This window comes from Liolophura sinensis, chromosome 12 (assembly GCF_032854445.1).
Source record: "Liolophura sinensis isolate JHLJ2023 chromosome 12, CUHK_Ljap_v2, whole genome shotgun sequence".
NCBI classification, from domain to species: Eukaryota; Metazoa; Mollusca; class Polyplacophora; order Chitonida; family Chitonidae; genus Liolophura; species Liolophura sinensis.
In genome coordinates, this window is record NC_088306.1 from 24435032 (window position 1) to 24556066 (window position 121035).

General features: G+C 40.5%; 1 protein-coding gene and 28 non-coding genes across 30 annotated transcripts; 13 read left to right on the forward strand and 16 right to left on the reverse strand.

Annotated features, from left to right (window-relative positions):
• The first annotated feature begins 13776 nt into the window (after positions 1–13776).
• Positions 13777–13848, forward strand: Trnat-cgu (transfer RNA threonine (anticodon CGU)). Its single transcript has one exon. It is a non-coding gene; the product is annotated as a tRNA-Thr (tRNA).
• Positions 13849–13940: 92 nt separating this feature from the next.
• Trnar-ucu (transfer RNA arginine (anticodon UCU)) lies at positions 13941–14013 on the reverse strand. Its single transcript has one exon. It is a non-coding gene; the product is annotated as a tRNA-Arg (tRNA).
• A 1274-nt stretch (positions 14014–15287) lies between these two features.
• Positions 15288–15359, forward strand: Trnat-cgu (transfer RNA threonine (anticodon CGU)). The gene has a single exon. It is a non-coding gene; the product is annotated as a tRNA-Thr (tRNA).
• A 94-nt stretch (positions 15360–15453) lies between these two features.
• Trnar-ucu (transfer RNA arginine (anticodon UCU)) lies at positions 15454–15526 on the reverse strand. Its single transcript has one exon. It is a non-coding gene; the product is annotated as a tRNA-Arg (tRNA).
• Positions 15527–16594: 1068 nt separating this feature from the next.
• Trnat-cgu (transfer RNA threonine (anticodon CGU)) lies at positions 16595–16666 on the forward strand. Its single transcript has one exon. It is a non-coding gene; the product is annotated as a tRNA-Thr (tRNA).
• Positions 16667–16758: 92 nt separating this feature from the next.
• Trnar-ucu (transfer RNA arginine (anticodon UCU)) lies at positions 16759–16831 on the reverse strand. Its single transcript has one exon. It is a non-coding gene; the product is annotated as a tRNA-Arg (tRNA).
• Positions 16832–18105: 1274 nt separating this feature from the next.
• On the forward strand, positions 18106–18177 carry Trnat-cgu (transfer RNA threonine (anticodon CGU)). Its single transcript has one exon. It is a non-coding gene; the product is annotated as a tRNA-Thr (tRNA).
• A 94-nt stretch (positions 18178–18271) lies between these two features.
• Positions 18272–18344, reverse strand: Trnar-ucu (transfer RNA arginine (anticodon UCU)). The gene has a single exon. It is a non-coding gene; the product is annotated as a tRNA-Arg (tRNA).
• Positions 18345–19412: 1068 nt separating this feature from the next.
• Trnat-cgu (transfer RNA threonine (anticodon CGU)) lies at positions 19413–19484 on the forward strand. The gene has a single exon. It is a non-coding gene; the product is annotated as a tRNA-Thr (tRNA).
• A 92-nt stretch (positions 19485–19576) lies between these two features.
• On the reverse strand, positions 19577–19649 carry Trnar-ucu (transfer RNA arginine (anticodon UCU)). The gene has a single exon. It is a non-coding gene; the product is annotated as a tRNA-Arg (tRNA).
• A 1274-nt stretch (positions 19650–20923) lies between these two features.
• Positions 20924–20995, forward strand: Trnat-cgu (transfer RNA threonine (anticodon CGU)). Its single transcript has one exon. It is a non-coding gene; the product is annotated as a tRNA-Thr (tRNA).
• A 94-nt stretch (positions 20996–21089) lies between these two features.
• On the reverse strand, positions 21090–21162 carry Trnar-ucu (transfer RNA arginine (anticodon UCU)). Its single transcript has one exon. It is a non-coding gene; the product is annotated as a tRNA-Arg (tRNA).
• Positions 21163–22332: 1170 nt separating this feature from the next.
• On the reverse strand, positions 22333–22405 carry Trnar-ucu (transfer RNA arginine (anticodon UCU)). Its single transcript has one exon. It is a non-coding gene; the product is annotated as a tRNA-Arg (tRNA).
• A 6227-nt stretch (positions 22406–28632) lies between these two features.
• On the forward strand, positions 28633–28704 carry Trnat-cgu (transfer RNA threonine (anticodon CGU)). Its single transcript has one exon. It is a non-coding gene; the product is annotated as a tRNA-Thr (tRNA).
• Positions 28705–28796: 92 nt separating this feature from the next.
• Positions 28797–28869, reverse strand: Trnar-ucu (transfer RNA arginine (anticodon UCU)). The gene has a single exon. It is a non-coding gene; the product is annotated as a tRNA-Arg (tRNA).
• Positions 28870–29637: 768 nt separating this feature from the next.
• On the forward strand, positions 29638–29709 carry Trnat-cgu (transfer RNA threonine (anticodon CGU)). The gene has a single exon. It is a non-coding gene; the product is annotated as a tRNA-Thr (tRNA).
• Positions 29710–29801: 92 nt separating this feature from the next.
• Positions 29802–29874, reverse strand: Trnar-ucu (transfer RNA arginine (anticodon UCU)). The gene has a single exon. It is a non-coding gene; the product is annotated as a tRNA-Arg (tRNA).
• Positions 29875–32784: 2910 nt separating this feature from the next.
• On the reverse strand, positions 32785–32857 carry Trnar-ucu (transfer RNA arginine (anticodon UCU)). The gene has a single exon. It is a non-coding gene; the product is annotated as a tRNA-Arg (tRNA).
• A 999-nt stretch (positions 32858–33856) lies between these two features.
• Positions 33857–33928, forward strand: Trnat-cgu (transfer RNA threonine (anticodon CGU)). The gene has a single exon. It is a non-coding gene; the product is annotated as a tRNA-Thr (tRNA).
• Positions 33929–34020: 92 nt separating this feature from the next.
• Trnar-ucu (transfer RNA arginine (anticodon UCU)) lies at positions 34021–34093 on the reverse strand. Its single transcript has one exon. It is a non-coding gene; the product is annotated as a tRNA-Arg (tRNA).
• A 1283-nt stretch (positions 34094–35376) lies between these two features.
• Trnat-cgu (transfer RNA threonine (anticodon CGU)) lies at positions 35377–35448 on the forward strand. Its single transcript has one exon. It is a non-coding gene; the product is annotated as a tRNA-Thr (tRNA).
• Positions 35449–37106: 1658 nt separating this feature from the next.
• On the reverse strand, positions 37107–37180 carry Trnar-ucu (transfer RNA arginine (anticodon UCU)). Its single transcript has one exon. It is a non-coding gene; the product is annotated as a tRNA-Arg (tRNA).
• A 999-nt stretch (positions 37181–38179) lies between these two features.
• Trnat-cgu (transfer RNA threonine (anticodon CGU)) lies at positions 38180–38251 on the forward strand. The gene has a single exon. It is a non-coding gene; the product is annotated as a tRNA-Thr (tRNA).
• A 6387-nt stretch (positions 38252–44638) lies between these two features.
• On the reverse strand, positions 44639–44711 carry Trnar-ucu (transfer RNA arginine (anticodon UCU)). The gene has a single exon. It is a non-coding gene; the product is annotated as a tRNA-Arg (tRNA).
• Positions 44712–45711: 1000 nt separating this feature from the next.
• On the forward strand, positions 45712–45783 carry Trnat-cgu (transfer RNA threonine (anticodon CGU)). Its single transcript has one exon. It is a non-coding gene; the product is annotated as a tRNA-Thr (tRNA).
• Positions 45784–45875: 92 nt separating this feature from the next.
• Positions 45876–45948, reverse strand: Trnar-ucu (transfer RNA arginine (anticodon UCU)). Its single transcript has one exon. It is a non-coding gene; the product is annotated as a tRNA-Arg (tRNA).
• A 1161-nt stretch (positions 45949–47109) lies between these two features.
• On the reverse strand, positions 47110–47182 carry Trnar-ucu (transfer RNA arginine (anticodon UCU)). Its single transcript has one exon. It is a non-coding gene; the product is annotated as a tRNA-Arg (tRNA).
• Positions 47183–48969: 1787 nt separating this feature from the next.
• Positions 48970–49041, forward strand: Trnat-cgu (transfer RNA threonine (anticodon CGU)). The gene has a single exon. It is a non-coding gene; the product is annotated as a tRNA-Thr (tRNA).
• A 30304-nt stretch (positions 49042–79345) lies between these two features.
• Positions 79346–101646, reverse strand: LOC135479060 (monocarboxylate transporter 12-like). Of its 2 annotated transcripts, none has more exons than XM_064758777.1 (7): positions 101311–101646; positions 96031–96258; positions 95486–95629; positions 92903–93637; positions 87783–87833; positions 86162–86354; positions 79346–85572 (listed from the first exon to the last, which is right to left on the reverse strand). In XM_064758777.1, exons 2-7 carry the CDS (start codon positions 96248–96250, stop codon positions 85548–85550), a joined length of 1368 nt encoding a protein of 455 aa, XP_064614847.1. In that variant the 5' UTR covers positions 96251–96258; positions 101311–101646; the 3' UTR covers positions 79346–85547. The 2 variants fall into 2 exon arrangements, with proteins under 2 accessions (XP_064614847.1, XP_064614848.1); XM_064758778.1 differs by lacking the exon at positions 101311–101646 and adding an exon at positions 98529–98640.
• Positions 101647–121035: the final 19389 nt, after the last annotated feature.

Here is a 121035-nt window from a genome sequence, read left to right on the forward strand (position 1 = left end):
GTAATCAAACAAAGATTCACATAACACGGTGGATTATATGAAGAACACTCATTTCTGTAACATCTGACCAAGTCACCAGCAGTCTGTTTACCTGTTTGGTTATGCAAGACGTCAACCGCAGATGAGACCAGCGGCCTCCACAACAGTCAACATCCCAAGTGGACTAATTGTTATCATGTGACATTTTCTGTTGGAATTTTCTGTTCAAAAGTTTACACTAAAATAAATGATATTTACCTATTTAGGTTGCTGGACTTCAGGCTGTTGATATGACTGTTAAATATTTTTCCATACGAGTGAGTGCTTGGGCTTTAACGTCGTACTTAACAATTCTTCAGGCATATGACGACAAAGGAATCATTAGGGTGCATGTACGCGTAATGTGCCTCCTTGTTACAGGATGGATTTCCACCGCTCTTTTATTTAGTGTTGCTTCACTGAGACCGAAGACAAGTAAGCCGTCCCGCCCGAGCCATTATACTGATACGGTTCAACCAGTCGTTGCACTATCCCCTTCATGCTGAACGCCAAGTGAAGAAGTTACAACTTTCTCTTTTATAGTCTTAGGTGTGACTCGATCAAGGATTGAGTCCTGGATCTACCGGTCCCCGGACGCTCTACCAACTGTGCTATCAACTGTGCTCTACCAACTGTGCTATCCGGGCCATACGAAATACCATGCCAAGGCTACACCATATAGTCTTCAATTTGTCTATTAGGGATGGTTAAATATTCTCTGTTACTGTCTTAATCTAAAAAAATGGTAAATAATCTAGGGTAATAATTCATGCTATGATGATTAAGTACTTTATTATGTGTAATGACTAGCTCTTGATGATGACAAATTTGTGTTGACTTGCTTGCTCAATAATCGAGAAATACAGCTGATTTTTTAAAATATCTTTTTACTTCATAAACAATCTAATCTTGAATTCTTGAATCTTCTACAACCCAGGCCGGCCCCGACAGCACAGATGGTAGAGCGTCATCTTCGGGAGCGGTAGATCCAGGGTCAACCCTTGGTCGAGTCACACCTTGGAATTTAAAAGAGTAAGTTGCAACTTCCTAGCTTGGCGTTCAGCATGAGGGAGATAGTGCAGCGACTGGTTGACCCGTATCAGTATAATGACTTGGGCGGGGCGGTTTATTTGCCTTTGGTAAGGCGCCTCAGTAAAGCAGCACTAGATAAAAGAGAGCTGGAAATCCGTCCTGCAACAAGGAGGCACATTACATGCATCTTAAGGATTCCTTCTTCGTCGTATGACTGAAAAATTGTTAAGTACGACGTTAAACCCCAAGCACTCACTCATTCACTCACTCTACGACTCAGATCATTGTTGGACGCCTGATTCTGTTGGCACTAATTATTAGAAGTATCCACCAATGCACTGATTCATCTCTAGGCTCTTTTCTAAGTAAAAAATAAATAGGAGATTCACTTTTATTTTGATGGTAATGAATGTGTTTAAGTTTACTGTATATATTTTGTATTTACATCTCGACCTACCACAGAGCAATAACGATGTCAGTGCAGTACACATGTGTTCAGATATTACTCAGACTACAATTAAATATAATGTAATCACAATAATAATCAGTAGCTATGGCTGATCCCACATCCTAAACGGGCAATCCACCCCATCGTGATCACAGAATGCTTTCTACTGACATGCTACATACTTCTGGTCATTCAGCTATATCTAACGATATCTCTTCTGTACTCTATGATTTGAAGAACGAAAAGTAATTAACGAGTCTTAAATTTAAATTTAAATTTTCAGCCATAGGCGTCTCGGAAAGTTGGCTAAATCCATGGCGAGAAATAAGCGAAAAGGTGGAGGCCTCGTTCTGTCTATAAGCTATGAATACAATGATACTGTTCTGAGGGAAGAAATTTCTTTTGTTGATGATAATGGTGATTATGAGTCGTTATTTGTTGGACCAAAAAATTATCTATCGCCCCCCAGATAAAAATATTAACAATTCAATCAAAATTTAGGTATTGTATTTGATAATATAATAGCAGGGAACAAAAGATGTCTTCTGATGAAAGATTTTAATCTGCATCTTTTCAAAACCAATCGTCATTCACCAACTAAACAGTTTCTGGAATTAATGCAGTCATATTACTTTTTCCCGAAAATTACCAAACCAGCTAGAATGAAGTCTGCAACGGCTACCTTAATAGATAATATATTCGTAAACTATCATGATTCCTAGGCTTTCTCTGGTGTTTTCCTGTATGACGTCACTGATCATTTCCCTGTTTTTCATATCGACAGACAAATATTCTCAGTACTATCAAGTCAATCCACATTAACGTACAGACTGTGGAGCAAAAGGAACAATTCCTCACAAAAACACAGCACAAAAATTGGGACAAGATCTATAACGTCAACCACGTAAACTTAGCATTAGAAATTTTTCTGAACGATTTCAGTAACATCAACGATGAGTGTGTCCAGCTCATCGAAACAATTATTTCCAAATCCAAAATAAAAAGGCCATGGTTAGAATACGCTATTTTAAAATTTATTAGAGAAAAAACCGTCTGTATGGACTTTATTTATCACAGAAAGAAGAGGAAACGCTACAGAAATAAAGTAAACCACACTCTCAGTCTTACTAAGAAAAGATTTTACGAAGAAAAGTTCACAATAGCACATGACACTACCAAAGACACGAGGAAAGTATTAATGGACTTGTTAAATAAATCCAGGTCCAAAAAGCTGCCAGACTCGATTGTCATCAGTGGTAAAGTAACATCCTGTACCAAAACTATCGCGGAGGGTTTTAATAAATACTTCTTTATATTGCAACTAAATTAGACGATACGTTACCTAGATCAAAAATAGCTTCAAAGATTATCTGCCTTTACCAACTGCTGCATATTTCAATTTACAGCCTTGTTCAGTGTTAGAAATTGAAAATCGTATTGCTGGTGTAAAAAAATAGTAGCCCGGGATATGATGGAATTGGAGCTTCTTGACTTAAATGTGTCATGTCCGAATGTCACCGTTACATTAACATCAGAAGCAATAAGGCTTTCTTTAGTTCCACTATTTACAAAGTTTACCACTCATGGGATGTTACATTGTTTATTGAATTAGTTGAATTTCTCATTAATAACATCTACTTGAAATTCGGGGATACCATTTACCAACAGTGCATAGGTATTCCAATTGGTACCAATTGTGCGCCTCTTTTGGCAGATCTACACATGTTTTCATATGAATACAACTATATGCAGAAATTACTTAAAAGTAATATCTTTAAAGCTCTATCCTTTTCATTTACCAGGCGGTGTATCAATGATCTACTTCGCGTTAAATAACCCCAATATTGTTGAAGCGGTGAAGGAAATATATCCGCCTTCATTGGATTTAAAGGAAACAACAGATAGTCCTAATGGTACATCTTATTTGAATCTATGTCTGTACAAAGACGAACAAGGTCTCCTTTTCACATATCTCGCCTTGTAGCATTTGTCAGATCTTGCGTAAATTGTGATGACTTTTGTCTGCCTCACAGGTTATTATTTCAAAAACTAGTTTGTCAAAGATACTCCATCAAATGCCTTCATTCCAAGTTTCTCAAATTTTACAGTGAATATACCACTCTCATTGGCAGGTATGGAAAGAGCGTTCGGAATCTCTGGCGATCTGCATTGTGATTAACCACATAGACGGCGCTGTTATCCTTATGTACATATCTATCACGTACATGGTATTTAACAACATAGATGGCGCTGGTTGCCCAGTGTAACCGTCTATCTTGTATACAGCTTTTATACAGACCAGCATGTCATATGTAACATCATAGTTGGCGCCTCTTGTAGTCCGAGATCCCTACATATTAACGGGAATGACGTAATCGTCCGTTACGTTTGAATCATAGTCTGTTCGGTTAGTGTCTGTAACGCTCGTCATTTTCAAACTGTATCTAATACCGCTTAACACGGGGCTAGGGGCCGTAAAGGCAGCCATGCTCATTACATCTGCATGATGCCTTTATAAACAGTTGCAATCAAAGCGCGACTGAGATACCTGGTGTAATTGTTTAATTGTTATTTGACCTGGAACTCATTCATGGACTACGAATTTGAACATTGATATGGAATTCATGCCTAGAACATCCACTGTCTGCCCGGCATGACCGCTTCTCTCTTGCATACCTTTGTCTTTGGGATCTTGTGTTGAACGTTGTTTTGGAAATGGATCTTTCGATTATCGACTTAAAACGATCTTTACGGACTACGAATGGTATACGAAGTCGGACTTGACGATTATATTTAGACATATTTCTTACTGCAAGAAACAACCCCTGTTCAATCAAAAGGCCTGGGCAGGCACTTTTGCAATTTTCATATAACATCGGAAGCGATGACAAGAAGTCATCTTGAATGGAGGAGTCAGTATCTTGTTCAGTATACAATTTCATGTAATATGACCTTAACACTCAGCAATACCCTCTTGACATTCATGGGATATTGAAGAATCCTTATGATAAAAAATACTTTTGATCACCTTCTCCCTGTCTCTACCAACTTCTCGTCTAATGAAATATTTCGTTGGTTTTTCTCCCTGATCAAAATGAACAGCTTTAGCACGGATAACAGCCCCCGAATGATTCGACTTATAAAGGGCATTTAGAGTCTTTTTCACATTGTCAATACGCCCACAGTTAATGACTGGACTGGATTATAACATATTAAATTCTTGTTCAAGTACCAACAAATCACGTTTTTGTTCGTAGATTTGTTCTTACAGTAATTTCGAATTCTGTCTTTACATTCCCTTTTAAATGTCTCCCATCTGTCTATTAAATCTGCATGATCAGTTGTACAGACAGAGAAAATATCATGGAAGACGGATTTAATATTATCAACAAGCTCCGTGTCATTTAACACAGAAGTATTACACTTCCAGTAGAACGGCCCCCACGAAATGACATCTTCAAACGAAATATTTAGAAACAAACTCGAATGATCAGAAAAGGACACATGTACAGCATCACACTGGGTTACATACTTAAACACAGCGTTACGGATATAAAATCTATCCAATCTACTGGCACAATGGCGCCTAGACCACGTGTAGCAATTCTTATTCGGATGCAGTTTCCTAAAAATATCACAAATACCAAAATCTCCTTTCAAATTATTAATTTCGTCCACGCCATCATTCCTTCCATTAGTGGCACAACCAACTTTATCTAATTCAATGCTCTCCACACAATTAAAATTCCCACCCATAATAACCAGCTCACTGCCCTGCATCACATTATCTAAATTAGAAATAAACTCTTTTCTTTCCTTCGGATTATTAGGGGCATATGCACAAACAAGGTTTAAAGTAGTGTTGTTGAGCTCAACTCTAAGGCTTATGTACCGACCGTTAGGGCACCTCTGTACTTTCCGTATAATGCAATCGACCGTATACCTAATAATCATTCCAACCACACTACTTCGATTTGACCCATACGCCCACCTTGCATCGCCCGGGATTTGCAAATATTTAGTGTCATTATAGTTTTGCAAGTGTGTTTCCTGTAAGAATAGTGCATCAATTCCTTAATCAAAAACAAATTGCTTGACATGTTCTTGTTTCAACGGATCCCGTAAACCATTAACGTCGAAAGTCGTGAAACGAATTTTATTTACGCTTATTATACAAATAAGTAAAGGTAGAACGTACATACCAATTGTGGAATAATAAGTCCTGATTATGCTACAATTCATTTGTCTCTTTTCATTTGCTGACTCACACGAGAAGCAAGCGATTTTATTTTCCTGTATTCCAGAAGCATGATGTTCCGCTCTTGGGATGGAGTCGGCGTCATACAGTTTGAAGACTGGTCGGTGCTAACACTATCAGGATCAGTAGGAAGGACACTTGACTCGACAGGTGACACCGCAACATTGTCCAAATTAGCTCGCTTTTCCTTGACTAGTGAACGCACGTCGGGAGCGTGCACGGCAGCCAGTACCACACTCTTCACACACGAGACAGCTGATGACGTTTCATTATCACCAACATCCACTTCTTCGGTATTCTTCCGGTCATCCATCTCCTTGCCAGACTCGTTGTCATCGCCGGCGTCATCATCGCCGCTGTCGTCAGCATTTCCATCGATTTCGTCTTTGTTTTCGTCTTTTGGATCCTGTTCCATGAATCATCATCGTCGCTGACGTCAACATCAACGTCAATCTCAATGTCATCCTGTTTTACAGCGTCTTCCTTATTATACTGGCGCATAGTCGGTAGGTTCCCCGTAACCTGTGCCACGTACGACATTGCTCTCGCACAACAATCACTGATCGTGTGAAACCCTGAATTACACATTCTGCATGGAGCTGTACAGTCCTTCCCGATATGGGGATTCTCATGGGGGGAGAATCCCTCGCAATTAGACCAACACAACGCTCTACACTCTGCCGCCTTGTGTGATTTTTGGCCGCACTTCCGACATTCATAGGTCTGCCCGGGGTAAGTAAACATCACAATGTCAACACCAAAATTATTAAAATTAGGCACATAACGAACTTTGTGACACCTAAATCTGTAAATCCTAATACCTATTCGAAGATATGAGAGCTCCGGGTCTAAAACTCTAGGTTTCATCACACCCAGGCATTCACCATAGAGTTTCAAAGCTGCCTCGACAGTGTTGAACATTTCCTACAGTGCCCACTGGGCCCTGATATTCAGATAGGTAGACGACGCTGGCATAATAGACCACGTAGTCACATTTATAACAACATTGGATTTACTCACTAGGGCGTTATGCCCAGCCACAGTAGACAGGCTTAAATAAAAAAGTTTCTTTAAATAATTCTTCTGAAAACTTATTAGCTCTGTCTTGATATTTAACACACTTGACAGAAAAGGAATAATGTCCTCCTGGACGCCCTAGAAAATACCGGGATGCTTCGTATAGAAATTGACAAGACAAAGTTCTGCTTGGCCTGTTCACAGGCAAAAAAGACACGGGCTTGGACATACCTTATCAAATGGAGCACACTCCCTTCACCAAACAGTAACCACTGGCCAAACTCAAGCTCTGTGGGCTCCCAGTTCACCAAAAAAATCAGTCTCAAAAACAAGCGTTGTTGTTGCACAAATGTGTAAACAGCAAAGAATCACCGACACGTCCGTTTACTTCAGCGTCCATCACTCTCCCTACTTTATTTTTGCACAAAACTTCCATTTTCTGCTTGATTTAAAATTATGCTTTTATTTATCTCAGCCTCCAGTGAGGTATGAACTTGCGACCCCTGGTTTACGTGACTAGTGCTGTACAACTGAGCGATAGAAGCAATTTTTGGAAAACTGTTTACACATCAGATGATTCCACAGCCATTGTAGCCGATTCTGCTTCAGTTCGAGAAGTGCTCCGTGTAGCTGAAAATTATGGAAGTGTATCAGATGTTAAACTAAATGTAGCAAAAAACACTGTTCTCCCAATTGGTAAATGGAAAGAGGGAGATGTTCCTGATGTGGGGTTTAAAGTTTGTGAAAACACTAAAATATGTGGCATCCATTTCGGCAAGGATCACTCCGAACTGAACGGTAATCGGATTTTAAATAAAATGAAGAAAAATGTAACTTCTTGGGACGGCAGATACTTAACTTTAAGGGGGAAACCTGTACTTATAAATACGGTTGCTATGTCTGTGTTATGGTTTGCTGCCGAGTGTACCCTATTACCAACAAAATGTTTTACGCAAGGCACCCGACTGTTCCTTTGGGACAATAAGCCTGAAAGTATAAAAAGATCGGTGTTGTATAACTTGTATGAAAACGGCGGGTTAAAGATTCAAAATATTGAGTGCAAAGCTAAGTTCTTACTTATCTCCCACGTTTTAAGACTTATAAACTACCGGGCAAAAGAAACGTGTAACTTTTAAATGCAGTTTTTTCTACGGAAAAATAACTTGAATAAGTTTTAACGTTTTTGTGCGAATACGTTTGCACATAAGTACCCTGTGTACACGTCACTTTTTAACGAGATTCATTGAAACTGGTGTAAGACATCATGAAAAATCGGAAAAACAGAGTTTCGGGCCATGTTGAAAATTCTCGGGTGCTTGTATGGGGCGGAATTTGTGGACAGGTGAGAACGAGATTGGTCATCATCCAGTTAAACCTGACTGGCCAAAGATACCGAGATAAAATATTGGAACCTGTTGTGGTGCCATTCGTGCATTAACAGCAAAGGGGTATCCTTTTGCAGCAGGACAATGCACGACCTCATACCGCCAGAGTTGTACTAAATTATCTGGACACCACTGATGTCAACGTACTGCCTTGGCCAGCACGATCTCCAGACATGAATCCCTTAGAGCATCTGTGGGATCATCTTGATCGACGTCTGAGACAACGCGTCCCTCCCCCACAAAACAGGCAACAGCTCGAACAGGCTTTATTTGAGGAGTGGGACAGAATTCCTGATGACGTCATCCGGCGGCTGACGACTTCCATGAGGAGACGTATTTTGGCTTTAATTGATGCAATGGGTGCTCACACACGCTACCAACGATCTGTCTTATGACATGATAGGACATTAGGTACACCTTTTTAAGGGAGTTCCTTTACTTGCATTTGTGTAATTTTTCAGATTTACCCCTTGCCTTCTTTACTCGGCCTGACAGCAAGTGTAATATCCATATGGCTTTGAATTTTTGGACAGAACTTGGAAAATGGTTTATTGCAATATAATGCTTATCATGTTGATACTGTCTGTCTTTCTTTCTCTTTCTTGTGGTGCTGAACAAGGTTATACGTTTCTTTTGCCCGGTAGTTTATATGTAACGGAGGCCGAGATATTTTGCTATCTACTGCCTTGGAATATCTTTAAGACAATTGTGTCCCCAATTTTGTACGCCGAACATTCCTCGCACTGAAACTATTCCCCCGTTCTATCAGCTTGCTTTAAGGGCGTGGAAAGAATTTATAAGGGACAATCTTTACCGGTGCTTTGTTTTTTGACAAAGTTTATTTATGCGCAGTTAGTGAACCCCATCTGTGAGTTACCAAATATTATGATAAAGTTCCCAGCATTCTTATCAAAGGCTGTTATACAAGCCTTAGATAAGCTTGTATATTTGTTAAAATAGCATCCTTCACCTTCATAACGATATCACTGTACAGTTGCAAGTGTGATTGAAATGAAACTAACTAATGAAACTTTTCTATATGTTCCACAGCAGTCTTAACAAGTCTGCGATAAATGATTTTAACATAGACAGCTGTGGAAAGAAAAAATGAAAGTAGGATTCGAACCCGCAAACTCTGCTTTAGAAGTCCAGCGGTCTAACCACTGCGCTACGGCCACAGGGCTACATGAAAAACACTGAAGGCTGCAGAAGTACTACCATGGATTGTGCAAAATTTTGATAGTGTTTCAACTTCCACACCTTTTCCCATCGTTTTAACTGAAAACGTTTTAATCGTTTTAATTAAAAGCATGGAAAGCGTCATGACCCTCATGCAAGCGAAGGAGAAGATGGTGAAGATGTTGACGTAGATAGTGATGATGATGGTGATAGTGGTGATGGTGTTGATGATGATAACGAAGAAATGGGCGCAGATGACAAAACTGAGATTGACGCTAAGAGAGCCGAGGATGATCTAGTGGGTGACATGGAGTGTGACTGAGGTACGCCCGTTGTACCTAATGTGACCAAAGAGATGGTGTGAGTAGAGACTTCTCTGGTGCGATAGAAGTCGAGGCGGAAGTCCACTGCGTGCGATCTCCAGAGCCCGTTTGACAAAAGACAGCAAAACTGGACAATGAAGCGGAGGGGACGTCATTGGCATTATGGAGCACTCTACCGTCGGATTGCGTAATGCAGGGGGACTCGGATGACATATCTGAGATGATGACACCCACCCCCTCCCAAGGTACTGATAAAATGTTATGAGAGTATCGGCGCAGGAAATCTTTCGCCTCTCGTTCGAGAGCGCGTAAAGACAATGAATATATTTTATTAGAATATGGACATGGATATGCTCCCAGATGAACAATGAGTGCATACCTTCATATTTTCTTTATCGGTTTCATGTCTCTCGTATATAACATACGTTTTGACACTTTAAATGTTAATGGCCTGCGTGCTGTTACAAAGCAGGAGCAGGTACAACGATTGGCAATGTCGTTAGATGTCCTAACGGGCGTTACATAAGTGTTAAAGTGACAATTAATGACACGGCTCTTAATCTGATATGTATATATGCTCCTAATAATCCACAGGATAGGAAAGAATTTATATCTAACTTAGTGTAATGCGTGGGAGTGAATTAGTCATTTTTGGTGGGGATTTTAACTGCGTTGAAAACATTATATTGGATAGAATTGGGCTTGTAAATAATGTGAGAAATGTTGGTATTAAGGAGAGTAATAGTATTAAATATGATTTTGAGGTGTGTGATATTTTTAGGAAGTTTCATCCGGACAAACGGTGCTACAAGAGGCCAGTGCGTTAGTCGGCTTGATAGGTTCTACCTTCCTAATGCTGTTCAGATTTACATGTATGTAACCTTTTGTGACGTTAAACATGTCTCCATTTCTGATCATTCTTTGTCCTATTGTTGATGTAAATTTTACGGATGTAATTACTTGGGGTCCGTTTTATTGAAATGTAACATTTCTGTTTTCAATGACGATAAACTTGCTGTACAAATAAATGATGTCTCTGTAAGTATTTTTCTGATGGTGACAATTGTAATGCTACCTTAGTGGACGGGTGGGAGGCTTTCAAAAAGGATTGTAAAGATGTAATACGTAATTATTGTTCACAAGTTTCATTAAGGAAAAAGAGCCAGTTGTTGGATCTACAAGATGAATTGAATGTATTCAAGCCAAACCCTGTTGTAAATAGTGATAAGATTGATAATGTAAAGAAGACTATTAATTGTTTAAATAGAGACAGACATCCGGGATCGGTTATTAGGGCTAAGGCTGTTTACTTTGATAAGGGGGAAAAGCCTACGAAGTATTTTATTAGCAGGGAAGTGGGGAGGGGGGGGGGGAAGAAAATGATAAAGGAAATTATTTGTCATGAGAATGAGTCTCAGTCCCATAAATCCCAGCATGAAATTGCTAAATGTATCAGGTTATATTACAAACAATTGTACAGTAAGCAGGATACTGATTTTGTGTGTCAAGACGCGTTTCTATTAGAATTACCGAAGTTAAATTATAATTGTGAAGCTCTTTGTGAATGCGCATTGACGAAACAAGGGCTCTTGTTTGCTGTAAATAATATGTGTAAATACCGTTCGTCTGGTTGTGATGGCTTACCGGCCGAGTTTTATGTAACGTTCTGGCCTCTGATTGGCAATGTATTAACTGAAGTTGTCAATTGTTGTTTTCGCTCCGGCAGTTTCAGTCCGTCTCAGCGGAGTGATATTATCACCTTGCTATGTAAGAACCCCCAATATTGTAGAATACCAGGTGGTAGTGTATTCAACAATTTACATCTTTTACGTAATGTCTATAATTACGTGGAACAGAAAGATTTGAAGGCCTGCTTTTTAAACTTCGATCAAGAGAAGGCTTTTGGCAGGATTCATTGGCCCTTTTTGTTCAAATGTTTAGAGATGTTTAATTTTAGGCCCGAATTTTGTGCATGGGTTAAATTACTGTACACAAATATCTCCAGCAGTGTGATTGTAAATGGACACATAAGTGAACAATTTAGTTTAAATAGAGGAGTCCGCCAGGGGTGTTCACTATCTCTGCTGTTGTACGTTTTATCGTTAGAGACGTTTGTAATCGGCCCTTAGGAAGTCCAGTGTGATTAATCGTGTTGCGGTGCCGGGAACAACTAAGCAGGCTAAGGTTTCTGCCTTTGCGGATGACACTACGGCAATTCTCTCAGAGGAAAGTTCCGTGCAAGAAGTGGTTACTTTGACAGAAAATTACGGCAGGGCATCTGGGGCAAAACTGAATCTGTCCAAGACCACTGTCCTACCTATTGGAAATTGGGATAGTTCGTTAGTACCTGATTTAGGGTTGAATACTGTTCAGAATTCCAAAATTTATGGAATATTTTTTTTTTGGAAAAGACCAGGCGGAACTCAACTGTACTCGTGTCTTAAATAAAGTTAAGAAGAATGTAACTTCTTGGTGTGGAAGATATTTAACTCTTAGGGGGAGGGCTGTACTAATTAGCACTGTCGCACTAGCGGTTATATGGTTCACAGCACAATGTACTTTGTTACCTGCTAAATGTGTCACTCAATGTACGCAGATAGTATTTAAATTTTTGTGGAATAATAAGCCTGAGAGTTTAAAGGGGGTTGTTGTACATAATAAATTTAAGAGCGGAGGTTTAAATGTTCATAATGTTGAGTGCAAAACGAAAGCTTTAGCCGTACGGAACAAATTAAAATTAGTTCATGGTACTGAGGCTGATTGGAAATATTTTGCGATTTAGTGGTTAGGTTTATTTTTAAGGAGTGTTTGTCCTAAAATTGGCCAGAAACAGTGTCCCACACTAAGAACGTAACACACCCTTCTACCAGTTTGCGATAAATGCTTTTAAGGAATTCTATAGTGGTCAAACGTTACCTTCGGTGATGTACCCTAGTAAAGTTATTTATGATCAGCTTGTCACAAAAGCCTTACAGGCGCCATGAGTGATGCTAACATCTCCGCAGTTGAGATGGGGTGTTATTTGGAAAACGGTGTTTCACAAGTTTTTAGATCATAACTTAGTCAATTTCTGTTTTATTTATATTTTTTTTCGATTGGTGTTTTACGCCGTACTCAAGAATATTTCACCTACGACGGCGACCGCCATTATGGTGGGTGGAAACCGGGCACAGCCCGGGGAAAACCCACGACCATCCGCAGGTTGCTGGCAGGCCTTCCCACTTACGCCCGGAGAGAAAGCCAGCATGAGCTGGACTTGAACTCACAGCAACCGCATTGGTGAGAGGCTCCTGGGTCATTACGCTGCGCTAGCGCGCTAACCGACTGAGCCACTGAGGCCCCAATTCTGTTTTAAACTTGTTCATGATATTTTGTCCGTCAAAGAAAGACTAGTGAGGCGTAATAGCGCCATACCCCTCGTGCAAGTAGGTGGGAAATTTACAACACCAATCAGAGACAAAAAATAAAGCCTCGGTGGTTTGGTCCTTTCTCGTATTGAGAATAACGTAAATACCCTCTTGCTATAAAGAATTAAATAAAATTTCTACACTTCCCCGCTTCTACACTTTTTAGTTTATTAAATTCATTAACTTTTTAGTTAGCGCGTTATCCACTGCGTTACGGGGACCACTGTGCTTTATGAACAACACTGAAGGCTGCAGAAGTTCTGCGATTGATTCTGACAAATTTTAATTGTGTTTTATATTGCCTGCATTTTCCCATCGTTTTAAGTGAAAACGTTTGAATCGTTTAAATTAGAGACATGGAAAGCGTCATGACCCTCGTGCAAGTGGGTGGAGAATTTACAATACCCATTAGAGAAAAAAAATACAGCATGAAATCATGCGTCTTTGACTGATAATTTTTGGCAAAGTTGTCACAGTGGGTTGTGTGTATCGATTTTGTATGGAAATAACTGTAGTGTGCAATGTTATATCTTTGTGTTGGGATAAAATGGACCTTGCTGAGATATAAATAAACTGGAGGAAAAGATCGTAGGCTTGGTCCTTTGTTGTTTTCAGAATGCCGTCAATATCCTTTTCCTATGGAAACTTGAAGAAAATTTTCTAAACTTCCCTGCTCACCTTTATTAAGATTATTAATTTTCAAGTCACTGCCTCTATAACTCAGTGGTAGAGCACTGGTCTCGTAAACCAGGGGTCGCGAGTTCGAACTTCGCTGGAGGCTGAAATTAAACAAAAACACAATTTTTAAATCAAGCACAAATATGAAGTTTTTGTGTAAAATTGAAATCTATGTGGAAAGTAAACATTAAGCACCATCCCCGGCGGGATTCGAACCCGCGGCCTCTGGATTAGAAGTCCAGCGCGCTATCCACTGCGCTACGGGGACACCTGTGCTTTATCACCAACAATGAAGGCTGCACAAGTGCTGCGATGGATTATGTGAAATTTTTATTGTGTTTGAAATTCCCCGCTTTTTTCAAGGTTTTAACTGAAAACGTTTTAATCGACCTATCTTAGGGCATAGAAAGCGTCATGACCATCGTGCAAGTAAGTGGGGAATTTACAACACCCATCATAGAAAATCATAGAAAGCGCCATGACCCTCGTGCAAGTAAGTGGGGAATTTACAACACCCATCAGAGAAAATCTATGAAGCATGATCCCATGTGTCTTTGACTGATCATTTTTGGCAAAATAGTCAGACTGGGTTGTGTGTATCGATTTTCTATGGAAATACCTGTAGTGTGCAATTTTATTTCTTTGTGTTACGGTAAAACTGGACCTTGCTGAAAAATAAATACATTGTAGGCAGCACATCGCTGGTTTGGTCCTTTTTCGTATTGAGAATGACGTCAATATCCTCTTGCTATGGAACTTGAGTAAAAGTTTCTACGCTTCCCCGCCTACTTTCATTAAATTCATTAACTTTTTAGGTAGCGCGTTATCCACTGCGTTACGGGGACCACTGTGCCTTATGAACAACACTGAAGGCTGCAGAAGTTCTGCGATGAATTCTGACAAATTTTAATTGTGTTTTAGATTGCCTGCATTTTCCCATCCTTTGAAGTGAAAACGTTTGAATCGTTTAAATTAGAGACATGGAAAGCCTCATGACTCTCGTGCAAGTGGGTGGAGAATTTACAATACCCATTAGAGAAAATAAATACAGCATAAAATCATGCGTCTTTGACTGATAATTTTTGGCAAAGTTGTCAGAGTGGGTTGTGTGTATCGATTTTGTATGGAAATAACTGTAGTGTGCAATCTTATATCTTTGTGTTGGGATAAAATGGACCTTGCTGAGAAATAAATAAACTGGAGGAAAAGATCGTAGGCTTGGTCCTTTGTTGCTTTCAGAATGCCGTCAATATCCTTTTACTATGGAAACTTGAAGAAAATTTTCTACACTTCCCTGCTCACCTTTATTAAGATTGTGTGTATCGATTTTGTATGGAAATAACTGTAGTGTGCAATGTTATATCTTTGTGTTGGGATAAAATGGACCTTGCTGAGAAATAAATGAACTGGAGGCAAAGATCGTAGGCTTGGTCCTTTGTCGTATTCAGAATGCCGTCAATATCCTTTTACTATGGAAACTTGAAGAAAATTTTCTACATTTCCCTGCTCACCTTTATTAAGATTTTTAATTTTCCAGTCACTGCCTCTATAGCTCAGTGGTAGAGCACTGGTCTCGTAAACCAGGGGTCGCGAGTTCGAACCTCGCTGGAGGCTGAAATAAAAGAAAAACAATATTTTTTTAAATCAAGCACAACTATGAAGTTTTTGTGTAAAAAGGAAACCTGTGTGGAGAGCAAACCTAAGGCACCATCCCCGGCGGGATTCGAACCCGCGGCCTCTGGATTAGAAGTCCAGCGCGCTATCCACTGCGCTACGGGGACCACTGTGTTTTGATCAACAACAATGAAGGCTGCACAAGTGCTGCGATGGATTATGTGAAATTTTTATTGTGTTTGAAATTCCCCGCTTTTTTGAAAAGGTTTTAACTTAACACGTTTTAATCGACCTATCTTAGGGCATAGAAAGTGTCATGACCCTCGTGCAAGTAAGTGGGGAATTTACAACACCCATCATAGAAAATCATAGAAAGCTCCATGACCCTCGTGGAAGTAAGTGGGGAATTTACAACACCCATCAGAGTAAATCTATGAAGCATGATCCCATGTGTCTTTGACTGATCATTTTTGGCAAAATTGTCAGACTGGGTTGTGTGTATCGATTTTCTATGGAAATACCTGTAGTGTGCAATTTTATCTCTTTGTGTTGGGGTAAAACTGGACCTTGCTGAAAAATAAATACATTGTAGGCAGCACATCGCTGGTTTGGTCCTTTTTCGTATTGAGAATGACGTCAATATCCTCTTGCTATGGAACTTGAGTAAAAGTTTCTACACTTCCCCGCCTACTTTCATTAAATTCATTAACTTTTTAGGTAGCGCGTTATCCACTGCATTACGGGGACCACTGTGCTTTATGAACAACAGTGAAGGCTGCAGAAGTTCTGCGATTGATTCTGACAAATTTTAATTGTGTTTTATATTGCCTACATTTTCCCATCGTTTTAAGTGAAAACGTTTGAATCGTTTAAATTAGAGACATGGAAAGCGTCATGACCCTCGTGCAAGTGGGTGGAGAATTTACAATACCCATTAGAGAAAATAAACACAGCATAAAATCATGCGTCTTTGACTGATAATTTTTGGCAAAATTGTCAGAGTGGATTGTGTGTATCGATTTTGTATGGAAATAACTGTAGTGTGCAATGTTATATCTTTGTGTTGGGATAAAATGGACCTTGCTGAGAAATAAATGAACTGGAGGCAAAGATCGTAGGCTTGGTCCTTTGTCGTATTCAGAATGCCGTCAATATCCTTTTACTATGGAAACTTGAAGAAAATTTTCTACATTTCCCTGCTCACCTTTATTAAGATTTTTAATTTTCCAGTCACTGCCTCTATAGCTCAGTGGTAGAGCACTGGTCTCGTAAACCAGGGGTCGCGAGTTCGAACCTCGCTGGAGGCTGAAATTAAACAAAAACACAATTTTTAAATCAAGCACAAATATGAAGTTTTTGTGTAAAAGTGAAATCTATGTGGAAAGTAAACATTAAGCACCATCCCCGGTGGGATTCGAACCCGCGGCCTCTGGATTAGAAGTCCAGCGCGCTATCCACTGCGCTACGGGGACCCCTGTGCTTTATCACCAACAATGAAGGCTGCACAAGTGCTGCGATGGATTATGTGAAATTTTTATTGTGTTTGAAATTCCCCGCTTTTTTCAAGGTTTTAACTGAAAACGTTTTAATCGACCTATCTTAGGGCATAGAAAGCGTCATGACCCTCGTGCAAGTAAGTGGGGAATTTACAACACCCATCATAGAAAATCATAGAAAGCGCCATGACTCTCGTGCAAATAAGTGGGGAATTTACAACACCCATCAGAGAAAATCTATGAAGCATGATCCCATGTGTCTTTGACTGATCATTTCTGGCAAAATTGTCAGACTGGGTTGTGTGTATCGATTTTCTATGGAAATACCTGTAGTGTGCAATTTTATCTCTTTGTGTTGGGGTAAAACTGGACCTTGCTGAAAAATAAATACATTGTAGGCAGCACATCGCTGGTTTAGTCCTTTTTCGTATTGAGAATGACGTCAATATCCTCTTGCTATGGAACTTGAGTGAAAGTTTCTACACTTCCCCGCCTACTTTCATTAAATTCATTAACTTTTTAGGTAGCGCGTTATCCACTGCATTACGGGGACCACTGTACCTTATGAACAACACTAAAGGCTGCAGAAGTTCTGCGATGGATTCTGACAAATTTTAATTGTGTTTTATATTGCCTGCATTTTCCCATCCTTTGAAGTGAAAACGTTTGAATCGTTTAAATTAGAGACATGGAAAGCCTCATGACTCTCGTGCAAGTGGGTGGAGAATTTACAATACCCATTAGAGAAAATAAATACAGCATAAAATCATGCGTTTTTGACTGATAATTTTTGGTAAAGTTGTCAGAGTGGGTTGTGTGTATCGATTTTGCATGGAAATAACTGTAGTGTGCAATCTGATATCTTTGTGTTGGGATAAAATGGACGTTGCTGAGAAATAAATAAACTGGAGGAAAAGATCGTAGGCTTGGTCCTTTGTTGTTTTCAGAATGCCGTCAATATCCTTTTACGATGGAAACTTGTAGAAAATTTTCTACACTTCCCTGCTCACCTTTATTAAGATTGTGTGTATCGATTTTGTATGGAAATAACTGTAGTGTGCAATGTTATATCTTTGTGTTGGGATAAAATGGACCTTGCTGAGAAATAAATGAACTGGAGGCAAAGATCGTAGGCTTGGTCCTTTGTCGTATTCAGAATGCCGTCAATATCCTTTTACTATGGAAACTTGAAGAAAATTTTCTACATTTCCCTACTCACCTTTATTAAGATTTTTAATTTTCTAGTCACTGCCTCTATAGCTCAGTGGTAGAGCACTGGTCTCGTAAACCAGGGGTCGCAAGTTCGAACTTCGCTGGAGGCTGAAATAAAAGAAAAACAATATTTTTTTAAATCAAGCACAAATATGAAGTTTTTGTGTAAAAAGGAAACCTGTGTGGAGAGCAAACCTAAGGCACCATCCCCGGCGGGATTCGAACCCGCGGCCTCTGGATTAGAAGTCCAGCGCGCTATCCACTGCGCTACGGGGACCACTGTGTTTTGATCAACAACAATGAAGGCTGCACAAGTGCTGCGATGGATTATGTGAAATTTTTATTGTGTTTGAAATTCCCCGCTTTTTTGAAAAGGTTTTAACTTAACACGTTTTAATCGACCTATCTTAGGGCATAGAAAGTGTCATGACCCTCGTGCAAGTAAGTGGGGAATTTACAACACCCATCATAGAAAATCATAGAAAGCTCCATGACCCTCGTGGAAGTAAGTGGGGAATTTACAACACCCATCAGAGTAAATCTATGAAGCATGATCCCATGTGTCTTTGACTGATCATTTTTGGCAAAATTGTCAGACTGGGTTGTGTGTATCGATTTTCTATGGAAATACCTGTAGTGTGCAATTTTATCTCTTTGTGTTGGGGTAAAACTGGACCTTGCTAAAAAATAAATACATTGTAGGCAGCACATCGCTGGTTTGGTCCTTTTTCGTATTGAGAATGACGTCAATATCCTCTTGCTATGGAACTTGAGTAAAAGTTTCTACACTTCCCCGCCTACTTTCATTAAATTCATTAACTTTTTAGGTAGCGCGTTATCCACTGCATTACGGGGACCACTGTGCTTTATGAACAACAGTGAAGGCTGCAGAAGTTCTGCGATTGATTCTGACAAATTTTAATTGTGTTTTATATTGCCTACATTTTCCCATCGTTTTAAGTGAAAACGTTTGAATCGTTTAAATTAGAGACATGGAAAGCGTCATGACCCTCGTGCAAGTGGGTGGAGAATTTACAATACCCATTAGAGAAAATAAACACAGCATAAAATCATGCGTCTTTGACTGATAATTTTTGGCAAAATTGTCAGAGTGGATTGTGTGTATCGATTTTGTATGGAAATAACTGTAGTGTGCAATGTTATATCTTTGTGTTGGGATAAAATGGACCTTGCTGAGAAATAAATGAACTGGAGGCAAAGATCGTAGGCTTGGTCCTTTGTCGTATTCAGAATGCCGTCAATATCCTTTTACTATGGAAACTTGAAGAAAATTTTCTACATTTCCCTGCTCACCTTTATTAAGATTTTTAATTTTCCAGTCACTGCCTCTATAGCTCAGTGGTAGAGCACTGGTCTCGTAAACCAGGGGTCGCGAGTTCGAACCTCGCTGGAGGCTGAAATTAAACAAAAACACAATTTTTAAATCAAGCACAAATATGAAGTTTTTGTGTAAAAGTGAAATCTATGTGGAAAGTAAACATTAAGCACCATCCCCGGTGGGATTCGAACCAGCGGCCTCTGGATTAGAAGTCCAGCGCGCTATCCACTGCGCTACGGGAACCCCTGTGCTTTATCACCAACAATGAAGGCTGCACAAGTGCTGCGATGGATTATGTGAAATTTTTATTGTGTTTGAAATTCCCCGCATTTTTCAAGGTTTTAACTGAAAACGTTTTAATCGACCTATCTTAGGGCATAGAAAGCGTCATGACCCTCGTGCAAGTAAGTGGGGAATTTACAACACCCATCATAGAAAATCATAGAAAGCGCCATGACTCTCGTGCAAGTAAGTGGGGAATTTACAACACCCATCAGAGAAAATCTATGAAGCATGATCCCATGTGTCTTTGACTGATCATTTCTGGCAAAATTGTCAGACTGGGTTGTGTGTATCGATTTTCTATGGAAATACCTGTAGTGTGCAATTTTATCTCTTTGTGTTGGGGTAAAACTGGACCTTGCTGAAAAATAAATACATTGTAGGCAGCACATCGCTGGTTTGGTCCTTTTTCGTATTGAGAATGACGTCAATATCCTCTTGCTATGGAACTTGAGTGAAAGTTTCTACACTTCCCCGCCTACTTTCATTAAATTCATTAACTTTTTAGGTAGCGCGTTATCCACTGCGTTACGGGGACCACTGTACCTTATGAACAACACTGAAGGCTGCAGAAGTTCTGCGATGGATTCTGACAAATTTTAATTGTGTTTTATATTGCCTGCATTTTCCCATCCTTTGAAGTGAAAACGTTTGAATCGTTTAAATTAGAGACATGGAAAGCCTCATGACTCTCGTGCAAGTGGGTGGAGAATTTACAATACCCATTAGAGAAAATAAATACAGCATAAAATCTTGCGTTTTTGACTGATAATTTTTGGCAAAGTTGTCAGAGTGGGTTGTGTGTATCGATTTTGCATGGAAATAACTGTAGTGTGCAATCTGATATCTTTGTGTTGGGATAAAATGGACCTTGCTGAGAAATAAATAAACTGGAGGAAAAGATCGTAGGCTTGGTCCTTTGTTGTTTTCAGAATGCCGTCAATATCCTTTTACGATGGAAACTTGTAGAAAATTTTCTACACTTCCCTGCTCACCTTTATTAAGATTGTGTGTATCGATTTTGTATGGAAATAACTGTAGTGTGCAATGTTATATCTTTGTGTTGGGATAAAATGGACCTTGCTGAGAAATAAATGAACTGGAGGCAAAGATCGTAGGCTTGGTCCTTTGTCGTATTCAGAATGCCGTCAATATCCTTTTACTATGGAAACTTGAAGAAAATTTTCTACATTTCCCTACTCACCTTTATTAAGATTTTTAATTTTCTAGTCACTGCCTCTATAGCTCAGTGGTAGAGCACTGGTCTCGTAAACCAGGGGTCGCGAGTTCGAACTTCGCTGGAGGCTGAAATAAAAGAAAAACAATATTTTTTTAAATCAAGCACAACTATGAAGTTTTTGTGTAAAAAGGAAACCTGTGTGGAGAGCAAACCTAAGGCACCATCCCCGGCGGGATTCGAACCCGCGGCCTCTGGATTAGAAGTCCAGCGCGCTATCCACTGCGCTACGGGGACCACTGTGTTTTGATCAACAACAATGAAGGCTGCACAAGTGCTGCGATGGATTATGTGAAATTTTTATTGTGTTTGAAATTCCCTGCTTTTTTGAAAAGGTTTTAACTTAACACGTTTTAATCGACCTATCTTAGGGCATAGAAAGTGTCATGACCCTCGTGCAAGTAAGTGGGGAATTTACAACACCCATCATAGAAAATCATAGAAAGCTCCATGACCCTCGTGGAAGTAAGTGGGGAATTTACAACACCCATCAGAGTAAATCTATGAAGCATGATCCCATGTGTCTTTGACTGATCATTTTTGGCAAAATTGTCAGACTGGGTTGTGTGTATCGATTTTCTATGGAAATACCTGTAGTGTGCAATTTTATCTCTTTGTGTTGGGGTAAAACTGGACCTTGCTGAAAAATAAATACATTGTAGGCAGCACATCGCTGGTTTGGTCCTTTTTCGTATTGAGAATGACGTCAATACCCTCTTGCTATGGAACTTGAGTAAAAGTTTCTACGCTTCCCCGCCTACTTTCATTAAATTCATTAACTTTTTAGGTAGCGCGTTATCCACTGCATTACGGGGACCACTGTGCTTTATGAACAACAGTGAAGGCTGCAGAAGTTCTGCGATTGATTCTGACAAATTTTAATTGTGTTTTATATTGCCTGCATTTTCCCATCGTTTTAAGTGAAAACGTTTGAATCGTTTAAATTAGAGACATGGAAAGCGTCATGACCCTCGTGCAAGTGGGTGGAGAATTTACAATACCCATTAGAGAAAATAAACACAGCATAAAATCATGCGTCTTTGACTGATAATTTTTGGCAAAATTGTCAGAGTGGATTGTGTGTATCTATTTTGTATTGAAATAACTGTAGTGTGCAATGTTATATCTTTGTGTTGGGATAAAATGGACCTTGCTGAGAAATAAATGAACTGGAGGCAAAGATCGTAGGCTTGGTCCTTTGTCGTATTCAGAATGCCGTCAATATCCTTTTACTATGGAAACTTGAAGAAAATTTTCTACATTTCCCTGCTCACCTTTATTAAGATTTTTAATTTTCCAGTCACTGCCTCTATAGCTCAGTGGTAGAGCACTGGTCTCGTAAATCAACCACAAATATGAAGTTTTTGTGTAAAAAGGAAACCTGTGTGGAGGGCAAACCTAAGGCACCATCCCCGGCGGGATTCGAACCCGCGGCCTCTGGATTAGAAGTCCAGCGCGCTATCCACTGCGCTACGGGGACCACTGTGTTTAATCAACAACAATGAAGGCTGCACAAGTGCTGCGATGGATTATGTGAAATTTTTATTGTGTTTGAAATTCCTCGCTTTTTTGAAAAGGTTTTACCTTAACACGTTTTAATCGACCTATCTTAAGGCATAGAAAGTGTCATGACCCTCGTGCAAGTAAGTGGGGAATTTACAACACCCATCATAGAAAATCAATAAAGCATAAATTCATGCGTCTTTGACTGATAATTTTTGGCAAAATTGTCAGAGTGGGTTGTGTGTATCGATTTTGTATGGAAATAACTGTAGTGTGCAATCATATATCTTTGTGTTGGGATAAAATGGACCTTGCTGAGAAATAAATGAACTGGAGGCAAAGATGGTAGGCTTGGTCCTTTGTTGTTTTCAGAATGCCGTCAATATCCTTTTCCTATGGAAACTTGAAGGAAATTTTCTACACTTCCCTGCTCACCTTTATTAAGATTATTAATTTTCCAGTCACTTTCTCTATAGCTCAGTGGTAGAGAACTGGTCTCGTAAACCAGGGGTCGTAAGTTCGAATCCTCGCTGGAGGCTGAAATAAAAAACAAAAAAAAAACATAGTTTTTATATCAAGCAGAAATATGAAGTTTTTGTGAAAAAGTGAAATTTATGTGGAGATTAAACAAAAAGCACCATAGGGGAGAGTGTGCTAGACGCCGAAGTGAACGGACGTGTCGGTTATTCTCTGCTGTTTACACATTTGTGCAACAACAACGCTTGTTTTTGAGACTGATTTTTTGGTGATCTGGGAGCCCACAGAGCTTGAGTTTGGCCAGTGGTTACTGTTTGGTGAAGGGCGTGTGCCCCGTTGGATCAGGTATGTCCAAGCCCGTGTCGTTTTCGCCTGTAAACAGGCCAAGCAGAACTTTGTCTGTGTCAATCGCTACACGAAGCAGCCCGGCATTTTCTACGGCTGTCCAGAGGGACTTTATTCCTATTCTGTCAAGTGTGTTAAATATCAAGACAGAGCTAATAAGTTTTCAGAAGAATTATTTAAAGAAACACTTCTATCTCCGCGTGTCTACAGTGGCTGGGCATAATGCCCTAGTGAGTAAATCCAATGTTGTTATAAATGGAACGGCGTGGTCCATTATGCCCGCGTCGTCAGTTTACCTGAATCTGACGGCCCACTGGGCACCGGATGAAATGTCAGATGACACTATCGAGGCAGCTTTGCAACCCTATGGTGAATGCCTGGGTGTGACGAAACCCAGATTTTCAGACCCGGAGCTCTCACATGTTCGGACAGGTATTCGGATTTACAGATTTAGGTGTCACAAAGTTCGTTATGTACCAAATTTTATTAATTTCGGTGGTGACATTGTTATGTTTACCTACCCCGGGCAAACCTATGAATGTCGGAAGTGTGGCCAAAAATCACACAAGGCGGCAGAGTGTAGAGCACTGTGGTGTTCTAACTGCGACGGTTTCTCCCCCCATGAGAATCCTCATACAGAGAAGGACTGTACAAATCCATGCCGAATGTGTGACTCAGGGCTTCATACGGTCAGTGACTGTTGTGCGAGAGCAATGTCGTACGCGGCGCGAGTTAAGGGAAACCTACCGACTATGCGCCAGTATAATAAGGAAGACGCCGTAAAACAAGATGACATTGATGTTGACGTCAGCGACGATGAAGACCCATTCAACGCACCTGCTATGGAACTGGTTCAAGACAGCGAGGAGAACGAAGACGAAATCGACGGGAATGGTGACGACAGCGCCGATGAAGACGTCAGCGACGACAGCGAGTCTGATAAGGAGATGGACGTCCGGAAGAATACTAAGAACACCGAAGAAGTGGATGTTGGTGATAATGAAACGTCATCAGCTGTCCCAAGGGTGAAGAATGTGCTCGTGGCTGACGTGCACGCTCCCGACGTGCGTTCACCAGTCCCAGTCGAGGAAAAGCGAGCTAAGTTGGACAATGGCAGTACAACCGAAGAGGCAGCGTCATCTATCCCGCCCAGTTCCCATCCTACTGATTATGATGGTGTTGATGCCGATCAGTCGTCAGACTGTATGACGCCGACCCCATCTCAGGAGGGGGACACCATGCTTCTGGAATACAGGAAAAGAAAATCGCTTGCTTCTCGTGCGAGGCAGCGAATGAAAAGAGACAAATGAGTTGTAGCGTAATTAGGACTCTCTTATTTGACCACAATGGGTATGTACGCTCTACCTTTACTTACTTGTATAATGAGCTTAAATAATATTCGTTTTGGGACTTTAAACATTAATGGTTTACGGGATCCGTCTAAACAACAACATGTCAAGCAATTTGTTTTCGATAAAGGAATTGATGTATTATTCTTACAGGAAACACACTTCGAAAACTATAATGACACTAAATATTTGCAAATCCCGGGCGCTGCAAGGTGGGCGTATGGGTCAAATCGAAGTTGTGGGGTGGGAATAATTATTAGGTATACGGTAGACTGCTTTATACGGAAAATACAGAGGTGCCCTAACGGTCGCTACATAAGCCTTAGGATTGAGCTCAACAACACTGCTTTAAACCTTGTTTGTGTATATGCCCCTAATAATCCAAAGGAAAGAAAAGAGTTTATTTCTAATCTAGATAATGTGATGCAGGGCAGTGAGTTGGTTATTATGGGTGGGGATTTTAATTGTGTTGAGAGCATTGAATTAGATAGAGCTGGCTGTGCCAGTAATGTAAGAAATGATGGAGTGGACGAAATTAATAATTTGAAAAGAGATTTTGGTATTTGTGATATTTTTAGGAAACTGCATCCGGATAAGAATTGTTACACGTGGTCTAGGCGCCAGTGTGCCAGTAGATTGGATAGATTTTATATCCCTAACGCTGTGTTTAAGTATGTAACCCAGTGTGATGCTGTACATGTGTCTTTTTCTGATCATTCGTGTTTGTTTTTTGATATCTCTTTTGAAGATATCATTTCATGGGGGCCGTTCTACTGGAAGTGTAATACTTCTGTGTTAAATGACACGGAGCTTGTTGATGATATTAAATCCGTTTATCCATGATATTTTCTCTGTCTGTACAACTGGTCATGCAGATCTAATAGACAGATGGGAGACATTTAAAGGGGAATGTAAAGATAGGATTCGGAGTTACTGTAAGGAAAAATCTATGAACAAAAAACGTGATTTGTTGGTACTTGAACAAGAATTAAATGCGTTGAAATCTAGTCCAATCATTAACTGTGAGCGTATTGACAATGTGAAAAAGACTCTAAATGCCCTTTATAAGTCGAATCATGCGGGAGCGGTTATCCGTGCTAAAGCTGTTCATTTTGATCCGGGAGAAAATCCAACCAAATATTTTATTAGACGAGAAGTTGGTAGGGGCAGAAAGAAGATGATCAAAAGTATTACTTGTCATAGTGATTCTTCAATATCCCATGAATCTCAGGAAGGCATTGCTAAGTGCAATGCTAAGTGTATAAGGTCGTATTATATGAAATTGTATACTGAACAAGATACTGACTCCTCCATTCAAGATGAGTTCTTGTCATCGCTTCCAATGTTAAATGACGATTGTAAAACTGCCTGCGAAGGCCTTTTGATTGAATAGGAGTTGTTTTTTGCAGTAAAAAATATGTCTAAAAACCGTTCGCCGGGATGCGACGGTTTGCCAGCAGAGTTTTATGTACAATTTTGGCCACTGTTTTCGGGTGTGTTTACGGATGTAGTTAATCACTGTTTTAACTTGGGTAGATTAAGTAATTCACAGCGTTCTGGGTTAATCACACTATTATGTAAGGTCCCCGACAATGCCGAAAGCATAAAAAACTGGAGGCCAATTAGCTTACTAAATGTAGATTATAAGATTGTTTCTAAAGCTTTGTGCAATCGGTTAAAAAATGTGATCGATACAATTGTACTTCAGAATCAGACATGTGGAATACCAGGCCGAAGTATTTTTGACAACCTTCACTTATTACGAAATACATATGATTATGTTGAACAAAAAGATTTAAAAGGATGCTTTCTTAACTTAGACCAGGAGAAAGCCTTTGACAGAGTAGACTGGTCATTTTGGTTCAAATGTTTAGAGAAATTTAACTTCGGACCCGACTTTTGTAAGTGGGTGCAATTATTATATACTGACATTACAAGTAGTGTTATTGTGAACGGGCACATAACAGAAGAATTTAAACTGAGTCGAGGTGTCCGACAGGGTTGTTCTTTGTCACCATTATTGTATGTTTTGTCCTTAGAGCCCTTTATAGCCGCCATTAGAAACAATGACGAAATTAACGGTGTACGGTTACCCGGCACAAATGAGGAAACGAGAGTGTCGGCATTTGCAGATGATACGACTGCAATTTTATCTGAAGAGAGTTCTGTTCCGCATGTAATTAAACTAGCAGAAAGTTATGGAAAAGCCTCAGGAGCAAAACTCAACTTGTTGAAAAGCACGGTTCTTCCCATTGGTAACTGGGACGAAACTAACGTACACAGTGGTGGGCTTAACACCACTACAAATTCAAAGATTTGTGGGGTATTTTTTGGACCAGATCAAACAGAACTCAGTTCTGAGCGTGTTTTAAGTAAGGTAAAGAAACATATATCAGCATGGAATGGAAGATATTTGACCCTACGGGGGAGGTCTGTCTTAATTAATACAGTTGCTTTAGCTGTCTTATGGTTTTCTGCACAGTGTACTCTGTTGCCACCTAAATGTGTCAATCAATGTTCCCAAACTGTGTTCAGATTTTTGTGGGATAACAAGCCCGAAAGTTTGAAGAGAGTTGTCGTACATAATAAAATAGGGAATGGAGGTCTAAACGTACATAATATAGATTGTAAAATAAAAGCACTTGTTACTCGGCATGTTTTAAAATTAATTCATGGAACAACAGCGGAATGGAAATACTTTGCCATCTATTGGTTGGGTTTACCCCTAAGACATGTTTGTCGTGAATTCTGTCGTTCCAATGTCCCACATTCTGAAAACATTCCAGTCTTTTTATAGACTGGCCTTGATCGCCTGGAGAGAATTTACCACAAGTGTACAGCAACCTGTAACATTGTGTTCAAGCAGGTATATTTATGAATATTTTGTAACAAAAATAGTACATTGTCCAAGAGCAATGGTGTGTCTATGCCGCATTTGGACTGGGTTAGAATATGGAAAACTGTTTTTCATCAATTCTTAGATCACAATTTGGTCAACTTCAGTTACAAGTTGGTTCATGACATTTTGCCCGTTAAGGAAAAACTTCTTAGGAGAAATGTAGCCACCGATGACTTGTGTGTTTTTTGCTCCCTGTCTGAAACTCGGCAACATCTGTTTGTACAATGTAAAATCGTTCAGGACGTGTTTAATGACTTTAACCGGATATTTATTTTGTTTGCGAACTACCTACCAAATATGGACTCGAAAACATTAATTTACAAGGTATTCAATTCCACCTTTAACCAGGAAGTTAGAGCGGTGATGGTGTATGTCATATGTGTTCTTCAGTTTAGTATTTGGCGTGCACGCAACGACATAATATTTCAGAAAAAAACAGGGATTCTGTTGCTATTGTTAAGGCCGCCAAAGGAATAATTAAAACCCGTATTCATGTTGACTTTTTTCGACTAGACAGGCCATCTTTCGAGAAAATCTGGTGTATAAACAAAGTCTTCTGTACATTACGGAATGATAAATTAGTGTATTTATTGAAATGAGCAGCTAATGTGCAATTGTTCTATTCACAAAGCAGTCATCTTTTCTGTGATATTTTATTTTAATTAAGACTGCCTTGTGATTTCCAAAGTGTGTGATAGCCGGGTAATGGGAAATCTTGTGTATTTGATGACAATCTGGGAATAAATTCAACAATTTTCAAAAAAAAAAATAAATTGGAGACATGGAAAGCGTCATGACCCTCGTGCAAGTGGGTGGAGAATTTACAATACCCATTAGAGAAAATAAATACAGCATGAAATCATGCGTCTTTGACTGATAATTTTTGGCAAAGTTGTCAGAGTGGGTTGTGTGTATCGATTTTGTATGGAAATAACTGTAGTGTGCAATCTTATATCTTTGTGTTGGGATAAAATGGACCTTGCTGAGATATAAATAAAGTGGAGGAAAAGATCGTAGGCTTGGTCCTTTGTTGTTTTCAGAATGACGTCAATATCCTTTTCCTATGGAAACTTGAAGAAAATTTTCTACACTTCCCTGCTCACTTTTATTAAGATTGTTAATATTCCAGTCACTGCCTCCATAGCTCAGTGGAAGAGCACTGGTCTCGTAAACCAGGGGTCGCGAGTTCGAACCTCGCTGGAGGCTGAAATTAAACAAAAACACAATTTTTAAATCAAGCACAAATATCAAGTTTTTGTGTAAAATTGAAACGTGTGTGGAGAGTAAACATAAAGCACCATCCCCGGCGGGATTCGAACCCGCGACCTCTGGATTAGAAGTCCAGCGCGCTATCCACTGCGCTACGGGAACCAATGCGTTTTATCAACAACAATGAAGGCTGCACAAGTACTGCGATGGATTATGTGAAATTTTTATTGTGTTTAAAATTCCCCGCTTTTTTTCAAGCTTTTAACTGAACACGTTTTAATCGACCTATGTTAGGGCATAGAAAGCGTCTTGACCCTCGTGCAAGTAAGTGGGGAATTTACAACACCCATCAGAGAAAATCAATATAGCATAAATTCATGCGTCTTTGACTGATAATTTTTGGCAAAATTGTCAGATTGGGTTGTGTGTATCGATTTTCTATGGAGATACCTGTAGTGTGCAATTTTATCTCTTAGTGTTAGGGTAAAAATGGACCTTGCTGAGAAATAAATAAATTGTAGGCAGGACATCGCTGGTTTGGTCCTTTCTCGTATTGAGAATGACGTCAATATCCTCTTGCTATGGAACTTGAATAAAACTTTCTACACTTCCCTGCCTACCTTCATTAAATTCATTAACTTTTTAGTTAGCGCGCTATTCACTGCGCTACGGGAACCACTGTGCCTTATGAACAACACTGAAGGCTACAGAAATTCTGCGATTGATTCTGACAAATTTTAATTGTGTTTTAGATTCCCTGCATTTTCCCATCGTTTTAACTGAAAACGTTTGAATCGTTTAAATTAGATACATGGAAAGCGTCATGACCCTCGTGCAAGTGGGTGGAGAATTTACAATACCCATTAGAGAAAATAAATTAGAGCAGATTCCCTGCTCACCTTTATTAAGATTATTAATTGACCAGCCACTGCCTCTATAGCTCATTGGTAGAGCACTGGTTTCGTAAACCAGGGGTCGCGAGTTCGAACCTCGCTGGAGGCTGAAATAAAAGAAAAACATAATTTTTAAATCAAGCACAAATATGAAGTTTTTGTGTAAAATTTAAATCTGTGTGGAGAATAAACATAAAGCACCATCCCCGGCGGGACTCGAACCCGCGACCTCTGGATTAGAAGTCCAGCGCGCTATCCACTGCGCTACGGGGACCACTGTGCTTTATCCACAACAATAAAGGCTGCACAAGTGCTGCGATGGATTATGTGAAATTTTTATTGTGTTTAAAAATTCCATGCTTTTTTTCAAGGTTTTAACTTTACACGTTTTAATCGACCTATTTTAGGGCATAGAAAGCGTCATGACCCTCGTGCAAGTAAGTGGGGAATTTACAACACTCATTAGAGAAAATCAATATAACATAAATTCATGCGCCTTTGACTGATAATTTTTGGCAAAATTGTCAGAGTGGGTTGTGTGTATCGATTTTCTATGGAAATACCTGTAGTGTGCAATTTTATTTTATTGTGTTGGGGTAAAAATGGACCTTGCTGAGAAATAAATAAATTGTAGGCAGGACATCGCCGGTTTGGTCCTTTCTCGTATTGAGAATGACGTCAATATCCTCTTCCTATGGAACTTGAATAAAATATTCTACACTTCCCCGCCTACCTTCATTAAATTCATTAACTTTTTAGTTAGCGCGTTATCCACTGCGTTATGAGGACCACTGTGCCTTATAAACAACACTGAAGGCTGCAGAAGTTCTTCGATGGATTCTAGCGGGGCCTCCGTGGCTCAGTCTGTTAGCGCGCTAGCACAGCGTAATGACCTAGAAACCTCTCACCAATGTGGTTGCTATGATTTCAAGTACAGCTCATGCTGTCTTCCCCTCCGGCCGTAAGTGGAAAGGACTGCCAGCAACCTCTGGATGGCCGTTGGTTTCCACCGGGCTGTGCCCGGTTTCTGACTAATTTTAACTGTGTTTTAAATTCCATGCATTTTCCAATCGTTTTAACTGAAAACGTTTTAATTGTTTTAATTAAAAGCACGGAAAGCGTCATGACCCTCGTGCAAGTGAGTGGAGAATTTACAAAGCCCATTAGAGAAAATAAATACACCATGAATTCATGCGTCTTTGACTAATAATTTTTTGTAAAGTTGTCAGAGTAGGTTGTCTGTATTGATTTTGTATGGAAATAACTGTAGTGTGCAATTTTATCTCTTTGTGTTGGGATACAATGGACCTTGCTGAAAAATAAATGAACTGGAGGCAAAGATCGTAGGCTTGGTCCTTTGTCGTATTCAGAATGACGTCAATATCCTTTTCCTATAGAAACTTGAAGAAAATTTTCTACACTTCCCTGCTCACCTTCATTAAGATTATTAATTTTTCAGTCACAGCCTCTATAACTCAGTGGTAAAGTACTGGTCTCGTGAAGAAGGGGTGGCAAGTTCGAACCTCGCTGGAGGCTGAAATTAAAAAAATAATATAAAACATAACTTTTTTGGTGAACATAAAGTAATTTATTTCCAATAAACAAATAAAGAGTTGACATTATAATGCATCAGCCCAATTAAAACAATATCTTTATCACAGTAGATGTGGGCTGTCGTCTTTTTACATTTATGCACGGTATATGTATTTATAACAGATCAAGTATTCCATTACAGAAAGAACTTAAGCTTTGAGCTGTCAATAGCACATATAACCTTTCCTCTGGCCCATGCTTTGTGAAAGTTGACTTTACTGAGACGGCAGAAGTCTGTACAAACTCGTGATTTCAAACATGACTTAATAGAAATAACTATTCTTGCAACAACTTTCCTTTTACCTTGAAAACAGCCTCATTTCTAGCGCACCATACACAAAACAAACAAACTGTTATAAGATATGTGTACATTGAATTCTCGTCCTTTGATAACGGAACAAGAAACAATTTGTGTCTTAGATCCTTCTCAGGCAGGGAAAAAGCTTCCATACATCCAAAAAAGCCTTTGAAAATTCAACATTACCTGTTGTGTAACGTTGCATTCTACAAACAAATGATTCCTGGTTTCGGATTTACCACAAAAGTTACACAAATCATCTGTGCATATATTTCTTCTTAAGAGAATCTCCTTGACAGGCAGAATATTATAAACTAATTTAAATAAAAAATTTATAAGATTGTTATCCAGGAAGGCGTTGAACACTGTACGTCATATCCGAGGCCACCGTAACATTGGTTGAGAAGCTTCAACTCTCGGAGGTTCAGAAATCTTGGACAAAAAGGCACTATATATAAAGTTATTGTGAAACATTGCTAAAGATAACTGTTGACCATGATAAAATTCTTTCCAGGCAGACAACACAAACCTATAAAAGGCTGGGAGCATTAACGAGTGCGGTAAGCTTGGCCTCGCAAAATCTGGCTTAACCTGGTTTAGTGAAATTCCAAGCCAGTAAATAGCAAAATATCTCCAATCCGCTTCAGTGTCATTCAATAATTTTAAGACATGTTTGACTGCAAATACCTTTAGTTTGCAAAAATTATTGTGGATATTTAACCCACCGTTATCATATGCATTAAACAAAACAGATCTCTTAATAACTTCTGGTTTGCCATTCCAAAGAAACTTAAAGACATGCTGAGTACAGTGTAAAATACATTTTGGTGTTAAGACAAAACATTGGCCAATATACCACAGAACGGACAAGGCAACAGTGTTAATTATAACAGCCCTACTCCGCATTGTAAGGTACTGATCACCCCAACAGGACGCATTTTTTTACTTTCTTCAGTAAACGTTCAATGTTTACATCTTCCTGGCTTTCACCAAAATATACACCACATATTTTACTGTTTTCCACAGTCCTAAAGCCAGCCACAGTATCGTCACTGACCTTCCATGTACCAATAGGAAGTACCACACTTTTAGCCACATTATGTTTAGCCCGTTATGCTTTTCCAAATTCATGGACCAATTTAATAACATGATGAGCTAATTCTTCATCGGACATAATAATCGTAGCGTAGTCAGCATGTGGAGCAATCTTAGACTGTTTGCCTGTACCAGGCATAAGTAATATGAAGGTTTTTTGTAAAAACGAAATCTGTGTGGAGAGTAAAACTAAAGCACCATCCCCGGCGGGATTCGAACACGCGACCTCTGGATTAGAAGTCCAGCGCGCTATCCACTGCGCTACGGGGACCACTGTGCTTTATTAACAACAATGAAGGCTGCACAAGTGCTGCGATGGATTATGTGAAATTTTGATTGTCTTTCAAATTCCCCGCTTCTTTTCAAGGTTTTAACTGAAAACGTTTTAATCCACCTAGCTTCGGGCATAGAAAGCGTCATGACCCTCGTGCAAGTAAGTGGGGAAATTTACAACACCCATCAGAGAAAATGAAGCATGATCCCATGCATCTTTGGCTGATAATTTTTGGCAAAATTGTCAGAGTGGGTTGTGTGTATCGATTTTCTATGGAAATACCTGTAGTGTGCAATTTTATCTCTTTGTGTTAGGGTAAAAATGGACCTTGCTGAGAAATAAATAAATTGCAGGCAGGACATCGCTGGTTTGGTCCTTTCTCGTATTGAGAATGACGTCAATATCCTCTTTCTATTGAACTTGAATAAAATTTTCTACATTCCCCAGCCTACCTTCATTGCAGTCATTAACTTTTTAGTTAGCGCGTTATCCACTGCGTCACGGGGACCACTGTGCCTTATAAACAACACTGAAGGCTGCAGAAATTCTGCGGTGGTTTCTGACAAATTTTAATTGTGTTTTAGATTGCCTGCATTTTCCCATCGTTTTAACTGAAAACGTTTGAATCGTTTAAATTAGAGACATGGAAAGCGTCATGACCCTCGTGCAAGTGGGTGGAGAATTTACAATACCCATTAGAGAAAATAAATACATCATAAAATCATGCGTCTTTGACTGATAATTTTTGGCAAAGTTGTCAGAGTGGGTTGTGTGTATCGATTTTGTATGGAAATAACTGTAGTGTGCAATGTTATATCTTTGTGTTGGGATAAAATGGACCTTGATGAGAAATAAATGAACTGGAGGCAAAGATCGTAGGCTTGGTCCTTTGTTGTTTTCAGAATGCCGTCAATATCCTTTTCCTATGGAAACTTGTAGAAAATTTTCTACACTTCCCTGCTCACCTTTATTAAGATTATTAATTGTCCAGTCACTACCTCTATAGCTCAGTGGTACAGCACTGGTCTCGTAAACCAGGGGTCGCGAGTTCGAACCTCGCTGGAGGCTGAAATAAAAGAAAAACATAATTTTTAAATCAACCACAAATATCAAATTTTTGTGGAAAATTGAAATCTGTGTGGAGAGTAAACATAAAGCATCATCCCCGGCGGGATTCGAACCCGCGACCTCTGGATTAGAAGTCCAGCGCGCTATCCACTGCGCTACGGGGACCACTGTGCTTTATCAACAACAATGGAGGCTGCACAAGTGCTGCGATGGATTATGTGAAATTTTGATTGTGTTTCAAATTCCCCGCTTTTTGTCAAGGTTTTAACTGCAAACGTTTTAATCGACCTAGCTTCGGGCATAGAAAGCGCCATGACTCTAGTGCAAATAAGTGGAGAATTTACAACACCCATCAGAGAAAAGCAATGAATCATGCATGATCCTATGCGTCTTTGACTGGTAATTTTTGGCAAAATTGTCAGAGTGGGTTGTGTGTATCGATTTTCTTTGGAAATAAATGTAGTGTGCAATTTTATCTCTTTGTGTTGGGGTAAAAATGGACCTCCCTGAGAAATAAATAAATTGTAGGCAGGACATCGCTGGTTTGGTCCTTTCTCGTATTGAGAATGACGTCAATATCCTTTTGCTATGGAACTTGAATAAAATATTCTACACTTCCCCGCCTACCTTCATTAAATTCATTAACTTTTTAGTCAGCGCGTTATCCACTGCGTTATGAGGACCACTGTGCCTTATGAACAACACTGAAGGCTGCAGAAGTTCTTCGATGGATTCTAGCGGGGCCTCCGTGGCTCAGTCCGTTAGCGCGCTAGCGCAGCGTAATCACCCAGAAACCTCTCACCAATGCGGTTGCTGTGATTTCAAGTACAGCTCATGCTGTCTTCCCCTCCGGCCGTAAGTGGAAAGGACTGCCAGCAACCTGCGGATGGTCGTGGGTTTCCACAGGGCTGTGCCCGGTTTCCTCCCACCATAATACTGGCCACCGTTGTATAAGTGAAATATTCTTGAGTACAGCGTAAAACATAAATTTAAAAATAACTGCAATGGATTCTGACAAATTTTAACTGTGTTTTAAATTCCTTGCATTTTCCAATCGTTTTAACTGAAAACGTTTTAATTTTTTTAATTAAAAGCACGGAAGGCGTCATGATTCTGGTGCAAGTGAGTGGAGAATTTACAATACCCATTAGAGAAAATAAATACACCATGAATTCATGCGTCTTGGACTAACAATTTTTTGCAAATTTGTCAGAGTAGGTTGTCTGTATTGATTTTGTATGGAAATAATTGTAGTGTCCAATTTTATCTCTTTGTGTTGGGATAAAATGGACCTTCCTGAGAAATAAACGAACTAGAGGCAAAGATTGTAGGCTTGGTCCTTTGTCGTATTCAGAATGACGTCAATATCCTTTTCCTATGGAAACTTGAAGAAAATTTTCTACACTTCCCTGCTCACCTTCATTAAGATTATTAATTTTTCAGTCACTGCCTCTATAACTCAGTGGTAAAGTACTGGTCTCGTAAACAAGGGATGGCGAGTTCGAACCTCGCTGGAGGCTGAAATTAAAAAAATAATAAAAAACATAACTTTTTTTGTGAACATAAAATAATTTATTCCCAATAAACAAATACAGAGTTGACATTATAATGCATCAGCCCAATTAAAACAATATCTTTATCACAGTAGATGTGGGCTGTCGTCTTTTTACATTTATGCAGGGTACATGTATTTATAACAGATCAAGTATTCCATTACAGAAAGAACTTAAGCTTTGAGTTGTCAATAGTACATATAACCTTTCCTCTGGACCATGCTTTGTGAAAGTTGACTTTACTGAGACGGCAGAAGTCTGTACAAACTCGTGATTTCAAACATGACTTAATAGAAATAACTATTCTTGCAACAAATTTCCTTTTACCTTGAAAAACAGCCTCATTTCTAGCGCACCATACACAAAACAAACAAACTGTTATAAGATATGTGTACATTGAATCCTCGTCCTTTGATAAGGGAACACCAAACAATTTGTGTCTTAGATCCTTCTCTGAAAAAGCAGGGAAAAAGCTTCCATACATCCAAAAAAGGATTGGAAAATTCAACATTACCTGTTGTGTAACGTTGCATTCTACAAACAAATGATTCCTGGTTTCGGATTTACCACAAAAGTTACACAAATCAATCTGTGCATATATTTCTTCTTAAGAGAATCTCCTTGACAGGCAGAATATTATAAACTAATTTAAATAAAAAATTTATAAGATTGTTATCCAGGAAGGCGTTGAACACCTGTACGTCATATCCGAGGCCACCGTAACATTGGTTGAGAAGCTACAACTCTCGGAGGTTCAGAAATCTTGGACAGAAAGGCACTATATATAAAGTTATTGTGAAACATTGCTAAAGATAACTGTTGACCATGATAAAACTCTTTTCCAGGCAGACAACACAAACCTATAAAAGGCTGGGAGCATTAACGAGTGCGGTAAGCTTGACCTCGCACACTCTGGCTTAAACCTGGTTTAGTGAAATTCCAAGCCAGTAAATAGCAAAATATCTCCAATCCGCTTCAGTGTCATTCAATAATTTTAAGACATGTTTGACTGCAAATACCTTAGTTTGCAAAAAATATTGTGGATATTTAACCCCACCGTTATCATATACATTAAACAAAAACAGATCTCTTAATAACTTCTGGTTTGCCATTCCAAAGAAACTTAAAGACATGCTGAGTACAGTGTAAAATACATTTTGGTGTTAAGACAAAACATTGGCCAATATACCACAGAACAGACAAGGCAACAGTGTTAATTATAACAGCCCTGCTCCGCATTGTAAGGTACTGATCACCCCAACAGGACGCATTTTTAACTTTCTTCAGTAAACGTTCAATGTTTACATCTTCCTGGCTTTCACCAAAATATACACCACATTATTTTACTGTTTTCCACAGTCCTAAAGCCAGCCACAGTATCGTCACTGACCTTCCATGTACAATAGGAAGTACCACACTTTTAGCCACATTATGTTTAGCCCCTTATGCTTTTCCAAATTCATGGACCAATTTAATAACATGATGAGCTAATTCTTCATCGGACATAATAATCGTAGCGTCGTCAGCATGTGGAGCAATCTTAGACTGTTTGCCTGTACCAGGCATAAGTAATATGAAGGTTTTTTGTAAAAGCGAAGTCTGTGTGGAGAGTGAAACTAAAGGACCATCCCCCGGCGAGATTCGAACCCGCGACCTCTGGATTAGAAGTCCAGCGCGCTATCCACTGCGCTACGGGGACCACTGTGCTTTATTAACAACAATGAAGGCTGCACAAGTGCTGCGATGGATTATGTGAAATTTTGATTGTCTTTCAAATTCCCCGCTTCTTTTCAAGGTTTTAACTGAAAACGTTTTAATCCACCTAGCTTCGGGCATAGAAAGCGTCATGACCCTCGTGCAAGTAAGTGGGGAATTTACAACACCCATCAGAGAAAATGAAGCATGATCCCATGCATCTTTGGCTGATAATTTTTGGCAAAATTGTCAGAGTGGGTTGTGTGTATCGATTTTCTATGGAAATACCTGTAGTGTGCAATTTTATCTCTTTGTGTTAGGGTAAAAATGGACCTTGCTGAGAAATAAATAAATTGCAGGCAGGACATCGCTGGTTTGGTCCTTTCTCGTATTGAGAATGACGTCAATATCCTCTTGCTATTGAACTTGAATAAAAATTTCCTACATTCCCCAGCCTACCTTCATTGCAGTCCATTAACTTTTTAGTTAGCGCGTTATCCACTGCGTCACGGGGACCACTGTGCCTTATAACAACACTGAAGGCTGCAGAATTTCTGCGATGGTTTCTGACAAATTTTAATTGTGTTTTAGATTGCCTGCATTTTCCCATCGTTTTAACTGAAAACGTTTGAATCGTTTAAATTAGAGACATGGAAGCGTCATGACCCTCGTGCAAGTGAGTGGAGAATTTACAATACAAATTAGAGAAAATAAATACATCATAAACTCATGCGTCTTTGACTGATAATTTTTGGCAAAGTTGTCAGAGTGGGTTGTGTGTATCGATATTGTATGGAAAATAACTGTAGTGTGCAATCTGATATCTTTGTGTTGGGATAAAATGGACCTTGCTGAGAAATAAATGAACTGGAGGCAAAGATCGTAGGCTTGGTCCTTTGTTGTTTTCAGAATGCCGTCAATATCCTTTTCCTATGGAAACTTAAAGAAAATTTTCTACACTTCCCTGCTCACCTTTATTAAGATTATTAATTGTCCAGTCACTGCCTCTATAGCTCAGTGGTAGAGCACTGGTCTCGTAAACCAGGGGTCGCGAGTTCGAACCTCGCTGGAGCTGAAATAAAAGAAAAAACATAATTTTTAAATGAAGCAGAAATAATCAAATTTTTTTTTTTTTTTTTTTTTGAATAGAAAATAATTTATTCCCAATAAACAAATACAGAGTTGACATTATAACACATCAGCCCAATTAAAACAATATCTTTATCACAGTAGATGTGGGCTGTCGTCTTTTTACATTTATGCACGGTATATGTATTTACAACAGATCAAGTATTCCATTACAGAAAGAACTTAAGCTTTGAGTTGTCAATAGCACATATAACGTTTCCTCTGGCCCATGTTTTCTGAAGTTGACTTACTGAGACGGCAGAAGTCTGAACAAACTCGTGATTTTACACATGACTTAACAGAAGTAACTATGCTTGCAACAGATTTCCTTTTACCTGAAAAACAGCCTCATTTCTAGCGCACCATACACAAAACAAACAAAACTGTTATAAGATATGTGTACATTGATTCTCGTCCTTTGATAAGGGTACACCAAACAATTTGTGTATTAGATCCTTCTCTGAAAAAGCAGGGAAAAAGCTTCCATACATCCAAAAAAGCCTTGAAAATTCAACAGTACCTGTTGTGTAACGTTGCATTCTACAAACAAATGATTCCTGGTTTCGGATTTACCACAAAAGCTACACAAATCATCTGTGCATATATTTCTTTTTAAGAGAATCTCCTTGACAGGCAGAATATTATGAACTAATTTAAACGAAAAATTTATAAGATTGTTATCCAGGAAGGCGTTGAACACTGTACGCCATATCCGAGGCCACGGTAACATTGGTTGAGAAGCTACAACTCTCGGAGGTTCAGAAATCTTGGACAGAAAGGCACTATATATAAATTTATTGTGAAACATTGCTGGAGATAACCTGTTGACCCCGATAAAATTCTTTCCAGGCAGACAACACAAACCTATAAAAGGCTGGGAGCATTAACGAGTGCGGTAAGCTTGACCTCGCAAACTCTGGCTTAACCTGGTTTAGTGGAAATCCAAGCCAGTAAATAGCAAAATATCTCCAATCCGCCTCAGTGTCATTCAATAATTTTAAGACATGTTTGACTGCAAATACCTTCAGTTTGCAAAAAATATTGTGGATATTTAACCCACCGTTATCATATGCATTAAACAAAACAGATCTCTTAATAGCTTCTGGTTTGCCATTCCAAAGAAACTTAAAGACATGCTGAGTACAGTGTAAAATACATTTTGGTGTTAAGATAAAACATTGGCCAATATACCACAGAACAGACAAGGCAACAGTGTTAATTATAACAGCCCGGCCCCGCATTGTAAGGTACCGGTCACCCCAACATGACACATTTTTTTTTACTTTCATGAGTACACGTTCAATGTTTAGATCTTCCTGGTTTTCACCAAAATATACACCACATATTTTAATGTTTTCCACAGTCCTAAAGCCGGCTACAGTATCGTCACTGACCTTCCATGTACCAATAGGAAGTACCACACTTTTAGCCACATTAAGTTTAGCCCCTGATGCTCTCCCAAATTCATGGACCAATTTAATAACATGATGAGCTGATTCTTCATCAGACACAATAATCGTAGCGTCGTCAGCATGTGCAGCAATCTTAGCCTGTCTGCTTGTACCAGGCATAGGTATACCTCTAATTCTTTCACACTGCCTGACAGCCTTTATAAAGGGTTCTAAAGTAAGTATGTACAGTAATGGTGACAATGCACATCCTTGTCTAACACCTCTTTCTAGAGCAAACTGTTCAGTAACATAACCATTAACTAATACAGAGCTATTTATATCAGTATATAATAACCTCACCCATCTGCAAAATGATGGGCCAAAATTATACTTTTCTAAACAATTAAATAAGAAAGACCATTCAACCCTATCAAATGCTTTTTCTTGGTCTAAGCTAATAAAGCAAGCATCCAATTCTTTTTGACCTACATAGTCATATGTACTTCTTAATAGATGCACATTATCCAAAATTGATCTGCCAGGAACACCAGATGTCTGGCATTTGTCTACAACACTAGCCACCACTACTTTGAGACGATTACATAAGGCTCTAGACAATATCTTGTAATCCACATTTAACAGAGAGATAGGACGCCAGTTCTTTATCATATTCGAATTTTCAGTATCTTTACACAGCAATGTTATCAAACCTGACTTCTGGCTTAAGCTCAAGCAGCCCTGGCTGAAGCATTGATTTATAACCTGGGTATATGTGTCTCCAATAATTGACCAATAGTGAAGATAAAATTCACATGGCAAACCATCACTGCCTGGTGACTTATATTTAGACATACCTTTAAGGGCAGCAAATAATTCATCATTTGACATAATTCCTTCACAGGCACCCCTGTCAGCACTGTTCAAACAAGGCAAGGAGGACAAAAACTTATTTTGGGCATCTGTGTCAACCCCTTGAGAAGAATACAAACTCTTATAATAACTGCACACACATTTAGAGATGTCTGCTTGTTTGTCATGTATACATGATTCGTCTCTATGACATTTCATAGATTTTATCATTTTCTTCTTAGAACGCCCAGACTCACGTTGTAGAAAGTACCTTGTTGGCTTTTCATTGTCTAGAAAATGGGAAGCCTTAGCTCGAATTATTGAGCCCCTTTTACCTTCTGCCTGAATGTCGTTTATAGTGGCTTTCAGTCTAGAAATTTCATTTTTGTTCCCTACTGGGTCAGATTTCAGACTATTCAGTTCTTGATTTAAATCCCTTAGCTTTTGCTTTGATACCTTATTTTTCTTTCCAGAGTATTCTTGAATTATCTGTTTGGCTTTGGCTTTGAAATAATCCCACTTTTCAATAATATCTACTATATACCCAGTCCCAAAAATGTCCTCATGCAATTTCTCAATACTATGTAACAATTCTGCTTCCCCCAGCACAGACACATTACACTTCCAATAGCTTGGACCCCACACAAAGGCATTTCTAAAACACAAATCAATAAAAATACATGAGTGGTCTGAAAAGGATAGGGGAACAAAATCAGCCAATGTAACACACTCCTGTACTGAGGTAGATACATAAAATCTATCGATTCTAGATGCTACCTGACCCCTACACCATGTATACACTTGACAATTTGGATACAGTTTTCTGTAAACATCACAAAGTGAAAAATCATGTTTTAAACAGTTCATTTCAATTTTACCAAAGTTACTTGCTAATGGATCACCTCCATACTTGTCCAGGTTATTGTTTTCAACAAAGTTAAAATCACCACCTAAAATTACAGGACTACTTCCAGCGATAAGTTTGTCCATATTCCGAATAAATTCTTTCCTATCAACAGGCTCATTAGGTGCATATATAGATATTAATTTAACCGGCGTATCATTTATGACTGCTGATATCGCCACATATCGACCCTGAGGACAGCATTGCACATGCTTAATTGTGCAATCCACAGAATATCTAACAATAATTCCGACACCACAACTCTGAGTCGAACCATAAGCCCACCTGCAATCACCAGGGATATTGAGTTTTTTAGTGTCACTATAACAGGCAAAATGCGTTTCTTGTAAGAAAAGTATGTCAATATTATTTTCGAATACAAAGTCTCTAACTTGGTGCTTTTTTACATCATTTCGGAGCCCATTCACATTCAGTGAAGCAACTCTTACACTGTCAAGGACAGACATGCAGATAACTAAAAGTAAGACCTTGAAAGTTGATCTGTAATTAAAGAGACGCACTATACCTTCTTCTTCCCCTTCCTCGTCTTCTTTCGAATGTCTACCACTGACATCTCGGTGATCTCCATGGGTCGCGGTGTCATTTGAGCCTGAGGAAAACCAGTCGGATCTGCACACAAGTCACCCACATTGACACCTGCGATATCCTCTTCTCGAGTGTTTACCGCACCGACACTGGCATCAGCCTGAGAACCAGCCACTGTATCATTCCTTGAATCCTGAGTTTCAATAACTCGTAAACAATCTGAAACTTCGTTCACCGCCCCAACAAGCTGTGAATCACTGACACTAGTAAGTGCCTCACGTTCCTCTAGTTTTCGCTTTTTCTGTTCCGGTCCTGACTGCCGAGAAGAAACTGCACTTACCCCAGCTTCGGTGAACGCCACGGTGCAGTCAGCCTGCACTACCTCCTGCTCTGCCTCAGTCTCTCCCCCTGCCGCTATCAGACAGCCTTCTCGCTCACCGTCCTCGTCGGATAAGCTTTCAGCAGAGTCAGTATCAACACTGTCCCCCTCCTCCTCTCCCCCCTCGGACTCACTAGTAACGGACTCCCCCTCCACATCTACCTCGCCCTCCTGATCGCCGTTATGTTCCATGCGAACAACAGTAGCCTGTGACACTGCTACGTTGTCACCCTTCACCCGTGCTGCATACGAGCACGCACGGGCACAACACTCACTGATGGTGTGGGCTGCAGAGCCGCACGAGCGGCACAAATCGTCACAGTCTTTTTCTCCGTGTGGATTTTCATGAGGAGAAAATCCATTGCAGTTCTCACACCACACCGATTTACACTGGGCAATCTTGTGATTCTTCTGCCCACATCTCCTACATTCATAAATCTGGCCAGGGTATGTAAACATCACCACATCACCAGCAAAACTTATAAAGTTCGGCACGTACCTGGTCTTATGGCACCGAAACCTGTACACTCGTATGCCAGTCCTTACATGAGCGATCTCAGCTTGGGAAAACTTAGGTTTGTTTACACTGAGGCATGTCCCGTAAGGCTGTAACGCCGCCGCTATTATGTCATCGGACATTTCGTCCGGGGCCCAGTGCACAGTTAAATTCATGTAGATCGAGCTCGCCGGCACAATGCTCCACATAGTATTCCCCATAACAAAATTCACTTTACTCAACAACCTGCTATGAGCTGCCTGGGTGGCCACACGAACGTAGAACATTTTTTTCAAATAATTCTTCTGGAAGCTGACTAATTCTGCCTTTATGTCAATCAAGTCAGACAACACACCAATAAAGTCTCTCTGAACAGCGCTAGAAAAACTGTCATTACTCTGCGTGGAAATCGCTACGGACAAGGTTCGATCAGGTTTGGCTGCAGGGTTGTACGACACAGGTTTCGACATCCTTACACAATTAGGGCTACGCCCAAAACAATCTTTACCTTTAACAAGCTCAGTACAATTCCGGCACACTACAGCTACTCCGAACGAAATTCCTCACGTTGTTGTTGTACTCAGTATTTGCCAGGAGCTCGTGAAACACGTCTGCACTCTCCGGACACCAAGTTACTCCCATCATCTTCCATACATCCCAAAAAGCCTTTAAAAATTATACATTACCTGTTGTGTAACGTTGCATTCTACAAACAAATGATTCCTGGTTTCGGATTAACCACAAAAGTTACACAAATCATCTGTGCACATATAGAATCTCCTTGACAGGCAGAATAGTATGAACTAATTTAAATGAAAAATTTATAAGATTGTTATCCAGGAAGGCGTTGAACACTGTACGCCATATCCGAGGCCACGGTAACATTGGTTGAGAAGCTACAACTCTCGGAGGTTCAGAAATCTTGGACAGAAAAGCACTATATATAAATTTATTGTGAAACATTGCTAAAGATAACTGTTGACCATGATAAAATTCTTTCCAGGCAGACAACACAAACCTATAAAAGGCTGGGAGCATTAACGAGTGCGGTAAGCTTGACCTCGCAAACTCTGGCTTAACCTGGTTTAGTGAAATTCCAAGCCAGTAAATAGCAAAATATCTCCAATCCGCTTCAGTGTCATTCAATAATTTTAAGACATGTTTGACTGCAAATACCTTTAGTTTTCAAAAAATATTGTGGATATTTAACCCACCGTTATCATATGCATTAAACAAAACAGATCTCTTAATAACTTCTGGTTTGCCATTCCAAAGAAACTTAAAGACATGCTGAGTACAGTGTAAAATACATTTTGGTGTTAAGACAAAACATTGGCCAATATACCACAGAACAGACAAGGCAACAGTGTTAATTATAACAGCCCTGCCCCGCATTGTAAGGTATTGATCACCCCAACATGACGCATTTTTTTACTTTCTTCAGTAAACGTTCAATGTTTACATCTTCCTGGCTTTCACCAAAATATACACCACATATTTTACTGTTTTCCACAGTCCTAAAGCAAGCCACAGTATCGTCACTGACCTTCCATGTACCACACTTTTAGCCACATTATGTTTAGCCCCTTATGCTTTTCCAAATTCATGGACCAATTTAATAACATGATGAGCTAATTCTTCATCGGACACAATAATCGCAGCGTCGTCAGCATGTGGAGCAATCTTAGACTGTTTGCCTGTACCAGGCATAAGTAATATGAAGGTTTTTTGTAAAAGCGAAATCTGTGTGGAGAGTAAACATAAAGCACCATCCCCGGCGGGATTCGAACCCGCGACCTCTGGATTAGAAGTCCAGCGCGCTATCCACTGCGCTACGGGGACCACTGTGCTTTATCAACAACAATGAAGGCTGCACAAGTGCTGCGATGGATTATGTGAAATTTTTATTGTCTTTCAAATTCCCCGCTTTTTTTCAAGGTTTTAACTGAAAACGTTTTAATCCACCTAGCTTCGGCCATAGAAAGCGTCATGACCCTCGTGCAAGTAAGTGGGGAATTTACAACACCCATCAGAGAAAATGAAGCATGATCCCATGCATCTTTGGCTGATAATTTTTGGCAAAATTGTCAGAGTGGGTTGTGTGTATCGATTTTCTATGGAAATACCTGTAGTGTGCAATTTTATCTCTTTGTGTTAGGGTAAAAATGGACCTTGCTGACAAATAAATAAATTGCAGGCAGGACATTCCTTGTTTTGTTTCTTTTCTCGTATTGAGAATGACGTCAATATCCTCTTGCTATGGAACTTGAATAAAATTTTCTAGATTCCCCAGCCTACCTTCATTGCAGTCATTAACTTTTTAGTTAGCGCGTTATCCACTGCGTCACGGGGACCACTGTGCCTTATAAACAACACTGAAGGCTGCAGAATTTCTGCGATGGTTTCTGACAAATTTTAATTGTGTTTTAGATTGCCTGCATTTTCCCATCGTTTTAACTGAAAACGTTTGAATCGTTTAAATTAGAGACATGGAAAGCGTCATGACCCTCGTGCAAGTGGGTGGAGAATTTACAATACCCATTAGAGAAAATAAATACAGCATAAAATCATGCGTCTTTGACTGATAATTTTTGGCAAAGTTGTCAGAGTGGGTTGTGTGTATCGATTTTGTATGGAAATAACTGTAGTGTGCAATCATATATCTTTGTGTTGGGATAAAATGGACCTTGTTGAGAAATAAATGAACTGGAGGCAAAGATCGTAGGCTTGGTCCTTTGTTGTTTTCAGAATGCCGTCAATATCCTTTTCCTATGGAAACTTGAAGACAATTTTCTACACTTCGCTGCTCACCTTTATTAAGATTATTAATTGTCCAATCACTGCCTCTATAGCTCAGTGGTAGAGCACTGGTCTCGTAAACCAGGGGTCGCGAGTTCAAACCTCGTTGGAGGCTGAAATAAAAGAAAAACATAATTTTTAAATCAAGCACAAATATCAAATTTTTGTGGAAAATTGAAATCTGTGTGGAGAGTAAACATAAAGCACCATCCCCGGCGGGATTCGAACCCGCGGCCTCTGGATTAGAAGTCCAGCAAGCTAACCAATGCGCTACGGGGACCAAAGTGCCTTATCAACAACAATGAAGGCTGCACAAGTGCTGCAATGGATTATGTGAGATTTTGATTGTGTTTCAAGTTACCCGCTTTTTTTTCAAGGTTTTAACTGAACACGTTTGAATCCACCTATCTTAGGGCATAGAAAGCTTCATGACCCTCGTGCAAGTAAGTGGGGAATTTACAACACCCATCAGAGAAAATCAATATAGCATAAATTCATGCGCCTTTGACTGATAATTTTTTTCAAAATTGTCACAGTGGGTTGTGTGTATCGATTTTCTATGGAAATACCTGTAGTGTGCAATTTTATCTCTTTGTGCTAGGGTAAAAATGGACCTTGCTGACAAATAAATAAATTGTAGGCAGGACATCGCTGGTTTGGTCCTTTCTCGTATTGAGAATGATGTCAATATCCTCTTGCTATGGAACTTGAATAAAATTTTCTACATTTCCCAGCCTACGTTCATTAAATTCGTTAACTTTTTAGTTAGCGCGTTATCCACTGCGTCACGGGGACCACTGTGCCTTGTGAACAACACTGAAGGCTGCAGAAGTTCTACGATGGATTCTGACAAATTTTAATTGTGTTTTAGATTGCCTGCATTTTCCCATCCTTTTAACTAAAAATGTTTGAATCGTTTAAATTAGATACATGGAAAGCGTCATGACCCTCGTGCAAGTGGGTGGAGAATTTACAATACCCATTAGAGAAAATAAATACAGCATAAAATCATGCGTTTTTGACTGATAATTTTTGGCAAATTTGTCAGAGTGGGTTGTGTGTATCGATTTTGTATGGAAATAACTGTTGTGTGCAATCTTATATCTTTGTGTTGGGATAAAATGGACCTTGTTGAGAAATAAATGAACTGGAGGCAAAGATCGTAGGCTTGGTCCTTTGTCGTAATCAGAATGAAGTCAATATCCTTTTCCTATGGAAACTTCAAGAAAATTTTCTACACTTCGCTGCTCACCTTCATTAAGATTATTAATTGTCCAGTCACTGCCTCTATAGCTCAGTGGTAGAGCACTGGTCTCGTAAACAAGGGGCAGCGAGTTCGAAGCTAGCTGGAAAAAAAAAGAAGATATAAACTTTAAATCAAGCAGAAGTATGAAGTTTTTGTGTAAAACTGAAATCTGTGTGGCGAGTAAACATAAAGCACCATCCCGGGCGGGATTCGAACCCGCGACCTCTGGATGAGAAGTCCAGCGCGCTATCCATTGCGCTACGGGGACCACTGTGCTTTATCAACAACAATGTAGGCTTCACAAGTGCTGCGATGGATTATGTGAAATTTTGATTGTCTTTCAAATTCCCCGCTTTTTTCAAGGTTTTAACTGAAAACGTTTTAATCCACCTAGCTTCGGGCATAGAAAGCGTCATGACCCTCGTGCAAGAAAGTGGGGAATTTACAACACCCATCAGAGAAAATGAAGCATGATCCCATGCATCTTTGGCTGATAATTTTTGGCAAAATTGTTAGAGTGGGTTGTATGTATCGATTTTGTATGGAAATACCTGTAGTGTGCAATTTTATCTCTTTGTGTTAGGATAAAAATGGACCTTGCTGAGAAATAAATAAATTGCAGGCAGGACATCGCTGGTTTGGTCCTTTCTAGTATTGAGAATGACGTCAATATCCTCTTGCTATGGAACTTGAATAAAATTTTCTACATTCCCCAGCCTACCTTAATTGCAGTCATTAACTTTTTAGTTAGCGCGTTATCCACTGCGTCACGGGGACCACTGTGCCTTATGAACAACACTGAAGGCTGCAGAAATTCTGCGATGGTTTCTGACAAATTTTAATTGTGTTTTAGATTGCCTGCATTTTCCCATCGTTTTAACTGAAAACGTTTGAATCGTTTAAATTAGAGACATGGAAAGCGTCATGACCCTCGTGCAAGTGGGTGGAGAATTTACAATACCCATTAGAGAATATAAATAAAGCATAAAATCATGCGTCTTTGACTGATAATTTTTGGCAAAATTGTCAGAGTGGGTTGTGTGTATCGATTTTCTATGGAAATACGTGTAGTGTGCAATTTTATCTCTTTGTGTTGGGGTAAAAATGGACCTTGCTGAGAAATAAATAAATTGTAGTCAGTACATCGCTGGTTTGGTCCTTTCTCGTATTGAGAATGACGTCAATATCCTTTTGCTATGGAACTTGAATAAAATATTCTACACTTCCCCGCCTACCTTCATTAAATTCATTAACTTTTTAGTTAGCGCGTTATCCACTGCGTTACGAGGACCACTGTGCCTTATGAACAACACTGAAGGCTGCAGAAGTTCTTCGATGGATTCTAGCGGGCCTCCGTGGCTCAGTCGGTTAGCGCGCTAACGCAGCGTAATGACCCAGAAACCTCTCACCAATGCGGTTGCTGTGATTTCAAGTACAGCTCATGCTGACTTCCCCTCCGGCCGTAAGTGGAAAGGAGTTCCAGCAACCTGCGGATGGTCGTGGGTTTCCACAGGGCTGTGCCCGGTTTCCTCCCACCATAATACTGGCCACCGTTGTATAAGTGAAATATTCTTGAGTACAGCGTAAAACATAAATTTAAAAATAACTGCAATGGATTCTGACAAATTTTAACTGTGTTTTAAATTCCTTGCATTTTCCAATCGTTTTAACTGAAAACGTTTTAATTGTTTTAATTAAAAGCACGGAAAGCGTCATGACCCTCGTGCAAGTGAGTGGAGAATTTACAATACCCATTAGAGAAAATAAATACACCATGAATTCATGCGTCTTGGACTAACAATTTTTTGCAAATTTGTCAGAGTAGGTTGTCTGTATTGATTTTGTATGGAAATAACTGTAGTGTCCAATTTTATCTCTTTGTGTTGGGATAAAATGGACCTTGCTGAGAAATAAACGAACTAGAGGCAAAGATTGTAGGCTTGGTCCTTTGTCGTATTCAGAATGACGTCAATATCCTTTTCCTATGGAAACTTGAAGAAAATTTTCTACACTTCCCTGCTCACCTTCATTAAGATTATTAATTTTTCAGTCACTGCCTCTATAACTCAGTGGTAAAGTACTGGTCTCGTAAACAAGGGGTGGCGAGTTCGAACCTCGCTGGAGGCTGAAATTAAAAAAAAAAATAAAAAACATAACTTTTTTTGTGAACATAAAATAATTTATTCCCAATAAACAAATACAGAGTTGACATTATAATGCATCAGCCCAATTAAAACAATAACTTTATCACAGTAGATGTGGGCTGTCGTCTTTTTACATTTATGCAGGGTACATGTATTTATAACAGATCAAGTATTCCATTACAGAAAGAACTTAAGCTTTGAGTTGTCAATAGTACATATAACCTTTCCTCTGGCCCATGCTTTGTGAAAGTTGACTTTACTGAGACGGCAGAAGTCTGTACAAACTCGTGATTTCAAACATGACTTAATAGAAATAACTATTCTTGCAACAAATTTCCTTTTACCTTGAAAAACAGCCTCATTTCTAGCGCACCATACACAAAACAAACAAACTGTTATAAGATATGTGTACATTGAATTCTCGTCCTTTGATAACGGAACACCAAACAATTTGTGTCTTAGATCCTTCTCTGAAAAAGCAGGGAAAAAGCTTCCATACATCCAAAAAAGCCTTTGAAAATTCAACAGTACCTGTTGTGTAACGTTGCATTCTACAAACAAATGATTCCTGGTTTCGGATTTACCACAAAAGTTACACAAATCATCTGTGCATATATTTCTTCTTAAGAGAATCTCCTTGACAGGCAGAATATTATGAACTAATTTAAATGAAAAATTTATAAGATTGTTATCAAGGAAGGCGTTGAACACTGTACGCCATATCCGAGGCCACGGTAACATTGGTTGAGAAGCCAGAACCCCCCCCCTTGGGGCCCTCCCCAGAACAAAATAGAGGCCCCACCCCCCATCTGGGGTTCTATTAGACATACCCATTGCTCAGATATGCTTCTACACCAATAGTGTATGCAACAACAACATGCCAAAGGGTTATAATAATTGCCGGTGGCTACCCATGGGCTCCACGAAGCTCTGTGGTAAGAGTTGTCTGGGGGAGTACTGTGGGGTTCACCTAAACCGTCTCCGCAAGGGTCTTGGTACCTTGCCATGTATTAGCTGTGGTCGGGGTGTTAAAAACCGATTTCAGCTTTGCATGGCCTGCGGATATAATAGGGTCCAGATGCGTGAAAGACAGCGGAGGCTCAAGACTTTTCAAACGGAGTTCAAACGCCTTCGGCTATGGAAATTTACAATTAGAGAGATGCTTTTATTAGTATAATGATGATATCGGCGCGTACAATGAGGCACCATCAAAAAGAGCGAGCACTACGGGGGGAGTTTGAGACGCTCCTAGGTGTGCGGCCTAAGTACCCACGGTCCCGCAATGCCTTGGAAGAATTGCAGAGGATCCTCGACAGGCATAAAACGGCTGTGGCTGACTTGAACTCCCGAAGTAACGAGGAGTTGAAGCAAGACGTCAAGAACCCGCTCAGTAATGAGGGGTTGAAGCAAGACGTCAAGAATCTCCTCAGTAACGAGGAGTTGGATGAATTGCTAGGCAGAATACTGGGCGAAAAGAAACTAGAATTCACTAACACCTGCCGGGCTATAAGGAATCTCCTCCGGGCCTGGGAGATGGGCGTACCCGAAGGCGTTTGGACGGACCCAATAGCCTTCTTAGAAGAAATTCGAGCCATTATTCGCCAGAAGCTAGAAGAAGAGATCCTGGCACTCAACGGGGTTAAGTTCCAATTAGGCCTCAGGGTTCAGCTGCGAAAGGGCAACGCCGATGGCAGTGAAGAGTATACCAGCCCAGTACCCCACAGCAAACGAGAGGCCCTCTTAGAGGCTGGTGACATTGGCTGGGCTCTAGATAAGGCCTTCCCCACCATCCAGGAGGTGCTGGGAAAATGGACACAGGGAGGGTGAGAGTGGGTTGTCAATAACGTGTAAACACTCTGGTTTGACACTGCAAGGTATCAGCCACTGAGAGGGGGGTCCTACATCCCCCTACCTGCAGCTGTGAGTAGCAAGAAAGCAGTCATCAATGTGAAGAACAAAGACGACGACTGCCTCCGATGGGCACTCCGCTCTGCCTTATTTCCAGCCGCCCGGGACCCTCAGAGACCAACAAAGTATTCCACCAATGATGGTCTTGACTTTAGTGGGATCGACGCCCCCACGCCCATCTCTCAGATCCCTAAAGTGGAGGAAAAGAACAACCTCGCCATCAACGTGTTCGGGTGGGACAAGGGTGTGATCGTGCACCGCCTCAGCAAGAAGCCCGGCGACACGACCCGAATCAATATGCTGCTGATTGAGAAGGCAGGCAAATTCCATTATACGTGGATAAAAGATTTCGATCGTCTCCTGTCCCAAGAAAGTAAGAAACGAAATCGCAAACACTTCTGCGAGGGCTGCCTACTCGGTTACACAAGGGAGGATCTGCTCGAGGCGGATAAGCCGGAATGCCGAGGGATTGACCAGACGGCGGTGAGGGTGGAAATGCCCCAGGAGGGGGAAAACAAGTTCACCTTGCAGAACCACCACAAACAGCTACCGGCCCCGTTCATCATATATGCCGACTTCGAGGCTCTGACCAGAAAGGGTGAAGGCCCGCCGCCGTCACCTACACAGAGCAGCACTCAAAAGACTCAGCACCACGAGCCCTGCAGTTACTACTATGTTGTGGTGCGTTGCGACGGCCACACAAAACGCCCCGTGGAATACAGAGGCCCTAACGCGACGGAACACTTCCTCAGAGCTCGACAACAGGAGGAGCGGGAAATCAAAAATGTTCTAGCCAACCCTATAGCCATGAATATGACTCCCCATGATTGGTAGGCCCACAACAACGCCACATTCATCGACAGCGTTCAATTCTTACCGACTTCCCTTGACATCCTGGTTGAGGCCAACAAACCTGAGGCTTTCCACATCACAGCCCGGTATGAGTCCCCCGAAGAAAAACGAAAGCTACTCATGCGCAAGGGTGTCTACCCCTATGAGTATACGGACTCCTGGGAACGCTTCGACGAGTCCAGCCTCCCACCCAAAGAGGCTTTCTACAGTAAGCTCAAAGTGGGAGGCATTAGCGATGAGGACTACATCCACGCTCAACAGGTATGGAAGGCATTTGACTGCACCAATCTGGGGGACTACAGAGACCTTTACTGCCGGACAGATGTGCTCCTACTGGCTGATGTGTTTGAGGCCTTCCGGAAGACTTGTTTACGGCAGTATGGATTGGACCCTGCTCAATACTTTACGAGCCCAGGTCTCTCGTGGGATGCGCTGTTCAAGAAGACTGGGGTAGAGCTGGAGCTGTTGACCGACTACGACCAACATCTCTTCATTGAGAAGGGGTTGCGAGGAGGTATCTCCATGGTAAGTAAGCGACACGCCAAAGCCAATAATCCGCAGGGGGAGGGATACAACCCCGAAAGCACAAACAGCTACATCCAATACCTAGACGCCGATAATCTATATGGCTGGGCTATGAGTCAGTTTCTTCCAACGGGCGGCTTCCAGTGGGTAGGTGACGCGCAGCGTCTCGATGAAACGATTGCTACCCACCCCACGACAGTCCTTCCGGTTACATACTCAAGGCCGACCTAGAGTATCCGGCCGACCTACATAACGCATATAACAGCTACCCATTAGCCCCGGAGCGTCTCGTGGTCCAGAAGGAGTGGATGTCTGACTATCAGCACAGCCTCCTAGGCAAGAAAGCGCCTACCGAGGTCAAAAAGCTGGTCCGCAACCTCCGCAACAAGGAACGGTACGTCCTGCACTACCGGAACCTACAGCTGTATCTATCTCTGGGAATGCGCCTGACAAGGGTTCACCGGGCCCTGAGATTCGCCGAGAGCCCTTGGATGGAACACTCCCAGCGATTCAGATGAACAAATCCCGTCTAGTACTAAACGGACCTATCTACGTGGGCATGAGCATTCTAGATTCTCTCCAAGCACCTGATGTACGACTTCTACTACAACCACATGAAGGCCCAGTACAGAGAGCGCTGCCAGCTCCTCTACACCGACACGGATAGTGTGCTACTCGAGATTCAGACTGAGGATGTTTATAGGGATATGGCTGAGAATGCAAACCTGTACGACACCTCAGATTACCCACAAGACCACCCCCTGCACAGCGTAGCAAATATGAAGGTCTTGGGGAAAATGAAGGACGAGTGCGCGGGGCGGCCGATCGCCGAATGCATTGGTCTGCGCCCAAAGATGTACTCCATTCTGGAGGCAGACGGAGCCAACATTAAGAAGGCCAAGGGCGTGAAAAAGGGAGTTGTGGAAAAGTGCATCCGCCATAACCAGTACAAAGAGGCCCTGTTCGAGAAGAAGATCTTCCGACACGGTATGGACGTGCTGCGATTAGAGCGCCACCATATCTATGGGCAGCACCTGAATAAGGTCTCACTGTCCCCCTTCGATAGTAAGCGCTGGATCGCCGAAGATGGTGTCCACACCTTGTCTTACGGCCATAAAGATGCTGCATCCGCAGGATGATGGGCTGGAATGGACATCTAGGAACTACTAGCGCCGCAGAACCCCATCCTGGGGAAGCTGAGTATCGGGAGGCACTATAAGCAACTCCTCACGAACGAATCCCGGTCGCAGGCCATCCGACGTATCGTCTAGATAGTACAACACGGGTTCATTAGGCTTTGTGAGAGAGCGCCCAAGCCGATATATCTCTAGAGACCACACAGGATCAGTCGCGTGACGGCGGCCGTCCTCCAGCTCTCCAGGCTGATAGAAATAACGAACGCCAACACCCTCGGGGAAATTCCGCTCATTAAGTCCAACGGGACGACCTGGAACCGTCCAGGAAGGCTTATGGGGCACCCCTTTTGCCTTGATCGCGTCTTTCGGCTTTTTACCGATCAGTCTCGTCTCGTTATTCAGAGCGGCCACAACAGAGGGCAGCCGAGCCACCCATTCAGTAGACCGGTGTTCGGGAGGGAGGCGCATCTCCTGGGCGTACTGATGTTCAAAGAGCCGCTCAGCCGGAGTACGGGTGAAACGCTCCACTATGCCTTGGTCTCGGTGGATATCCACGTGGCCTCGGCGGACTGTGAGATCGTGTTTGGCCAGCAATTGGCTCACTGCACCCATAAACTCGCGCCCAAGGTCAACTTGGAGAAGCTTCGGCCATCTCAAGGGTCCCCGTATGTAAATGCGAGAGAGAGCATCAGCGACTTCTTTGGAATCTTTAGTAGCCAGAGGTTCCGCCTCCTTGTAGCGCGAAGCGACATCAACAACTGTCAGCGCGTACTTAAACAGCTTCCGGCCTCGCCGATCATGTGGTAGAAATAGAAGATCAGCTTGGTGGATGTCATTCGTCGTGGAAACCTCGAACATAGGCCTCGGTATTTTTCGGGGACGAGGCAGGTATATCTGCCAGATAGCCTGCTTTTTCAGCCAGGCCCGGACCACATCTTCGGAGACTTTAGCAGCAGTGGCAAGTTTCTGGATGGCCGCGCAGCCCTTCCAGTACGCACGAGGGCTGTAGTAGATATTTGCCAGGAGAGCAGACACCTTACTAGCCATGTCATCAAGGCATTCTAGCAGACCTCTAACAGATTTGCGACGAAAAAGATGTTTATCGTCGCGGCGCAGAACCACCTCACTACTAAGATCGTGCCTGGCGAGGAGCTCAATGGCGAGTCCGACACAGTCAGTTCGGATTACTTGGTGAGTTTTGCGATTCCGTAACTCACACCCCCAACCAAACACATTCCCAGGATGACAAAGGTCATCTCGCGGTGTTTTTGATCTTCACTAGGCACATAGAAATCGGAGAGCTGTGGCTCTGAGCCCAGCAGCGCCTCGCGTGCATCGCGTGTAAAAGTTTTGCCAGTGACCCTAGAATACTCGCGAATTGCAGCGTCGACATCCCGGAACGTTTGGACAGCGTGGCCCTGGCGGCGGAGTTCATCGTTGATCCAGTCCAAACGCTCAGTGCGCTTTCGGGCCCATTTTTCCTGGGTGGCTTGGAGCTGCTCTACAGCGCGGTCATGGAGCCTCCGATCTTCGTCGACACCGGAACGCCTCAGCATCGAAAACGTATAGTTGCTCCCGGTGAAGGCCAAAGCGTTTGCGAGGGCGCCGCCCATCATCATTGCGATGGAGGCCATTACTACTTGATTATATTGGGAGGAAGGAGCCCTTGTTTAATTAGCAGGTCCTTCGAAAACATGGCCAGGCCTACATCTGCAATGAATATGCCGACGTCACGGGGTGTTAAGTACAGCTTCGGGAGGGCTCCTTTCAGGAACATTTGGCCGAGACGAGCGTACCCAGTAGCCAGGAGAGAGACCACAGCGGCGTGGTAGGCCGCGTTGACTAGCACTTTTCCGAAACCGGGTCGAATAGACATGCTGATCTATATAGAAAGGGTCGCGACGTGTATTCAAATGGAGATTCTTTTCTTGTGGCGTGATATCTGCATGCGGCGTAATATCTGCACCTCGTGCATGTGCTGTATGGCGGCTGCGCCCCGCGCGTAGCAACACAAGCACTGCAAGGCCGCCAACGCCTGATAACGCTAGGGGCGCCCTCCAGCGGGTGATTTGGTGTGCATTCGTAGAATCCGGTTCCTTCGAAAAATCTCTGGCTCCCCCCTCCTTCGTAGAATCCGGTTCCTTCGGCTGTTTCTTGGTGGAATCAGCTGCGCCAAGCAAAGCAGCCTTTGCCTCGCGAAGCTCGACCTTGAGCTTTTCAGCCTTGGCCTTTCTCGCTGCAGCACCCGCTCGACCCGTAGCGACTCTTTTGGGATTCTTCGCAGGGCCGTCATTCGTAGAATCCGCTGTCACCCCATCCAATTCCTTCGGGCCTTCCGGATTCCTTGTACTCATGTTCCTCTGGATCATCATTTTTTCTAGGAAAGCAGTGGTGTTTAAATGAGCAGTGCTCAGTGGTGGTTAGCGCCATGGTTAACGGTGCCAAATACTTACCATAGCAGTAGTATAGCCAGCAGCTAGCACTGCAAAGCGCCTGTTCAACAAATGGGTCGGTGGAGAGCTGTGCCATGAGCATTGGTCGATTCTCGGGTGGGATGAGTAGGAGCCAGCTGGCCGCCCTTAGATATGATCTCAAGAACATACCTCCAAGACCGTTAACCACCCGCGCACCGAGCTTAGCCTCGTACCGGGAGTGCAGCCTTTCAACGTCTTCGTCGCTCATGGCGTCGATCTCAGCGGCTGTTACGTCTTTTCCCAGATATCGCTTGACCTGCCCACCCACCGCAAGTGCCGCCAGCCTATCTCTGAGCTGCTGTGCATGTTTGCTGGGCTGGGTTTCTCCTCCTCCTCCTCCTCCGCCTCCTCTGCGCCCAGAATATCGTCTATAAGCTCGTCGGTATCCATTATTAATATGTAGGGGCGACTACGTCTAATATATAATCTTAGATGTGGCGGGCGTATCAGTCATTAGCAGGAGCTTAGAATGCGGATTGTTCTTGAACTTCTATCGAACCTCTGCCTTTTCGCTCTCGGCCTCGATGATGTGGTTCTCCTCCAGGCATTCCTTGAACGAGTGCCGATCTTTGCAGTGGAAAAAAGCCACCCACCTTGTCTCCTCGCGAAAGTTTTTGAGGACGGCGTTGTATTTCTGAGTGAGGACCCAGACGCTTTGCTTTGCATGGCGGCCCGAGAAAGCCATGAATGACAGCATTTTTTGTTTCTTCTTCATCGCCTCTAACGCGCTACAATCATCGATGATGTATAGGGTGGGCTCCCCCTCGAATAATCTGTAGAAAGCTCTGAGGCAGTCGTTGAGCCGCTCGTCGAGTTCAAAACAATAGACCTCAGGGTCAGACAGTATCCATCGCCGCCGGTACGCCTCGTTATGCTTAAGAGTGGGGCACAGGATCAGAATGTGATGAAAGAAACCGCAGAAAGGCCCCTCAAGCAGGTCCAGCACGAAGACTGTTTTGCCGCAGTTCGTCTGCCCGCAGATAATCGCGCAGTGGGCGTCATCAATAAAGCGCGCTAACGAATCTACCATTCCCGATGTGCAGCTTTGCGTCCATGATCACATAGAGATATACGTTCAACACGCCTGTATCGTAATCCCCTCGCCAGCGTTCAGAACGCGCCTCCCACTGCCATGCAGCTCGTCATCGTCGCTTGGCCGAAGGTCAAGCCAGAAGGCGTGCTTGTGCGTCAAGAACTCTTCCAGGGAGACGTCTGCCAGGCCTAAGTCTTTAACGACCCTGGCCACCTCAGGGTCCCGCTTCCGTAGGGGTGAGCTGGCGAAGAACCTATTGACCTCGCCCCACTGCTGGTACGCCCGTATGCCCTGGCTGTACAGCTGATTGGGGACCCCTTCTATTGTGACTTCTACTTCGGTGATCTTCGGGTTGTAGAAGGATTCCCACCTCCTATTCCACGGGAATCCTTTAGTCTCGAACAGCATGAGGATGCCCTTCATTACTCTCGCGGGCGTGTTCAGGTTTATGTTCCAGAGAATATCAGACTTGTCCTTCACAAACTTTCGGTGGCGGACGACGCGATCATACAGAATGAAGACGCCCCCGGCAAACTGGGTGCGGATCTGTCTAGCGAGCTCCTCTTCGGTGACCATTTCGAACTCCAGACTGATGTTGTCGATGGTGTAAGTCGCGTAGGCATTGTCTGTTGCCCAGATGACCCGGTTGAACGTCAGTTCGTACTCCAGTCGGTCGGCCAAGGCACTCTGGTAGAATGGCATGTGGCTATCTAGAAGCTCAAAGTCTAGCGGGATGTGGAACCGGCTGCCAAAGGCGCGAGCGATGGCCTTTTCTCCAGCATCGTCGCCACTTGCGTCCTCCACTTCGACTCGAAGTTTAAGCATGTTTTCGCTGCCGATGCATTGGTAGGCCGCATTCGGAAGACGAACACGCGAATAACCTCGCCAAGCTGTCAAGTCTCGATAAGGACATCGCCAAAGAAAAACGGAAGTTGGGGGAGGCCTCTGATGAATTCTCCTGGAGCTGGATCGAAGACCGGATAAGGAATCTCGAGGACGAGAGGGTGGCCCGGCTCGAAGCAGCCTCTTTAACGGCCGAAGCCCTGCGCACGCAAATACGCCGCATCAAGCAGACGATCGATCGCATCCTACACAAGGATACCAGTCTGGCCGAGCGCGTCCGCACCCTCTTCCGGGAGCAGGGAATAACCGTGGTCTCCATTCTCACGGCAATTGGGATGGCGATCTCGACACTGGGGTTAGCGATAAAGTTGGCGCTGACTGGGGGGGCCCGGCGAGGGCATCCAGCCAACACCACCTCCATCCGACGGGCGTGGTCTTAAAGAATGGGTGAAAAAGCATCTCCAGTCCCTGGCGCGCGCCCTTGGCAAGCTGGCTGGGAAGGCTGCTGCTGCGATTCCGGGTATTATTGGCAGTATCGTGTCCTGGCTACTGAACCTTCTCGGGAAAGCGGCTGGGTGGCTGGCCGATAATGTCTGGGCTCTAGTCGTCGCAGTAAGTGGCCTAACGCTCGTGGCTGTTCGCAAGTATTTAACGCATAGTCCACAGCAGCAGTAAGCCAACACCAACCCCAGCGACGACGATGGCTGTCTTCTCCGCATCGTGATTCTTTTGCTTTGGAAATAGGGGTTCTTGTTTGCCTCCGGCGGCAGCAACATGCTGAACGCGCGCGGTGGGTGGTGGGACGCTTTCTTGTGGCTCAACGATCCCGTGGGAAGGTGCGCACTTGTGCAAAGTGGGCGGCACTTTAGCGTTCACACCCTCATTGGCGCCTAGCTTCTGGTCCTCTGTGGCCACGACGATTTTGTTGTTGTAGTTCGCCACATGGCTGATCTGCAGAAGCATGTCGCTGGGGGCCATATATAGGCCTATGCCATACACAAAGTCTTCAGCGCTCCCGGCATATTGTAGCACGTCCTAGTAGCGTTAGATAGCAGACGGAAGGTCGATCGGTGAGGAAATAGCGTCTTCAACGTTCGCGGCAAACTGTTTTTGCGCGTCGAAGGCTATGCCCGTGCCTAGAATACGCGCCCTTGTTCGCGCTTGGGCGCCTAGAATAGCCCACACGTATGTCCGGATGGAATCGTTTAGGCGCTCTACACCCGACTGCGTTAATCCTTGGGATGTGTCGACAATGAACGCCGCCCAAGCCTCCTCGGCGTCCTGCTCGATGTAGTCGACGTGGAGCGCTGTAGGCTTTCTAGAGAACGACATCTTGCTCGGATCGAAGGCCCCATCGCCAATGGGGCTGTAGCCCGTTCTCGTGACATAGAAATATGTCACTCCGAGGCCGTGATTCACCCCACTGCGCCTCCAGCCTGTGTGCGTATCTACGTGGAACTCAAATCCTCCTACAAATTCTCTCATAGACCCTCTTGTCGTAGGGGTCTTCGAATGTCGCCCATGCTCTGTCTTACGGCAGGGGGGCTTGCATCTCTTCCAAGACCCGCCTAACTTGGTAATACACATGGAACGTGTACAGGGCCATTATTCGTTGGTCGGGGGCGAGAAGATGGTCATTTGCAGAGACGCCACAGCCCGTGGTTGCGCACCAGACCGCGAAGTTCACTTGGTTGTGCCAGAATTGCATAGGATTGGTGTTCCAGGTCCAAACAATGTCATTGCTGGTTATCTTTGGCAGCCGGTACTTGGCCAACACATCTGTGAATTGGACTGAAAAGGCCTACTTTCATCGATGTAGATGTCAAATCGCGTAAGCTTTTCTGCGTGGGTTTGGATACTATGAAATGCCCCGGTCTTGTAAGTGGCCTCTCTATTGAACCTGTAAGCCTCGCTGTTCATCGTGGCTAAAATGTTCATCACATTGACTGACATTCTAAATGGGGCACAGCACACGCTGCCTCATGCCCTTAACAACCTCGACGGCCGCCTTAAAACCGCCCTTCGCGAGATAACATTCTACCCAGCCTGGGTGAATATTCCCCCAAAAATGGGCTTCTTGCTTGATGGTAAATATGTTAAGTGCCGACGGGCTACTACAATGTCTGTATGCTGGACAAGGACATATTCCGCCCGCATGGGATTTCTCTGGGATTGAATGAAGCCACGGGCCGCTTAGTCCTTACCCTCCCTAGAAATACCCTCATAATACTCCAAGAGCTTGCCCCCATCTTAGGGTTCTCCGACAGGATTGCGCCCATAGGGGGGACTATGGAGGGTAAAAATCTACCTAACTTGGCCCCACACAAAGAAGTCTTCGTCCATTTGGATGAACTGAGCACATCAGAAAACGTGAGAATAACCTCAGATTTCGGTGGCGGTTCAACACTACTTCAGGCCGTCACCGTGACTGGTGAAGGGATAAACTGCGGGAAGACAGTTTCATTTCCCAACCCACAGTACAAAGCCTTGCGCGCCGACTATATAATACACTTGACCGTGGCACTTTTAGACAAAAACGGTAAGTATATTAATGTAGAGTACCTCAGTGCTACCCTAGAAATACAATAAGTATGGTGGAAGAATTCGGCCCCCGCTCTGCGTGCCTGGCTTTAACCGACTTGACAGGTGTGGCGAAGTTCGATCTCGAAGGCCAGGAAGGTAAAATCTACGCCTTCGAGTTAAAAAATGGCTTGTACCACCGCAAAAAGATTGCTGGGGGGGCAAGCAGAACCTGCCACGTTTGCTTCCCTTGAAGATGTCTCATCCTCTGTAGAGCAAGAGCGCAGGTCACCTTCTGAGGTGATTGAAAAACAAAAACTCTCATTAATTCGCTTTGAAGACCGCTTTATTCTTACCAGAGCTCGCGACCCCACTTGGGTTGTAGATTTGAAGGTGACCCCGATGACGGTCCCGATCTTCGGGGGCGCTAGTGGCGAAGTGAAAAAAGTTTTCAACTCCGGAACCTATTTCGTGTCGTGGATGCCAAACAAAGGCTGTAGGGTAGCTCGGGGTAGTAGACCAGGTGCAGGTATCTACGCACTAGCTGCGAAGGATGGTGTAGAGACCGAATTTCTTACAGCGCACGCCCCATCTACGTCCATGTTAGAAATAAATGCTGGATCTATACTTATCTTCAGCATCATACTTGGCGCGGACTCTCAGCGCCCGTTCCTCCTTGATTAACGGGTGAGACTAAAGTGGCCTGCAGAGCACAATGGAAAGGAGCTCAGAGTTATGATCAAATTACCGGCCCAGGGCGACCCAGTCATCCGGAGCTCTCTCGAGAATATACGGGTCTTTGCAGGGGGCGATGTCAATCTTGAGAAAATCTATTTAGAGTCCGGTATATACCTTCGTAGCTTTCGTGTTAGTATTCCCGATGACGATTTAGAGTTTACCGACGTTATTGATTCGTAGGACGAGCAATATGGAACGCCTGTACCCAGCGATCACGGATGAAGAGCCGACGGATGACCACCCCTTGACCCCGACCGCACCGATGGTTGAAAACCACCCTGAGGGTGTGACGCACGCCCATCGCCTGCAGTATATCAGCGAAATACAGAGGCAGCTTGAATCTGAGCGAGATCTCCGCCGGGCCTTGTACAAAAAGTACCGGCGCGGTGTCTTAGCCGCCGAGGCCCTTGATTCGGCCATGCTCACAGCCGGTTTGGGACTAGGGGTTGCAGTCGTGGGACTACTCACAACAATAATTGCAGCCCCTGCTGTCTTGGCCATAGAAGCTGCGGCCCTAGTTTGCGGTGTCTTAAATGTCGCCGGAAAATTCGTTATTTCGGACGTAGAGTTCAAGCAAGTCGTTCAGGAGCTCAAGAACTACTCTGATCTGAAGCAGGAGATACGCGCTAAGTCTCGTAAGGTATTCAACGCCGTAGAGATCGATGAAAGCACAAAAAAACAGCTTATAGATCGCGGCCGAAAACTAGCTCGGCAAGAGCTGAAAAACGCTCTTTCCGAATGATGTTCTGGGGAGGTGCCCAGAGGGCACTTGTTACACTACTTCACATGCAGCGGAACCAAATCAGAATACAGTATACATCGCTCTGAGACTGAAAACAGGCAAAATTATCACCACTGAATCTGTGACTGTCACTCACCACTAAAAGAGTAGTGGCACCATACGTTTTTGAGCACCTAAGTCACAGTAGGTAGAAATAAACAAGAAACAATTCAAATACATGTACTATCTATGTCGAGAAATTAACTTTGGGCACAGTTCTTTCATCTGAATACATATATGAATACACTTTGTAAACTTACATGTTAGAAAAATATTCACAATCTAGTATACATACATATAATGTTAATACACTTTGAAACAATGTACTGGTCTGTGGGCTGTTGATTCAAAATTTTACCCGTCAAAAATACCCCCTTTGGCTGGACGGGTGTCTGGCTAGCCTGGTGCCCGGTGGTAAAAAAAAATTCTGCCCAGTGTGGGGTTCGAACCCATGGTCCAAAAAAGCAAAAGGCCTGGTTTATAGCTGAGCCTTTTACCAATTAATCACCACCCTAACGGCGGGATCCGGATTTTTTACGCTAGCGACCCACCGTTACGGGGTTAATTGGGGCTGACACATCCCACTACCTTTGGGCAATCTACAACACCCCATGGTAAGGTCTCTTTTCCCCGGAAACCTGTCGAAAGTTGCACAGATTCCTTAGAAGTGCGTACAGCCCGGTAACGCAGGTAACGCATTTATATACTACATATACAGGAGACCAAATCCGGATTTGAGCTAGCAAACATCCCCTTATACATGTAGTATATGAATACGCCCCTTACACACAGCGCCTTTCCCACCTCTGTCAGCCGACTGAGCTATATCCCACGACCCACGAAACATAGGCTAAATTGGAAAGTCTATTCCGCATAAACAAAATATTTCCAAATAATTCTCCTAAAAATACTGCATCTTATCAAACAAGGCACGCTGAAAAAGGCTGTCACATTTATTTTTTATAAAAATCCGTGGTTTAAGCCCTATAGTGGGGAGAAAATCATCTGAATCACCCCGTTGTGCAATACAGCGAGCCTATATATAGACTATAATCCTTATGTATTAAATGCCAACTAGGTCACCTCATATCAATGTGTGTGTGTGTGAAGGCGAGACTTGTAAATAAGCGTGTATGCCGTGGCTGGGGAGGCGCCTAAGGGGGGTGGGGCCTCTATTTTGTTCTGGGGAGGGCCCCAAGGGATGGGGGGAGGGTTGTGCCAGAACCTATAGTGTGTATACTAGAACTTCTGGACATCGCCGGGAATAGGGGCTGGGGGCCTCCATTTGCCAAATGGAGAGTACGCCAGAACCCTCCTTCCCCCTACTACTTAGGTATACCTCTAATTCTTTCACACTGTCTGACAGCCTTTATAAAAGGTTCTAAAGTAAGTATGTACAGTAATGGTGATAATGCACATCCTTGTCTAACACCTCTTTCTAGAGCAAACTGTTCAGTAACATAACCATTAACTAATACAGAGCTATTTATATCAGTATATAATAACCTCACCCATCTGCAAAATGATGGGCCAAAACTATACTTTTCTAAACAATTAAATAAGAAAGACGATTCAACCCTATCAAATGCTTTTTCTTGGTCTAAGCTAATAAAGCAAGCATCCAATTCTTTTTGACCTACATAGTCATATGTACTTCTTAATAGATGCATGTTATCCAAAATTGATCTGCCAGGAACACCAGATGTCTGGCATTTGTCTACAATACTAGCCACCACTACTTTGAGACGATTACATAAGGCTCTAGACAATATCTTGTAATCCACATTTAACAGAGAGATAGGGCGCCAGTTCTTTATTATATTCGAATTTTCAGTATCTTTACACAGCAATGTTATCAAACCTGACTTCTGGCTTAAGCTCAAACAGCCTTGGCCGAAGCATTGATTTATAACCTGGGTATATGTGTCTCCAATAATTGACCAACAGTGAAGATAAAATTCACATGGCAAACCATCACTGCCTGGTGACTTATATTTAGACATACCTTTAAGGGCAGCAAATAATTCATCATTTGACATAATTCCTTCACAGGCACCCCTATCAGCACTGTTCAAACATGGCAAGGAGGACAAAAACTTATTTTGGGCATCTGTGTCGACCCCATGAGCAGAATACAAACTCTTATAATAACTGCACACACATTTAGAGATGTCTGCTTGTTTGTCATGTATACATGATTCGTCTCTATGACATTTCATAGATTTCATCATTTTCTTCTTAGAACGCCCAGATTCACGTTGTAGAAAGTACCTTGTTGGCTTTTCATTGTCTAGAAAATGGGTAGCCTTAGCGCGAATTATTGAGCCCCTTTTACCTTCTGCCTGAATGTCGTTTATGGTGGCTTTCAGTCTAGAAATTTCATTTTTGTTCCCTACTGGGTCAGATTTCAGTCTATTCAGTTCTTGATTTAAATCCCTTAGCTTTTGCTTTGATACCTTATTTTTCTTTCCAGAGTATTCTTGAATTATCTGTCTGGCTTTGGCTTTGAAATAATCTCACTTTTCAATAATATCTATTACATACCCAGCCCCAAAAATGTCCTCATGCAATTTCTCAGTACTATCAGTGAAGTACAAATTCTGCTTCCCCCAGCACAGACACATTACACTTCCAATAGCTTGGACCCCACACAAAAAAGCATCTTTACAAGACAAATCAATAAAAATACATGAGTGGTTTGAAAAGGATAGGGGAATAAAATCAGCCAATGTAACACAGTCTTGTAATGAGGTAGATACATAAAATCTATCGATTCTAGATGCTACCTGACCCCTACACCATGTATACACTTGACTATTTGGATACAGTTTTCTGTAAATATCACATGTGAAAAATCGTGTTTTGAACAGTTCATTTCAATTTTACCAAAGTTACTTGCTAATGGATCACCTCCATACCTGTCCAGGTTATTGTTTTCAACAAAGTTAAAATCACCACCTAAAATTACAGGACTACTTCCAGCGATAAGTTTGTCCATATTCCGAATAAATTCTTCCCTATCGACAGGCGCATTAGGTGCATATATACATATTAATTTAACCGGCGTATCATTTATGACTGCTGATATCGCCACCTATCGACCCTGAGGACAGCATTGCACATGCTTAATTGTGCAATCCACAGAATATCTAACAATAATTCCGACACCACAACTCTGAGTCGAACCATAAACCCACCTGCAATCACCAAGGATATTGAGATTTTTAGTGTCACTATAACAGGCAAAATGCGTTTCTTGTAAGAAAAGTATGTCGATATTATTTTCGAGTACAAGGTCTCTAACTTGGTGCTTTCTTACATCATTTCGGAGCCCATTCACATTCAGTGAAGCAACTCTTACACTGTCAAGGACAGACATGCAAATAACCAAAAGTAAGATCTTGAAAGTTGATCTGTAATTAAAAAGACGCAATATACCTTCTTCTTCCCCTTCCTCGTCTTCTTTCGAATGTGTACCACTGACATCTCGGTGATCTCCATGGGTCGTGGTGTGATTTGAGTCTGAGGAAAACCGGTCGGATCTGCACACAAGTCACCCACATTGACACCTACAATATCCTCTTCTCGAGTGCTTACCGCACCGACACTGGCATCAGCCTGAGAATCAGACACTGTATCATTCCTTGAATCCTGAGTTTCAATAACTCGTAAACAATCTGAAACTTCATTCACCGCCCCAACAAGCTGTGAATCACTGGCACTAGTAAGTGCCTCTAGTTTCCGCTTTTTCTGTTCCGGTCCTGACTGCAGAGAAGAAACTGCACTTACCCCAGCTTTGGTGAACGCCACGGTGCAGTCAGCCTGCACTGCCTCCTGCTCTGCCTCAGTCTCTCTCCCTGCCGCTATCAGACAGCCTTCTCACTCACCGTCCTCGTCGGATAAGCTTTCAGCCGAGTCAATATCAACACTGTCCCCCCTCGGACTCACTGGTAACGGACTCCCCCTCCACATCTACCTCGCCCTCCTGATCGCCGTTATGTTCCATGCGAACAGCAGTAGCCAGTGACACTGCTACGTTGTCACCCTTCCCCCGTGCTGCATACGAGCACGCACGGGCACAACACTTACTGATGGTGTGGGCTGCAGAGCCGCACGAGCGGCACAAATCGTTATAGTCTTTTTCCCCGTGCGGATTTTCATGAGGGGAAAATCCATTGCAATTCTCACACCACACCGATTTACACTGGGCAATCTTGTGATTCTTTTGCCCACATCTCCTACATTCATCAATCTGGCCAGGGCATGTGAACATCACCACATCACCAGCAAAACTTATAAAGTTCGGCACGTACCTGGTCTTATGGCACCGAAACCTGTGCACTCGTATGCCAGTCCTTACATGAGCGATCTCAGCTTGGGAGAACTTAGGTTTGTTTACAGTGAGGCATGTCCCTTAAGGCTGTAACGCCACCGCTATTATGTCGTCGGACATTTCGTCCGGGGCCCAGTGCACAGTTAAATTTATATAGATCGAGCTCGCCGGCACAATGCCCCAAGTAGTATCCCCCATGACAAAATTCCCTTTACTCAACAACCTGTTATGACCTGCCTGGGTGGCCACACGGACGTAGAACATTTTTTTCAAATAATTCTTCTGGAAGCTGACTAATTCTGCCTTTATGTCAATGAAGTCAGACAACACACCAACAAAGTCTCTGAACAGCGCTACAAAAACTAGCAATACACTGCGTGGAAATCGCTACCGACAAGGTTCGATCAGGTTTGGCTGCAGGGTTGTACGACACAGGTTTCGACATCCTTATAAAATTAGGGCTACTCCCAAAACAATCTTTACCTGCAACAAGCTCAGTACAATTTCGGCCCTCTACAGCTGCCCCAAACGAAATTCCTCACGTTGTTGTTGTACTCAGCATTTGCCAGGAGCTCGTGAAACACGAAATTCAAATTCATCGCCTTTTTTTCAAGGTTTTAACTGAAAACGTTTTAATCGACCTATCTTAGGGCATAGAAAGCGTCATGACCCTCTTGTAAGTAAGTGGGGAATTTACAACACCCATCAGAGAAAATCAAAGCGGCATGAATCCATACGTCTTTGACAGAATTTTTGGGAAAATTGTCAGGGTGGGTTGTGTGTATCGATTTTGTATGGAAAAAAACTGTAGCGTGCAATTTTATGTCTTTGTGTTAGAGTAAAAATGGACCTTGCTGAGAAATAAATGAATTGTAGGCAGGACATCGCTGGTTTGGTCCTTTCTCGTATTGAGAATGACGTCAATATCCTCTTGCTATGGAACTTGAATAAAATTTTCTTCATTTCCACGCCCACTTTCAGGAAATTCCTTAACTTTTTAGTTAGTGCGTTATCCACTGCGTTACGGGGACCACTGTGCCTTATGAACAACACTGAAGGCTGCAGAAGCTTTGCGATGGATTCTGACAAATTTTAATTCTGTATTAGATTGCCTGCATTTTCCCATCCTTTTAACTGAAAACGTTTGAATCGTTTAAATTAGAGACATGGAAAGCGTCATGACCCTCGTGCAAGTAAGTGGGGAATTTATAACACCCATCAGAGAAAATCAAAAAAGCACGAATTCATGCGTCTATGACTGATAATTTTTGGCAAAATTGTCAGAGTGGGTTGTGTGTATCGATTTTGTATGGAAATAACTGTAGTGTGCAATCTTATTTCTTTGTGTTAGGATAAAAATGGACCTTGTTGAGAAATAAATAAATTGTAGGAAGGACATCGGTAACTTGGTCCTTTCTCGTATTGAGAATGACGTCAATATCCTCTTTCTATGGAACTTGAATAACATTTTCTACACTTCCCGGCTCACCTTCATTAAAGTTTTTAATTTTTTTAGTTAGCACGCTATACATTGCGTCACGGGGACCACTGTGCCTTATGAACAACACTGAAGGCGGCAGAAGTTCTGTGAAGGATTGTGAGAAATTTTAATTGTGTTTCAAATTTCCTGCCTTTCTTCATCCTTTTAATGAAAACGTTTTACTTAAAAGCATGAAAAGCGTCATGACCCTTGTCCAAGGAAGTGGAGAATTGACAACATCCATCACAGAAAATAAATAAACATGAATCCAAGCGTCTTTGACTGATAATTTTTGGCAAAGTTGTCAGAGTGGGTTGTGTGTATCGATTTTGTATGGAAATAACTGTAGTGTGCAATCTTATATCTTTGTGTTGGGATAAAATGGACCTTGCTGAGAAATGAACTGTAGGGAAGTAAGCGAGGGCTTGGCTCTTTCTAGTATTCAAAATGACGTCAATATTCTCTTCCTCGAGAAACTTGAATAAAATTTTCGACACTTCCCTGCTCACCTTCATTAAATTTATGAACCGTTCACTTTTCACTCACTCTATAGTTCAATAGTGGAGCACTGGTCACGGGAGGCTCAGTAGTAGAGCACTTGTCACGGGAGGACTTGCTGTGACCACAAGGTGGTCGGGCGTTTTTTTACGGGCTCTGTACAGTACTGTCTTTTTTTTGTTTGTGGGTGGTATACTTCAAGTACCTGCTTGACGTTAAGCATGACCTTCTCGCAAAGTCGGAGAAGGCAGGAGAGACATTATAGTAAGGATTTTACAATCTTAGTGGATGTGGAGGATATGCAAAATGTGCCTGCAGAAAGCGTTATCCGTGTTTTGGAGGAAAGCTGTGGCCTGAGTAGAGTGTTGGTATGTGTGCCGAAAGCCGGGTGCCAGCATGAAATAACACTGATAAAGCCTTATGTGACCTACTGAGTGACGGACTGGAGATTGACGGTAGAAATTATGCTTGCAGTGTTCCACAGAGAACTGTGATGGTCTCATTTCTGCATTTGTCAGCATATGTGAAGGACGATGAAATTGTGGAAAAGTTGATCAGTGTTAGAGAGGAAGTAATCTGAGATCAAAAGGCGCAAAGTGTATTGTCAAAAGACAATGTTACATTGAGCGAGGAGGAAGCTAACCAGCGTGACCAAGGGACTTTAAGGGAAAAGAAAACTTTAAAAAATGACACTATAGGCTGAAAAGGGTACATTTTTTCTATCTGGTGGTGCCTGCTGCATAATTTTGTGATTTTTCCTCGCTATACACGTAAAGCCTGAAAACGGGCTACAGTTTAGCGCTGTAGCCCAGCCCCAAACATTCTGTGGCCAGTAAGCTATTGTGCATACCTGGCCCAGCCTGTGAGAAAGAAGCCATAAAAATTTATTTTTATATTTATAATTTATCAAGAGAAAGCTTTGTTAGAGCATCACATGAGGTTTTTTTGGCAAATTTAAAGCGTTTTGGTTTTGGTGATATTTTGTTTTTGTAAATGGATTAAGATTTCGAACACGGATATCAGAAGTGCTGTTAAATGCAATGGTCACGCGATAAAATATTTTCCCGTTTGTAAGTCTGTGAGACAGGGCTTTCCTATGTCAGCTTTATTGTATGTACTAAGCGTTGAGCCATCATGCAATCTGATTGTATTCATGGTGTTACTATTCCGTGTTCACAAATGCAATGTTTGCTTTTTTAGCATGCTGATGATACAACGGTAAAGGTAGGTGACAAGCACTCTGTCAGAAATGTTCTTGATGTAAACAATTATGGTTTGACGTCTAACGCAATGAAGAAATGAAGAAGGCTGCGCTAGATTTTCTGTGGGACGGCAAGCCCCATCGTGTGGCGTACGGAGGTATGATAAATGATAAAAGTGGTGGTGGTATGGGATTACCCGATATCGCTTATAAGGTAATAGCATTTAACCTGAAGTTTTTGGGCAGGTTTTTAACGTACAGTGCGGTTTGGAAAGATTTTTTCCTTTTTTTTTTGTCAAGATGGAATGATTTAAATTTATGCTTGTTCTTGTTTTATATGTCTCTAAACAAATGTTTGCTAAACTCATTGCCGGGATTTTATGCTGAGGTTATGTTGGCTTGGTCGGAGTTACAAGCGCAAGAGCCATGGTGTCATAACTCTTTTCGACAACAATTGTTACATCAGCCTGTTTCATATAATGCAAGAATTACTTTGGACGGTAAACCTCTACCGTCAGAAATTTTTTTTTGTAAAATCCAAATTATTTTGTTTAAAATAACTTCTGCGTTTTTATTCCGGGTTACTTCCCAAGCAGTGCTTTTGTAGAGACTGTGCAAGAATGTACATAAGCTGAGCACGAAAGGATCATTAAGGATTTTGATCTTGTAAAAGCTGCAGTGCCTGCGAACTAGCTGACCAAACTGAATGTTGGAAACAACCGACTTGTGGTGGAATGTGAACCTTTGCTAACCGTTTAAGGAAAGTCTGTCTCATGGTATTAGTTAAGGAGAGGTAATCTATACATGGCTATAAGGAATATGTATGTTGTTGAGCCTGTGTGTGTCCAGTATTGGGACAATGTGTTTTCTCACTTAGATTTGGTAAAATACTGGTTGTGGCTTTACTTGTCGGGCAACAGCCCGGGATCTGTTCAGTTGGACTGGAAGATCATGCACAATGTAGTGTACACAAGAGAAAAGCTCTTCCGCACTGGAATGATCAGTTCAAAGGAATACAATTTTTGCAATGCTGGCGTAGAGGACTTATGTCATTTGTTTGTTGTGTGCCCTGCTAAAGGTAATTATATACACTACATTTGTGACATTGTAGAAATCCTTTTTCAGTTTGAACATCCAAGTGTCCTAAATAATGTCTCTATAAGTTTCTTCTGTTGTTTCAGTTGTCACAATGTATCAAAAGTTTGAATGTTTCACTCATTGTTGTATAACATAGTTTTATCGATATCAAGTCGTACATTGTCTAAATCACGAAGAGTTATGCTGCTAAAAGGGGAATGTGTACCTCAGAAATGTTTACGTCACCAACGTGAAGAGCGCCGCATTATATTGGAAGCGACAAAACTCTGTTTCAAAAAAATATTTGTACAAAAATCCCTTTATTAAAATGGATCACAAAGGTATTCCTGTTCTACAATTGCCTCACTAAGTCGTTATGGTAGCAGGTATTTTTTGAGTAGCACATATTGTAAAACTATTAGCTTGCCTATCTGTGATATTTCCTTCTTTTAAATGGGCTTATTGCGAAGCCTAATATGACCATGTATGTATGTATTAATGAAATTACTGTGGAATAAATTATTTTCAAGAGAAAAAAAAACACTGGTCTTGTATACTAGGGGTTGCGCGTTCGAACGTCGCTGGAGGTTGCTAAATGAAAGCATATTTCTTAAATCAAGCGCAAAGCCACAAAGTTGAAGTTTTTTTTGTCAACAAAAGTCTGTGTAGCGGTTACACAAAGTACCACCCACTGCATTTCCCAACGTTTTAACTGAAAACATGGAAAGCCTTATGTCCCTCATGCAAGTAAGTGGAGAATTTACAACATCCATCAGAGATGGTATATAAAGCAATAAGCACTACTTTAATCTGCGAAATGTTTATTGTGTTTCCATTTCCGCAAAGCCACAAAGAAGTTTTGTGTAAAAATAAAGTCTGTGTGGCAAATAAACATAAAGTATTTAGAATCACAAAGCGTTCAGAAATACTGGGAACGCTGCAGAAATTGAACACTGCAGAAATACTGGGATGCATTCTACTGAATTCTGGTTGACTTTACATTTGCAAAGAACATAACATATGGAAATAACTATAGGCGGCACTCTTATTTCTTTCGGCCGAGATAAAATGGGCTTTGTTGAGAAATCGATGAACTGAAGACGGGTCGGGTTTTTCCCTTCTCACAATCAGAATAGCAACAACATCATATGCCAATGGAAACGTAACGTAGCTTTCCTACAAGTTTCTGCTCACCTTCATTAAATTTATTAACATTGTTCACAAGGCTTTTATAGCTCAGTGGTAGAGCACTCCATTCGAGCCTCGTTGTAGACCGAATGAATTTCTAAATCGAAATCGATGGCAAAGCCACCAAGTTGAAGATATAGATAGAATAGTGTTGTGAAGCTCGTTTGTTTACCTCTGAGTTTCAACAACAATATCTTTACTTTTGGTAAATTTGCAGCGGTTCTTTAGACACTGTAATTTGCCCACAGCCACAGGTATGTCAAAACCGGTTTATTAATCGCCTGCTAGCAGATTAACAAAGACATTGCCTGTTGCAGTGTCGACGAAGTCCAGTGCTGCATTTTCTACGTCTGTCCAGAGGGACTTTCTGCGGAGGTGATTAATATAAAGATGGATTTGATTAGCGTTCAGAAGAACTACTTGAAAAAATGTTTTATATCCGTGTTGCTGGTACTGCGGGACAAAACACTCTCTTGAATAAGGAAAGTTATGCACTGGGAAATGCTACCTGGAATATTAGGCCTGATGAACCATTGAAGACTTAGGGAGAATGTCTTGATACTAACAGGCTAAAATTTGCTGATGATGAACGTGAACATGTGAGAACCGGGATTTGGGTATGCTATACATTTTGATACGTCCCGAATTTTATTAACTTTGGAGGCGAGGTAGTAATGTTTGCATACCCTGGGGAAATATACGAATGTCATACATGTGGACAAAAACATCACAGGCCCGCCTATAGTAAGGCAACATGGTGTACAAAACTACGACGGGTTTTACCACATGAGAATTCGCATAGGGAGAAAGACTGCGAGTATTTATGCAGGATGTGGTCGGTTCGGATCAGCACACATCAAGTGACTGTTGTGCTAGAACATGATCGTACGCCGCCTGAGTTAAAGGCAATGCGGGGAAGTCACGTTCCCCTTTCTAAGCGTGGAGAACAAGAAAAATGTGACCCTGATGTGGAATCGGAGATTTACATCGATCTCGATGTTGACGTCCAAGAGGACTCTGGTGAGGCTGAGATGGCGAAAGATGACGAGTGCAAATCTGATTGTTCTCTCTCGAGGAATGCATACTCCACGTTGTCAAATGTGGGTGATATTGTTAAATTAGAAGGGAGTTTATTTTCTTCTAAGGACGGGTCCGTTGTTGTAAAAGTGACCACAGGCATACATAGAGTACGACCAAAAGAGCCAAAGACACGGAAGAAAGCACAGCTTCAAGAAGATTCAACCTTCGACCCTGTTCATGGTGATAAGCCTATGTTGAGATGAATCCACCTTGGAAAAAGTGAAACTGGATGAAATGTACCCAACACCTTCTCAGGACAGTTCAAAAGTGCTCCTCGAATATCATCAGAAGAAGTTATATGTGCCTCTCGTGGGTGAAGGCTTCTGGCTAGGGCTTAGACTGTTAATGACATTGTTTATAACTTAATATCACCAGGTATGTATACGGTTTTGCTGTTACTTATATTAATGGCTGTTAACAGTTCAATAAGAGCCGGGACTCCAATTATTAATGGCCTCTGGTCTGCAGATAAGTAATATGAATTGAAGCAATTTGCATTTGATAATAACATCCATGTCTTGTTTTTACAAGAAACACATTTTTAAAAATGTAACGACACCAAATCTTTAGTATTCTTGGTGACCGACCGGCCCGGATAGCACAGTTGGTAGAGCGCCCGCTTCGGGACTGGTAGATCCAGGATCAATCCTTGATCGTTTCACACCTAAGACTTTAAAAGAGGAAGTTGTTACTTCCTCGCTTGGCGTTCAGCATGAAGGGGATAGTGCAACGACTGGTTGACCCGTATCAGTATAATGGCTCGGGCGGGGCGGCTTACTTGCCTTCGGTAAGTCGTCTCAGTGAAGCAGCACTAAATAAAAGAGCGGTGGAAATCCGTCCTGCAACAAGGAGGCACATTACACGTACATGCACCCTAATGATTCGGGGCCTCCGTGGCTCAGTCGGTTAGCGCGCTAGCGCAGCGTAATGACCCAGAAGCCTCTCACCAATGCGGTCGCTGTGAGTTCAAGTCCAGCTCATGCTGGCTTCCTCTCCGGCCGTAAGTGGGAAGGTCTACCAGCAACCTGCGGATGGTCGTGGGTTTCCCCCGAGCTCTGCCCGGTTTCCTCCCTCCATAATGCTGGCCGCCGTCATATAAGTGAAATATTCTTGAGTACGGCGTAAAACATCAATCAAATAAATAAATAAACCCTAATGATTCCTTCGTCGTCATATGACTGAAAAATTGTTGAGTACGACGTTAAACCCCAAGCACTCACTCACTCACTCTTGATGATTGCAGATGGGTTTATGAGTCCAGTAAAAGTTGTGGAGTTGGTATAACTGTGAGGTATTCTGTCGACTGTGTTATTCGTAATGTTACGTGATGTCCAAGTGGCAGTCATACAAGTAATAAACAACATCTCACTCAATTCAATTTGTACATATACACCCAATAATACCAAAGAAAGAAAGAAATACATAGTTGATTTAGACAGTCTGATGAGGGAGGGGGGATACAAATTAAGGATAGACAAACTGAGATATTTACTGATCATGCTATGGGATGTGAAATTAATTGATAAGTGGGGTATTTTCAAGACCAATTATAAAGAGGTCATTCGGTCATGCCGTAATGTGTATGTAAATAAAACGGGTGTGATGTTCTGCCTGGAAAAGGAGATCAATGTATTGAAGGCTAGTCCTGTTATTAATGATAAAACTGAAAATGTGACGAAAACAACTGTTGGTTTAAATCAGGCCTCTCGTGCTGGAGCGGTTATTAGGACAAGGGCAGTTCATTTCAACCAAGGTGAAAAGTCGTCGAAATATTTTACTAGAAAGGGTGCTGCCAGGGCAAGAAGAAAATGGTTAAAAACACTGAATATCAGGATGGACGTTTCAAAGCCTCACTGTTGTCCAGACGACATAGGAGAATGTATTCGTTGTTATAACAAAGAGTTGTACACAAAACAGGGAACTGGCGACTTGGGTCAGGAAGAATTTTTTCCTGAAATACCGCAATATTGAAAAAAGATTGTAAAGCCCTTTGGGTAATTCTCATGACGAAAGAAGAAGAGTTGTATTTTTCTGTTAAGAATATGTCCAAATAGCGCTCTCCTGGTTGTGATGGATTACCAGCGGAATTTTATGTGACTTTTTGACCCTCCATAGGGCAAATATCCACAAAGGTGGTCAACTGTTGTTCTCGTTCTGGTTCTTAAGGTAATTCTCAAAGGTCTGGTTTAATTCAATGTTATTCAAGGATGCCAACAATGCAGATGAGATGAAGTACATAAAGAGTCCCACAAGCCTGTTGAATATAGATTATAGAACAGTCACTATGTAACCGTATGAAACTTGTTGTTGATTCATATACCACAGAACTACACCTGTGTTTTCCCGAGTCGCAGTATTTTTAATAATTTACGATTATTACGTATATGACTTTGTTTGACAGAAGGATTTCAAGGCATTTTTGTCAACACAATTTTTTCGTCTTCACAATGAGCACATTTAAAGGAAGGAAATATAACAGACAGGTGGGAGCAAGACAGGCGGATATCGGGTAACCCCATACCACCTCCACCTTTCTCATTCATCAAAACTCCGTACGTCACGGTGTTACGTACATTGTAATACAACCTTATTCATTTTTGTAATAATGGTGTCAGGTACAGGCAAAACAGCTACATTATACCACAATTTTGACATTGTTAATGTCATTATTATACACACATTTATTACAGTATATCGGAAAATCAGCTTTGTTTCCACATATTCACAACATATTTAATCTTCTTATATTTCTAATTCCAGTTGTGCTTATCACAGACCTTAGTGGCATGGCCAAAATAAATTCCAAGTACTTTAACGGTGTGTTTCGGAACTAATACATTTTCGACCTCATTATTCCCGACACTAGAACACCAGATCTTGGTTTTGAAATAATTATTGACAACATCAAGGCCAAAAAATTATGTCGAAATAATCAATCTCGGGCATTATTTTCCTCAAAGCATGTCACAAAATTGTTAAATAAGACTGAAATGGAAGTATTTAGAAATCCCTTCATTATATCGTTCACGAATGACAAAGAAGTGTGATTTATTCCTAATAAATGTTAATTTTTTTTCCTAATTAAAGCTTAATTCAACCTAAAATTAACTGAAGTGCCACTCTGTATAATTTTCTTGTAAGTTAATATGCCAGTGATTATAATGCTCTTGTCAGTAAATATGAACTCAGCGTCCAGAATCTCTGGCGCTCTATTTCATGACCGTGTCTAACGCCTCTGAGCCCGGGGCTAGGGGCAATACATTCATCGTGTTCAATTAGATCGACACATTGGATATATGAACAGTTGATATCAAAGCGCAGCTGAGATAATATTTCTTTATTGACAACGTATATATCAACATGGTAGATTATTTTAATACTAATTACAAGTAGTCTGTCCAACATCATTGAAAATTGTTGACGGCTTGTCTTTGCATGACTCCGTTGTAATTTCTTACTTTACACACTTTCCTACTTCTCACGTAGGTTGTGTTGGGCGTCACTTTGGGAGTTTGCGACTATTGAAAGGTGATATATGTCTTCCACAGCCCTTGCTATATATGGATTACTTAAAACTAGCAGATCATCAGTATACCGTTGAGTGAATGAGACAGATCGGGCCTGGTGAGGGTTACTTCTTAATACCTTCTGCATATAATCCTATTCATACGAGAGCAGGTATAAATCTGTCAAAAAGGGAACGTCAACCAATCTGGACCTTCCAAATCCATAACGACGTTCCAGGCGAATAAGCGCAAGGCCAATTACCAAAAACGACGTATAACACAAACCACTAAAAACTAAGAAAGTATTTAAAGTACGAAAATAGGACGGAATCATGCAAAGAGAAGCGGTCAACAGTTTTCATTGATGTTGGAAAGAGGCAAGGCATGCTCTAGGTGACTGAGTGAAATCAGTATTCAAATTGGGTACCATGCTAGAATATCAGCTGTGAATAAGAAAATATGTATCTCAGTTGCCCTTTCATTGCAACTCCCCAAATACCCAATGTGACGATCTAATTTAACACGATGAATATACAGCCTCCACTGGACAGGGGTTAAGCGGAATTAGACGCACTCATGAAGCAAGGAGGCAGAGATTCTGAACGCTGTGTCCATTTTCACTTACAAGAGAACTATACTCACTGTAAAACTTAAGAAACTTAGAGTGAAGACCATTGATGGAATAACCTTGACACACCAGTTTTTGCAGTAATGACTATTGCAGTGACGCCGGTTGAATCTAACAAATAATACATGCCATATGCAGGACCATTCAATATATTGCTGTAAAAGTAAGGATAGTTTACAATTAAATTAATTTAGTCAAAATTGAAACTATCTCTCTTGTCGTAAAGTCTGCGAAAGAGGAAATCGCTTTGATCTTTGTACAAATATAGGACCAGATAAGATGTACCATCTGAAGAGTTTGTGGTTTCCTTAAAATCCAGTGAAGGTGGAAAAATATCTCTCACAGCCTTTGTTATATATGGAATGTTTTAGGCTAGTAGAGCATCAATACACCATATAGCGATTGAGAAAGGTCGGGTCTGGTGAGGATTACTAGTTTCTGCATATAGCCGCATTGATATGTGAACAAGTACCGGTCGGCCAAAAGTGGGGCACAGTTTGCACGCATCGGTATACCTATACACTGTTGATATATCGTTTCTTCGAATTTCACAGACGTTTATAACGAAAAATTCAAGCAACTCAATGATGATCGAAACATCCCATAACACCGAAACAATTAGTGCTCGTATTCCACCATTTACACATCTGAGGAATTGTAGTATAGTGAATGGAGAAATCCCAAACAGAGATGTTCTTATACTGAGCATGTATTAGAACGTCTAGTTCTTCAGTGAGACGTTTTGAGTTTTAATATAGATTTCTTACAGTTAATACTAGAATTATTTCAACTGCACACCAATACTTTTTCCAAAATCCTGTATTTCTTGTAGTGGCTTCGTTAAGAGGGTAGACAGAAGTTTGGTGGGACACCATCTCCATCCGGCAATCCAGCCAGCTTTTTATGATGAACTGTTTTTGGGAATCCAGTCAGGTTCGGTATATGGGTGTGACGGGAAGGTACGGATACACTCTATTTTTTGAGACAGGATTGATGTTTTAAAATATTTCCTCCATAGTATAGGTCGTTCTAGAGTACGTTAATTTCCCCACAGCTGTTGTAGTGATATTAAGCTCTTCTACAAGACTCTCTCTACAAGAGCTCTTCTAGCAGACAAACATTATATTATTAGGCGCTTTGTCCGCATTATCAATACCGTATTTTCTCTGAAGGTCATCAAGTATATTTCCCACGGTAGTCACATGAGCATCAGTACTATTGTTGTGGGGTGCATATATAACCTTTCTTGTTACTAGCTCAAGCCAAGTGTCAAGAACTGAAGGTTCTACCTTCTCCCGTTCACACAGTTTTTGCCAAGATTTTGAATGCAGCGGCTGGCAAGAGAAGGTAGTCATCCTTTGCTTTTGAAATGAAGGTAGGTGTTACGTACTACCATTAACACTAACGAACTGGTTGATATATTGCAGTTACATTTACCTTACCTTAGCAGTATTTCCTTTACCCGCAGACGTGTGGACGACGGTGTTTGCAACAGAGTAAGGTTAACTCCTTCATTATGTCCAAGCAACTTTTGACTCCATTGTTTCCTGTTTCCCAACATTCGTCGACTGACACACGTGGCATGTTACTTGTTTGTTGAAAAACATATGCTTACAATTAGATAACCTGAAATACGAACTTAAAACTTTCTCAAAATGTTTCTTGAAGAAGTGCCCCCCCCCCCCCCACACCCCACAAAAAAAAAAAAAATGGCGAGAAGCTTAGTTGTGTTAAAAAAGGCTGGACAACGAATACAGGAAAATTCCATCGTTCCAGTGTATATGAAATGAAACAGACGTTGGAGATTGAGAATGAACTGGAGTTATTATAGAAACACAGCGATGCAAACTTTAAATGTTGTGACCCAAGGCTTTCTAAATTCAAGAAAGTGTTGACTGCACCAAAATATTTTCTTAATCTGCAGAAATATAAGTGAGAGGAAAAAAAACAGTTGACATTATCCAATGGTGAAACTGTCAGTCACTGTGATGATATATTCCTTCTACAGATGGTTGATAATTTATCAAGGCAATCTGCACTGTCATCCATTGAGGCAACCCTGAGACAAGAAGGCATTTTCTTTCGTGAACAACCATTGTCACTAATAGAAATTAAGGCCGCACTGAATGGAATGTCGGCGAAATCCGGACTATGATGGCGAGACAGTCGATATCTCTTGCAGTTTGGGGGGAGGGGGGAGCTTTGCTGTGCCCTGTATTACACGAAGGATACAAGGACATTTTTAGTGCGGGTGAATTGATAAGAGTTATGAAAAGTGGAAAAATAAAACTTATACACAAGCATACAGGAGTACAACATGTCGACTACAACATAAAACAGTCTTACACATACACTATTTCGCATTATAGACCTACAATTATGCGCGCTATTGTCCTGGAAATACAAACCTGGATAGTGATTGTGGGATTACATGCCAATGATTAAAGCGTCACATCGAAATCAGAACACATGGAGAAATAGTAATGTCGTGAATCGATGAAATCTTTATTTATGTTAACATCAATTTCCATCTACACTGTCAATACCAAACGCTCTAATATTATATATACAAGTATATATATACGGGTCATTTATGGATATTGATCAAACATTGCATTGATGATTGCGGATATATTATGTACACAAAAAAATACATACGTGCGTATCACGTTAGTTACAATTCATAGTGTTTTATAGGCGACGTAGATCAGCATTTGGCTTTCCATCCTTCTGTGACGACTCCCACAGGTAGTAAAACGCAGGCAGCAGGTAGCTCATTTTATTCTTCAACACCTACACCGTACATGTAGTAAACACAAGGGTAAAGCAACATCAGAGACTTGATAACAGCTCCAGCATGTATCCAAATCTGACTACCGGTCTCTATTACACATACCGTATGGAGATACAGTGTAATATAAGCAATCTTGCATGCTTGTCACATAAGCTGTGCTTCCATCTTCCTGGTGTGCAGGCGAAGGGAAAGATCTATCAATACCCCTTGCTACTGTACAAGAGCTCCAACATGTACTCTCTTTGCATGGCTTTGCTCTCCACGATCCTTGCCCATTGATATTAATCATGTATCAAGTATAGAAATTTATATACTGGTATCCCTACACTGGATTGGATGCTAATCACATAGCTTTGACCTACCCTAGACCCTTTTCTTACGCCATATTGCTCGCAGGATATATCCCAATCGTTTTTTTCTGGTTTCAGTGCCGCCATCATCATTGCTTGTTTCTTTTCTAAACAATGCATTAACCCAATGTTGTCAAGTATTTGCATTTGTTTAACAGTCCCCCCACCCCGCCCTTTCCAAGCAGCTGTACTGGCTATGTTTACACTTCCCTACATTGCATGCAAGTCTCAATCTCGGCCTGACAATTTACCTGATCTCTATCGTACCCTCTTCATCAAGCATGCGTGATGTAAAACAGGCTACATGCATGCATGTTCACATCAACAACGCTATTATAACGTATTAAATAACATTTTAGAGAACATTAATAAGAAATGTATTTGAATTATACACAATTATTCACGTATTCTCTACCTTACTAATACCCATTTCTTACCTTAAACACAGGTTAAAACGAAAGGCTTTAAGTAAATATGGAAACCTGTCACATTCAGTCAAAAACGAATATAGATGTGGAAAGCACTGTAAAAACATGACTGCGCTATCAAATACATACTGCGTGGCGATAGACGGATGGGCAAAGGCTTCGTGAAGATAACTGTCTCTGCATAGAGCGCCTTAATCGACAGTAGACCAGTTCTATGTGAAGAAAACGACAAAAATGTATAGGGGTACACAACAGTCAAAAATTAACAGACACATGAGATGGGATGCATTGTATAATATTACATCATGTCACGATAACTCTTGTCCGAACCTTATTAATATTTCTACACATAGCTCTTAACGCTTGGTGAGTTTGTTTTCCGTAAAAAACAAAATCCAACAAAATCCATCTCCAGTCAGTCCGATCTTGAGCTTTATGTTAACCAGTTCTGAAGAAACACTTACACCCAGCTCGTCCGATATCCCTTATTTGGTTGCATGGTTAAGATATTATACCTTAGTATACATGTCCCAATGAAAATTGACTAGTCAACTTTCCGAAATGCGGGAGCGTGAATTACATTTGGCCAACAATGGACGGGCCAGGAGTACATAAGTAACTTCAGATCTACCAATAATTAACGACAAGCTACCAGATCAGATTTCCCTGACTTTGTGGTTGTTCAATAAGCTGCTGTTACATTATTAACAGAAATTTGTAGGAAATTTGTACTTTCTTTAACGGACTTATCGCATATTATCGTGGTACACGAGTATATCCATGTATATATCACAGTTCAGTTTGATCCTTCACATCTATGAACATGAGATTCCGTTTTTGTCTTTGTGCGTCACCGCATAACATGCAACATTTGGACAAGACGAGCTCAATCAAAAGGTTGATTTTCACATCTCTACTACCCTAAGTCTTCAACAAATTCGACCAGAAAAGTACAATTTCATACACAATTTAAAAACATAACTCATAACATTTTGAAGACTTGATAGGTTAGGGGCACAAATGCACTTAACCATACAACAATCATTTTTCTTAACATGACAACACAACAACTAAGTCCGTGGTCACAATTGCTGAGGATTTAAGGTAAGAACCTTATAATTACACATTTTTCTCTCCGCAACAAAGACATGCATGTATAATGTACACACACCGCGTTGCAATCCAACTAATATACAGTCAATCAATAACAATCGTGCAATCGAGCTGTCCAGTTTCGCAAAGATGTTGTACATGTACGACAATCCACTATATTTGATAATGGGAGGGTAATTGTCATGCCCCAAAAATCATACGACAAATATACCATAAAACATGTGGTACACCGATCTGTGAAACTGGGCCCAGACCTGCCAAAATGACAATATGTGCACAGCAGATAATGTCTTCTTACCATGAACATAGCTAAGTCGTAGGTTTCACACTTACTTTCGGTAGATGTTTGTAGCCATATCAAGACTAATCATGTCCAATCCCTCCGATCCACAAGCTACAGCAGGCAATCTTACAATGCGCACGTCCAGAGTAAAAGCCGAAGCAATATTTAAGCATAATATGCGATCAAAGCATCCCATGCATGCAAGCACAAACTATCACTAAAGCACATTCTGTGAGCTTCAACCATTTCCGAAGCACATCATCTTTAAACTCAATTCACACGTCTATCCGACGTAAAGTATACCTCAAGTCATATTAAAGGCAGTAACACGGCTGCATAAAGTCATACAAACAAATATGTACAGAAGCAGTCGACAGGTATCGACCTCTGTATTCTGGCCACGTTACTGCCGATGTGGCGTTAAGCTATAGCTATGTATTTATCAGTTAACACTATTCTACACATACCCTGGCATATCAATTAATACCGTTAACAATTCAATCCTTTTCACAATCCTAACATGAACACACCATGGTGGGAACTGTGTACAACAATTTTATTAGGCATCCACAAAGGGAGGTAATCATTACAGCCACCTGTCGATTCGCACTGCAACACATTTGCGTACCCTTGTACAAATACATATTTGTTCCCAGCGATGCTAGGGTCTATAGATACTCAGGCCATCAACTGCTTCTGTGCTTTTAGAGCAATAGCGATATTATTGCCCCAGTCGTTAGCTTTGGATCGAAGTAAACATCAAATATTTTCTCACACGTACATGTACAGTACACAAGTTTATAGTTTCTTGCTCATTAAATATGCATGTATGTCGAAAATATGTTATGGCTGGCCAGTGGGTTTGGCAAAGGGTGAAAACAAGAAAAAAAAAACATGATCAGGATATAATTTAATCATCTCTGATTACTGACCAATTAGCACATGTGCCATCCTGAGTATATTGCACTGAGAAAAATGCAAGTACATATGTGATAAAAACAAAAAACTCCAAGAATCCAACGTCCAGAGATCATATAAGCTAAATCCCACAATTTAAAAGTCATTAGAACTACGAAATACAACCACCACCAAGCAAATTTTTGGATTGTAGTTATAGGTGGGATGGTGTCCTACGATATTGCATGGCCTCCTTTATTATCAGATGTCCAGATCGTGACCTTAAATACTGTCTACTAAACATGTGCAATGGGGTGGGCTGATTTTGACTCACAGCTTTCTGCTATAAATGTACCGAAAATTACACGTAGATTGAAATACATATAAGTAAGTATCACGTTTGGAACACTACTGGCGAAGACATTACCACAACGGACAACGGACTATCTTTGTAGGGAGTGGAATCCTCTATGAAATCAGTACGACATTGCACCTTCTGGTGCTTCTCCACGAATCAATGATGTAAATGCTCAAAATTCTTCATTGATTTGCCTAGTTCTAGATATCGTACAATGTAAAGATGCATGCCAAAGATACCGGTTCAGAGGTCATCTGCTCAATCGTGGAATCCACGGGAAAAACACGGTAAAGTAACAAAGGAGACATTTTTTCTTGATACTTCTTCCTCTTATGAAAATGTGGTACAATTATTAAACCAATATAGGAAAAATAGCGCAATATGTCTCGAAGGTTTCTGCTCTTATTCACCCTCTTAATTGACCTATGTTAGTTAAGCATATGTTAGGAATTGTTTCTAGCCCAACAGATGGCACGGCCAGAAACGCTGTTAATACCGAAGATGCAATGCGGAAGATAATCCACACAAGTATGCCACCCTATTGTATACACATTAAACAGTCAGTATCACACATTAGTTTATGTAGAAAATTTGGTGTTCATTGGAAATACTGACGAAGGTTAGACAATCACATATCGACAATTTAATGCAGCAAAATAGGGTCCCCTTCTTGCATCGGTCGTAGGCCGTACGGTAGAAAACCCATAATACTTCTGGATGTTGTCCAAAAATATACCCTTGACAGGATAAACTCTTTAGTTCAGGGGGAAGATGATCGTATAAGAAAGAGCCTGGTTGCCAAAGTACGTTTTGAAAACAAACGCATACAAATGTAGGTCATCTATGTATAGTACCATTTTCATGCACACGCATCTCCATTTTAACTGTAAGCTCCATTTAATCATGGCAGGCACAGCCTAAAAGATTGGTTACATGGTTGATTGGTTGGTTTAGGGATAGCGTTAACAACTGTGTGACTGAATGTCATGCTAACAGGCTAAAGGGTTAGTTACATGTTGGTTGAAGGACAGTAGGATCTAGGGACAGCCTCGCTTACAGGCAAAAGGATTGGTTACTTGGTTGGATGGCCGTCAGTCTTGCCAGACGGACTTAGAGGTTGCCTATATTGTTGGTTGACCGGCCAAGGGATCGTTTTGAAGACTGGACGTCTGTCTGGTTGACTTTATCTAATCTATCTGGCCACCAGGCTAACAAACTGTGCAACTTTGTTCGCTGCTATAGTTGATGGCTGGCTTAATACCTTGCCGGCACTCAAAAGGGATTGTTTGAATAACTGTCTGTCTGTTCGCTTTCGTTGCTGGCCCTATGTCAGCAAGATAAGGGACTGGTTGGCTACCTGGCTAGATTGAGGATTTGTTGCAAGTATATGCAGTCTACAGACTAGCTTCCATGGCTGGTAGGCTAATCGCTGTTAGCAGATTGTGTTACAGATAATCGCTGGCGGGCTGTCCAAAAGATTGTTCAGCTACACATACATGTAACTGACTGGGTGAATTGTCTTGATACATGAAGGTGTTGAATGAAGATTTAAAATAATGGCATAATCGTTAAACTCTCCTCCATGAAGACTTCAAACCACACATCTCAATTACATTGTTCAAGCATTTTATGAAAAACAGGATTCATCAACATTCAGAATAACAATCAACAAATGGTACTACTATAGCCAAAGTGCAAGCACATGTACATATTGTCGTAGGTTACAAACACCCAAGCTGTTGAATACCATATCAATTTTGATAAGCATACTACATCTGGTATCTGAGAACGCTTTAAATACATATCACATCATATACATGTGCATATATTACCACAGATACATTTTGCACCCTTCACCAAATTCTTCAACCTCGATCTAGGCTTAAGGTACTTGTACATGTACGCATGTCACAAAAAACATTTCATTTCCCCACTTGTGTATTATAAGGTAACACCAGCAGTCAAACAAAAACACTGTACATAACATGGAAGATGCATTGCAAGCTGTTCCCTTTGTATTGTTGTTGCCTGCGCAACAATTATGTTTTAACAATTTAATGTTCCAAAGACTTTGCTTCAGAAAAAAACAGAAACATGCTGAGGCGACATGGTTCTAAAATATCACAAAGACATCTAGGTATATAAGATATTGTAACCATATAGGCATGTGAAACCAAAAGTGGCTTCCTCTGCAAAAAGTCTTCCCCCTAACAAGGGATGTCTTGCTTTCTGACCGAAAACAAACATGAGCAGATTTATATTAAACCAAACCAGCTACAAGTCAGTCTTGTACGGACATCTCCCATCTGATGAAGCTGTCTGTCACCTAAGCTTTGGATACTGTAGAGTCTCAGAACAGCCTCAGCAAAGTGAAGTCTGAATTTCACCGCAAGTCATGCCCAGCACTGTTTGAGTTTAACCAAAGTTTAACCCAAGATCACCAAGATTTGGCACTCGAACAGTCTTTACACACTCGTAACAACAGCTTCCCTGAAAAAACAATACAAAAGAGTACATGTGTGAAAATTTTTTAGAGATTTTCTGATAGATTACATATATCAGAGCCAAAACATCTTTTAATCAGTGTCTATCTTCCAATGATTTTAATACGTTGTTTCCTTGTTTCCTTTATCACATGTGGCCTCACTGAAGCATAATGCTGAAAGCACCAAATGTCAAACTCCAATCATATACTTGATCTAGGCTGCCAAACTGGAGCTATTTTTGGATCCTTTGACAAAATCCAGATGTATGCTGAACACAGGGCCATACTATAACCAGTTTGTTTTAAAGTTAAATCACTTTGAATATTTGATTGAAGTTTAATGCCATACCATTGAATTTTTTTGACAAGTTACTGTTAAACTTTTCAATTAAATTTGCATGCCATATTGGTGAAAGACAAGCAGTCATCAACGAATGCAATGTGTTGTCAACAAAGAGGTGCACCAAAGCCTACAAACATCGAGGGCAAGTCAAGCCAGAAATTTTTATCCAAGGCTAGGACTGAATATGTTGAGATTTGCGAACCTGACCAGTGAATCACTTCCCACATCCACAACAAGAAAACAGAACTTACACAATGACATCTCCGTTGCCCGGGAAAAGCTGGTCTTTTGAACTGATGGTGCTGGTGGACTTCCTATAACAGTCCTCAGGCAACAGTGGTTCTGATTTTTCAGCCTTATTCACTCTCTGGTAGTCTGATTCACTGCCACACAGTTTCACCTTGAACAAGGTCATTATGCTGGAGCTCATCAACAGACATGCTCCTGATGGATAAAAACAAGAGGAGAGGTTAATACTATGACTGAAAGGCAGGTGCAAAGAACAAGGCAAAAAGGTTCAGCCCATTAATAGAAACACCCATGAAGGAAGAGAACACCCCAAAAAATGTAGTGATGAACAAGAAACCCAGCTAAGTCAAAGTGGAGTTGATCAGAAGGACACATACCTGATGAATCAAGAGATTAAGGGTATTTGGCAAAATAGTCAGTTCATAGATCTTCAGTTGAATGTGGCATATTGTACAAAATATATACAATAGTTCTCTTTGACACACACACAAAAAAAAGATAGCAAAAGATGAGAGGGTGAATTCTCAAGACAGGCCGACATCTTACATAACTAACCCTAAAAAAGAATCTTATATGTGAGCTGCTTTGTGTTAACCAGCATGTTCCTGTTTTTTAAATCAAGGAGAACTAGAGAGCCAGAAAAATGGTAAAAGTACGACCCTGGCGGTGCCAGCAGACTTAATAATCAGTCATTACACTGGAACTTACCATCATCGCAGCTTTGACGTGCTAGTAGTATACACTGTAGCTGACCAGAGCAAGGGACATAACTCCCATGGACATAAAGTTGTCAGCAAGTTTAATTTTGGCATTCATGCAGCACTGTTTGTACATGTACTGCACACTTGTGTCAATAAAATAGCTGTTTGTTTATTTGTTTGGTCATTTAATTGCCAAAGATTTACATGTATTACTACCTTTATTTTACACTGTTATGAAAGTTGTACTCTTTTGAAACAGTCGTCAGGTTTACTTGTCTAAAACATGGTGCTTTAAATGAACATGTACAAGGAGACCAAATCAGTGCCAATCAAAGTGCAAGGTAAAACTATCCCCAACATTACTTTCTTTAACTTTCTCTGGGTGATTAAAAAAATTTAAATAAAAAAAAATATGTGATACCACATTATTTAGATATGGTCAGGTAAATCACAAGAACGAACTCTCTTTAACGGGATCATTAAAATGGGAGAAAAAAAATAATAAGGTAAAGCATTTCTGGACACACTTCTCTACTGCCTTTCATTTCACGCACACAGTATCTTTCTCTTTTACTTTTTTTTACACTTTAAGGCACCATTGACAAAATGTGCACTAATTTATTTTTATTTCTTTCTGTGATTGCTGTTTTACAGCATACTCCAGAATACTTGACTTATACAGCATCGGCCAGCATTATGGCGAAAGGAAACCGTGCACAGCCCGCAGGGAATCCACAACCATACGCAGATTGTTGGCAGACATTCCCATTGAACTCACAGCGATCGCATTGGTGGGAGCCTCCTTGGTGACGTCCTCAGTCAACGCGGCCCCCTATTTCAATTTCAAATTGTGCTACATAAGATAGCACTCTTGACATGGAGATACATGTAGTTCATGAGGACAAAAGGCAGATGACCTTACCTGCCAGGTAAAACACATATTTGAACCTATATTCTTCTTGAAGCAATAGACCTGGAACAATAGAAAAAAACAGTTACTACATGTATGTGAACATACTGAATTCATCAATGCAGTGGGAAAATGTGAACTTGACAGCCGAAATACTGCATAAATAACAATTAACAATTAATTAAACATTAATTTATTTTATTTGATTGGTGTTTTACACGGTTCTCAAGAATATTTCACTCATACGACAGCGGCCAGTATTATAATGGGAGGAAACCGGGCAGAGCGCAGGGGTAATCCACAACCATCCGCAGGTTGCTGGCTGACCTTCCCATGGCTATTGTAACAGTGCAAGTGGCTGACCTCTATCTTCCAAAGAAGAATTTTTGCCCAATTTCAAAGGTAAATGAAGTTGTAAGGGTTATACAATTCTTATTTTAATATGCACATATATGTATTTAGTTATAATGTACTTGTGTTCTTTACTCAGACATGCCTGTTGTATCCGAACACTGTTCTAAATTGAACCTACATATGGGAAAATCACCAACATTTTCAGCCAATAAAGTCCTTTGTTCAGTAAAATTTATGCATTCAATTATCATAATAATAACATCAAAAATGATTTTTTTTTCTGGTCACTAATGATGAAAGCTTCATAAACATGAAATTGTGCACATTAAGAATTAGGGTAATGTTACATGTGCTTACACATGTTGCCTAGATTTCAATTATCTTTTTCTTTTTTTTTTTCAAAAAGCACAAAAAAGTGTTGCATATTCCCTGGTCATTTTCCTCGATTCCGAGAGTTCTATTGATTTTAGAAAAGTTTTATGAGGTCTGTTTGGAATGATGGAAACATGGAATGATATTCTACTTGAAAATTGTAAGTTTCAGCACCAAAAATAATATTTTGTGACACTGACTTGCCTCTAGAAATGCACTTTTGTGGGTGCAATTTTCTGTCATTTAGGGTGATAACCCTTCTATGTACAAATGTACGTCGGATAACCGTGTGTTACATGAGTCAGATACTCACTGAAATACCGTATATGTACACGTAGCTAGTTTGGAGTGGAAAAATGTAGATAACTTTAATGTCTATGTATGCACAAGTGGAGTTATACTGGAAAAACCCTGACAAACTGTTAAAGAAACAGCACTTCAACTTGTTTTTTTTGTTTATCAACAGATGTATCCTAAAATAATCACTTAGATGACCCAGCAATAAAACATAAATCACTATCGTGTTTGCAACACTATATACATGTAGGGCCATATGTAGGTTACAAAGATAAGTGATCAATCAAAAGGTGACAAGAGGTAAGCCAAAAGGTCAAACCACGGTTAACAAGCTCCTTGACAGTGGATGACAGCAGAACAAACAGATCTGATACAATATCTTATCACATTTTAAGTACAACTGATTGGATTGGAAGTCTTCCTGGAGTGCCCTACTGTACATATACATGTGTATGCATGTATGGCCATCTTCAGAAATGTGTTCATTAACGGAAACTTCACTGGTCCTCCAAATAAAGGGATGTACACATAATATAAAGTTTTAACTGCACTATTATTTTTACAAAAATTCTCTTTTTTTTTTTTTCAACGTTAATTTCTTTCAAATCCATGTCCCTTTCATTGGGCAACACCAATTTTAGTTTGTGTCTTACCAGTGAGTCAGCACTAAATAATCCAAAAATAGACTCAAAAATAAAACTTGAAAATCCACCTATTATTTTATCTCATCGTAATACTTTAAAGAATTTCTGTTTTTCAAAGCTTTCCTATCAGGTAAAAAAAAAAAATCAACAGCAGGAAAAATTTCTGCGAAAGTCCATATTTATCACAAAACCAATGATTTTTTATTCAGATTTTCATTTCTATACCCTCCTAGAGCACTAAGAAAAGATTTATTCTGGCTGTGAAATACTTAACACACTAAAATGGTGTACATGTAGCTTAAGCCAAAAGAAATAAAACATTTCTTCTGTTCAACCCTATTTTTTTCTGATATAAGTTTTGTGTTGCCTTAACAAAAAAATTATATAACAATGGCCAACATGTACACGTTTACTGTTATCAAGGCTTGGGGTTAAAGGTCAAGAGGTCAAGCTCTGATAAACGTAACACCAATCAGCATGCATTATGGCTAACACCGATTTTAAGTCAATTTATATACTGTATACATGTATATCCATGCACATGTACAAGCATGTTTACAGTGCCTCATCATTTCACTTATCAAACATGGAAAATTTTAAATTTTAAACTGAAGACATTTGTATTTAAAGCCAATGACTTTGTCAGCCATATTGGCAGATCTTTTTGGGGAATAACATTCTGTTTGGGGTGACACTTACCTTGCACAGGACAGAACACTTCGGAAGGCATACACACTTGTTGGAATGTTCATAGAAAATTTTACAAGAGACTTCAACAAATTCTTTTTAATTGTGACTTTAGCCCATGTTTCAATTCAGCCTGGGAGTGCTCTATTTCTGTACAGACATGTATATTATGTTAATTTGTTCAAGTCCAGCTCATGCTGGCTTCCTCTCCGGCCGTACGTGGGAAGGTCTTTCAGCAACCTGCAGATGGTCGTGGGTATCCCCCGGGCTGTGCCCGGTTTCCTCCCACCATAATGCTGGCCGCCTTCGTATAAGTGAAATATTCTCGAGTATGGCGTAAAACACCAATCAAATAAATAAATAATTAATTTGTTAATTATATTGATATGTTAATAATTACAGGCTTTGTTATATGTTAATTCCAGCCGATTAGTTGCTAACAACGGTAAAACAATTACTGCTGCTCAATCCTGACATGGAGAGACATGTACAGGCAATATGTTATTGCCCATGTATGTACAGCACATTTGTAAATGAGGCAAATGCCCAGAAACATTTTTGAGGATATTTACTGTACATCACAGTACATATACATGTACTTGGTTTGGGTGCATGTGTCATACATACACATATATTTGTAACATAATGACCTGGTTAGATAATCCTGAATAACTAGACTTGTGGGGCAAACTGTACCGAGGAATTCTGAGGTCAGCGGTCAAGGTAGATCAGAAAGTCAAGTAGGAAAATATCTGATCTGCCGAGCATAGAATATCATACCACCAGAAGTGGGTGGGGAAATGCAAATGAGGCAGTGGATTATTATTTTTATGTAAGCCAACAGGTTCACAAATGCTTGCATTCAAATACAGAGAATTTGCAAAACAACTACTCATTTAAAAAAAAATCGAAGCACTATTAAAATAAGCTCTCAGGAGTTTCCGAATTGAATGAGGAATTTTATGTACAATGTAGTTTTGATGTAAGAAAGACAGTGTGTACCACAATATCACACACATACATGTATAGGAACTGTCAAAGACTTCAATCACGCACGAAACCTCATTTTCCTTAACTTCAATCCTAGAATTTTCTTCCTGTGTTACATTTTTGTGACATTACATGAATTATTATCGAAGATACTATCACATTATCATGGGATAGAACAAGCCAAGTGGGCTTAAAGCCTGCATGGACTAGATGTACATGTATGTAGCACGTGTTTGTACTGGTAGTACATACCCTGTGCTGTCTACATGTATCAGCATTGTATCACGGGATAGAACTAGCCTAGTGGGCTTTAAGCCTGCATGGACTAGATATACATGTATGTAGCACATGTTTGTACTGGTAGTACATACCCTGTGCTGTCTACATGTATCAGCATTATATCATGGGATAGAACTAGTCTAGTGGGCTTTAAGCCTGCATGGACTAGATGTACATGTATGTAGCACATGTTTTTTACTGGTAGTACATACCCTGTGCTGTCTACATGTATCAGCATTGTATCATGGGATAGAACTAGCCTAGTGGGCTTTAAGCCTGCATGGACTAGATGTACATGTATGTAGCACGTGTGTGTACTGGTAGTACATACCCTGTGCTGTCTACATGTATCAGCATTGTATCATGGAATAGAACAAGCCTAGTGGGCTTTAAGCCTGCATGGACTAGATGTACATGTATGTAGCACATGTTTGTACTGGTAGTACATACCCTGTGCTGTCTACATGTATCAGCATTATATCATGGGATAGAACTAGTCTAGTGGGCTTTAAGCCTGCATGGACTAGATGTACATGTATGTAGCATGTGTTTGTACTAGTAGGACATACCCTGTGCTGTCTACATGTATCAGCATTGTATCATGGGATAAAACTAGTCTAGTGGGCTTTAAGCCTGCATGGACTAGACGTACATGTATGTAGCACATGTTTGTACTGGTAGTACATACCCTGTGCTGTCTACATGTATCAGCATTGTATCATGGGATAGAACTAGCCTAGTGGGCTTTAAGCCTGCATGAACTGGATGTACATGTATGTAGCACGTGTTTGTACTGGTAGTACATACCCTGTGCTGTCTACATGTATCAGCATTGTATTTATTATTCCATTAAATAAATTCAAACAAATATGGACTGTGGTGACATATAATTCTCACATTCCATCATAATGATATGCTGAACAAATTATGTACCCAGACATATCTGGTGGTATTTCGTTTCTAGTTTTACATGCTGTATTATTACATATACATGTATGTATGTACATAATGTGAGGATAAAAATATCATGAAATCATCCTTTTTTTTTAACCAGTGAAATATCCAGCGCTATTTTGATACCAGCAACAGAGCACCAAAATGGTTTATGTCCCAAAATGATAGGACACTTTCCGGGTTCCTTGATTTTGTTCCATAATAATTGTATCTTTCAATTACCCTGACAAGAATACTGAAAGACATAGCACAAAGCAAAAACTATTCATACAGATCGCGCGAGTACACTATGAGTATTTTGGCCAAAAAATGTCTCTCAAAATGTCCAACCACATGTTCTCAAAATGGCCTGGAATTACAGGAATCATTTGAGATTGAATTCTTTTGTGACCAAAGGTAAAAAAAAAAAAAAAAAAAACCTACTGTATCATGTGACATGTTAAAAATATTGGGCAACATATGTTGACATTAATTTACTCATCACCTGTCTCTTTTTTCCCTTTCGTGATAGAAGAGTTGGAACTTTTAACTCCTTTAATGTCCCTGAAAACTCACCAGCTGCAGGTCCCCCGATCAAACATCCCAGCCCAATCATAAAGCAGAGGTAGCCTGTTCCCAAGGCGATATACTGTGGTCCTATCAGCTCGCGGCTGACCTGCGACAGAAAAGTTGTCCAAAATCCACTGTAGAAGCCAAACAATATCGTGTAGCCCACTTGGCCAGAATATCTCTGGAACAGCAACGGGCATATTCCAGTGATCACCATGCCAATACCCACAGAGCATAAGACCTCTGTTACGTTGTCCATGGCGGAGTTACTGCCCATGAAGGCGAATATCATTCGGCAAGTGAAAGACGCCAGTCCAATGCAAGCAATCAGGAAAGTGGTCGTTTGAAAGTCTGTTCCCTCTGACATGGCGTAGGAGGGTAAGTACATGTATATCACAGTGGTGCCGAAACTCCAAAACAAATGGCTGAAGCACATGGCGTGAAACAAGGTGTTCTTCAAAGGGAGGCAAGAAAATACTGGCAACAGCTTCACTTCTTTGGATCTGGGCTGTGGTGCCATGATGGCTCCGCAGACACACAGGTTTAAAGCTACTCCGCCTAAAATCAGAAAGGTCCCGCGCCAGGCAAAGTAATCCAGGAGGTAGCGAATGGCGATGGGGAATGCTACAATTCCAGCTCCTATGCCGCCCATCACACAGCTGAGCGCCTGGAAGCGGCCATGATGGAAACTACGTTCAACTGCCACAATGGACGGAGTAAGAGCCAAGCCAAATCCTAATCCTGCACAAACATAAAACACAAGGTTAAACTCTGTTGCATATATAAATAAATAAATACACATATATGCAAATCTCCGATAAGTAACAAATACATGTATTAGTTACCGAAATATTTCTGGACTTGCCTGTCTCTCACACCAGCCAATCAGAATTGACTGTGTATTGTTTTACGTAACAATACCACCTGAATCAATGTGACCTCAATGATGTAATGTGACCTCAATGGTTGAGAAAATGCATTGCAGACATAACTGTAACAAAAAACTCTATCTAGAAAAATGTCCAATTTCACATGAATAGAATTTTCTTTACACTAGTGTCGACATTCATTCTGTATGAATACATGTGTGTTACATTAGCATTTCAGTCCTTGTTTGCAGAAGAGATTTAGTCACATGAAAACATGGCTGGGGGTTACAATTGTCATAAATTCATCGCAAAACTTGGAAGACATTGTTTCAGCCATGACCTGCTTTCTCTGCAAATTACGTAACAGTTCATGATGTTTCTGATATGTTGCTAGCAAATAAATTAAACTGGAAGAGATCCAAAACAAAGTGTTAGACAGTTTTGCCACACACAAAATTAAAGGACTCTTTTTAGTCCCAAGCATAATATTTACTCATAAGCTGGTTTTACATGTATAAGCATGTGGATGAGTATACATGACTTGAGTAAAGTTCTCCAAACTTTCAAACTATGTATAAGTCCCCTCTGTGCCCCTGCACCCATTCGGTCTAATCCCCACATGCCCGCCCACATCCTTTGAAGCCATTTTTACCCCCCAAAGTGAAAGTTGAAAAATTTGCTTGCACTGTTATTACACATGATAATCTGCCTATTAAGAAACAAAAGCAAAGCGTTTTATGTTTCTTTTAACAATTTTTCAGTCATCTGATGACGCGCAGTCATTAAGTTGTGTACATATATCGTGTCTTGTTGTGACAGGGCGAATCCATGCTACTAAAGTGCTGAAGAAACCAGACATGTCACCCCACTCAGTCACATTATACTGACACGAGGCCAACCAGTAATGTTTCATTGCTCTAACATCTCACTTCTGAGCGCCAAGTGAGGCAGCAGCAAAGTACCATTTTGGTACGAGCAGGTCTTCGGTATGACCTCACCCGGGTTTGATCCTGAGGTCTCTTGACTTGAAGGCAGATGGCTCTAACCATTAGGCGTAAAACAATCGGGAAGGATTACTTAGATATGGTTTTCAATGGTCTTTCTGCTGATATTTACTTTTTCTTGTTTTAATTTAGAAGAATAGACAATACTACCCCAAGTGTATCTAAAGTTTAAGAAGAGTACTGGTGGTGCAATTTTTTTTTTCCGCAGCGTTGTACAACTGAGATACCGGAGTTCAGCGCCACCATGTTATCAATTTTAACAAATCAGGTTTGGGTTATTTCACTTGCCCCAGAACACACCTGCAAGCGCTCTCACCACAATCCCCGAGTTGTCTTTCACCATGTAGCATGACCAGAGAAGTTTAAGAGTGACTCAACAGTGTGATATATTTGCGGTTTTCGCAAGGCTTCTTAAGCACATCAAGAATTTCAGAGTTATCAACTACGTCGGAGAAAAAAGTTGTTAATGTCTGCTTGCACCACTTCTGCACAAGTCTGGAAATAACTGTAAATTTTGCATCTATTCACATTACAAAATTTCACTTTTATTTACATGGCAGTTTTGTGCTGTACAGAACAGTTGGCCCCTGTCAAAATAATACGTATTGTAGCGTATTGTCTTTGATGCTTGTTTCCAGGCTTGATTAAAAATTGCTAAAATTATACTATTTGTCGTCGTTTCTTTTACATGAACATGCATAATAACTTGTGCTTACCAGTGAGGCCACCAAAAGTGAAGTACATGTGATAGAGTTGTTTGACGAGCATGGTCAGGGCGAGTCCAGTGGCAGCCAGCACCCCTCCTAGCATAATGCTGAACCGACATCCCAGCTTTGACGCCACAAAGCGAAACACCACACCTGTTTAACAAAAAGTTTACATATCTTTCACATTAAAATGATTTCCTTAATTTCCATTTGGTGCCTTATACTTTATATTATGCTACTTTGTTCATTGTTCTGCAAATCAGCCTGTCACAAATCTATTATATATCTTTCATGTAATTTAATATTTCAGGATATTTATAATAACTCCATGACATACATATATAACAACAGCCAAAAGTCACAATTTATAAATAATCTTGAAACAGTTTATCCTAATATATTATGCTAATATGGGTCTGGGATGGGTCTTGAACTCACAGCGACAGCATTGGTGAGAGGCTCTTAAGTACTTTTGATGTGCTAGCACGCTAACTACTCTTTCTTTTTTCAATAAAAATATACATGTACTAAAACAACGCTGCAGCCTGGCCTACCTGAGAGAGCCATGGTGTAGAGGAGCCATGACACGGCCCAGGACGTGTCAAAGTGACTCTCGCAGAACACCTGGCGTAGCGCCACATGGAATATGCCCATGCTGTATGTGATGCCGCAGACGATGAACTGGACGAAGAACGCCGCAATGACCACAGCCCAATTCCCACCTCCTTCATTCTCATGCATAGTGGGCCTCTTCTTCAACGCAACCACAATCATCTAGAATCCTGGTCAAACAATGAATAATACAATCAAACAACCATTACACATTAAGGTTTACAAATACTTCCATGTATTGTATTTCACCTGAAGACTGGTATATAAAAGTGTACTTCAGGAAGGACATAAAAGCCTTACAATGATATTATTGATGCCACCTCTTAAGGTTTTCTGATAGGAAATTTATCGAACTTCACAAAAAAGGGGATGAATCAATCAGAATCAAGCAAAATGTATCATTTAAAAAAAAAAAACAACTTTTAATACATAAGTGAGTGAGTGAGCACTTGGAGTTTAACATCGTACTTAACAATTTTTCAGTCTTATGATGACAAAGGGATCTTTAGAGTGCATGTAATGTGCCTCCTTGTTTTTTAGGACAGAGTTCCACTGCTCTTTTATCTAGTGCTGCTTCACTGAGACGCCTTACCGAACGCAAGTAAGACCGAGTCATTATACTCATACGGATCAACCAGTCATTGTACTATCCCCTTCATGCTGAACGCCAAGCGAGGAAGTTACAACTTTTAAGGTCTTAGGTGTGACTCGACCAAGGATTTATCCTGGATCTACTGCTCCCGAAGAGGATGCTCTACCAACTGTGCTATCAGGGCCAGTTTTAATACATGAAATACAGTGCTTACACATCCATGTATGTACACTTCCAACATGTGATGTTACATACAAGTCTATATACATACAGTGTTTGATACTATCATTTACATATAAACAGGAAAGGTTTGCTGGGTGAGAGGAGGGTGGACTCATGTCATAACAAAACCATTACCATCTAGTAGCATGAGTTTTGGACAGGGAAAAGGTCACTTCACCATTTGTAACTCTGCCACCAAAACAAAATTCAAAAATAAAAAAACAAAAATTGCCGGTCTACATGCACATGTCCTAGTCCCATGGACCATGGTTAAGTGTGCTGTGTGTCAACAAAAAGGAAGATCATGGGGAAAATTTTGATGGCATAAAAGGAGAACTTTGTTAAACAAGGTTTAAAACTACACGCAGGATTTAAACAGAACTCAAAAGCAATAATGATGACCTGAAATCATCCATGACCTCGAGAGCTTGCAGGAACTTTGTGCAATATCAGTTCTATTTCAAACAGGTTTATATAGGCCAGCAGTACCTATGATATATGCTGTGTTATCTATTTAAAGGCTACAATATGTAGGCCACACACACAGAATTGTTTCTATCCCAAGCACTGTACCAGCTACCAATCCACAGTATCAAATTTATGTTAGTAGCCCTGGCATAAACATCCAAATATTTTCACTGTAACAAAAACTCAAAGCTGGATAGTGCATTCATACATATCATATGTGGATATAGGTTTCTGATAGTCTGTACAGGGCCATTCTGTTATTCTATTAGAAATCTTTGCTTATGGTTACTAGCCTTTTATCCAGGATGTTTTCATTATAATCTAATTATTTTTTTTTTCATGACAAAAAAGGTATAATGTTTTCAATTAAATTGTACAAGTTTATTTTTTCTAAATCATGAAAATTCTAAACCACCTGTCTGTAAAACAGCATCTTAAAGTAAAACCTTCATATTTTTTTGTCTCAAAAAGGTAGGTGCGTGTTATGGGAGCTACTTATACCAGGAGAAAGTGAGAAAAGGGAACGGGGTGGGTTGGAGTAAAGGAGGAGTCAATTTATGAGGTGCATTGCCAGCACTAGGCAGGGTGTGTGGGGGGGGGGGGGGGGAGGGGGGCATTCTTGGGAGAGGGGGGAGGTGATGATGAGATGGGGTTTAGGCATCATTTCATGATATGGTGACTAATGTTACTTTATAACATGTGGGGAAAAAACATGTATGTACTTAGGCGTTGACACTGTCTACTGAACTGTAGTCATATGTATGGCAGGCCTGCATACAATGGAATAGTAGAGCTAATAGCAGTAGGCCTAGCCTAATGAATTAGACACTGTATGCTAACGATACAGTACATCATGATGTAAGTCTAGTACACTGAGAACGTTGCAATGTTAATGGTTTCATTAGATCTTTATCAATCCAATTCGTTGTAAAAGCTAATGACACCCGTTAAAAAAGAGAAAGATTTAAACGACAGTCGACAGAAAGACATCAAAACAGAGGAACCAAAGTGCCACATTAATGATGTTGTTTACATCGACACAAATGAGGGCATTGAGGCTGAGGATGAGGAAATCACCGCTTTCGACGGGCAGCAAACTGGAAGCACTGCAAGGTTTACATAGGGCAAAGTTCAGATATAAAACAACATGCTTCTCACTTTGCTAGCGCTCGCCTTCCCACCAAATATCAAACGTTGCAATCACGTTTTCCCGAGTGATAAAACTTCGTTTATCTTTTCTTTTCGATGAAAGCCACGGAAAATGGCACTCTTCACAGCGCCCTCTGGTGCTGATGTCAAAAATATTTCTAAGAGAGACAACTTTTGAAATACCAGCTGATTAATTCCCTTGCAACTCCGCCAGAAGTAGGCAACATTTCATAGCTCGGGCACATATAATGCTTTCGGATAGTGGTTCTTATAATGGTTTTTTACATGTATGTAGCTGTGACAACTTTTCGACTGACCTAAAACAGGTATGTTAAGTACGCTACTCTTAAATATTTATGCAGCAGTCGGTTGTTTAACAGAAGCTATGTACAGGGACAGAAGTAATGGACTTTTTTTGCCTAGTGGAGATTTTTGGCAACAAAAACCATTTTCGCTAATGAAATAAAATTTTTTGTATTTACCAAGAATAGCTCAAACGATTGCCTTTCAGCAAATAAGATACTATTTATAGGACTACCGGTAGTGTTAAAATGATTTTAACGTGCAATGCGGCACATAATATTAAAAAGTACCGGTGCAAACATTGCTATCGATTTTGAATGTTGACATGTACATGTACAGGCGTGGCCGATATACATGTATCTGGGCTATGCAAAAATAACAGAAACAATTTGATTGAAATTGCCAATATTTAGCCGGTATAGCCTCTTAAATATGAAGTGTATTCGACGTGTGTGTTTACGTGTGATGAGCATCTATTACAATCTATATAATAAACCCCAACGAGCATCTATTACAATCTATATTATAAACCCCAACGTTCAATTTTAAAACTAAACTCGCGTGTAAATTTATCGGCTTCATCAGAGTGGGAATCTTATCTTAGTCCTGTATTCAAAAGAATTCGTTTATATTGGTGTGGAATTGTTATTGGACGAGTCTGAAGATATTTGTGGAAATATTCATATCGTCTTATATTGTCTAGCAAAGATGGGGCACTCAAATGTGCTCGAACCAGCTGATCTCGAAAGCTTTTAAGTCTATGTCTTGCACACAGGCACCAACATTAATCGGCCAGATATTCAACCTTTAACATGGCCGACTTGATATACGTGGATGGCTTTTACAGTTAAAAGTCTTAGTGTATGTAAAAGGGTAAAAGGATTTAAAAGCTGCTTACAACTAGCTTTGCAATAGACGGCAAGTCGTGGGTTGTGTTTGTTTTTAAGCTGTGATCCTTCACGTCAACAGATTGCACAATGTGCCGTACATGTACTTATACAGATGTAGGCCTGTACACCAAGCTGTCAACATTGCTTAGTTTGTTCTGTGGGCTTAATGAGTTGCTGGGAGGGTGTGAGGGGTGGTGGGGAGGGGGTATTTAAGACAATGATGCCGAACTGACCAGAGCAAATAAGGGAAACGGCAGACCTCTGGTTGTAGGCAAAGTCCAGGCGTACATGTATTTAAAGTCGAAAAGCAGACTATATACGTATTAGTACTTTGCACTTCTGTATTTTAAGTACGGCATGAAATTCGTGCTCATGTAGTTTTGTCCATGATGAAGGCTAGATAAATATTGGCATACTGTGTTAGGCATACGTACAGTGACGTACATGTCTGTTAACCCGTAAAGCTACACCCATACGTACATTCTGCAAATTACCAGATTGGTATAGCACATTGCAAAGTTACGCAAAAGTAGATGTATAATGTATATATACATGTGTATATATTGTCCCTATATTAAATTTAAGGATTTTTTTCCTCACATATAATGTACAATGGGGGATAGTGACGTGAATACCATGCATGGCTGCTTAGCTTTATATCTGCTACAATATACGAGTTATAAAACCATTCGCTGGCATCGACAAAAATTAGAGCTGCTAATTCTCACTCTCATCACTCAAATATTTATACTCACACGTAGGGTCCGCAGGAGACTTTTTGCGTGCAATTCGTGAGATCGATTCTATAATACCAGTGCATAGGCCAATACTGTATGCGATGTGTCCAAAGTAAAACGCATCATAGATTTATCCACGCGTGTACAACCAAGTTCAAACCACAATTTGAAGCTATATGTATCTGTAGCACTGTGCGCCACAGATATACAAACTAAGGTGGCTGTTTATCCACCAGCCCTAACCTCCACTGCTGTATAGCCTACCCACAGTAACTGAATACTCCCGAGGGGTCATCGCTTACGTCTGTGCATCAGATATAGGCCTACACATGCAGGCACGCCGTGGAGTCAAAGTTCCACCGTTGTACGACCCGCCGTAACTACTGGGGCTACAGTTGGAGCTGTGTATGTACCTACTGTACGCAATAACCCGAAGGATGGCGAGATCTAATATTCTCTGGAAGGCTATATAAGTCTTTAACAATGACTTTAATTTTCTGTGAAGTACATGTGCATGTAAACACATAGGTATGCAGACAATATGTGTATCTTTACTATAAGTACATGCAGAAGAGTGTTTGTACGTAAATGCACATGCATTTATTGGGAGCTTTGTTCCTGTGCCTGTTGATGAATACACAATGCACAAATATATAGGGAGACTATAGTTCGATCTAACATGTGCTTATGCAGTTTCAAGAGGCTGAGATCGAATGGGTGAATGGAAATTTATAATTCTGCGGTCTGCAAGTTAATCTTTATATAGGTACATATTGGGTACGTTACCCCAAAGGCTACATACCCCAGCTCGGCTGTAGAAGATATATCTTCAATCCAAGTGGAAATATAGTAATAGCTTACCTCAGCCCAGGGAAAGCATGTCTGCCTCGTATAGACTAGACTACATGTATGCCGTGCAAACTTGTTCTCTGTCGAATGTTTCCCAAACAAAGACGTCGTATACGGCTGGTCGTATCGTATACACGACTGGTACAGTAAAGAAATCCAAGTAGTCTAAACGCGAACGGTAAACCTACAGTCTAGACGCTTCGCTTTGCTCTGTTAACTCCAACCGGCTACAGACTCCTTCAATGGCCTGCAAATCAGCCTTGGGGCTGTCTTCACTTGAACAATGACTAAAATATAACAGTCTAAATGTGATTTAATAACCAGCTAGAGAACCAAAACAAGGGTAAAGATTCGTCCTGCTGAGACAGCCAAACAAAGACAACCTGTTCTATCGCACAGCTGATTCTGATGTCATTTTCTGACAGCTGACTAAGTAGGCCAAAGTTCACAAACCATGTCATGTGACGGCAAAGGTCAAAGCCTGCACGTGACCCTCGATGGGGGCGGGTTGAGGGAGTGCATATATATGTATATACATACATACAATGCTGATGGTGTTAAGTATTTAGAATACAGTATTTATATCCGCTATTTTGTATCTGTTGAGTGGCCTCCGTGCCTCAGTTGGTTAGCCAATGACCCTCTCACTGATGCGGTCGCTGTGAGTACAAGTCCAGCTTATGCTGGCTTCCTCACCGGTTGTACTTGGGAAGGTCTGGCAACAACCTGCGGATGGTCTTGGGTTTCCCCCGGGCTCTGTCCGGTTTCCACTCACCATAATGCTGGCTGCCGTCGTAAAAGTGAAATATTCTTGAGTACGGCGTAAAACACCAATCAAATAAATAAATAACTAAATTTTATCTGTTGCAGCACAGAAATATGATTAAAACAGAAAGAAGGGCGAGGAACTTGATATTATGGGCTATACTTCATGATATAAGATGAATATTTTTGTTCTAGTATTGTTCAATAAATTGCACGAACATCACGAATTTACGTAGGACTATAGGCTCCAACAAGAACTGTGAAGCCTAATGCTTGCGACTTATATACAGGGTGTCCCAGAAGTCGTGCACCATCCTGATTTTCATTTTTTTTTTATTTCTGTGTTTCAGATTTAATACTGTTTTTAATATTTTTTCCCCTCTTTCGGAGTTAATTATGGCTGATAAACTAACAGTACAAGAAAGAGTTGAATTGGTTTTTATGTTTGGAAGACATGGGGCAACACACCACTCTGTAGCTTAAGCATTCAACCTCATTGCGACTCCTGGGACACCCTGTAGGGGCCTATATTATATATATGTAGCCTAAACTGCGGGCGCACTGACTAGTATATCCAAATAGTTGAAATCGCTTTTAACCACATTTTTCCTACTCTATGTATATGTAGACTATATGTGGCTCTGTATGGGGTCACGTAACAGGCCTACAACTTCAGAGAGAGAAATTCTAAATCAGCGAGACGGGACTAATTCAGTATATACAGGCCCCTCTCAGCTCGCGGTGGTACTCATGGTCTATAACAAGCAGTACCGGCCTAACTGTAGTCCTGTACGCCCAGGTAATAGAGCATAACGGGACTGCATGGAGAAAGCAGAAGACGACAATACAATAACCAAAAGTAATACAATAACCCCAGGTTTAGCTCATGACATTAAGTAACACAGTAAAAAATGTGTGAAAATGAGGCTATATTTGTGCATGGAACTAAGTCTATGTTTATTTCTCTGGTTACACGTATATAGGTTCGTGTAGGGCCATGTATAACGCTCTCCATCAAACAATGTCCATTTAGTCTACCCTTAGATCCATGCGGTATAGGCTGTATATGTTAAATGTTGATAATGAATAGCTGTTAAAAGCCTTTTGATAAAGCAAAGAGCAAATGCGTGCGCAAATAGACACGCAAAACTCCGAATGACGTTAACGGCTAAAAATAGCAACTGCTCAACTTCCCTCAAAATATACTCTATACTGTTTTATGGAGAACGCAGAAACGTGCTATTAGCTAACATTGCTTAATATGCATGACGACATAGATTAGCCGATAGGTGTCCTAAGTACATGCAGGCAGTGAAATGAATACATAGGACACAAATAAATGTGATGTGTAACAAGATGTGACGTGTTTGATACTTGTACGGTACGTAATAGAGATAAGCACGAGTATATACAGTGTATATTTAGGCTGTATGTATGGGATCGTAAATAGCCAATGTTAAGCATACACGTAGGCCTCCAATATGACATTGGCGAACACAAAAGACGGTCAGGCTGAATATGGGATAAACTGAACATATGTAGAAATATACGCCATGAATACTGTGGTATTTATATCAGGTATAGTTCCGCAACAAACTTCTTGAAATCAACTCGTTTGCCAGGTACCTCAGGAAAGGCGCGGGTTGTTTGAATTGATTCCGCACGGCCTCTCCCCGCAATACGGCCTAACCTCCCCGCTGCGCGCAAAATCGTGAGATATGTATTTTTTTTTCGTTCCACTGATTGTAAATATGGACGACGTGTCCAGAATTTCTGGCACTCTGCATGTTTCATAAAAATGATTGACTCTAATTCCGCAAACCCCGAGCTTGGGGCAGAGTATTTACGTTTACGTTTAACATTATAACTGATTCTTAGCAATAACCGGCTTTGATAATAAGACTTTATGGCCGTGCATACAGAGCGTTCCTATATTGCATTTGCTACTTCGCTATAGGCCTATGGTTAAAAACAATGTCCTGGCTGTAGACTAAGTGCTCATGCACTGTATACGTTCTTACATCGTGCCCCAGTTTTCGCCTAGAGCTCATTTAGGGTGCACAAACAAGATATGTAGATCACTGACCAAATGACACAGGGGACAGCACGACATACGCCAAACAGTCGAGGAATGTGCGTGACCGGGTCGCTCTCTGGTCGGGGATAACGTGACACGGCAGAGGAAAACACCTTCCTAAAAGGTGTCAAACAAATTTTTGGAAATTTGGAATTTCATGTCATATGTCTTACACTATACACATGCACTTGTAATTGATGGCGAGTTCAGACCAGGAACACAAACACGACTATCACAAATGATAGAAACAATATTCTTTTTGATCATTAATCATGGTTAACTTGATTTATTGAATTCATGTTTACAAATCGGTTGACTTTAGAGGCCGCATTATCATGGTGTTAGGACTCAAAGGAGTGTAATAATGTAAAAATTGTATTTATTTATTTGATTGGTGTTTTACGCCGTACTCAAGAATATTTCACTTATACGACGGCGGCCAGCATTATTGTGGGAGAAAACGGCAGAGCCCGGGGTAAAATTGCAATAACGAATAATGTATAAAACGCTCAACTACATATAGTGAACAAGTACGTGTAATCACGGTGATACAATTAGAAACAGTTTTGGAGTAAATAATTTTATAAAATGAAGTATACCTTCTTCCCAACAATATCGACCCTAGTCCAAACCGAAATGACCATTCCATGTTCACAAATTTGTTATAAAAAAATAAACTTCATGAAAAATAGGACTACACCCAAAAATTTGATCTTTTAATTTGACACAAAGTATGTTGTCTGAGTGATGCTAGAATGCTATCTGCTACTTCAGCAGGTTATTCTGTGAAATATAACACACATGCTGGTATTAATTCAAGATAAAAAAAAGATTCTGTTCGACTAACAGGATATTATGTTGAATATGAGATAATATAATGCCATAATAGCAGAATGCATCATCATGCTAGCATCACACACTTTTGCCTAAGCAAAGTATCTTCAGAGGTTTCATGAAACCGGGCACTGACCTTCCTCCACAAACCACATGCAGCACTTGACTGAACAAATTATGAAACATCCCTCCATCGCATTCCATGTATACATGTATTTTGTATGAACGTGCTGATAGAAAATGTACTCTCAGTATGATACCTATATGTTTGCCTATATTATTATTTGATACTATGTAGGAGGGTAGTGACACTAAAAAATTAATCTGTTAATTTTAACAGAAAGTCTTATCTCAGAATGTGCTCTGCTATTGCAGCAGATTGTTCTATTAAATATAACACAAACATTCTATTAATCAAACATGAAAATTCTGTTAGACCATTATGAGTGTAATCAGGGTATTACATGTATGTTGTATACTAGCATAAGGGAATATTGTGTTACAATAACAGAATACATTCTAGCCTTAACAGATTTTTTTTTCAGTGTAATGGCAAATCATTCCGTAACACAGGCATGTGTCATAAGGATATATAGTTACAGTTATACAAAGGTTTTTGAAAAAAAACATGTTTTTAGGTCTTTAGGAAAAATACACTACCACCACGTTTGCAAAAAAAAAACGTCTAGAATTGTTTATCCAATAAAAAAAAGCTTTTGTTAAAAGTTCTCACGAAGACTGGTGAAAATAGAGTGATCCTTGTGGGCCACGAAACCGTAAGACCTGTTCGCCCAGTAAAAATGTCTGTCTTTCAAAAATAATATATTATGCCGGTTTCTGTAAAGTCTGTATAAAAAATCTTCAATGGCACTGAATAGATGGGCCCTTTATTAGCTATTAAAAGACGTTGTGTGTGCAACATAGTTTTTCCGGGCTATTTTCATGCATCACGTCAGCTGATGTCTCATATGGACCGCTGTAATTCAAGTGTTAAAACTTTACAACGATCTAAACATGTTCAATCCGAGTACATGGTAATTGACATCTCGATGCATGCGCAATATATAATTATACTGACTAGCGTTTCAGTGTTACTGAGAAATACGAGACAACAGTATATGCTTTATCTCTGCCAAAATGATTGATGTATGGTTCATGACTCGACGAGTTTGAATCATCAACGAAACATTTAACTTTTCATGTACTTTGCGGTGCACTGATACACTATACCCTAAACACTGAACCTCCGATTGAGGTATCAAGCATATAAAAACTGATCGTTATTTGAAATAAGCCGTTGAACAACCCATACAAAAGTTTCCTCTTTATATAATATGGGAAATGTTTGGACCTACAAATGGGTCAAATATACATGAACGTATAGCAAGCGTACAGTGTTCTATATATTGTCTATCTTGACATTTTGAAAGATTTACAGCATGGAGACCACAACCAGAGCAGCGACGAAGATGTTCTCGTTAGCAAATGCATGGTCAAAAGTAGCAGATTAGATACCATCTCTTGTCAGTTTACATCATTTAAATACGGTTTTATTTTTAATGTTCATGTATGTGCATAAATATATTATAGCAAACTTCACGCCCCCGCCACTCCTACAGCACCGTGACATAACCAGAAATAAGTACAACAAAGACAGTGATGCCACTAAAAATTTGTTATACGTCACCGGTTCAGATTTAATACAAATTACATAATAAACAATAATATGTGAAAACAATACAACAGGACATCCCCCCCCCCCTCACCAAATCCCGAGTAAAGTTTTATATATAAACATGTATCCACAGTGTATATGTTTATGTGTATGAATAAATTCTTCAACTTCTGCAAAAAATTAAACTGAAAACGCTTACCCATATTGTTACCTCAATCATACAGGTTATCTTTTCGTTTGAGTATTATTTTTTTAGATTTAAATATACTGATGGGTCGAGGGTAATCTGTCACTAAATATGCTTGGCCCTATTCATATCAGTCACGTCAAAAATCTGTACTAGTGCCTGGTCTTCGTTTTCGTTCTATGTATCACACAGAGAAATGATACACCCATGACATAGAACATGACGGAAAACGCTTGCTTTGCAGACGGAAACTTAACTGCAGAGAGGTATACCTAACATTTTTACCGTGTAGATTAATGACTGTTCCAAGTATCTAACATTGAATAAGCTATAAATACAGATGAATATCTTGGATCGTACACTATTTGCGACACAACCATAACTCTAGACCTTAGATACAGGAAAATTTAATTTTACTTAGGGTCAGCCACAGTTCATGCTTTGTATATTTTAGATCAATTTTATTTTTGACGAAAACGTTAAGCTGGGGAGGCGAATTTCTACACTGGACGAACATAATATGGACTGTATATAAGTTGCCCTCAGACTGCCTGGTTTCCTGCCATCATATATGATGCTGGTCGCTTTCGTATGAGAGAAATATGTTTGACTACAGTGGAAAACACCAGATAAGTAAATAAAAAAATGAAAACTGTGGACTGTCATAAAAATATTTTTTGAATAACCTGTCTACACATCGCAGTGATAATTTACAGATATCGCTACAACATAATTGCTATGTACATGTAGGATTCCCCAACTCGTCTTACCTACAATCGCTTCCATTTTTATAAATATATAACGCCAAAATTTTCATATTTATTAACCTACCACTAAAAGCATGCTGTTCACTCAGTTTTGGAATTATTTTTGTGTGATGCAAATGGAATTGTCTACTGCATATTTATTTTTTTTATTTGATTGGTGTTTTACGCCATACTCAAGAACGTACGGCGATCAGCATATATGGAGGGAGGGAAGCGAGCAGAACCATTGGAAAACCTAGAACCATTGCTTTCAGATCTTCCCACGTGCGTCTGTTGCATAAATTACCCCATTATATACATGCACATGTATTGCATGCATATACATGTATATTTCAAAAAGTGCAGTCGACAAACTTTGACATTTGTCAACAATACCCGGTTGTTATTAGACTAAACATCCTCTGTATCGACCCCTAGCGATGCCAGATCATTTATAAACGTACAGCCTCGCTTGCAGTATACAGGAGTATAGATTTAACATATCCGTATAGGCCTATACACACACATATATAGTACATAGCATGGATAGTGTACATGCACTTGTATGCATATACACGGAGAAGTGTAGAGGTCACGTGCAGGATGCAAGCTCATGCTAGGTTCTTATGTATTTTTTTTCTCGATTTTTCCTTAAGGAGGAAAAGAGAATTGAAAATAATTTTTGTGTGGTGGGTATTTGGGGCCACCATTTGATATTTATAGTCTTTGTTTAATAACGTCATAAATGAGGATGTAAAACAGTTTCAATAAATATTTTTGCACTAGAATTTGATCTTTTCAACTAACAAATGTATTAAACCTCAATTTAGGTCATATTTATATTTTAATATGTTCATAAATATTATGATAATTTAGATTAAATACATATTTTTCGATATGAACAACAAATTTGCATTCAAATAAATTTATTAGACAAGCATCACATCCTCATTTAGAACATTATTATGTAACAACGATACAAAAGTTGGTCCCAAATACCCACCAAACAAAAATATTTTCAAATACCCTTTTCTCATAAAAACAAATATTAAAGATCATATTTGCAAAAAAGTTTTGACGCTCTTTCATCTGATTTTGGGATCATTTTATGTTTTCTTCTCCTTTAAACAAAACAAAGCGATGTGACTCTTTCGAATCTGAGGTACATAAAGACAGCCTTAGTTGTTGCTGAATACATGCAAATACACACCAAATGACTGCTCTGCCTACCTGGATAAGGCTGGGGAGAAAATTTACTCATTGTTTCCATTTTTTTTTTTACATAGTTCTGAATCGGAATATTTCTGTCGATTTATAGTGCTCTAATAATATACATATGTAAGAAAAGAGCATACAGGTTATCACCACCGTGGGTAAATGAGGCAAATACTGCGACCATGGACCTCATAAAGAGTACCATGCATTACATGAAGATCGGAAGATCAATAACTTATAATAATAACTCAAATAATATAGATTGATATAGCTTCTGCGCATTCATTGTCACAAATAACTCGCTTCGGCCTTGGACATGTAGCTGTTCTGTTCTTTCTCTCTCGTCCTCTTTTTTACAATTTGGTTATAGTATGTGTACAAATATATAAATAAATTTCTTCATGACTATGATACTTTTTGCGCAGCGCTTAAAAACTTCCTAGTCAATGTAATTATATATAGCGGCCACTCAAAAATATAAATGTATTATATATACAGGTATTGTTTGTGCACACATGGACAGATTTTCTTATAATGTATGATATATTTATTTGTTTATTTGATTGCTGTTTTACGCGATACTCAAGAATATTGTACTTATACGACGACAGCCGACATCATTTTGGGAAACCGGGGAGGAAACAGGGGAAACCCACGACCATCCGCAGGTTGCTGGCAGTCCTTCCCACGTACAGCCAGAGAGGAAACCAGCATGAGCTGGATTTCAACTCACAGCGGCCGCTCCTGGGTCATTGCGCCGCTCCTAGGGTTTAAAGCCGTGCTTAACATACGACGACGAAGGAATCCCTAGAGTCCCCTTGTTGCAGGACGGATTTCCACCGCTCGTTTATCTAGTGCGGCTTCATTGAGACGCCTTTCCGAAGGCAAGTAAGTTGCCCTGCCCGAGCCATTATACTGATACGGGCAAACCAGTTGTTGCACTATTCCCTTCTTATATTATATCAGACTAACAGGATATTATGTCGAATATGACAGAATACTGTGCTATAATAACACAACACATTCTAGCATCTCCCAGACAACAGGCTTAAAATTAAGAGATTAATTATAAATTTTATGAAATAACACCACACATATATGGTTCACATCTAGTGCTGGTGTACTGCACGCGCGCATATCTGTCAATTGTGGATAGCGCACCCTATACATATAATGTAGCATTTATACCCTTAGCCAATCATTGGCAGACTGATTGATATTTAACCCAATATTTTAAAGACTTTTTCACGATGGCGATCATCTTTATGGATGGAAGAAACTAGTCCCGGTAACAGGAAACCATGTTAGACTTGAGGCAAAATTTCAATCATTTTGTTTCCGTTGTTTTAGCCGAAATCTGTATGACGATAACTTAAACTGAATTTAAGTTTTCAAGCAAGATTTTGACCCTCTTACATAAGAAATAACAATTTTAAAGTGTATTAAAGTCTTGGCTTCAGATTGCTTCCTGATCCCGGAGCCTCATACCCGACAAAAACCACCCACATCTGGCAGGTTACACACGGACAAGCCCCTAAATCACTAGGCGACATCCCACCCATCACCCCCAACCCACCTCAGGCCTGTATTATAAGATCATACACTATATGTAACGCAAGAAATTTACTTTAGGCTTTTCAGGCTTTCACCTTATGTGGCTTATTCACCTTATGTAGCCTATTCGCCAAAGGTAGCCTATTCACCAAAGGTAGCCTATTCACCCTATATAGCCTATTCACCTTATCGACTTTATTGACTTTATTAACTTTATGTAGCCTATAGACCTTATGTAGCCTATTCGCCTCATGTGGCCTATTCACCTTATGTAGCCTATTCACCTTAAGTGGCCTATCCACCTTATGTAGCCTATTCACCTTATGTAGCCTATTCACCTTATGTGGCCTATTCACCTTATGTAGCCTATTCATTTTATGTGGCATATTCACCTTATGTAGCCTATTCACCTTATATGGCCTATTCACCTTACTGACTTTAGTGACTTTATGTAGCCTATGGACCTTATGTAGCCTATTCGCCTCATGTGGCTATTCACCTTATGTAACCTATTCACATTATGTGGCCTATTCACCTTATGTAGCCTATTCACCTTATGTGGCCTATTTACCTTATGTAGCCTATTCACCTCATGTGGCCTATTCACCTTATGTGGCCTATTTACCATATGTGGCCTATTCACTTTATGTGGCCTATTTACCATATGTGGCATATTCGCACATGGGCTACACACATTCAGCTTCACACAAACTTATAAATACAGTACGTATGCACACATATACTATATAGAGTCATGACCTCATTTGTACTACATTGCCGGCTTTTCATCGAAAATACAGGTCCAAAGTCCAACGATCTCAACACTTTTGGTTATAACGGAAAGTAGAACCTCATTCAAAAACGTAAAAATAACTTTGATCTCATTATATCCCGTTATAATACAGTTGGGATCAATTCATCGAGCTGGGAGAGGGTGATATATAGGTCGCTCCGCTATAAAAGTACATGTATAGCGAAACAGCAGCTTTTGTACATACAGAGTGGGCCGACACCCAACATATTGAGGTTAAAGAACAAAGAAACCATACAGAATCAGACATTTCGCAGTCCCTGGGGGACTTATTTCAGGTGTACCGTACACAACTAATTAAGACATTACTTACCGTGTGTGTGTACCAATCCTATAAAATAAAGTTATACATAGATAAGGTAGTATAAGTACTGACTACCCGATGAATCTCCAGTACATCAGTGACGCTGTCAGTCACGAGTTGATGAGGCAGATGTTGCGGGCAGAGAGTGTGTTTGGTTGGGTGGGGGAGAGGAAGGCGCTATATTCAACATCCTGACTACTGATGACATTGCCTTGTTCGCCTACCCGTGCTTTGATATTATGCATCAGTTAAATACCAGCAACAGCTCGCAAACGACAATAGTCAACTCTTACAGGCTGTTTTTTATTTTTATTTTTTTTTGCTCCCGATAAGCCACACATGCACACTGTTTATATATCTATATGAATGATGGGGAGTATGTTCTGTCAACCGGCTGTCGTTCCCCACCTTTGTTAACACCATTTCTCTAGCCGCTATATAAAAGGGAAAATCATGCAGTTTTGCTAAAATGGTTATTGCGAGGTAGGTAGGAGGGTGTGTCAGCAACCTGTGGATGGAGGTGGGCTGACCAGAGCGCTGCCCGGTTTCCTCCCACCATAATGTTGGCCGCCATCGTATAAGTGAAATATTCTTGAGTGCGGCGTATAACACCAGTCAAATAAATAGATAAATATTGCGAGCTATACATGAGCCTTAAACGTCTTTTCAAACGTATATACTGCTTTTATATTTGCATATGTAATCAGCTTAATTTGAGTAAAGTGTGTAACCGTTGAATCTGTTGAAACATCATTTGAAACAGCATGATACAAGTATATACATGGCTTAAAAATGCTGTATGTGAGATCATTAATATTGCTCTCGCCAGATCCACTTCATTGTTGACACAGCGCGGTTCGGTAAGCTTTTAGCGCAGTGTTACGCGAGGGAATTGGTATTGGCAGTTATAATAAATATAAGCGTCAAGTCCGACATTCCTATACCATTCCTAGTCCGTAAAGGGCGTTCCAAGTCGATAATCGCAAGATCCATTTCCACAACAACGTTTAACACTAACTCCCGAAGGCAAAGGTATGTAAGAAATTATACAAATAAGAAATAAAGCCGGTAACACACAAGAGAGAAGCGGTCATCAGTTTTCAATGATGCCGGGCAGACAATGAATATTCCAGGCATGAATTCCATATCAAAGTTCGAATTACAGACGCCGCTGCAGTAATCATTGCTCCTGTTCAGTTTACAGCAGGTCTGTATTGGTTTAGGATAGATTTTATTACACAGTTATCGTTAGTAGTAATGGGTCAGAGCACTCAATTTCCTATGGGTGGTCGGGCAAATGTGACGGCATTATACATGGATCTGCATGTCACACCCGGGAAATACTTTATATAGCACCCTCGTCGCATGAAACCATTTGTGTTGTAGAGACCATTTTGATATAATTGCCGGTTTTGACTGAAACAGACCACTTTCTAAATAAGTTCCACTTTGGTAAAAAAAAAAACATTGATCTTTATCAGATGGCTGACTACATTTGAAATGAAATTTGCCAGTTTTAAAATAAAACATGCAATTTGTCAGTACAAAACATTTCTACAATGACCTTTTTTTTTCAAACGTAGTGGGAAGAATTATTTTAAATTGTTAAATTTTGCCAGTAGAAAAATTTTTCAGAAGTGGCGTTGAGTTCAAAACTAACATTTTACAACCAGCATCTTAATTAATTTCCTATAGGACGACTGATGTACATGTAGTATATATTGGTGCACGGCGTAACATAAAAGCGAGCGAAATGCGTAGTGTCTGGTTTCATTTAATGACGATGGTCGGATTTATTATGAAGTTGTGCATGGTCTAGTGGCTAGGGTGGAGTTCTAGGCTATACTGATATGTTCAGATGCCTTATATGCTTCATTGTTTCTGTTGCACATCACACAGCGCTGTGAACTGATTTGTTTTCTTTACATTTTCTGTAAACCAACATATGAGAGCCGTAAATTTGTCCATTCTGCATGGTTTGTAAAGTTTCACTTTTTCTGTAGCATGACGCAAATGTGTTCTCATATGTTTGTTCCTTTAGGTCATCTATTCTGTACATCAACTATGGAACATCATCTATGCTGTATGTCAACTATGGAACATCATCTATCCTGTATATCAACTATGGAACATCATCTGTTCTGTATGTCAACTATGGAACATCATCTATTCTGTATGTCAACTATGGAACATCATCTATTCTGTATATTAACTATGGAGCATCGTCTATTCTGTATGTCATCTATGGAACATCATTTATTCTGTATTACGTGACACAGTATGACACATGAGCGTATGACTTCAGGTAGCTCGTTTGTTCTGTTGTGTAAAACATCATCTGTTCTGTAACACGTAACACAGCATGACACATGAGCCTATCGCTTCACGTAGTCTGTAATAGGTGGGGTGGCGGGGTGGCGGGGTGGCGGGGTGGGCTCTACGATATTACTTTTTCGTGATTACTCTTTGATTTTAGAACCCTGAAAGGTCGACTCTGTATATTCGCTTTGCATACCTATATGTTTGTATGTGATTACATATAATGCATTACTGCAGTATATATTAAATTATTCAATGTGTGATCATAGGTACAGGAAAATCCCAGTACACTTGAGTTGTCCCAATCGTACGAAGTGAACGGATTAAAAACAATGTCATGGAAATATAGTTATCGGACGTTCAACTTAAGTCCCTACGTTACAAGACAACACTGAAACTTGTAAGCGATAGTTTCTCAGGAAGAAAGCGGAAAGATGTAAATAAAAGATTGTTTCCATTTATTTTTTTTTTTTCAAATAAATCCGACGTTCCAAGGGACACAACTCATTAGCGCTACCGTTTTATGTATAGCCTCCCTTGGATGAGGTTTGGCCGATGTGTTGAAGTACATCATACGATTAACTAAATTGCTCTTTGAATTGAAAGCCAAAGCGCGGTAAAACACACCGTTTTCTGTTGTAACGCTGCTCTATACTGTATACCATCCGGAATATGTCAACGCTTGTACGACACACAACGATTGCTTTTGCATAGTCTCCTATGCAAGAAAAATGTCATAAAATGTTATATATAAATGTTAGACGGCTTCCACAAACATTCACCCACAACCACCACCCTTCATCCCCACTACGCCCCACCAAAGAAAAATGCATTTTGCGTATATACGGATTAAAAAAAATGCCGCCAGAATAACGGTACAGTTAATATTTCGATTTAATATTCCATTTATCAAAGTGTAGTTCTGTCCAATAAACCAAAAAAATTCTCGTTACAGTTGATGAACAGTTTACTTAGTAATGTGTAAGACATACCACGGTGTTGACAAGCCAGCTGTCCCCGGTCGTACATTTCAGGTTAGCCAGGTATTTATACCTACACTTAGACTCTTCTTTTCAATATATATCCCAGACACCGACAGCTTCTAAGTGAGACAGGTGGTTGGTTTGCGCCAAGGGGGAAGAAAATAGATAAAAATTTCCGAACGAATTAAATAAATTATTCATGGAATTCAGAGTCCATTGAGTGATTGCCTGTCATATCTCCGATAAGCGTGCCATACTTTCTTTGCCCGAAAGGGTGAACTATTGCTTAAGAAAAAATGTCTAGAAATGCGTAGGTGTGCTGTGGAATGTAGACCTTAAGGCAACAGCCTGGATGTTCCGCAACAAGCAAATATTGAAAATGTGAAATGTTGACAAAAAGATGAACGTTGGATATACACGCAATATTTGTTCTCAGAAAGATTCATAATTAATTGTGTCGACGCACTGCGCCCATGTCGGCGTTCGAGTAAAAATCATGATATCGTCCTATGAAGGAAAGAGAAGAACAGCAAAGTGTAAAATGGTATTGGGTATGTGCAATATATAAAAAATAAACCTGCAATCAGTTTTGATTTCATTCATCTTTAAATAATCTTGTTCGGTTATGTATAATTGACAGAAACTTTTTTCAAAATCCACCGTTAAATATTGAAACCAAAGGACGAAATACTATATCGCACACCAAATATATTTTCTGGATTAGTGCAATTCATTTATTTATTTATTTATTTGATTTGTGTTTTACGCCGTACTCCAGGATATTATACTTATACGACGGCTGCCAGTAAAGCGCAAAGTGAGGAGAGAGGTGTTGGTCACTGAATAAAGTGCGCGACCCTTCACAAATAGGACTTGGCATTTTTAGGATACCCCGTTCTGAGTGTTAGTATAGGCCATTATGACAATAGACAGTGGTGACAGCGTTGAAGACCACGCGTTGTAAAGTTCGTCAGTAACTTACACAAAGGCCTGTGCTGTAGCCAGTGTAAGTGAAAAATTTGGGGTATTAAGTTTAAGCAAAAACAAATCTAATGTTTTATTACAAGCCCAAAGACCTTTTACTGCGTAACCCAAAGGAAGACAAGAAGTTCATTATTTTAAAACAAAGGCACATGCAGCACTTGCATGTAAACAACCAAAACATATCATAACAGAATTTTTTCTTCATTTGTGACTAGCCCAGTTTACAAAAGGTTACGGCTGTGTTTCTCACTCGTTTAAGTATAAATAGCATTAAACGTTGACTGAATTTAACTCCGGTACATGTGTATACAGGGTGTGGCTGTAGAGCGAGCTGGCTAAAACGTTTTTTTTTTTCCCACAAATTATTGGGATGTACAGTGTATATGTCTATGTGTTTCTCTAAACATTGAGCTACAGTGATTGGTAGGCAACTTAAGAAAATGAGGTTTATCTGAATGCAGCTTCTGTAGGAGTCTTCCCCCAGGTCGAAGCCCAGTAGAACCCTGATCTCGTGTAACACGGCGAATGGAAGGCTTAACTATACTCTGTTCAGCAGTCTCATTCCATCACCAGTCATCTCATCTTGTGTGGACAAAAACAAACACGGGTTTGGCTTCTTATCGTATACAACAAAATTTGGTTAGGGTCTTCCTCCGTTTTTGCGAATATTTCTTCCTTGAGACGAAGGTCAGGTTTGTGGCTGGATGAAACCGGAGGAAAACCCCCTCCAGGCCACACATCTGATCACCCCCCCCTCCCCAACACCCGACGACAAAAGGCCACCACAGTTGGAGGTGGATTATACCACAGGGACCACACATATGAAACGTCGTAACACTTGTGTCAAAAATTTAAAGACAGCTACAATTAAAATATTTTGATCCAGGAAGTTTTTGGCTACAGAAGAATGTACCAAGTACAATTTGTATTCTTTCCTGTTCTGAGTTTGGTTTTTTAACGCGTGCAATTTATCACTTAATTGTGAATACGCTTGTAGAACTTACAGAGTTAAGATGCAGCGATCTGCGTTTAAGTTTTGGCATGAGGTAATTTTGAAGACGCAGAAATATTGTCCTCACAGAAAAATAAGGCATAAACATTCACAGCTGTTGGATATTATGTGGTATACTGTTAGTTAAATATGTTTTTAATTTTTTGCTCTGTATATCTAAGTAGAATTTATGAAGCTCATTAAATAAAGGAATTTGAAAATATGTGAATCTGAGACACTTCTATAAAATAAATACGACTTAGGTTTTTTTTTCAGATCTTAAATTTAGCATTGTGCGGCAAGCAATATTTTAATACTGACATTTCTTATTTATGTGCAGGTCCAATGAATAAAAATAAAGCCTATCCAGATTTCAAGCTACCATTTCATCTTATATGGGTCTTCGTTGGATTTACTTGAATATTTTTCGGTGAAAGCGGGACGAATTTGTTCGTCGGTGCTCTATTTCTGGTCTGTAAACATTCTAACTTAATTAAGGGCCTCTCAAATCCTAGTGTTCACCTCCGAAATGACAGCTTTTCTTTAGAAAGAAACATGTTCTCCAACTCGTCGGCTGACGCCAAAACGAGCGGCCGTCCTTTAATTCGGTAAAGCCGGGATGGTCGATAATTTGGTTATCAGAGAGTTTTTCTTTGTATGTTTCGTTATCCAGACGATTAAATGCTTTTTTACACACATTGGTCTATTTTTAGCTTATCTTCAAAGAAAGTTATTAGGACTTTCAACAGGACTAGGGTGTAATTTTTTCATTCAAAAGAACATTACTAGGCATGATTTACCAGGTTTGTGGGCGGAGGAAACAGCACAGAGTGTAGAGATGAGAGTAGGCTTGTGAGTGGAGGAAACAGCCCTGAGTGTAGAGATGAGAGTAGGTTTGTGAGTGGAGGAAACAGGACAGAGTGTAAAGAGATGAGAGTAGATTTGTGAGTGGAGGAAACAGGACAGAGTGCAGAGAGATAACAGCAGGTTTGTGGGCAGAGGAAACAATACAGAGTGTAGAGACATTAGAGTGGGCTTGTGGGTGGAGGAAAGAGAATGTAGAGAGATGAGAGTAGGTTTGTGAATGGAGGAAACAGGACAGAGTGTAGAGATGAGAGTAGGTTTGTGAATGGAGGAAACAGCACAGAGTGTAGAGATGAGAGTAGGTTTGTGAATGGAGGAAACAGGACAGAGTGTAGAGATGAGAGTAGGTTTGTGAGTGGAGGAAACAGGACAGAGTGTAGAGAGATGAGAGTAGGTTTGTGAATGGAGGAAACAGGACAGAGTGTAGAGAGATGAGAGTAGGTTTGTGGGTGGAAAAAACTGTATAGAGGGTAGAGAGATGAGAGTAGGTTTGTGGGCAGGGGAAACAGTACAGAGTGTAGAGAGATTAGAGCAGGTTTGTGGGTGGAGGAAACAGGACAGTGTTTAGAGAGATGAGAGCAGGTTTGTGAGTGTAGAAGACATGACAGAGTGTAGGGAGATGAGAGCAGCTTTGTGGGTGGAGAAAACTGAATAGAGTGTAGAGAGATAACAGGAGGTTTGTGGGTGGAAAAATCAGAACAGAGTGTAGAGAGATGAGAGTAAATTTAAGGGCAGAGGAAACAGGACAGAGTGCAGAGCAATAAGTGCAAGTTTACGGCAGAGGAAACGGAATGTCCATATTTGTTGATGAATAATATACGCATGTCTGTTTAACTACTATATTTTGATGGAGAACATAGATACTCCAAGCGAATATCGACTGTAGGAGTTCGCAGCAGCAACCAGGTTATAAACTGTTACACAAGATGACAAGGGCACATTTTGTTCAAAATAGTTCCAAGAAAACTTATGCCTACAAAACGAAAAGTGACCTGAGGATTCTGTGGATTCACGTACTCGACGTGGCTGTCTAATAGTTTTGTGTTTTTTTGCTACTAACTTGAGTATAAGGCTCTAACAAGGATCATGAATTATTAAACTGCGTCTGGACACACTGAATATAATTAAAGACGACATTGTAAACGCTGTGACAAATGGTCACACGAAACCGATGAAATACGGCCTCTTTTCTGTTTACGGCTTTCAAGGTTTTATTCTAGCTGTTCATTTAAATGCATAAATAATAGCAATTTATACGCCTCCTAGCAAATTGGCTTAAACAGAATTAGGTAAAAAAAAAGATTGCCTTGATGTTATCTGCAAGTTATTAGACGTTACAGGTCTAGAATTACTTAAAATGCTGTGTTGTCATCACATTTAACATACAATCACATTGAAACAATGCAAAAGGATATTGACAAACTTTTTGACAGTAACTAGGAGAAATATGCTTCAAAGTAAATCCCACTGGCATCATGGTCTTTGAAGCTATCGGAATATACGTCTACAGCACGGCATAGCGTCGGACAACTCACGGACAACTCGTGTGTTATTCATTTAAAATTGACTGTAATGGAGCTTAGAGAGATTGCTTGGCCAGAAATTCAGACATCTGGTTAGAAGCCAACCAGAAACAACCAATTTTATTCCTCTCTTTCAAGCGGTATCCATGTCAATCCAACTCTGTTTTGTCTGACAAAAACATGGCTCTCGGTTAAAAACCTTAGAAATTTTGGAGAACAAGAACTTGTGATGATCAACATCCGTGTTTTGAATTTCGTTTCATCCACTTTTCTCTTGCCCATAATAAATGACTGACAGCACAGAGAGTAAAACCATAATAGTAAGAATAGTGTGATAATCGGCAAAAGTTAACATGTATTTCTGGTGATATTCGGCCACTTAATTGTAAATTTACTTCTTTTAGGGTTGTATTTCACTAGTATTATGGCACAAACAGAATTAGTTAACAAAACTCGCAGTGATGATAGTTACACAAAATAGACGTCAATAGTCGGGCAATAATAAATTCTAATGCTGCTTCGTCATCACATATAGAGGACACACACGAAGGAATAACTGATAGTAAATTAGCTCTTTTCTTTTTGTATGGTGGACCGAGAGCAAATACCAGCAAACAGACTCAGAGAAATATCAATCTGTTAACATGTAATAATCACTTTTTATTTCACGTTAATTACATTGCCCTTACTTAGAGCCTATAATTGCATACACTGTCTGCTGTCGGTAACGTGTCGTTACAGTTTGTATACTTCATACTTCATGCTGTCTTTTTGTTTTTGCTGCCACTAACAGCTCTATATATGGAAGTAACGGGTTGTTGGGTTTTTTTCTTGATATTTGAGATGCTGTTTTTCTAGTTTCTGCTCGTGGAGTGTATTTTTTAATGTGCATGTGCACAAGCTTGCGGATTGTTATTTTTCTTGTTCCATTTATTTGTATGGAAATTTGTGAAGAGCAACGCAAAACTTGGTAAGACACAGATCACGGATGTCAAGGCTGACATCAAGGCTTTTGCATAGATTTTGTTTTACACTCTTCTGAAAAATTACTCCACTGGGAAAAAAAGGCACGTACATGTACGCCCAGGCCCCTAAAGGAAACGTATGGATCACTCTAAAACTGCATGTTATCAGCATGAGAAGAAAGCATAAACCAGTACAAAAACTCAAGGTGAAAAGATGTTTTAAAACAGCTTCATATAACGAAGATGAACATGAATTCTTAACTGTTTTGACTGGAGGCAACGACGCAGTTTCTTCAAAAGCATGTGAAAAAGTGGATCTGAAGGCTTTACGGTTAATATGTGCGTTATATATAAATACACGGCTGTAGACCATAGACTTTTTTCGCGTTAAGTACCCTCAGGTTATACGAATTCGAGGAAAAATTGAAACAAACAACAAAGAACCGCTTGACAATAATCCTGAAAGCAAAATAAAGCACTTTTTTCGAAACCTAAAATTGATCCCGATCCGCTTTTACAAAAATTCGTAAATTTCAACTTTTACCTTATCAGGAGATGACATCGTCTAGGCTTTACTGCCATGTATGACGAGATAACAGCTAGTGTGAGAAGATGGAGTCAAAGACGTGAATCTATGCATGAAAACAGACATTCGTATACCAGCCGCCAACCATTAAGGACGTTACGGGTCAATGATGGCAAGTACGATTATGTCGAATGACATAAGCTGTGAGGTAGTTGTATTTTGCCCCTTTTTCAAGTATCAAATTACCCACTATTTACATTTTCGGAATCCCTAGTGACATAAGTTAAAATAATAGAGACACTGATATGTAAGTGACCAGATTGTTTCTATCTTTTCCTTATTGTCTGTATTGTCAACATGACAATTTTTTTATCACAAATATAGTTCTCTTTTGATCATTAAACTATGAAAATA

Excerpts from the sequence above, each read along its gene's own strand:
- LOC135479060 (XM_064758777.1), bottom strand. The coding sequence starts at position 96,250 with ATGATTGTGGTTGCGTTGAAGAAGAGGCCCACTATGCATGAGAATGAA. Across the intron at positions 93,638-95,485 it reads CACTTTTGGTGGCCTCACTG|GATTAGGATTTGGCTTGGCT; the intron begins GTAAGCACAAGT and ends ATGTTTGTGCAG. Across the intron at positions 85,573-86,161 it reads GGCAACGGAGATGTCATTGT|GGAAGCTGTTGTTACGAGTG; the intron begins GTAAGTTCTGTT and ends TTGTTTTTTCAG.